This window comes from Typopeltis vanoorti, chromosome 1, assembly GCF_054136105.1.
Source record: "Typopeltis vanoorti isolate ZY-2024b chromosome 1, IOZ_Tvanoo_1.0, whole genome shotgun sequence".
Classification (NCBI taxonomy): Eukaryota; Metazoa; Arthropoda; class Arachnida; order Uropygi; family Thelyphonidae; genus Typopeltis; species Typopeltis vanoorti.
Window position 1 is genome coordinate 152279517 of NC_143549.1, and position 144179 is coordinate 152423695.

A 144179-nucleotide genomic window follows, 5' to 3' on the forward strand; every position below is an offset into this window, starting at 1 on the left:
TCCTTGAATTTTTTAAATTAATCTTTTCACAATTCATGAAGTTAAATCACTATTCCGACCATATTTTGTACGAAAATTGCGAACTGTAGCTGCCAAATCTTCATTATTTTTAAAATATTGCTCAACAATGAAAATGCGTTGTTCTTTCGTGTAGCGCTCCATTTTTAATAACCCTGAACTGTCAGCTGTCACGCTGTCTTTTTTTCTCGTTGGCAACACTTTATTGCACAAATGGCGCTAAATTTAAATCTTGCGTGAATTTTGGGACACCCTTTATATAAGAACCCTGAAGTTTTAAACAGACAACAGAATTGTATCAAAAGAATTATAATAAAAGCTGCGGTAATCTACTATATCTAACCCTAGTCTATACTTAAAAAACGAATAACTGTGCGACTTATTTTCATTAAAAAAAAAAAAAGAAACTTTCACCCAATCTCTCTTACTTTATATTTTGCAATAGTCAAATCCAATGGATATAAAAATATTCTAGTAGAAAACATAATAATTATAATTCTTATTTATAGGGTTAAGATTCTGTATAACGATTGTCATACCGATCTAATATGTTAATACGCAAAAGCAAATAAATCTCTGACGTACTACCGGTGTATGTTAAAGGCTGAATACACTGCAGGAACTGACAAAGGGTTTATGAAGAGCCGTAAGATGACTGGCCGATAACAAATATTCTCGGAAATGTATATTTCATAGAGAACATTGGAAAATGTGATTAAGATTCCACTAAGACTTCCTTATAGCTTATTCCAGAAGAGCTGACAGATCAATACTTGCTGCAATTCACTTTGAAAAAAAAAAAAAATTTAATTAATTAAATTAAATTAAATCATAGCAACCATTTTTAGAGTTCGCATTGTATTTAAGATGGCAAAAGGGAAACTGTATGTTACCGTGGATCACGAATTGAAGTTCATTTTCTGGGCCAATCTGAACCAAATATATCTCCAGCCCTGTACATACTTGTGTATTTTCCCTGCATCTCTCCTCATTTACATGACCTCTAGTATTAACTCGCGTAAGATATCTAATAACTTCGATTTTAATCATTATTATCGAAGAGGATGAATTCTATGCATCCCCTTTACATCAGCATTTAGAAATTTTATCTCTATGTTTTTCATTTTATTTTGTGTGTGTGTGTGGGGGGGGGTTATATATCAAAGAATATGCTAACTCTATGATAAATGATGTTCCGTGAAATACAAGCAATAAAATATAAGAATACGTACCTATTAAGGGAACTGCTGTTGTCAGCTGACACAGTTGCATACGAAAAGTCGAATACAGTATTCCCATCAACTTGGGTCAGCAACCGCCTCACAAGCTACATGCGCATATATGTGGGATAACAGCTGACGAAGTCAAATAACTACGCAATTAGATTTTATATGCAATTACCACATCGCATAATATATCTCTTCAAGACCATTTATCCTTAGGAAATTACAATAATTGGCTCTTCTCCCTTAAAAGGTTGCGACCCCTACCTTAGATAATATGAAATAAACGTTTGGTAATGTACGGGCACACTTCATAGAACCAACTTTGGCAGATTGCCAAGAATAGTCAATTCGTGCTAAAGGTGAGAAAGAAAGAAAGAAAGAAAAAAAGGATGTAAAAATTGGACAACAACAACACGCAAAATCACGTGCTCTATACGTACAATTTTCCAACTGCTGTACGAGCAAAATAGTTACCACTTTAAGAACTAGAATTTTCATAAAAGAAAAACTAATTTTCTGACGTATAATAATAAACACTCATCCCACGAAACGCATTGGTTACCCTACTATCGGAATAGATTCGCCGTCTTCTGACATGCGCAGATGTGTCAAAGGGTCTCGCATCTGTGGGCGTACAGTAATCGCTTTACTGCCTCAATTTATAAGTATATCCAAATTAAACCCCTCTAGAAAAGAAAAAAAAAAAAGAAAGAAAGAAAGGAGTGAATATTTAATAATAATTAAGTACCGTATTTTAGAAATGGCATTTTAAAATGAGAAGTTAATGTACAGTACCCATCAGCACTAATTCCACGTGCTGATTATTACAACTACTTTTACACATCGACAAAGTTTTTATCCCAACTAGTATTCGTTCCACAAAACTCAAATAAAATTACCGTTCCTTTGGGTTGTCGAAACAGTTGGAGACACCTTCCTGGATTAATCAAAAGGGAAATAGCACACGTGTAGCTACCGCTGAACAAGAAACTACTAACCACAATGATTCAACACGAGTGCTGTATATGAGGTCATAGCTCACGAGGAAAACTGCGAATACGTTGTATGTTACACATAATTAAACAGTTAAATAGCAAGCTAAACAGATAATGAATTTAACACGCTAGTCACCACTTAGTGTACTACTTGCTCTATCTAAATTACGCTCAGTTGCTTGAAGTATCAATTATAAAATAAATCAAAAATAATCATAAGACATTATCGATTAATTCAGACTTCACGACTCTTACCCATCGGTTTCTACACTACAAAATTACCTCATTATTAATTGCGAAGTAAATTTAAAGGTTTAGAACTATTATCATGATAGCAAATGATGAGAAAAAACTTTCAGAAGGGAGGTGATGATGGGAAATTAGTTACAGCGTACTTGTGACTAAGCCATCAAATTCAAAAATAATTGAAGACGACATTCATCAATAAAATGACGCCATTTTCATTTAGTGCAGTTTTATTTTTATCTCGGGTACAACAAATAAAATAATTATTACAATTAATGATTAGAATTATGTTGTAATTTACCAATTCAAATTATTATATGCCATGTGTGTTCACTAGCTCACTCCAATAAAAAAAGTGTGTAAAAGAACGAATAATGAAGCACATACCTTCTCAAGCTCTTGCATTTCGTTACTAAGAGTATTTAGTTGTCTTTGTTTTCATGCCATAGTGAGCATTTTTCATTAGCGAATACCAATCGTTCGATTACTGATCCTAGCACATTAACATTCACTTATGTGTCGAAAATAAAAACCTCTGACAATATTAAGCATTATCTTCAATTCACTAAATAAGCGTTACTTCTAAATTTAATAAACTTTTGAATGAACCTACTACATCGAAAACTCAATTCAAATATTTCGGCAAATTTTGTCCCACATTTTATGATGACATACACTACTAGCGCCCTCTATAAATACATTTTACGAGAGAGTAATTCGAGATAATTCAATATAAATAAATTTTACGAGAGATAAGTAATTCGAGATAATTCAATATATACATACTGTATATATAATAATAATTTGATGTCATAAATTTATTTTTACAAATGAACCTTCCGTAAAATTTAAAGTTTGCCTTATCCGAATACTTTTTATTAAAACTAATTTGGTTTGAAGAGACGTATGAGTTGCCTAAGTCAGTTGTGTTGTCTGTAAAAGTGAAGTACAACAAAAAGTATGATAATGATGGTTAGCGTTTAACGATATGTTAAGTGGACCTCCCGCAATGATCGGATTGACTCCATGGAGATCTCCGTACATCAATAAACATGCATTTATTAATTGCACATATGCTAAGCATTAACTTTGGTATTTATAATGCATTGGTATAGCGGGAATCACGTGCTTAACTTTCCAGTGTTCTTCTTCGTGTTGTGGGATTAATTTTTTTCTTCGCTTCCCATCTCCTTTGATATTTATCCTCTGGACATAAAGCGAGAAAGAATATTTAATATCTAATATTGCCAATCATTTACCATTGCCTACCTCCTGTTGGGGGGGGGGATTTTTTCAGCAACTGAAGCCAGCAGCACTGCTTCGTATTATATTATTATGAATAACCAACCAATGGTTTAGTCTCTTCATTAGTTTTTCGTTAATGGTATGAGAGGTCTCAATGTGTGGTAGAATAAGTTCTACAACATTCTTCTTTTTATGGAGTAAACATGATAATAACAGTGCCTCAACATGAGATTTTTTAATGGTTTCTCGAATATATTTTTCTTAACTCTAATCTAGTGAGAGGTACTATGCCAGAATTCAATTCCCTTCTTCACACTGTACAATCAGGCATACCATGAAACAGAACTGAATGGAACGTTTTTTTAAATGTTTCAGCATACGTAATCAGAAGATGACTTTATTTTATTTTATTAATTATTATTTTTTTTCTTGAGGGAAGATCAGAAGATGTATTCAACACGGTTCAAAAGGGGCGTCTTTTCTGAGTTAACTACTTGCTCTTTGTGGGCAATAAATGAAAACCAAGCTTCATTACTTGAAGTCTGATGGCATATTAGCAGGTATTTTTATTGACTGAGTGGAGTCTCTACTATGTCCACTCCGCTAACCCTCAGTTTGCCTTCTAATCCTACAATGGGTATATAGGTTTGGAGGAGTCTTTGACGACAGATTTTTTTTTGTCTTGTGTGAAATATCTACCTAGTTATCAGAAATCTGAATTGGGTTGAAAGCGCTCTGTTTTGTCTCTAGAGCAAAGTTTCCGGATTATTTAATACCAAGTAACAATGGACTACACTTTCAGTGAGTGGGATTCGAAAACACATTCCAGATTACTTTGTTATACGAAGAATGCCAAACTAACTTGCATGTAGCTTATTAATTTCTCTTTAGATATCTGTACTGATTGAATAAGTTATGTGCAATTTTTAAAGAATATCTACCAGAAAAAAAAACAAATCTTAGGGTTAAAAGTTCAAAAATCAATCATTTTAAAGAAACTTAAAAGTAGATGTCCTTGAAGAAAGGAACTGACATAGTTTAACTGGTTTGAGAGGATACACTTAAATACATTTCTGCTGGAATATGTTGCGTCTCAGCACCAGGGCCGCAATTATGCAAAGGCAAACGAGGCTTTAACCGGAAGGCCCGAAAATTAGGGCCAAAATAAAGGGCCCCGAAGCACTCTAGCGCCTCGGTGTAGGTACAGTACGTACTGCTCTGCTCAGCACCGCAAGTGACACTTTAGTTATAATGAAGAAATAAAGTTGATGATTGGTTTAGCTTTCATGTAATAGCTAGCGGAATAGTGATTTCGGTTGTCAATTATACTATTAATACACGTCATTACTACATTAATGATCGTATTAGTAAAAACTGAAATGAAAATATTTCAAAAATTTAGCAAAGTTCAACTAATTACATGCAACTGGGTTTTTTCATGAAATAATACATTAATAATCGAATGCATTTGTATAAAACTACAACAAGGAAGACTGAAATATTCCGTTAAAATCACTGGAAAAAAAAATACATACACAGAATGTTACGGGTACGTCACCTCAAGTAACTAGAACTTTGTGTGTCCTGTTTTTTTTTTTTTTTACATACTCTAGAAATAAAGACTACATATTATACAAGAAAAATAGAGCTGTTAGGGAGGGAAGAGAAAGAAAAATTTACTCTTAAATTACGTCAATAATTTAAAATTAATAACAGCAATAAAAAAAAAATTCAATTTTCTGATTTTAAGGAGTCTTATTCTGTCGTTGCCTGTCTCAAGTATTCACGCACTTCTCGTAAAGTCATTTGTGACTCGACTTTTAAACAGCTGTGTTTATTTTTTTATTGTAAACCATTTCTTGACTTGTCACATGAACAAGTTCCACCTACTTTCAACTATTGCTTTGCTTAAACGTATTCATTAAGATATAATACATTGAATTTTTCACAGACCCTCTTATCAGTATCTTTGGGATGTGACCGAAAGTACAAAGATGCGACAGAATACAAATTAGTTACAGGGAAGTGTTCAACAAATGTTTCTTTGTTGAACACTTCCCTGTGAGTAATTTGTATTCTTCTATCATACTACATCTTTCTCTCCCTGTTTCAACACTGCAGTCTTTTGTTGAAATAGTAATCATTACAATCCAGTGTTTGCTATGTACAACACTTGCAGCACGGTTGTCAGTCCGCATTATTTTATTTGTTCTCAGTTGTCTCAAACTTTTTTCTCTTTCTAAGTAGATGACAACTCAAAATAAGATTCAGTCATTAAAATTTATCAACCTTCCAATACCATTCGAATTACGAAAGATTATAGAAGAAACCAGTTATTTCGTGGGATACGAATTTAATCGCATACATGCCTGTGAGTTCAAGTGCTCAACGTATAAGGAGAATTATTCGAAATACAATATAAATTTAAATTCGTTCAATATTTTAATATAAATTGAAGTGAAATGTTAACTTGAATACTTAACCTTCTCTTTCAGATAAATTTTCAAAGTCTCGTCACCTTAACTTCTCCTCTGAACCGTAATAATTATATTATTAGGGAATTATTTTCATGCGAATTGAAAGACCTTGGAGAAAACGAAGGTAAACGACGTTGCACGTGCTACCCCCTGAGCAATGGCTAAAACTACACTCTTCTCAGTGGAGCGTTTTCAAGGTTGTATCCAGCACATAGAAAGCTATCATATGTGTTTATTAAGGCCTTCTCTAATGGAGATTGTGTTTTGTCCAAGCTGTTCAGCTCTATACTGAAAGATTTGAGTTATAAACTAGATCATTACCATTAATAAATCGTATGGTTACGCTCAGTTGAAAGTGTGATACAAAGATCTTAGCAATGGGTGGGGAATCCTTCTAGAACTGTTTAGGGTTCTAGGATTCCCAAAAAAAATCCGAAAATATTTTGCTTTTATAACTAACAGGAGTCGAATCAAATATTTTTCATTTTATTTCCTTTGATGAGATGGAAGACATTCATTATTTACATTAAAAAAAAAATCAGCAAATCATATTTCTGACTTCACTTTTGCATATTTTCTTCCAAAATAATAAAACTATTGAAATGCTTGTAAACAGTGTTAATAGAGAGATCTATGTGTATTTTTTTGGTTCGTCCACCAATTTCATTTAAATAAAATTTATGGATCAGAAATTGACCAGCTAATTTCGTTCCTTATCTCCCATTTAGAAAACAAAAACTGCCGAGAGTAAAAATTCAGTAGATGATGATAGCGGTTTTGTGTAGTTGGACTAATCCAACTACACAAAACCATCTAAATATTCTACAACTCTCCGTCTTCCATCTAAATGGAAGACGGAGAGTTGTAGAGTATCCTCCCTCGATGAATCCCTGGACGTATCCCGAAATAACCTCTATATGGTAATCATCTTATGGCGATTAGTCATTTAAAAGAAATAACAATGCATATCGGTATTCTTCCTATTTGAATTTGTAATAACCGCTATAAGATCAATGTTCTGTTAAGTGTCTGCATTTGCGAATGTACTTATTGGCATTTAAAGGTCTATTCCGATCTCCACATTCAAATGCAGTATCATGCAATGTTTTTGTGTACAAAGGTGGAGCATTACGAATAAGGTGTTGCAAATGAATAAGGGGGGGAAGCAAAATGTAATGTTGAATTATGTCCAGTTGAGTTGATGGACAAGAGTTATTTCATGCATATTTGAATACAATATTTACTTATCTCTAAGCACTCAGCTCAGATCAACAGTCGAAAATGCAAGGTCTTTGACTTTTGGAAAATAAAAACTGTAGTTAGATATTAGTTATTGGATAGAAACTTTTAAACAGTGGAAGACAAAAAGGATTCAATAATAATATATCCTGAACTGCAAACGGTATAATCATTAGTCTGCACAAACTCTGCAAGCAGGCAAAAAAAATTCGTTTTTTCTTTTTCTTTATATAAAATATGGACATAAGCTAAAGAAATATTCCAGGGTGAAACATTAACTATAATGAGTGGCAACTTCTCAGTGCGTTCTCATAAGTCAAGCAAACACCCAGAATATGTGCAAGCGACTCATGTGTAAATATCTTATCTTTCACTCACACTTGTTATACAATAATGGATACTAATTGTCCTTCCTTGCAGAGCTTCTACAAAACTGAACTCTTTCGGTAATAAAAATTAAGTCATGACGAATGTGTAATTATCCGAATTTAAAACTTCAATAAAAGCCAGTAATATTAATAAATGTAGTTTATTATAAATTGTTTCAAGGAAAAACATTACGAAGACAAGGAATGTACAAATGGGGCAGTTTTTTCTTCCAAAGCTGTTAACCTAATCCAAAGTTGTTGTGCTATGACAAATAATATGGCGTTAAATTAGAACGAAAATAGTGCAGCCTTCTCTACAGATACAGCTATAAATAAATGTAATTGCACACCTGAAAAACAAATATTTACCCTTAGTGATAGTGATTGATTTTTTTTTTTTTTAAACATAAGTGATTAATTTTTGAAATCCAAATATGTTTATGTATAGAGTTATCTTTCAATGATATTCTAAACCAACGGTTTCCAAACTTTTTTGGTTCATGGCACCCTTAGTGCATCAGGATTTTTTCACGGCGCCCCAAGTCAGAACATAGGCCTATCTAACAGTTTGTGCGGTTAGATTGGTTAAGTTAAAAAATAAAACACGCATTTCAAATTCATAAACAATTCATGTAAAAAGTATTAAATAAGCAGATTTTCAACAATAAAATCGTTGAATAAATAAATCGTAATTAGTGGGACAGGTGAGCCTGTTATTCACTGCACATCTCAAATCTTGGAATCAAACTTGGACCTGTACAGTGTACGTTACAGGTCCTTCCTATCATCGCATCAACACATCGCTGGTCCAGTTCTAAAACCAAGTGAGCTAAGTGTCATTTCACTGAAAATATTGGAATATTTCGCGGCGCCCCAGCGCACAATTTGGGAACCACTATCGTAAACTATAATACTTCAGTAAATTTTGTGTTAATTTATTTTTTGACCTTTTGGTATGTAGTTTTATACATTCGTCAGAATATTATTAAAAGTTTCAAGATGCCATTTACAAATATTCTTAATAAAAACTGTCAATAAAAAGGAAATCTTCTAACAACGTATATTTTTACTTGTAAAATTGAATTATTCCTGTAATAAAAATTGAACTAGTGGTATATTAGTACAAGGATGCTCGCAGATCTCATCACTTATTTGTAGAGTATTCATTGTGGTAAGAGAACTTCGTGTTATTCTTCCACTTCTGCTTTCCCCCCCCTCCCCCATCAACTCCGAAACTTGAAATGTTTATCTTCACAATTTTTACCAACAAAGATTCCAGTAGATGGCATAGTGATGGACAACATACAAATTCAAGAGGCATTTAATTCATAGAAATGACAGGGGCACGAACCTTAAATTACAAGTAGAAAATTGAGATTTGTAGTTCGCAAAAGATGACTAGTAATCTTTTCAGGCAAGAGAAACCGAAAAATACTATTGCGACTACAAAATATACTGAACTTCATTGATAGACTGATGGGATTACTTTGTCAACCACTTTACTCTGATAGACTAGTAAACTAAATAGCAACGGGATGCTATCCCTCTCTTACACTTCATAATATATCAGTCGATCCACTTCTGGATGGACTCCAAGACTGGCAATGTTTTCTTTTCCCTAAGTAACTACTGCAAATTAATGATTTCATCAATCCACCGTGATCCTGGTACGCGTTGTGGTCAATAATTATATTAAATTATTGGTTAATTAGTTGTAAAAGCCACTGCTTCTTTACAGCAAATGTCGTTTATTTTAAATCCCATGCAAGGCAGTTAGTTTGGTTTTAGAATTCCAGACGGAGTATGTCTTGTATTATGTCTATTATGTTAATGCATGCCTGTGTATGTATGTTCTGCACCAGTTTTATGGGATGAAATTTCGTACTGAACTTATTTATAGAAGCTTGCTCTGGGCAAGCGCATATAGCTTCAAGTTTATAAGGCTTATTAAAATATTGCATTTGAATTTTATGTATGCATACACAGTTATCCTTGTCAGAAGCTAAAACTGAAGTAGTCCTTTCAAGATACATGAAAACATTCACAAAATTACGTAATTTTAATTTCACCTAGTTAATGACAATTTCTAGATTACTTATAATTATGCTATGTAATCTAATCTTGAGATAACAAATTAGTCATTTTCTTTAGTTCAAGAGTAAGTAAAAAGGAAGGTTGCTGAAATTTTCAAATAAAAAGACACCAAAAAACTGTTTCATGTTCCTTTATTACATTCAGTATACAAATAGAGCTGAACTGTGTCTTCACGAATTAATGGCAAAGTTACAATGGATATTTACAGAGAGAGAAGCGTAGATGCTAAAACGTAGTTTATCATAAATATATACACAATTTCAGCATCATGGGCTGCATCCAACCGGGCTTGAACTGAGAATGACGGGTAATAAATACATCAATAAATATTGCTAAGACGGCAGACAAATACAGGGCTTCGTGTCTTTATACATCTTTGTAAAGTCTCCCCTTATGATGAGTACGTGTTAAAACAAACAAAAAAAAAAAAATTACAACAGACCAGAAACATAGGAACTCGATGGCTCTCAGAGCGTGACAAAGCACCTGAGTGATAAAATAGCAATTTTTTTTTTTTTTTTATCTCAGTGCGAGAATAACAATTTGGCTTTTTCTTTATTTTGCAAGTAACTGCAACGTAAATTTTTTAATGATTTCACAAGTTCGAAAATCAATGACTGATAAAAAAAAACTTTTTTTTTTAATAACGAAAGTCAAGTAAAATAATAGTACAGCACTTCAAACGTTCATTTAAAAATAAACTATGCAAATTTGCTTAACTGAAGGATTTAATACGTGGAATTTTAAATTGAGGTCAATCAACGCAAAGTAACATTTATGATCAAATTTCAATACAAATGAAAAAAAATTATCATTACATGCTAATTATTGATTTCTGGAACAAGATATCGAATAGTTTGGGGGCGACGCTAGCATGCTGCATGAAAACTATATTCACAATGAAAAAATCTTATCTACCAGTGAAGTTGTAATTTAAACATTTGCTTTATTATGTGATTGTCTAAATCCTTCTATACTTCGAAGCCTGATTTCTAGACAATGATAGCAACCGTTAGTCAGGATGTGTCCGCCCTGCATACGCTACAGTTACTAGCACAGTTTTCTAGTGACCTAAAAAAACTTCTGTCATAAAACCAGCTACTGAGAGCTTCAGGAGTGGAACAATTCTAACTACAGTACACTGAAATAGGTGATGGACATTTTGAAACATGTTTTCATAAAAGAGCTATGAAGTTACAAATACGAATTACATTCTAGAAAAATTATATATTGAATGAAATTACTGACGACGTATTTTTTTATTCAAATAAAATTTTTTAAAAAGTATTTGCATATTCGTAATTGCTTCCAGTGAGTTTTACTTCTCTCTAAATGTGTCACTCATTTAGAAAGAAGTTATATAAACTTAATTCCCTTGCAATTAACAGTAATGCCCATACCAACGAAAAAACCACCGGCATATTAACCATATGCAGCCGAATTAGAGGTGTGTATAAAAATAAAATAAAAACTTTATTTACGTATTAATGTTTATTAATGTATTGTTTCTGAAGAAACAATCCCTAAATAGAATTAAAAATAAGAGGCATTTTTATTTCATGCACAACCAATATTTTGCCTCACACAATTAGTGTTTGGCTACAAAAACTTTGGAGGGGATTTATAATTAGTATTTATAATTAGGTGCAAAATACACCAAATTACTGGCCTTAAAGATTGATGTATACCGATAATTATCGTGGAATATTATATACAAATAAAAATTCTATATTAATTCAAATAACATCTGTTGACATAGTTACGATAAAAGTTGATTTTATTTACTGAGCTTGATTAACGTACCTAAACCATTACAGTAAATAAATTATTTTTGTTCCAGAAATCTTAAGTTGACTGACCACATAACAGAGCGTATAGGGTTTCATAAAAAGAAATTAAAAAAATGATTTTTATTTGTGTGTTTCTTCTGATTGCAGCAGCTTTAAAAGTAATTTATCACATTTCTCGCACCAAAACATTGTCACAACTCTAAGAATGCCAGCAGTGATTTGCAATAAAATGCCGCCATTTTGACAGGGAAGTTGAAGATGAGGTAGTTCCTTCCCCCCACCCATTGCTTTTTACACGTATGTGGCAATGCATCCGCTGATTGTAGCGTAATTAAAATTGGTAAAAACTCCCGATATGGAGTTTTTAAAATGCTAAAATATTCTGAAAGTACTTTGGCAACTGAAATTGTGTTCCCTTTGATTTAAAACATTAAAACCAGCATTTTTAAATTCTTCAGGAATGTGAAACTAAAAACTACGAAAAGAAGTGCAAAACCACGAGGTCACTTCGAGATAAAAATCGTAAATAGCTCACATTAAAATAAACGCAAAGTAAAATAATCACTTTCCTTGCATAAAATTCAGGTAAAAATTAAGCTTAATTCACACCAAAACGTACAAAAACCTTGGATATTATTTAAAATAATAATAATAATAAAAAAAAAACGTGTAGCAGACAGTTAGCAAATATCGCCATTACTGGACATTCTTTACGAATTACACTACTAACATCCGGTTGCTCTTTAAACAAGTACGATGTGCTATGAAAGTGGCAACGCCCTCTTTCAGTTTGTCCACTTTCCCTTTTGTTTTCCAGCATTCGAAATAACAGGAAACACAGCAACCAAGTCTAGTATGTTCATTTCACCAAGTTTTTTTTTTTCCTTTTTTTTCATGTTTTGTTTATCGGTGCTAACACAATGGCGTCATCCAAAGGAACGGTGGGTTAAAGCCACCAGCAACTGGCGGATGTTAGCTCAGTTCATTGAGATTTTTTTTGTCTTCTTTTTTTTAAAAACGGGACAAAAGAAACTGTCCAACAAGAACAAGGAACAAACTCCCTTTTGAAGATAGGATGTTACACAGTCTTTGGTCTTGGGCGTCTTCTATTATACACAACTGATGACCTATCAAACCTGAAAACACTGTTCCATTTTGGCAACTTTTCTTGCAAAGAATTTTTTTTCACTTCATACCTTAAGGTAATGCTCCTCGTTAAGTATTCGCTTTACATAAATTAAAAGAATAAAATAGAAAAATAAATAGAAATAAATAGCATCACAATTCTCTTGAGAACTCTGTGCACAATCAATGGGCGCTACTTCACTTTCTCATTTTAACGTCCGTTTTAGATAGGAAAAGAGTTCCGTCACGTAATTCACTGCTTTAATGTAATCTCGAAGTATCAGATAGTCCCTCATATTGCGTCCGGAACGGGAGTTGATATCCCTATACTCCTGAGACATAACATCTCTCATGACATCTTGGCTAGGTTGAATTCTTATCGAGTACATGCCCACTTGAAGTTCGCACAAAACTTGAGTTAAATCATTTTGTGTGCTTTGGAATAGAGAACTGAACTGGCCTCCGTGTAATGTTTGGTCTAAAATGGCTTGCTCAAGTCCAACTGCAAAAAACTGAAGATATTCGAAAGACTTTTGGTATGATTCTTCTTTCTAAAAGAAAAAAAAAAAAAATTAAGTCGACATGAGAATAACCATTCTTCTATTTGATCATTTCAAAAACAATCGTAGGTACTTCAACTGAATTAATCATTTTAAAAACCTTTTAAAATACTTTAAATTTTTATGGAATCGAAAGGAATTATAATTTAATGTGAAAATATTAAACTATTTAAAAATTTTTATTATAATATTTATTAAATTATTTTTTAAAAAAATGAAAGATGGCGCTTTTGGATAAAGCCGAGCCTTGCCTTAATGCGAAAAACTCTTGCATGCAAGATTAATTCGACTGTTATGGTAAAAAAAAATTATAAAAACTATTGCTTTTTTTTAATCTTTTACTTATTGAACTTTATATGCAGTTTTTATCATTATTTCGATTTTTTATTCCAATTAATATAAATGAAAAAGGTAACAGTATTGCATTCAAATTCTGCACGATTTCCTTGATGTAAATGAAGCAATTTTAATTTTTAAATATTCACAAAGAAATATTTCCTTTGAAGATATTGTAGGCACATACAGCCTACTATATAAATTTGCAGATAAATGCACCATCAAGACTTGCTGATATAATGAATTGTCAAGCACCTCATAAGTATGATATCTCACTTAAAACCCCAGAGACTTCACTTCTCAGATCAGCATTTCTATGGGTTATTAAATTTCTGCTTTAACCTCTGCTAGCAGTGCTGACATGTTAACTAAGCAGCAACCTTGAACATACTAATTGCTTAATCACACTGTTACGAAAGACGACCACATTTATCCAACTCCCATATTTTAATCCTCTAATTATACTTCTCATTGTGCAATAGGTCGTTCAGTGGTTCAAAGTAACAGACAAGTCTAACTGCCAAACAAAAAAATACCTTCCAAAGCAAGGATAAAACACTTGACTGAAAATCATGTAAGCAGTGAATACAATGAAAACTAAGCCTGTATTTTATGTGAAATTTTAACGGGAGAATAATTCAGCAAATTAGTGTTGTATGTATATAGTAAATGTTGATTATTCTGACAGTGTATGACACATATTACGGTTGATATTAGTGTGAATGCTCAACGTATTATTCTTCTTCACCTCTTGGTTACTTGATGACAATGTTGAGTCTAATACATCTAGAGTATTCCAGTTTTTGTTGTTGTTTTGGTACATGACACGAACACTATTCCATCGCTTCTACAATGGTAGTATCAAACAATACATCATGCTAAAGACATTATCTCAAGAAAATCCCCCCCCCCTCCTAATACGATTAAAACTGATCCTAGAACTTGCCATTTAATCAAATTAGAATAAGAAATTGAACATAAAGACAACCTTATAAGCCATCCTGAAAAAATACAGAAAGATGGAAGGACTTTTTCAATTTAAATGTAAAAAAACATTAAAATAAGCTTATGTAAAGAGGTATAGCATTCCCTTCCTCAAGACGTTATAGATAATGTATATGGACCATTAATGTCAAGTTACCAATTGGAAAATGATATGTCATTCAGCAAGTTGATTTACAGAAGGAATTATTTCTGAGACATGAATATGCTTATTTAATTTTTTTTCTATCTTAAAGAATTCAAATCTTGAAATTTCAACTACTTTCATGCTTAAGTACAACAAGCAAATTTATAAATGCATTTCCTGCTTCATTAACTATAGCATGAACACACGCATCTACTGACATAGGACACACCGGAGAAGCACAGAGCTAGCCACCTTATCCTCAGGACGGGTACGGCTAAGGACAGCTCCGTAACAGGCCAATGGGCCTAATACGAAAAAAGAAGATTAACTATAGCAGTCTCCATATTTATAAATATGGATTAGAACAGCAGAAATTGTATTCACAGCATTACCAATGTAAGGAATCAAAGTTATTGCTATTTCTTTGAAATCGAATAAATAACAACGGATTTTGCATTGTATAAAAAACTGCTAGGATATTTAATTCTGGAAACTTTTTTTCCAGAATTAAAGTTTCTTGTCGCTATAACTCCGCGACAAGAAATTGAAGAGAATCAGTATAACTCCACTGATTCTCTTCAATGAAAAGGTCTAGTAGCCATGGACATTCTAAGAGTACTGTAAGGCTACCTTTATTTAGCCGAAGTTGAAGGGCACTTATTTTTTTGCTCCTATCCGTGTATGATTTTGCTCCCTCGCCCCAGTGCAAGGGATTCGCATCTAATCTATTGTTCATTAAGATTTTAAGAACTCAGTACAAGAATGAAGCTTTAATTATTATAGTTATTATCCAGTGAGCTTTTACCGCTTTTATGAATGGTTATTTGTACATTATCTTAAAACGATTCGCTAAAGCAATATTTTGAGATACTGTGCGTCTTGCTGAATGTACATTTAAAAAGATGTCTGGCATTTAACCGTGGAAAAATTGATACACCCGTTTTTTTTTCTGGGGGGGGGGGGGATTGTATTAAGTTCTCATTTATTAAATTCCATCTATATAACTACAAAGTTTAATCACAAATCCAAAATTTTAAAAAAAAAATAATTTTGTCACTTGTTTATTTAAAGCATCCCGAAGGAATTAAGATTCACTGTACTTTTCTGCCAATCTTCAGGAGTCACGAAAAGCCATAAAGCATCTTTTCCATTTGGCAAAAATGGAAAAGATGCTGAAAATTATGAACGTATATCATAATTTAACTATCTAATCAGAGTAATTTGAATGAGGAACCGGTTCAATATTGAATAACTGGATGTTGAGATATAAAAAATTGTTCTTCAGCCTTTAGGCTTTGTGAAATAGGTTTAATTTGTGCATAATAAACTTTTACTCCTTTAAGAAAATTTGAATGATTCTTTCCTAACCTGTATCATATTAAAGTGGAGTCACTAGTGTTTCTAGTTTCGTACTCTAACATGATTTTTCAGATCATCTGCCACTGTTTTGAAGACAAAGCAATATTCAAGCAAGTCAAATGATCAAGTATGGATCTTTGTAATTAAGATAATGCGGAAGCTTTAAAAAATATATACGACAGAGTAATAAAAATATCCTAATTAATTTTTTTGCGTTAATTCACAAAACAGCAATTATCTCCAATATCACTTTATAACAGATCTAAGAAAGTCATTTAAGACTACATTTATCATGTAATCTGACGCAATGTCTGGTGACTGGTGTAAAAGGTTACTTACTGTAATGTCTTTCCACTGATCTTCTGATGCAGGAGGTATATCAGGAAGCCAATCCTGGCGAAACTTTGAAGTACTACTTTCGAAGTCTGGATCATGAAACGTATTTTTAAGCTAAAAAAATATTATAAAAGAAAATTGTTTGCTTACATAACGAATTGCCATTAATATCTAAAAATATATTCTTTATTATCACAATAACATAAAAATGTGCAGTAAAAATAGATTTACGACATAACTTCCAATAAATTTCAGTGCAGAAAAATGTTCCGGTCTTTGAGTCACATTGTTGTTAGGATCTGATGTTCACTGGACTTATCCTTTTCTGATACAGCTGTTGCACAAGACTCAATTCGTAGTAAAACAAAAACTACATCTAGGTGCTTTTTTTTTTTGATAAAATATTTTTCAGTAGCAGCAACTCAATTTAAAAGTTTTCGATTTGTAAGACAAATCACAGCAAGAATATTATCCTCATAGATCCTGTTTCCTCGACATCCTTATGGTTTATTTTCTGGCGATATTTTTAAAAGGAAAAGTATCATCCTTCAATACTGATCTCGCTTCTATTTTTTTTTCTTTTTCCCCTATTCATTTTCGGAAAATGAATTGGTCGCATCTGGCTTTCAGATGTACTAACTAATGATGAATAAGGTTACTCGTCATTAGTGAGTACATCTCTCGGAATGAATCAAAATAAAACTACATAAGAAATATGGTGAAAATATCGAATAAATATTTTTCATTACATTCGATTCCAGTAATTATTTGGTACACTTAATTCTATGCACAAGTAATATTGTGCATTATATAGAGACATGTTTATAAACATGGTGAGTGATATATTTCAGAAATATTTTCTTAATTACTCAACAGATCTTCCTCAAGTATGCCTATACGAAGGATTGTCGCTATAATATTCGTGATGGCTTCCAATTTTTCATTTACTTCACTGTATTAAATAAGCAGTTCAGTTAATTTTGGAAGAAAAAAATCTATTTTCCTTTTCAACTAATATAATACTTTAATAAAGCATCAATAAGTGAATCAAATTGATTAAAATTCAAAAATGACAAAAAATTCTACAATAGTTAAATATACTAATGTAAATTTTCAGTTAAATCATGTTAACAAGGAGAAAACATCAGTTATTGAATAGAATCAAAATTAAATATCTCAGAAGATAAGAAATCTACATATTAAATGATTCTTTAAGTTTTTCTCCGTGTTTTTCGAGCTGATAGTATCCATTTTACTATGAAACTTTAGCGTAACATTGACAGAACTAGTTCTTTCTCTGTAAGCATACTTGGTTGACATCGCCATCTACTGGAAATACCTGGAACATTTCCGCCCTCATAGAGACCACACCTACACAGGAGAGCTTCGAGACTTTAACCAGCGAATTAGTAATTACAGTGTGGTGGTCAGACAACTTAATGAGACACTTGATCGGTGCGTTCTAGAACTGAGTACACCTCTTCTGTTCCCGGCAGCCGGGAGGAAAGATTTATTTCCCTTTCCTCTTATTTACACACTTTTGCACGTTCTGTCTCCCTCTCATTCATCTTTCTCGGAGCTCAATCTAATTTATCATCTAGCAGAGGTGTGGTGTGAACAGGCGGGGCCCTTTTCAGGAAACGTACACGGATGTTGAAACAAAAACCTTGTTGAAGAGATACCATTTAACTATTATGAATAAATTACGATTTTGCAAACTTTATAAATTCTGTTATGACAAGATGTGTGTGAAAATCATTCGTAACGAAGGCCTTGCTAGAAATGCCTAATACCATTTATCATGTGCAATTCCTCTGGCATATTAATAGCATTGTTTCTGCTGTACGATTAAAAAAAAATGTATCATTAAACTTTTAATCGATTGTCACTGGCGTAAACGCGAGCAACATTTTGTATTCACTTCATTGTGCAGATTTAATCTGAATTTATTTCAACATTTCAAATTAATTACTGGCCAGCTCACCTACACAGTCAGTTGTTATTACTACAACGAGACCACTTTTCGGTAATGACCATCCAAAAGTTGGTTTTGTTGATAATTAGTTGTACTGAACTTAGAGGGATTAGTATAATTTAATTTGTATAATTTAAAAAGTAAGGTTCTTCTGGCAAAGTGATCAAACTGAGATCAATGCTGTTAGTTGCTCATGATTTAACTTGGTTTTCAAGTCTGTTATTTATTTTAGCACCTTCTCTCTTGATTTTTTTTTTTAAATGTAGAAACATTCACGAAAATATCCATATAGTGAGAGTGAGAGTCAAACCCGTTGTTCGTTGGAGAACAGATAAGCTATGCACTCAGCCAACCATGCCGACTGAAACATCTAACGTAATTGAATCTCATAAATAACAATTAAGTAGTCACGTTTGAAATAAATCTTTCGAAGCATGTAAAAAATTTAAAAAAAATAATAATAATCCATTATAAGAGCATGATTAGAACGTTACTCTTCTAATGTCGTTTTTCCTTCCTTGGTTCTCTACAAGTTTTAAACCCCGCGCTTTCAAAATGGCGATTTCTATAAATCAAGTATTGATAAAGAAAAGCTAGCTGGAGCAAAAAATTATCAAATCATTTGCTTCGAAAGTTTTTTTTTGTTGTTGTTGTCGTTTGATAAATCAGCAAAATTAGTTCAAGAGAAATTAAAAACAGAGTTAAGGGACTCATGCGCAACCTAATGAATTAGTGTCAATAGGTACACATTTCCCGGCAGAAGTTCCCCTGTTTAATTACACCTGTTTACGTTAGAATAAATTACAATTACTAACCCATGTCAGTCCAACACACCTAGAAAGGTTCCTTCTATCGTCATTTCGCGGTCATGAACATGAGAGCACAATGAGCCAGACACTGAGTATCCTCTGTAAAATCTAGACAAGTACGCGCGATAGAAGGAGGGAAGGGCGGAGTTTTTACCGAGTGACCAGTTTCCAAGCATTGTATGGAACAGGATTTCGACAGTGGTTAACACCGCCAGCACGTGCGGAGACCCACTCAACTGTTTCTCATTCAAAGCACGTCCTCGTTCTCACAGAACCATAACCACCAAACGGAGACGTACCATTTTGGCAATGTTGAGGGTTAAAGGTCGAATGTACATGGTTGGGCTACATTAACCCGCTTGCAATGAACGATAGTGATGCAGAACGCTGTTTCTTCCCCCCCCCAACCCCTCCCACTCTAGTTTCACTTTCTCTTGATGAGAATCTCTGGCTTGTATCATGAACAAGTGTAGTTAAAACTTTTCTATTTAGAAAAAAAGTTTCATATCTCTTGCTTGTAACTGTTTATCACATAAGTAACGAACTTATGTGCATTAAATAATGGTTACTGAGCTTATTCTATCAGTTTACCTTTGTTTGGGATGATACAAAATAATGCTCCTGATAATGTTATTAAATCAAGTATCAAGCAAGACAAGAGAGAGAACATCGAATATATCCGCACTTATGAAGTCCTTCGAAAAAAACTTTGATTTTGAGATTTTTTTTATTAGACGAAAATAAAATACAAATTCTCCTCTCAAAAGACAAAACATACGAAACATTTTCATATATTGATATAAATGAAAATGCCACCGATCAGGAGACCAGAGAGTGGCTAAAAGTAACAGTTGAAAGTTTGTCCATTAACAAACGCTAACCGGACATTGAAATTCTAAGCATTTGCGTCGAGAATTCTTAAAGAAAAGGATAACGAATTGATAACCTCGCCAAGTAATTTAGAATGGGTAGCACTGTGTTAATCATCGGTCATCAACATAATTTGAATGTAATTACAGTCCCTAATTCAGCCTACGAAACGTAATTTTAAGAAGGCGAAAAATTTGATTAGTTGCTAATGAAAGATTTGGGTCGTGTCATGTCATATATATTTTAGCTGTCATTATGATAGTTTGTAGAGGTGATAACTGCATGAATTGGAGATTTCTTCGGAGCAGTTAACCCAACCAACCCAAATAGCTCATGACCAAATTTAAGACATCTACATCGCGCTGGTACCAAGAGTAACTGCAGCCATCAATGCCAATCTATCAGTGCACCAAAAAACAGGCGTGAGCTGAGGAGACGCATTCGGGACATTTTGAACGCGTACCAACGCAAAATCTCTCCTCCTCCGAAAATAGAGGAATGCAACAGATTATCTTCAAGAATTGACTGTAAGGAGGAGTATTTCAACGAGAATATAATCAAGCCGTGCAAACATGATATCCTCACATAGTAGAACCCTTTATGGCCGGCAGTAACAGGAAATTTTCCTTAGAGTGATATCAGGAGTACAAATTTTTGACTAGTGATCAAATGCTGAAGGTATATATATTCTTGCGAATCCTAGTACAGCAATGTCCTGACATTTATGTACTATACTTTAAATGCATGCCGAATTTTTTTCCTGTGCACCAAGCAAGTAGTAAAAAAAATGTCATCTGGAGAGCCTTTTATTGCTAAGAGAGGAGACAATATGCACCTGTCTACAACGCTGTGTGTACAGCGTTGATAGTAATGTAACTTTGCATACATCAAGCCAAAATTAAATGGTTATAGCACAGCACGAACATAAGTAAAATCCAGAACAATCTCAATCTAAATTCTTGAATTGTCGGGACAAATCTAATGTTTATCCTGTCTTGAAGCTTTTCATATAACTATTTCAGTACATCATAGCTATCCTCATGTGACACTTTTAGACTTACATTGAATGATTCATTCAATGCAAGGAAAATCATCTCTCGAAAGTTAGCGAGTCTCTTAGAAATCGTTTCTGCAGTTTGTCAATTTCACTTCTTTAAATCATGAAGGTAAATATCATTGGAACAAAACATTTGGATTTCAGTTCAAGTGCTTGCTTAAAAACATTATAATTTTGGCTAAATAACATTTAACTAATAAGCAATATCTCTAGTCTCGAAGAGAGAATTCTTCGAAGTCTTTCTTTAAAAATTTTCATGGTGTGTGACATTGTGTCAATCATTCCCTATAGTAAAATAGCATGTATCGTAACGGATATGCACAGCGGGTTTATTTTATAAGCAAAATGAACATGCCAGCCGTTTGCCATTTCAAAGATTAACACCACACCTGTAACAAAGGATGAGTGTAATTACAGGTGATGCATGAACGGAAGTGGATGTAAGAAACAGCAACCTTAAAAAAAACGAATACAAAAGACTCAGACACCACAATTTAAAATCATGGATCTCAGTGGCCTTGAAGTTGTCAACCTGACAACTACATCAACACTGCAGTTGCAATTCGTTTCACAGACGTTACTTTGTACCTTTCATCCTCCCCTCCAAAGAGAGATAAGTGGTGGAAGTTACATATCAGACACCGTAGGATGGTAATGCACTGTTCTTTTTTTGAGAGTAGGTATTTTTGTTAAAATTTAGATTCAAAAACAACTTGAAAAACAGTACCCAGTAAAATAACTTCGGTTCTCTCGCTTTCTCTTTTCTAGTTACAACTGTTGAAGAGCAGTAGTAATGTCGTTGCCTGAGGCATACGGTTGTCTGCTAACCCATCTGGATGTGAATAATGTTCCATACCCAACAAGTTTCTCTGGTTTCAGCTACATTACTGCTTCCAATGTTGTCTGCTATGTAGCATCTTCAACCCAACTTTTTTTTTTTTTTAAATAATCATAAACCTGTCAGTGTGTCGCTCTAACTTATGAAGTGGAGAATGTGTCCACCTTTGGGAGGTTTTCTAGTCGTAATATAGCGTATTAATCTCTCAAACTGTAATAATGGTGAGGAAAGAACAATAAACGATATCGTAAGATATATTCAGTTCCAGAGGTATGCTTCTCTAAGTCTAAACGTATCTCAGGAACAGAATGTAAATGTTTATTTAGAAGAATACCATTTTGAATAGTAACTGTCAGAATGGACGTTTGATTTAAGAAGTGTGCAAAGAATCCGAATGTTCTTAAAGGATGGTTTTTTAAAAAAATATGAAAGATATGTAATAGAATACAAACAGATTTCACTATTATAGCACCAATTATGAGTCTCGAATATCGTATTTTCACATGTCATTACATCTGAAAATGTGGAAAAAAAATATTTTATATATCGGGTGACAATTTTAAACAATTTTAGACGGAATATTTCAAACCGAATTTAATCCCATCTGCTATGTTTGGTATTAAAAATTAATATGGTTAAACGTTGTCGATTTAAAAGCGCTTCTCATCGCTTTATAACAAAACATTTAAAATTTATCGGCAAGCAAACTGAACTAGTTAGCTGAACAGAGGTACTGACTTAAGTAGGTCACCTCCCAGCACGAGACTGTGAAGTACTTTATGAAGTGGATGAATTTTGTTCACTATGGCGGATAAGCTAAACAGAAAACTACTGAAGAAACAATGTTTATAATTATTACTACATTTATAAATATTAAGCAATCATCAAGTAACACTTCTCACTTGGAAAGATCTGAATTCAGATAGGGTCCCAAATACTATCTAGCAAGATTCTTTTTTTTTTTTTTTTTTTTTTTTAATTTTCTCTGCATCAACAAATCTCATTTGAATTTTATTTTCTTGCATGAAAGTGTACTTGAGCGACAGATATGATAGTAAGCTCGCAACTAAAAAGAACTTACCGCCTGTGGTTAAAATGCAATTGCTTGTACTGTATATAACCTGTTTCAGCTGTTAGGTTTAGCTACTCGTCACTGACCACGATCTCCATGACGACTCATCAATATGCAAAATGAGTGTGTTGACGGAAAAACTAAATGCTAAAGCCGGTAGACTGGAGCAAGTTTAGCTAACTGACATTACGAGCACTGCATAATAATGTTTCAGACAGGAGATGTCTGAATAGCTAAAGTTTCACTGAAGTGGTGGCAATAGGACAATTGCACTTTTTCCTTACAAAGAAATTAACTTTCCACTGAAGAATGCAATACCGTGAAAGCACATTTTTCTGGTATAGATTTCTATTGAAAATGATAAACGCATGATTAACGTAATTTATTAAACAATAACAAACAATAATTATGACTAAAGGCGATGGGTGGAAAATTACTGTTCAACATTTGTAATCAGAGTTCGCTGTAAACCGTTCCTTTCACTTATGATCATCTTTTGGTTCTTGTTACGAAATCGTTTCAAACGTATCCAAGATGTTTATTTTTAATACACCGTGTTATCAACTTGATTTAACTAAATAAAATTGCTCTTCTATGTGACAACTTAAAAATATTCGCTTTCCTAAAACGGCTCTGGGAGTCAACCCGTTGCCTTGTTATTAAAGCTCGACAAACAGACAAAGGCAGGTTTTACTTTGGTTAACGCTTTGTGAAGTCTAATTAGAGGAAATGCACGAGACAGCTCATCCTACGCATCGTATCCTATGGTAAGAGATTATTGGAACAAAATAAAAATAAAGAAAAAGAAAAAATAATAACATTCATTCTTTTTAATAACGATGTTTTCCCCCCCTAACCGCTTTTTTAAGCATATGTATTTAATACTAGAGATAGCCTTTAAGCCCAACAATGTTATTCGAAGTTACTCTTTGAAGAATGAGTTTGTCAAGATCTCCGCTTAACGTTCTTAAAATGGATTTCTGAGGTTGTGTTGATAAAAGTATACTTGACCACAAATCCATACTACTTGATACTTGGCTTTTTTTTGGGGGGGGGGGGGGTACAAAGGCTAACTAGCACTAAAAAAACGACGCGTGGGTAGTTTAATTGATGTTGCCAACAATGCCGATACAAAAATTGGTATTAAAACCAAAAATTCCTTCTTGTTTTATGAACAGTAGTAAGTCTTTTTTTTTTTTTTTTTTTTTTTTTTGTCCAATCAAGATTCACGTTATGAATAAGGGCTTCTTTTAGCAACATAGGACGTTTTACTTTTGATTAGATTTCAAATGTTTTTGTCTGCATTTAACGAATTATAAATATTAGTATTGACTTCTTTGATCGATTTCCACCAAACAAATGGAATTTCCCACTTCATATCTGAAGTTGTTGCTTTTTTTTTTTCGTTTAAATCCAATATCGATGACATAAAAATCTCTCAGAAATAATCTGGCGACTAAATTAATTTATATAACAACCGGTAGAAGTCATACATTTAAGCACATGTAGTCTTGATATTTGTAACTTCTATAAACGTGGATCCTCAAAATTAAAAAAATAAAGGCGCTTCATTCCAAGAGACTTAATTGACGTAATAAAAATAATTGACATATTTACATGAAATAAAAACGCACATTCATATACTTTATGTAATTCGCCTACTAATAAAAGCACTTACCAGCGTAAATATTGACGTCAACTGAGGCCATATTGCATTTTCGAGGTTATGTAAGTTGGTAAATGAAGTGCAGTTTTCTTCATTTGCTATTTGCTTTGTCATGGCGTAATTCATTTTATAAATTACAATCAGATTTAGTGGATATTCTCCTCCCTTCTTTAAATCATTGGATGAATTATTTCCTACTTCGTTCTTTTTATTAGACTAAGAATATCATGACACACATTTCCTTCTACGTTCACTAAGATGTAAAAGTACTGGTTTTTGATGGTTGATATCCTTGTTATTAGATTATATCCATATTAAAGATTCTCTATCCTGAATTCTATGGTTTCTCGCATATTCGTCCTGATTTAATTGGATTAAATTTACTTGCATAAAAATTGATAAGCTTCACATATTATTATTTAGTATGCATTGCCGTACTTCATAATTAGTTACATCAGATGCAAACAAATGGGCCATCTCCTTATAGTAGCATGCTTAAGACTAACTTCAAAAACAATAATCTTTGAATTTTCCTACTTCGATATTTTTGAGCACGATTTTCCTTCCCGTAACTATCTCATACTGATGCAATGGTTCGTGACCCATTACCTCAGCTGAGTTGTCTTTGCTCTCCCGATACATACACGTGTTTCACCAAGGGTCACGAACCAAAAGCAGATTTTGATCATTACCACTATTTGAGATGAATACGAGGGAGTTCGAGATGAGTGATCTACGCATTTCACGCTCCTAAAATTTAATCTCATATCCTTTTTCTAGACAGGTTTTGTCAGTACAAACAAGAAGGGGATCTACAATTGTGTCAAGGACAGTGACTTGCTATTATAATCCAGTCTATATTTATGTGCTTAAAAATACTAATCTTATCCCTGTACATTTGGAAATGATTGCGAATGAAATTTTAGTTCCTTCTCCTACTGCTAAAAATCTTAAAAATTACATTCATTTTTCTGAAACCGTTCTTCTAACGTTGTTCTTGCAATCATGGAACTTTATCTCGTTAAGCATGCTTTACCACGTGATAAAGAGAAATTTTACTTGCAGGTAACACTGATATCTCATACGGAACGTAAAATATGTGCTATAAACCATTCTTCATAAGTTCCATATATAATCATCATCAGAAATATACATTGATAAAGCGCAACCTTGGAACAATGAAAAAAAATTATGCTACAGCGAATGTCAACTTATGCAGTAGAGTATATGGAGGCAATTATCTTCGCTGATCGGAATAGTTCTTAGGATGTTACAAGTAGGTTAGGCCTGAAGTAGAGCCATAAGTCGGCAGTGATTTTCACTTAATTTTCTCCATTAATCTTAGGAATATCAACAACCGCTTCACTAAAATAATGCCCTGTACTTAGTATAGCATAGATTTTAAATTTTTTACGTATACATCAAAGTTGAAGAGCATCTAGCTTCGAACTCGAAATGCTTTTTTTTTCATAGATTAAAATACATTTTCTTTTTAATATGAATGGCTCAGAACACTTTTTACTAAAAGGCGAGAACCTTCGGTGTGGATTATCTTCAAGTAAAAAGATTTTCATTCGACCAATATGGCTTTAAAATATCCACTCTACATTTAGTAGCACAGGGTTCAGCAACCTTTCAAGGAAAACTAGCAACTTTTTGCTTTGGAAAAAAAATAATAATGTAGTGCAGCATGTGGTGTACGTGAGCGTTCGCACATGTACTGTACTACAACCTTAATGTAATCAAATCCGATTAGAATACAAAGGAATTAGAATATATTGCAATACCGCAATAATTATTTGTCAAAATAAAATGAATTAAAGCTATTTTATGATCCACCATTATAGCGATTAACTACTCTTAACTTAACAAAGAAAGAATTATGGCAGATGATTTTCATCTACCATTCTTTTAAGCGCTTCAGACCTTCACTAAAAGTACCATACTCTAGTATGGTACTTAAAGTACCTACATCCCTAACCCATAAGCCTGCTTACGGTTCCAAGTGCGCCTTCTCAACCATAAGTGAGTGGGACTATCATAATTATTTATGTCACTGGATTAGGATAAAGTTATATTGCCAGTGCCGAATTTGCGTTTCTGACAATCTCCACTAAACAAAGGGAACAATACACAGCTTTGAAGAGACTGATGTATTCAGTCAAGTTTATTTTGAGTTACGCTCTCAGAACAACATTGGACTCGTGATTTGCTAAACTCCAGCAAATCCTTTATGATGAAAACGAAGTATATGATAATATGAATCGAGGTTCACAAATAATCATTAAAGATCATGTAAAAAGCTTTAATGAAATGGAGGTTAAATTGCGATTACCTGCAATTTCCTCCCCCCCCCCTCCCCCATATAACGTGTGTGTGTGACTGTGGTATAGCCTCCAATTACCCTGCCCTAGTTCTCTTGTCAATGGAGTCATCTTGTCAGACAAGTTGTAGCCTAGATAGGTAGATACTAAATGCCCTCTACACTGAAAGACGAAAGCACGTGCAGATAAGCATGTTCTACTCACACGTCACATGACGTAAAGGGTCACCGCCCGTGCAAAGTCACCCTCGGCATTGACGGTGCTATTAAAACATCCCCCTGTTTTGTAGGGCACCTACATGAGAGCTTGTGTGTGATATAACAATACATAAACGTGGGTAGAAGAATGCAGCCTAAAAAGTCGAATGTTAACCGCGCTTCACAACTTTCTAAGACAATAGACAATCATTTAATAAAGTTTCGGAACTCAGTTTTTTTGTTTTTTTTTTAACCTTAACTTCGCTGAATAGTCTTTTGTTGATTAAAATGCTCATAACTGCTTCTAAAATCACTGATTCAAATTAATAAGCATACAAGAATAACATTCTGTGTAAGCCAATATACTAGTATTTTATTGCTTACCCTTTCTGATCAGCTAGCTCCAATGTGCTTGACATCATCTTCCTATCTGTAAGGAAGGACACATTCGACGACTGTTTAAATTTCTGTGAAGAGTTTCACGGAAGTTTAAACTTAATTCCAATGTTGGCTTTGCGTCACTTTTTTTAAGCTCGAGGATCTTGGTACATACCCTTAGAAATCTTACCTTTGTGCAGCTTTCTTTGAATAGCCAAGTACCAAATATCTTTGATATTTACAATTCAGAAAGAAAACAGTTTACAAAGCGTTTTCCTCATTAAGGATCATCTTTACCAGAACTTCTTATGACATGCTCTGAATTATTAATTGAAATAAGGTATTGGATTAACGTAACTGTTAATGTGAAAACGAAAACTGGGAAAATCAGAGTAAGATTCTCGAAATGACTCGTTACTTTTGAGATTATTCGTTGCTTCAAAACTTACTATGTCCCTTCTTGAATCTCAAAAAAAAAAAAAAAAAAAAACTACAAGTTTTATTTTATTTTATTTATTTTTTAACATAGACTAAATCCATGAGACATTGGTGTCTGATTGTCAATAGAATAGTGTGTGGAAAGTGTCGACCATTTTGTCCGGTTAGTGGGAATAAAACATCAGACGCCGTCTGAAACCAGAACCAATGCATTTTCCTGTACAAACTTGTCGGTTATCGGGGGGGGAGGGGGAAGCAGTGTGTTTTGTGAAGATCTTAAATTTGAATTTTTTCTGGTTTTATGATAATATCCATTCATTTTGCTTAACGCTGACTTGTTTAAATGAAAATGAAGCTAAAACTTGTTAGAAAGATTCGTTTGTTTAAGAAGATAATTACTTGTGCGAAAACTGGAAAAGTAAACCTTTCAATATTTAAAAAAATGAACTTCAGTAATTCTTAGTTCCTTGCAACAATTCTGAAGATAAATATTTAAGCATTTAATAATAATGTCAAAGAACTAAATTTACATAAAAGCCGAAAGGAACAAAGCACTGAACCGAAATAAATTCCCGTGAGAAAGTTAAAGAAAAAACTTTAACGTTTTGATTAAATCCAATGATTGTTTTCAAGAATAATCGCATTTACAATAAGTATTTCTCTATTGTGGACTCTGGGAAATTTATTATTTTCAAACATCTGCTTACCGAATATATTCTAGTTACCTTTTTTTTCCCGATATTTAGTTTTTACATTCTCGCTGTTTCCGTCCTTCTTATATAAACGTTTGATAAGGAAAATGGATGTCATCCTCCTTCAAAAGCATGTAAAAGGACTTGAATATACCACACACACACACACTTCTAACAATCATTAAGACAGCTGCGTAGTTTCAGTTTCTATTTTTTCCGAAAAAAAATCATTTTGTGAATCTGAAATTTAGTTGCACCGTGTGCTTGGTGCAACCCTCTTAACTGGAACAACTCAAGGGGGAAAAAATGTAGGCTTTTTTTTTGTTTGCTCTTAAAGCAACATTGAATAGATCTCTCAGATAATAATAGCATCCGTTCCCCACAAAAAATCTGTGACGAATACAATAATTTCATATTTCTGGAAACAGATATGAAGTATGAGTATTTTGAATAATTAAAAAATAAAAAAATCCTGAGAGCACTCATAGTAGTAATGTACTATAGGTTTACAATCTTTCTTGGATGATATTTACATAAAAAACAATCATCTCATGGCTTTGCTTGCCGAGTCATAATTTTATTTGCCAATGGGCTAATAACGGATCGGACCTCTTCTTGTTTCGGTTAGAGTCATCACAAGTTAAGTCGCTGGATTAAAAAGCTACACTAAATAATTTGTTACCTTGAATCGGGAACCATCCTGAGTAAATCAACATTCTAAGATTGGTGTCGTTCAAGCACTTCTATAGTGCCTGAACGAAAGATTTAGAACTGACATGAGAGGAGTAGTGTCTACAAGAAGCAGTTGCAGTTTACCCTCGGTGTTCTTAACTCCAGAGCAGCAAACATTTCTGCTTAAGTCTCAGAATGAGCTAACGGTTGCTACGATCGAAAATGTTGAGAATTTGTTCCGGGGGGGGGGGGGGGGAATAAGTCTTGATGGGATTTAAACTTATGTCTGTCCAATCAAAGAACGGTGTAGTTCTTTCTACTGAATTACAAAGTAAATGCTAGTATAGCATTTATTCCTTCAACGGTGACAAGAGTAATTCTCTCGCTGCTTTTTTTTTTCTTCCCTTCTCACAGAGCCTTGCCACTGTTCGCCTGGTCAGAGCTCACGAAATTGACGAATTCTTGAATATGATATTCATCCATTGGATGAACTTGATCCATTGATATGAATTACTCTTAATGAATCCATTTAGTTGCAATAAATTTTGCAAGCCCACTAATTTAGGCCATTTTTCTCTCTTTTGAAGATCAATTTCTTGCAGTTTCATACTGAGAGCTGTGATGATTCACGAAAACACCGATTTTTTTAAGCTTCCGATTTCAATCTTTACTTCATTTCCTGGAAGCTCTTTACATTAATACACAAGTTTTTCCAGATGCTTTCTTTAATGATAATCTTGCAACGAATAAAAGTGTGTGTGTGTGTGTGTGTGTGTGCGCGCGCGCACATATATATAATTTAAGTTTTGTGAAGACGTGATATAAGTTTCAAAATATATGTTAACATTTAAAAAAAAATCATTGCCTTTTTTGTTTCGTTAATACAGTTATAAGCTGGTTTATTGAATGTGTACATGAATCTGTACACATTCAATAAACCAGCATAGTCTTCAAACAGCTCAGCTTTCTAGAAAAACTAAAAAATGCATTTAATGAGCGACTTTGATAACCTAAAGTTAAATTTGTAGAATTTAAGAGTCTGCAGTTTCTGATCCCTCTATCTTACCCACAACTGGAAGACGACTATTCATTTAGTAAGTTTAGACGTTTCTCTGATTTTTTTTAACGACCTTTGAAAAACACTAACTTGCATTATGAAACAGAAAGAACCAATAGGTGCAAGTATTTAACAAATCACCTCTCTGGGATGGAATTATTGCTTTTGAATACTTTACATGAACTAATACATAATATCCATATTAACTGACAAATAAGTAGCTCCTCTGCAACTTGATAATACCAGTTTGGTTTAAAGAATTAGCCTCGAATCCCCTTCTTAGTTCGATGGGATCCTTTATAAGAGCTTTAACTAATGATAAGTTAGCCAGATTCGTAAATAGATAAGATTTTTCCTTTCTACACACAAAAAACACTCAATTTATAGGCATACAATTGCGTGCATGCTGTATAAATTGCTTTAACATAATTTAAATAACTAACCATCCCAACTAGTTTACCATTGCTGCTCGAGGTAAACGATACCGTATGTGCTCTCCGACAAATGTTAAAGGAAATAAGAGTATTTAAAAACTTTTACTTTTTTATGTGGTGATTTTGATATTCAATTGAATTCAAATTAGCTTTAGTAACAATTTGAATTTTTCCGTTTACGATTATTTTAATGGATTTTTTTTTCTTCTGGATCCTGCTATGCACGACTTGAACAAATATAATTAAATTGTAAAAACTGTTGACAACATATGTTAGAATTCATACAAGGTACCCCCCCCCCAAAAAAAAAAAACCGTTCCATTCCACTTTAGCGTAAATTGAATCGATCTATTTAATAGTGGAATGTCCATTTTATTACTATATTAAATTATTTAAAAATTAAGTTAAATGAAGGATGATATAATTTAAATAAGCTTTTTAGCCCAATTTCGTCGCTGTGTGAAAACTAAAACTATCCAGTTAACTGTTCTGTTAGGTGCTTCGATAATTATCACATCTTGCATGCAAAGGAAAGGTGGGGGGGGGGGTTAGTTCGGCCGATAGAATTTTAGGCACGTTTTCGGTGTCACTTCACACAAAGCGCTTTCAAAGATTGCCACTTAAAATCACTTTCAAAAAATCAAACGCACCGAGACCTTGAGGCAGCGATACGCCTATATGGCCTAAGCTTGCAACAGCTGCAGATATTTCATCAGGTACCAAGTTATTAGGACAGCATTAAGCAACACAATATGTCCTACAGGCAAGAAAAAAAAAACGTTTTGAATAGCCCACAAACATATGAGGTTAAAGAAACAAAAACCATGGAAAACACATTCGTTGTTAAGGGCTGTAAAATTTGAGGAAAAAATTTGTTTTCCTACCTCATTTTGGATTAATAAAAAGATTTATATTCCATTTCTTTGATACGCCAATTGTTTATTAAACAGCCTAATGAGGAAACTGGTGTACTTAACTAAAAATTAATTACACTATAGTATGTCGTAAAATGGCATACAATCTACTTGTAATATCTGAGGTAGCCGTTTGGTGGTAAAGATTAAATTACCCTTCCTGACAACAACGATAACATGTGATTAGGTACAGGTAGGCCATCGTGTACGACGATGCCATCATTAGCGGCCATGGGTGACTAATTTGACAGTGAGCGAGCGATGAAAGAAAGTTCAAAATGGTGTGGGTTGTTTCCCCTCATGAACAGAAAGGGGGAAATGTTAAGGATTATTAGCACACTGCCATTAAAAAAAAAAAAAAAAAAGGAAAAAAAACAATTAATATACAGCAGAACAAGCTGAGAAGCGGTCAGAACCACAATACCACCAAGTAGTTGATTTGGTTACCTTCTCCAGTAGGGTGTGGTTAAGCCACGCATGAAAAACAAGTTTTGGAATTCAGTTAAAACTTAGAAATCTGTACTTGTTCCGCATTTCTTGAATACGGAATAGATTTTTTTAATATATTTGTATGGTTCAATACTCGCTTGAGTCCATGCATGCTGTTTTCTCGCATATATCAATGTTTTAAATGCACATCGAAACACGTTCAATGAATTCCATCTTCCAGCGACTATCGAAACGTTAAACCCTTGCTCATTTAAAAAAACATAAAATGACAAACTTTGTAGCCAAATAAACTAACATTTACGATCTGTCAAAAACAAATAAAATTAATAATCAAAAACTCAACTTTCTGAAAGAGTTTCTTTGGTATTACACTACTGAACTTTATTTGCGAAGAGAAGACTAATAAACTCTTAATCGAAAGGGTAATAAAAGGAGACAAATGCCTTGAACTCTATTAGTTCTCAAAAATAGAGGTCCATAATACTTATGGAAGTTCATTATGACATTTATGAATTATCTATTAGTAACCATAATTAAAGCTTTTCAAGGCCTCATTTTTGGCTTTACACTTAGAATTATTCATACGTTTTGAGCCAAGCAGAATAGCTAAAGAATCCACTGTATGCCTTTGGAAAATATCTGTGCAAAATTACAGGAATCATCGACTCACTCAGCAGCATAAACAGGGATTATTTAAGTTAGCAAAATCTAACGCTTAACATTATAACATTTGTACGAAGTTAAAAAGTTTCCATAATCTAGAATCTATACTATTAATGTATTAATTTTTATCTGAATTACTTTTATCTATAGTTCTGTTAAAAAACAATTTGTAAAAAAAATCGAATTATGTTGGATGTATTCTGGTTGCCATATCGGCGTTAACATCTAACCATAATCGTGTTTAATTCACTGTCGTACATCAGAAATTCTGAAGGATAATGCACTTATCCTTACTACTTGAAGAGTTGACTCGCATTATTATCCGTTTCTTTGTTGAAATACTGTAACAGTCTGTATTTATTCATTGAAAAACTTTCCATGGAACACTGCATACAGTATTCCCACATGTAACAACCCTACTTTATGGTTTTTCAATACGCTATTGAGTACTCAAGATGAACAATATTTCCTGATTGTATGTGCTCCTGCTGGAGTGACACCTGTAAATTTTGTACAGGCATAAATAGTGGATTCCATAGTTATATTCTGTTTTGTTTAAAACGTATGGATAATCCTGTTATTTGATTAAGTGTTAAAGCCAAATATGAGGCTTTGAAACACTCTGAATTATTACCACTAATCGATAACTTGAACTCCCGATTTTTGCTATTAGAAAGAATTAAAAAAAAAAAAAAATGTTTGAGTTATTCGGTTTAAGTTAATTACACATCGAAAGCTTTCTTCTTGTGAACATTCCGTAGTCACGATTCTGTCCTAATTTTAGTGCCAAGTGGAGGCTTTTAAGATTCGTTTTTAATGATTGAAAACTGTTCATCTTTCTCCCCCCCCCCCCCGAAACTGACATCCAATTCAAATATGTACGTTGGCGAGTTTTTAACATCAATTTCCTCGCCGGTGTTAGACCAACCCTTGGCTCAGTGAGGACCTGAAACGAAATTAAAGGAATTACATATGTCTGTACTCTAGAGAAGGGTTTCCGGATTATCTAGCCCGTAGTTCCCCCATCCCATGGAAGCAAGAAAAAAATGATAGGTTAACTTCTCTTGAATAGGATTCACATTTTAAAATTCTGCACCGCAGTCAACCGTTTAAGCTATTTCGGGTGAAAACCTTTCCAAGTTATTTACATTACTGTCGGAATAAAATTAAAATGTATACTGTGATGCTAATGTTAAACGAGTAGGTAGTTGCAAAAAAAAATATATATATATATATGCCGAAGAAGGGGGTAAAAAAAAGTAATTTACAGCTAGGTTAGCGTCTGTCAGCAACTCTATTTGACCCGTCACTTGTCTACAGTTACGGCCTACTACTTCTGACAAAGGGTATTATTTTTTTTCCAGTCCATTATCCTAGGATGAACAAGCCCACCACCACCCAACACACCGACCTTCCACATTTCATAACTTATGAGTTGTGTTAACCCATTGTAGAAAACTTCGAACTGTCTAGACATTCCGATTGTCTCCAGTCGTCAACAACCGATCACCGAGTACGATGCACTGCACCTTTCATTGTAGAGAGATGACGCAGTAGTTGTATAACAAGAAGGTGCTTTTTCTGTTCTGTGGTCTCTCCAGTATCGTTCAACCTCTGGCACGATACGAGTGCACGCCTTCACTGTACCAAGCGCACTCACGCTTTAAGGTCACATAAGCAATAGCAGAAGCTAAATGTTGTGCCTCCCCCATATTTCAAGGTAACCACAGTATTCTGAGTAGAAAGAGCAACTTTTCTTTATCAGTAAACAGAACCTACAATGCTGCAATCTTATGTAGATTGTATTAAAATGAACTTGGGACATCTAAATAATGAGGTTCATTGTTTTGGTCCTAATTCAATGAATTTGTTTACGTTACGTGTATTTACTAGTATAACCAAAATCTACATTTCGTGCATGTTTATTTAATTAATAAACAAGTTAAACTGTTCAAATTTGGAGGAAAGAAATATCTTCCTTCCGAGAATACTTATAAATTTGCTTTTGTGGAATACTTTACTTTCATTTTGAAATATTTCACTCATCATTATACTCTTAAAGGTGATACTGTAGTTAAATATTAGCAGCGAGAACCTCTGATGTGGCATGACCTATCATTGACCAGTATTGAATTTTCTGGGAATATGCGCGGTGTTAAGTATTGCTGGAAATCATTTGTTAGCAATATGTGATCTTGGTAGACAACTCTGCAAGTAATTAATCTTCAGTGGGTGTACGCACTAATAATGACAAGATGGAGAAAACAAGTGAAGTGGAAAATAATTATTTCTAAAGCAATTAATTAGTTGGTATTACCAGTTGCATGGCAATTTATCTCACTCACAGAAAATCATTCGAGCTTGCATTCATCCCTCCCTCTCCGAATAACGTGAATGAGGGCTAGTCAGTAAAGTTGCATTCATTCATTTTCTCAAAGTAATACAAATGGGATGGAATCAACTAATGAAGTCAGCTTGTCGAGATTTAAATATCTAAGGGGGGAAAAAATCAGTTCATTATACAAGTAATCTGCATTTTACATTTTAAAGGGCTTCATAATATACTGCTTTATATTACATGTTTATAACATGTAATTATTTCAAAAAGAGATTGGCTAACTGAAATCGCTAACTTTTCAGTTAGCCAATGACATGTTGGAAGTTTATTTTCCACTTGGTGGGAAATAAACTTCCAACATCTTTCTCTAAATCCAGAGTAATTTAATAATAAGATGGTACACCTTTTGGCAACTCGTATAGGTAAATACGACCTCTCCATTGCTTCCACCTTGATATCACCACCTCTGGATCTGGCTCCCACTGACGAGACCTCAATAAAGGTTGAAACCGGTCTGGGTAGTGGCCCATCCCTTAATGCACAGAATTATACATGTCTGCAAGGAGATGTGCTTTGCATTATGGGAGCTACTAAGACAAGGAGTGATGAGAGCTTGGTACACCTTTATTACGAGTTGCCTCAGTCTTTGAAATACTTCAGGCGCAAATTTTCTTTCCTACACCGATAAAGGATTAAACTAAATTTATTAACACCATGACTTTTTTTAATATTACGAATTTTGTTTGAACAAATGAATATTTATATAATTAAAATTTTACTTAAACTATTTTTTTTTTTTAGAAAGAAAACTGTCATCGGCAATGTATTTGATTTTCCATCTCAGGAAAGAATTATTTTCTTTCATCTTGTTTGAATTTTCTGTTGCAGTCTCTGATGACAACCATTTTAAAAATAATTCTCTCAGGAACACCATCCATGGAATCCACCAATTGGTGGATTCTCCACATAATCACAGTAGCATTTCCGTGATCACAAACATCTCACTAGAAACATGGGACTTCAGATTTATAACTGTATAACGCAACACATGAGATCATCAAGGATGAGGACTCGGATTTCCGCTCCTATTGACTAAAAACATGCAACTACGGATAGTAGGCACAGGACCATGTTGTTCAACACTTGAGTGAATTAAAGTTGCCAGGTTTGAACAATTTCTGTTTCAACTGGCCTTGATGCAGTATGGAACAAATTATGATGTGTAGTTCATCAATGACATTGCTATCGCCATTACACTGGACCCATCGTATCAAGTGACAACAGTGTTTGCTGATGGTGTAGGTTGTACTTTCATACACATATCAGGTGTGACACTGGGAAACGGAGTCCAAATTCCGCTTACTCAAACATTGAACAGTTTATTCATTTGGGGTAAGGCTTATTTCCAGGGGATAATGTCATATCATAAAACAGATCTTTTTATGATATAACGTATTATCTCGCTGAAGATTATAAAACTATAATACATTAGTTCCGGATATATGATGGCGAATTTGAATGATCTGCGCATTCAGCGGAATAAGAATCCATTTGAACATTTACAGATAAGATGGAATGAATGATATGGCAGGAATCTGAGTGATGCTAATAATAAGACGCCGTGGGATTCATGGTGTTAGCATCCATGTAAAATACTTGTGGTAGCTAGTAGTCTTCGTCTAGTGAAACATTGTTTCGAGGATTAAATTGGGGGGGGGGGGGTTCTGTAATATATGATAACCTTAGTTCCATTCTTGATAATGTAAGTCACAGTTTGAAAACCTGAATTGAGCATTTCCATTCAAGTCAGTTTCACTGCAGGTTTTCTAATCAGCGAATACATGGGGAAAAAAAAAAAAAAAGAAATCAATGTATTATATGAAGAAACGTGAAAAATTATTACAGTGCACATCATCCCTTGATATTCTTTGATCCTGAAATAAAAACGAGGTTAAGAAGATAGTAAATCTGAATACATAGGATAAAAAACACATTATATATCTAAATACATTTCAAGAAACTGATGACAATTTGTACCAACTATAATGATAGTATTTCTTGAAAAGTACAAGTGTACAGAGCAACAGTTTTATGAATTCTTTTTCATCCAGTATCATGTGAATAAAGTCAAGTAGCAAAAACAAATAAAAGGAAAAACTGATCTTTCTTTCTCTTATCATTTAACTTATCTCAGGTATGACATAACTAGATGCCTTTTTTCCGGAATTACGTCATAATTTCTGAACTGCGAATAACTTACCGGCAAGGTTATCAGACATATCAAATTGATTCATTTACGCTCATGGTTCATGATGTAAAAAAATAAGTTCCCTGCGAAATGTTAAGACAAATACAACCGCCAACTAGGCATTGCATGATATCTGAAACATCTATTTAGTATTTAAATTAGACACCAAAAGATAGTCGGTATTTTCCAGGAAGCGCAATGAAAGTTTCAACAACTGTTACCCGAACAAGCTGAAAAAGAATGTTCTTCAACTCAACAAAGTTGTAAAACCTATAGCATATTATTACCTTGGTGAGATGGGGAGGGAGAGAGAGAATAAGGATTTTTTGAACATTTTATAAATAGTTTTACATAATCCGAAAGTACTCTAGAGACAACAAAACGTGAAACGTTTCAAGCCACTTTAGTCCTCCACACATAGGGGCGATGGTCTCACACCGGTCGATTAAATTTATCTATCACCTAAACACAATCCTCTTAATGAATTTTTCTTCCTTGTTTGAGCTTCGTTAGAAAATCGTATAAGAATTTGATTTTTTTAAAGGGTTTTTATAGAAGTAATTTTATAACCATGAAATTGAAGCTGCCATGTTTGATGTGGAAAGCAAGTAAGCATCTCCTTTACATCAAAAATGGGAAGGGTCGTATTCGATAAATATTCTAGGAAACACTAACTTAGGAAAAATACAACTTACAAAATGTATGGCGCACTTTTGATTGGATCAAAGCTGCATTATTAAAATAGAATTTCGTTAAATCTCTCAAATATTATGCATGTTCACTTAAATTATTTAATTTCGCAGTTAGCAATATTTCAGTATGACGAACGAATGCACATTATAAATTTCGAATAATTTAAATATATAAAAATCAACTTTAAGCAGTTTACTTTTTTTCTTTCGAGGGAGAGGTTCTTAAATTACATGCGGATACCTATTTAAGACATATGGTTAGTATTGAGTGAGCAATCTTGGAAATCCAAGCTCGAATGATAAAGTATACTGACTGAAAGAAGATATTAAGGTGTATTGGTTGACTGTTAAATCTACAATGTTCAAATGGTCGTGTAAAGATAATACTTCACTGAATTCATTTAATATTAAAATTACAAGTCATCTAAAAAAAGCGCTTTTTTTCAGGTTCACAAATCCCGTCTAGAAAATTACGGATTCCCATAAGGTACGTCAAACTTAATGAATTATGATAGTCAATGTTCAACAAAATACGGTTATATTACAACGTAAAGTGAGAAGAATAGCGCAACAGTTAATTGATCATCGTGTAAATTCTTGTTTTACACCCTTTCTCCCGATGATCAGTGTCTGAAATTAAGCGGAGAAGGCATTTTTTTAAAAGTACTTTGCTTCTAAAAATCAAAATTACTCTCCCCTTCTCTAAGAAAGTGTACAACTTACTACTCCTTTAAGTAGTAAGTTGTACACTTTAACGGTTTTAAAGGTCAAAGACTGAAATTAAGCCTCTCATTTACATCATAATTTATCTTAAGAGGTTTTTTTTTAAAAAAAAAAAATAAGATATTCAACAGAGAGACAGAAAAAAAAAAAGTGTAGGCACACCTTTTTCTTGAGTCACTTTTTGCAACACATTCCTGAGTGCAGCGTCAACTCAAATAGGTGAACTTTGGATTCGAAGACGAAAAAGAAACTAAATACACCTGTATGCAATACACACAGTCTTAAGGCGTTCAACTGAAAGCTACTACCAGTAAAAAAAACCGCTTGAAATAAAACGCCAAAATTTAAGCACCTGCAAGATTACAGACTAGAATTGTAATGCCAGTAAATGCCTCGAAAATTTTCGATATACTCCGATTCTAAAAATTATTGCGGTCAGAAATCAGCATGCTCTTTTGAGACTTTTTTTTTTTTTTTTTTTTTGAATCGTCACTTCTATTTATTAAATGTTTCAAGTACCAAGTAAGCCTTGACAATTTCAGAGGAATTCGCAACATCCAGTTATACGGAGAAAAAGTTTTATTTTTAAAAAAAATAAAGCATTCCCATTAATCAGAACACTTTGATAAGTCAAGAAAAACAAGAACGAGCTGCTGCTAAGATATTTTAGTCGACTATAATTGAGGATGAGTTATTTCAGGCACAAGTTATGAAGAAAGAACAGGAAGAATTATCTGTTATCGCTTTATATAGCAGGAATTTTATATAGACTTTTTTAAAAAATAAGGCATGTCAGGTTGCGTTAATTAACAGTTACTGCATACGCCCTGTCTGTTCCCATAACTGACAAAATAAACTAAGAAATACGTCAACAATGAAGAAATCGTTGGCTGTATTCATTACAAATGAGAAGATATTTTCCACAAAATGCAATGATGTTGCGCCACCTAACGTAGATACGCATCAGTTAATATTAGCTGATATTTAATGAAATATGACAAGACTACAGATGAAATAACCGTTCTAGAAATTGATTTAAAAACAATGACTGGAGGAATTTCTGTTAAATAGTGTTATGTTTACGAAACATTAAAATTCTTCATGAGTAATTATCAATTACTTATCAATTTGTGAATCAGATTTATTACTACGATACATGAATATATAAATAATTCAAATTTAATTTTTATGAATGAGAATTATTTTTATGGAAATCCCCCAGGAAAGAAACAATGATTCATAATATTAAAAAATCAAATCTTTAAGGGAAATCTTAAGTATATCTTATAGTAATTCAGGTATTTGTACCGTTTCCAAGACTGTGATAAGGATTTGATAGTATCCGACTGATAAAACTTCCTACGCAATGGCCTTATCAATTTCAGGAAACAGTCAGGAGATAATTTGCATTTTACACATCTTATAACTGGCTGCTAAACGCTTCGTTGATGTTTCTCTTTCGAATATGAGACGAAAGCGTTGACCTTACGTGATTTAAGTTCATTAATAATACCGAGAAGTGTGGAAAAACCAGTAGGAACAATTTTACAAATTACGCCGTTATAACAAATACCAGCATTTCCTCGTATAACAGTATTGCAACAGTGTGCTGCGTTGTTGTTGTTATTGACTACTATAACAACAAAAGTCAGCATTGTGGTAGCAAAAATAATTAAAATAAAATAAATACATAAAAAGTGATACATTTTAAAGCGAAAAAAGTCACTGTTCATGTCTTCTTGGATTTATAAATGAATGTATGGATATAAGAAAATGGGGGAAAAAATGCGGTTTTTTTTTTTTTTCGAGACTATAAATTTCCAACATAATCACAGTTCATGAATCAAGAAAAAGCATATTGAATAATATCAAAATATGAAATAGTTCTCAGTAAATTGCTTAACTGAGAATTTTTAGAGATTTTTCCTATGTAGATTATATCTAAATGTCATTTTTTTCCGCTTTGTTCCTCGCCAATTCCAGAGAAAACTAGTTTCAGACCTCACTGAAATTTCCAACGTCAATTTTTGCCTACGTGCAAAACAAGTTTCTGCAACACTATCGAGTTAATATTCACCACTTCATTAGTATATATTCACTTTACTAATTTTACAATAATAAGAAAAGCAAACTCCGCGTATAGAATTTCCATTAAAACTTTTTCCAATGCATGCCATTTATAATACTTTTCAATTAGCCATCACCAAAATAAATAAGAGATACTTACGAATTCTTGCTTCCGATCTGCTGCACGATTTCTCGCCGAGTTTCCCGTCCTGACTACATTTTCATAAAGCTGCTGGAGAGGTATGGGCGGAGCTTCGGACATATCTTTCGTGGGGTCAAATACGTGGCCTTCTAAACCACACGGATTGATCCATCGCGGTTTTTCTCTGGACAGAGGTGCAGTCATGGTGACCGTTGACAGGGCACTGACCAGGCACAGTGTGAGGTAGTACCGGGAGTCTGCAAGAAAGACACCAATTAGTCCCGGTAACCAAGGACATCAGCTCACGTGTCAAGACAAGATAATGTTGATGGAACAATTCCAAGTCGTTGACTCGAAGTGGGTCAATAATAATTCACAACTAACTATAGATGCAAGAGGAGACTCTTACAGAAAAGGAACATGGTCAAAACCTACTTGTTCCAGCTCGTCGTCGCCTTTTGTTATTCGTGGAGAACACGCCGCTCCTTGAAACCGTAACGCTGCCGGAATGGATAGTGAACATCGTCGTCAAACTGCTGCCACTTTACGTTATTGCCAGGCGGGGGTCACGAACACTTTCGGGGGAACGTTGTATATGTGTATGGGCTCCGGCAAGTGCTCTATTGTGTGCTGCCGTAACTGCTGCGTGTCCGATTCAGATCTGACCGGTCTCGCCGCACACCAGAATAAATATCCATTCCAGCGGGGAAGGGTGAACTTCCCTGGACCGGTGTTACACGTGGGTTCAACACCACCACCACTTGCTCCGTGACGTCATGCCGGAAGCGCAACTTCCGCGGGATTATTGGACGGCTGACAAAAAGGTATGCAGACGTCGGACCCGACCGACGAGGAAAATGGCGGGCAACATAAAACATCAGTTATTGGTGGGGGCAATATTCGGTGGGCCGTCTGTGACGTCAGAAATCAGTCCCTCCCATTCAGGGAGAGAGAAGAATGAGCGCGTTTGATAAGATAAACCCACCTGTGGCGCTCGCGGTACTGGCCCAAGCCGAGAGGAGAGGCACCGACGTTGCACTAACCCTCCGGATTCCCCGGCCTGGTAGTATGTTACTCATCGTACTGCTAAAGCGGACTACCGCCCACGCATCCACCCACCCACCCAATCCCCCCATTACTGCAAAATTCCTCCGGATGATCTCTAAATCAGCAATGCCAGCAGCACCGCTTTGGAATACCTGCCACTGTTAGTCTTACCCGGGGCCAACTAGACATACCTGTTGCACACGAGCTCCCATTGTCACCCTCCCGCCTGTTTCAGCAGTTCAAAGCAACTACTGCTCCTCGTTCGCAGTGAGTTACGGCGGGGACGTGTTGGCTACGACAACCTGCTGTGCATCCTTCCGTTGTTGGGCAAACAACTTGAGGCACTTTGTACCCGCTGTTGGGAAGCCTTATTTCTCGTGCGTGAGGCGTAAGCGCACGTGCACAATTACAGTTTCAACCTATTAAAGCGAGAAAAAAAGCACGAATTAGAATGCATTCACTACTTACCCCATCTCGGATGTGGCCTTGTGTTGTCTTTGTCGAAAACATTAGGCTTAAGAGGTTAGATTACGACTGCGCATGCTCTTTGTCATACTGATACCTCGTGTTCTTTAGAAGCGTGGTTTAGATAGGATTTTCCGAACATTGGACCCCGTTCTGTCTCAGCACACTTTACTTTTATTTAAGTCTCAGGAACCAGTTCCTAGAGTAGTCGTTCAAGACATCTACCCTGTAACAGTTGCTTGCAACTTTAGACGTTTACTTACAATTCAGCTAGTTAGTGCCCTCTGACGGAAAAACAAGTACGGGTAGAGAGTGAACACTGTCAAAGTTGCGCAACTTAACTGTTGTGTGTAGCGTTTAGTCATTTTTTCCCCTCTCGTAAGACAGTTAACTAAATATGTGAAGTCAGAGGATAAAATACGACTAAAATTTATCCTTATTTTATGAATTACAATTAGATAAACGTTTCCACATTAAGAAGTATACAGTTGATGTAGTTCGTGGTATTTCTGTAACATATACATAAACTAGATGTAATAAGTCTTATTTTCAATAAGATTTATTATGGTTTCCATTCTTTCTTAACATACGCATTGTAATAAATATTAAATTCGCTACCGAGAAAATAGTACATCTGACGAAGTTTATAAACATGGAATTGAAGGTAAAGTGAGCTCTGAAAACAGAAGAAAATTATCTAGAAATGTCTGCTTAAACGTTTGAATGAATTCGAGACTTCTATTGAATTGTTACATTGGAAAACAAAGAATGATCTCTCTCTCTCTCTCTCTCTGTCTCTCTCTCTCTCTCTGAGTATCCCGAACAATGCAAGGGGAAGTGATAAATAATGGCTACCAATAGCAGCTTCATGGAAAAATTCATTTTAACTAAAACATCTGATTTGAAAAAAATAATAAATAAAATCTAGTAGTATATGGTAGCATAAAGCAGAAAAGTTGGAAATGATCCTAGATTTTAGAATAAAATAAATCTACGCACTTTATGTTTGCAAAATATTGAATTTTCAAGTTATTTCTTTGTGTATTTTTATGATAAATTTCCTTTTCAATATCATGGATGGCATCTTCTTGACCTTCGGTAATTGTCGATGGATAAATTAGAAAATTGCACTAACTTGCCGGCCTGGTCAGCATATTCAAATCCGGCAATGGATGTTTGCGATTGTTTTTAGGTGGCAGATGAGCTTCGACTTATTGGAGGTCTGAAATGAATTCAAAAAAAAAAAAAAAAAGTTCCATGTTTGGTCTCTAGAGCAAAGTTTCCGGACTATGTAAAAAATAAATACAAACCATTAAATATATTAAGAAATCGTTTATCCATCTATGATACGAATATGCTATAGGTTCATATAAAATTTTTTTTCTTGGGTGGTAACCACAAACAAAAATTAAGTTTAGCCTGACAAAAGACAGACTTTCAGAAAGACAGGAAAAAAAAAGCAGACTTACGAAGTCTGCATGCAAATTACAATTAAGCTTGAATCCATTAGAAGGACAACCAGTCTACGGTAAAAATGTGCTACCGAACATCCCAAGTAAAGGAGTTTCTTGAACCGAAAATACTCTCCTGACGTTGAATTCCTTGAACTTCAATTACAGTTTCAATTAGCCGTACAGAAAATTAGAAATAAAGATAAAATAAGACGAATATTTAACTAAACACTTCACTTCATCATAACATGTCAATTACGTAACTAAGGGTCTAATTGTTCTTGGATCTAGGAAATTACTCTTTAGTCACGCCCTATTCTGGTCTTTAAATAGCACAATCGATAAAATTCATTGCTATGTGATGTGACCCTTTGTATTCATTAGAGTTTATAGATGCCGACTTGTTCAGCAGCTTGAACTGACATCTATTATTCTAAACTCCATTTTGGTTTTCAATGGAATGCTTAGAATGTTGTAAAATTAATTGCCTCTTAATAGGGGATAGAAAAAGTTATAATTACAGCTACAATATTTAGAATATAAGAAATTTCACTTCTCGTATTTTTTTTAATTTAATTCAATTTCATTTTTTTACTTATCTCATATTTTGTTTAGCGAGATGCAAAACTCAAGTTCCTTGGACGAGAAATTCCATTCCATATGATTCCAACCAACCCACTTTCAACTGGAAAGTCCTAAGAGGTTCGTTGGGTCCTAGACGGAATTTGAACCCGATCTTTACAAACTGGGTTCAAATGTCACTCCGTTCTCGTTACTCCACAAATGAAATGCTTGCAGAAACCCTATAACTATTTATATAGTTAACCAATTCATTCTCCATAATTTCAGATTTCTGCTCTCAATTTGCGATCTCCGAGAAGAGAAGCAATCAGTGTTACTCATAACGTTGTCATGTAGATTACTGTTGAAAACTGAGGTGATAAATGTGTACTTAGAATGCATTTTATCGATCGTTAGCGAGCGTGTATTGTAGTGAGCAAACAAGAATTCCTTACATGCAATATTACCACATCGTTCGCTGCTTCTTGTAAAGCTGCCGATTAATAATGCGACAATTTTGAAAATGTAGCGCCGTTACATTGAATAAAACTTTGTAAGACGTTGTAATTCGACAGATTAGCATTCAGGCAATGAAATGAGTTATGTTGATTCGTTTTGTTATCCAGTTTACAAATTTAGTACTGGCTTCCATTTTATGGTAGATAAGTTCGTTTTGAATGAATAAATATCACCTGATAGGCCATTCGAACCGAGGTCTTTCCAACAGATTTTTTTCTATTCACGAACCTTTCGGGAAGATGTTCGTGAATAACATATCCAACTCTGTCCGTAAGGATTATTATTCGATTCGAGTCATTGGCAATACCATGCCACTCTGTTTTAAAGATTAATTAATCTACGACCACACCATTATTTGATTCTTTCATGAACATTCTGGATAAAGTAAGTGTAAATAATTCTAAAGCAGCAAGTCCAGGATAAATCTAAAAATTTCACTGGACCGCCTCAGCTTCTTGAAACAACAGAATATTTGGTTGCGAGATTATGATCTCTTCGTTTAGTTTTTTTTTTTTTTTTTCCCTTAAGCCGATAATATGCATCGGTATTAGTATCGTGGGCAGGTCTGAATTTAATGATAAAATCCTTACACAGAGCTGCACTTTTTTTTTTTAACCCACTGAACATCTTTCCAAAAGGAGTTCGCGAACAGAAAAATTTCTTGGAATGACCTCGGTTTGAATGGTCTAGCAAGGAATATTTATACATCTAGATAATCTGAAAACCCTGCTCTATTGACCAAACATGAAACTTTCAAGCCACTTCAGAACTAACAGGAATGTGGCCTCACACCGGGAGATAAAGTCGTTTACTATCAAGAAATTCAACAAAATATCCAAATATGTCTACTGTGGGAATCAGATATGCAGACTGTTGGTTACAGAAAACACACTTCCACTCTGCAACGAAGACTGGTAGTGTCTTGAAGAAATGCATGTTGTCCTCAATGTAAGAGCTGATCCAGTCAATATCACAGGTTGATAAACGAAAGAAGACTGACATGAATCTTTAAATTAGGATAATAGTATTACTGAGAACTTATCCATACAAATTTTCTTCTAGTCCACCTATGTGCATGCTTGCATTGTTTTTGATCTGATTTGCAATGACAACAGTTAATCGAACTGAAAGAAAAGCAGCAATAAATTCATTTGTTGAAACGGTCTTTATGAATAGCTGCTCCTGTTCAAGTAGGCAGTAATGAAGACAAACTTTTTGGAGGGGTGTGAATGGAAGAAATTCTGCAAAAGTGAGCCAAGGTTTTAAAGGGATGAGGTGATGCCTCATTCGGTACATCTGGTTTGGGATAAGCGAAGTTTTTTTTTTTTTTTTTCATGTAGTAAAAGGTTTATTCTCATCTTAGAAACAATTTACAGCCTTGCAACTAACATTGAAATTACTAAATGTGTGTGTGTGTATGTATGTATATATATATATATATACACATACATATACACACACACACATACATATACACAATGATACCATCAAAAAGATAACTATTTTGAAATGTTCTTTAATACTTAATCCTAGCACACTCATAAAAAAGCGCCATGCGCCAATTCCTAAACTATTTTACTTTAATACCATCTTTCCAATTTTCAGACAAATGTTATGTGTTTATGCGAATTTGAGTACCATTTGAGTTTCAAACTGCACCTTATCAAAGGTTGATAAACGAAAGAAAACTGACTAGCATCTTCAAATTAAAGATAATAGTATTACTGAGATAATTTACTTTAGTTGCAGTTGAGTTTCGGTATTTGTACTCAAAGTATTCAAAGTTCAGCTGATATCAAATCTGGGTTCCATTGAAGATAATTGAATCAATGTCTTATGAACCACCTCAGATTATTCTTTGTCAGAATAAGGAAATATCCCTCTTCTCAATAATTTAAACGTTATTTAGCCAAGGCCATTCAGTTTTAGAGGATTGTCCGGTTTTTCCATAAGCAATCCCAAAACTTTTCCACATAAGTTTATACGAAGTTAAAGAAAACTGAAGTGAAAAGCAGATATTCAACAAATCTGTGGTCAGCATCATAGCATCCGGCCATAAACCTCACCTTTGTGCATTGCGATCATCGGCAAACACCGCTACAGAAAAGTCTGAGAATGAAGTGCCGGAAAGAAGTAATTAGAGCATCTAAATGGTTATTTTTCTTTTTCACGGAAACTGATCTGTTCTTGTTATCCCTTGGTGTGTACAAGCGAGGGGGGAAAATCGTGGAAGGAGCCAGTCTTGTTCTTTGAGCTAGTTAATCTTTTTTGTACATTTTTCCACCAGCCGATCAAAAATATCTCGATTCTATAAAATTGTTCCAGTTGTCCTCTAGGGGAAAAAAAAAAAAAAGTATTAAATTTGACTTTGTTCATCATAATTTTTTCTTCTGTGACAAGTCTAAGAGCCTGTTTTTTTTTATAATTTTTTTTTAACCCTGATCAGTAAAATTATGGCAACTTCATTTTGATCTAGCCCGTTTTATGCAACTTAATATAGCTTAATTATACTGCTTTTAATGCGCTTAGTAACTGCAATTTTTTAATCGGTATTTTAGTATTTATTATATTGAACTGCAGCAGAATATTGCGACAGTCTTCTGCACATAAGTTAATACTCATCACCTCTCCGCGGTGTCAGATGTTCAACTCAATATTCTTCCAGTGAAGTGAGTAGTCTTGAAAGCATGCGATGGAAGAATTTGCGTAATGTATTTATTTCTACATACACGTCACCTGGAATTATATTTAAAGCAAATACCAAAACCTTATTCTAATATCGGTTTAAAAAATGGGAAATGTTAACTGTTAGAACACTGCAAGAAAAGGAGAAATTACCTGTTTCATAGGTAATTACAGTTAAATATTTTAAAAAGTTCTCTTAATTTCTGGGTGATGAGATTAATATCAAATTATCGTAGTATATTTTGAGATAATTCAGAACGTAGGACTACTTTCTATTACGTAACTAATCACTAATATCCAAATTTAGATTTTTATCTTCCCCCTCCTGCTTCGAGCTATTTTTTGTCAGTCAAATACGTCCATCCTTGGACTTTTAGCTTACAAGTACGACAGTGTTACTATATAAACAAGATATCCGGTATATACGAAATTTTAAGGCGAGGCTCTCAAAAACCCGGAAGAATGATTTAGCAGTAGTGAGCGAGTGAACAAAATCGTGCAAGAATTTCGACACCTTTTTTCCGCCCCCATACATTTGGGAAGATTCTTTACCTGTTGACTTTCTTCAGTGAGGGCAAGATGCTGACGTCACGAAGTGGCAATGCAGCTGATTGTGTTGTATAAGGTGTCTTCGGTATGATTAATGATAGCAAAATTCAGGCTTTATTACTATAATGAATAAGAAAATTATTCATTAGTAATATGAACACCACGATTTAACCACCCATAAATTAGCCAAACAAGTTGAATTTAAATAATGCAAGATGAAAAACGTTCCACTCGTAGTGAATTTATGCAACTTTACTGCATAGCGTGAAATTCTTAGTTAAATGTAGTCCAAAATGTTGACTTGTGTAATGTACGAAGTGGTGTTGAAATTGTAATGTATGAATCGACAAATGTCGGATTCGAATTTTTGTCGATTTCATTAAATTAGCAAGTACGAATCGCATAAAACAAAAATATTTTCGATTCAATTGTGTTAATAGCACATGAGCAAGAGGCGGTTTCTTAGTGATGGAATAAGTCAACGACTTATCCGAAAATATTAATTTAAAGCACGACAGCGATTTTTTTTTTAATTGGAAATTAGGATATGAAATTCGTTCAACTATGAGCGAATATTAGAATGATGCTGACTCCTTAGAGGCAAACGTAATGCAAAGTGCAGATTATCCAAAAAGATTTCTTTTATTTAAGATTATAGAAGTAAATAGTAAGAATTAAAACAAGCGAAGATGTAAATTTAATCCTAAACACAAGTAAGGATCTACTGGTTTCCATCTAATTCTACGTTCAACGTCTTCAATAGGACTGTCCAGTACAGTTGGGGGGAAATGGTTGTAATGCTTCTCGAATGTGGTGTTTCAATTCCACAAGATTTCTCGGTTTGTTATGATGAACTTTAGCCTTAGTCTATGGGTGTTAAAATCAGGAGATAGAGAGGGCCATTTTATAGGGTTCCTCTACCAATTCATCGTTCTGGGTGTATTTAGAAATGAGATTTACTTCTGAAGTGAAGATTTAGTAAACAGTTAACATATCAAAACTTACATCTTCACTTGTATTTTAATTTTTAACATTTACTTTTAAGATCTTTAATGAAAAATTAAAAGAAAAAAATACTAATATATATATATATTTGGGATACCCTGTGTGTAAAGACAGGACTTCTTAAAGCGTGTAATAATATTTTTCAGCAATCCCTATTCGGAACGGCAGAATTTTCATTCCAAACTGGTGGATAAAATATATCTTGAGATAGTCTGGCTATCTGTAACCTACGGAGAAGTAGTAAAAGTGCAGTGAATTTCTTCATGATTATTTTTAGCTCAGCATAACCAAAAAAACAAACGAAAGAAGCAAATATTCCCAAGTGTATTTTGCTTGGATCATTAAAACAATGACAAAGCAAAAACGTAAATCCCCTGCAAACCAACAATCAGAAAGATCAACTGCTAAATTTAAGAAACGGAAATTACATATTGCACGACTTTATTCATTTGGAATATTGGTTAACTGGATGCGGTATAAATATGAATTCTCGTAAATGATGAGTTTTGTTTGAGCTATATACAGCATTATCGTAATGATATCAAACCGAGGCAAATCAAATGTTATGGCAATTATAAAAAAAACTGTCATTATAATAATGATATAGTTCTTATTGGTTCTTTGCTATGCAATTAGTAATTGTCTTGACCTTCATGGAGTAGATATTCAATCTATACTGAAAAGCTCATACAATTATTCCGTGATATATATGCAACTACCCCCTTCTTTTTTTTTTTTTTCTTTATTCGTTTAGGAAACAAGGCAAAACTAGTTCATTCATGTCATTTATTATGAGGAATGTCAATGAAGGTTAGATTGGAAAGAGGACAGAAGGCAGTTGCACATAAAGGGGAAAAAAAAAACTAATAGTAACTGCTTACGTTCCCTATAAAAAGACGTCAAGCGAGTTGTGTTTGATGTCATAAATCAATGAATCGCAGAAGTAGTTTGTCAACATTAATGTTACAAAAAAGAATTGATAGGTCCATCAAATCCTTCAAAGTGACTTCAGATACCGTATACTGTCTTGTTCTCCTTCTCCTACGCAAAACACCCTTTGGTAACAGCTACACGGAACTCCCGCAACAAGCAATTCGTGTTCTTTGCACGCAATGATACCCACGTAAATGTGCTCAGTAGAATGGAGAAAGCTTGTAGATAACATCAACGGCCAAGTTGATATAAGTACGTCCTTTCGTAGCAGTATTTGATAAGTTGATGATAGAAAGTGACTTTTTTTTTCCCTTCCCTATCTGGCTCATACACACAATGTGCGTGTGTATTGTTCTTTTGGTTTTACCAGTTTATTTACGAGGTTATGTTTAAATTCATAGCTCTTAGCTTACCACTTTCTATTCTAATAGTGATAATTACAGTGCGTAGGAGGCGTTGAAGGCCAACTGAAGGAAGGAACTTTTTTTTTTTATTGTTTCTTTCTCTTTATGTATATAAATGGCAACTAGCACAATTAAGAATGTCAATTGCCTTAACATTTATTTTGGTCAACTAAAAGAGCAGAATAATATTTAATATTTAGAGTTCGATCTCATAAATAATCACACGTGCATTAACCGATTGGGACACCCTGTGTATAAGGAATCATATGTTCTTAGAAATCTAAAAGTAAAAGAGTACAAAAAAAAATAATAAATAAATAAAAAATGTAAATGGATTACCGAGTATTATTTATCAAGGGTCCATACCATTTCTCGAAATTAAGTATATGCGCAAGAACTTTCTAGCTAAGCTGCAGACGCTTCGCATTCTTGGATAATGGAGCAATAAACGAGTTCTTCCATTTAGTAGGAACCCCACTGCAATGTGCTGGGAGAGGCTGGCATCAACCTCGAAAAAAGGTACCACCCTAACTGGCAATCTTTTCCTTGAAGCTGGACGCTATAGGACGCCAAGAAAAGCATCTTAGCTTATCTTTATAATGTGATCTCTTCTGTGAAAGTAGAAATGTGGATGTTCCAAGAGATAATACAAGGTAACGTAATTACTGAAGAACAAGCAAAATGATCTGTAATAGTTATTACGAAAATTATACGAATCAGACAGAGCAGACAGTAGGAGTTTGGAAATTATAGGCAAGTAAAAAATTAAAAAAGGTTTTGAAAAACCCTTTCCAAAAACTTTTTCAGAACTGTTTTGAAAGGCTACGACACAACTGACATCGTTTAAGTCTGAAGTTTGGATGAACTTAAAACATGGAATTTAATCCGAGATTTCAATTAGAAGTGGATTAATTGCTTACTTCGATAGACAATTGGTAAAAGCCACTGGTTGTTTATTGCAAAGGCTGCCTGTTGCCTGAACTTGATGAGTTTGTATATCTCCGAGTTTATATGGCTTGTATTGATATATAAATTCCGAATAGCTTGTTGCTATGTAGGGAGTGCTGTATTGTCTATTAATTGCATGTCTTGTATTGCATGCATGTTATTTAGTTTGCAGGAGAATGTCCTTTAACTTCTGACCAACTCTCAGCTTCAGTTGAAAAGCCAGATTTTTTTTTTTTCCAAAAGGAAAGTTAAGATATTGTTCCATCTAAAGCGAAAAATATTCTATAATCATTTAAAATTATTTTTTATTTAAAATTTGCAGATTTAGACATGATTACTAAGGACACAACAGCAGTGCATGCAGCGAATTATTTGATTCGCTTGAGATGAGTTCAACTATCGAAGATTTTTCTATAAACTAGTCTAATAGAATAGTTCCTCGTTTTTCGCTGACTAAGGTGGATGTGACGTAACCTTCAGTAATATCTCCAATAAAAATGATATACAAGAAATTACATCGTTAAGAATGAATTCGATGGTAGACAATGACACTTCACAACAGCTTGGTGCTTTTTTACTCGATGATGTAATTGAATTTTGGCGTGCGTAGGTCTGATTCCTTCCTAATAAAGCAAATCTTCACGTGTAGGTAATTTATATCCCGTTAAGTCTGACGTTAATTACTTTTCTTTTACATCGTTTTATGGCTTCAGTACTATTTCATGGACGCTTGCAGTCCCATTTTGCCTTTGCTCGAGTTCATGCCACCTCTGACGTCATGGTGATTGAAGATTTTAATTTTTCTTAGTTTTAATAGTTCGATAAATCAAGGCCACTTAATTTCAGAACACTATCATTAGTTTAAAGTATTTGTATAACAATTCGGAGTTATTTTCTGAGAGAGAAATATTTCCAAGGAGATTCAGGATGTCCTTTAAAACGCATCTTCTGTTATATTAATTCCTATTGAAAAAAAAAAAAAAAAAGCTTCGCTATCCATTGTACTTTCATGTAAGTGTTCTTGATGGATTTTCGACGTTGAAAACTGTTTACCCGTAACAGTTAGAACTAAGGAAAATACAAATGATCGAACTCTACCCCTTTCACCAAGAAGTGTATTGAATAGAATTTGTTTGGCAGAAGAATACGTCACGAGGAATAAAAAGTTCAAATAAAAGGCATTATTACAACCTGATTTTAATATTTCCAGGAGGGAAATGAAAACAGGATTTCCTGATTAGAAATTGTCAAGGATTTATAATTCCTCACAAAAAAGTAAATGATTTTTTATCGCTCAACGAGAGGCTGACATCTTGCTTATAGAAATTAAATGGCTTGGAGAAAAGAAAATCTTGGTTTCAAGAAAAAGGTTCTTGGATTATCTAAGTCTTATAATATTAATATACACAGGTTTAACCTTCGTATATAACACTATCATTAAGAAATTATGTTCCAATTCAGGCATCAGTGCACTTTATTTCGTTTTCATAAGTACAAGGAGGCGAAGGGATTAGCTTTCTCATTAAAACAGCTTAGTAATCCATCCTTCCTTCCACTTTCTTGGAACCGATATAAACATTATCGTTCGGTTTTTAAGTACTTGAACTAGTCTAGTGACTCATCGAAAACGTAATAAGATGGAAATTGAACAGTGTCAAGCTTGTGACATAGGGAGGTACTAACGAATAATTGTTTTCCCTTCTACGAAAATGATTTCTAATATATAAGGTCAATGTTCTTAAAAGGAATATACTGTTGGGCGTGTCAGAAGTTCTTAGACAACCAACCAACGATGTCGATTCCAATCTGCAACAAGGAATTCAATTTTATTAGTCGCTTGAGGCAGTTCTAAATCCTAATCAAAATTCACGATGAATCATTCTGGTCACCGACCTCTCAATTTCTACTGATAGCTAAAGAATAAGCAGAGAGGTGGAAGATAGAGGATTAATATTATAATAGACATCATTTCTATTACCGAAATATAGATGTACCCAAACACTACTGACACTTAATCAAATCTTAACATTTTCTTGTTTGTAAAATAATCCTTTCTACTCCAATAGGTCAGTTGAGTATAAAGACATTAAAAAAAAAAAAAGTCCGTCACGAGTAATCATACTACTGGATAAACTATGATTATCCTAGAGATTCATAATAATCCTATCTTAATATCCTTCCAGAAGGATTAAAAAACAAATGATCTTCCTTAAAATGTTTGGATCAGTAAATGCAACTGCAATTTAAAGCTATTAGGAACAGGCCCAGCCTCCAGTAATCCAAAATAATTAAAAGCTAATTATGAAGACTGATTTACATTTACAGGAGACCATGGATTTGAATTGTATACTTTTTTCCTCCCTTCTCTAATAGCTTGGCCACCTCTTCTTAATTAGATATATTTTCTTGAGTACAATCACCATTAACACACTGACTATTTTAAATCCACTAAATAGAAGGTGGGTCAACTCCATCCTTTTAGTATTATCGGTAACCATCTTTTAAAAGGCAAAGCGTAGACTAATTATACTGATTTTTTCCTTCTAAAAATGAGAGGGAAGCTGAAGCGAGTAAAATGATGACACTGAAGCCGCGAGCACTGATTGATTATAATAAACAAAATAAAAATAAAAAAAACATACCACGCCATTTCGTGGAACAGAAAAATCTGCAATATTCGAAGAAATTCTGACAGGTTAGTTTAATCCCCGGGAAGGAGGGAGAATCAAACAGGTAAATTTATGTATAACGAAAGGTAATTATAATGTGTGTGCTGATTTCCAATACAAACGACCAGCCACCCTTGATCCTGCCTAGAATGACCTTTGATTTACGAGAAATCTTTGCAGTCAGGAGACTGCTTGCCAAAACTTTCTGAATACATGCAAGTAAGAATGGGCAAGTAAACACGTTTACTAGAATACTACTGGTGTGACAGAATGCACAGTTAGAAAGCTAATTACCAGCTACTTCTGGGTTAATCGAAACTTGGTATTAATATTATGCATGCAAACAAAACACCAGTTTTCCTTGAAGTTGAGTTCCACGTTTCCTTATATTAACTAATTTATTGTAATAACATGTGCCTATGATGGAACAAGAATCCGCCCAGATCATTACCTAAACACGATTTTCAGAAATATTCCAAGCCCTGAACCCACGCTTTATGCTATTGACAGCATACATAGAAGCATTTGAGCCTTTACTTTTCCATTATTGTTTGCTTCCTTGGAAAATTATTTTCGGTGAAGAAGATTTGGGTCGCAGAAATGTGATGGTTGTTGCAATCCTTTTGTTCGGCGGACAAAATGAAAACTAAAGGAATGTTTTTAATTTTATTATTATTTTTACTGCAAATACGTAACTAAGTGTTAATATTGGCATTTGCTTCCAATCCAAATAAAGTTATTTTTTCTGTTGTTTTAAAATATGAAGGAAAAAAAAACTTTAAAAAAAATCGCATACTTTGAATTGACATACTAAAATGAGGGGGGAAATGGGGGGGGGGGTTAATCGACTATTGTGGAACACCGCTCTTAAGATCCTAATAAAGGTGGTGGTGATAAGCAAGCAATATACATTAAGATTAATTACATTGCCTCACGTAACAGAATCCACCTACCTGTGCCATCCATCTACTACCACGATAATAATGACGACGTTGTGGCAGTTCAAGGAATGGCGGAAGATATAATTAATACAAACAGATCGATCTTTACCGATGTAAATAAAGGTTCCGACTCCGTGGGAAGTTCCTCGAGCGTTTTGCTTTCCTCCGTGAGAGAGAGGAAGAAAACCAAGGTTAAAAAAAAAACAAAAAAAAACTCCAACAACAGTACTTAACATTAGGGCATGTCCGGTATGAAAGCGTAGTTAGTATTGCAATGTATTCTTAAAGTACATGCGTTTATAAAGTTGCTCCCTATTTTAAAAGGGAAATATCTGTAGAATCGTGCCTACGATGAAATAGACAAAACTTCAGTAACACTAAGACATTTATTTTGGCTTTATTAGTGCGTGTTGTTTCAGTAAGTGTGTGTGTGTGTGTGTGTAATAACTTCCTCTACATTTCTACACCAAGAATATCTAGAACTTCGTAAGATCTAGAATTTCTGAAGTATTCATACTCAGTTTATTACTTTTCTAATGGCCCAGATGCCACAGGATTAAGGCGATGACCATCCTGAAGCTGCTAACGAATAGAAGAACCCCTCAGTTATTACGAAAAAACTTTCTGCAGAAAATGCTTTCGCTACAAATGTTTAATTTCTTATTTTATAGGAACTCACATCCTGAAGGACTCATTGCTTCAGTTGTGTCCATGCCAGTGAATGTCCAGAATGGACTTTTGAAAGATCCATCATTGGTCCATGCCTTAATGTTCTGTGAATAGTGGAGTCATCTCCATTATATCTTTTTGCTTTTCAGCCTACATGAGGATAAACATGTTGGAGCATGGAATATCGGGGATATAGATACCATTTGGGTGTAAGCCGATTACATAACTTATATTTCCAAATCTAGGAGCTGGAATCCAGAGTTTTGGTAGGTATAAGAATCCTGCTCTACTGCAGTGATTCTACCAAGTTTCATCTCACTCTTTCTCTTATTTACTTGAGGTCAGAATACACCTGCGCAATGTTATGTCAGAAATTTTGTTTAAAAGCCTAATACATAAATCTGATGACATTCAAATCTTTCAGTTCTTCGCAAGATTCTAATGTTAAAATCGAAATATTTTATAACCGATGTACACACACACACACACACACACACAATATACACAGATCGTGTAGGTGACCTAATTAAATCATTAAGGTAAATTAGTTATGTTAATATTGAATGAATTCATACACAGTAAATCTTACTAAACATTGCTTTTTAGCGATATAGATTAAGTAGATAGTTGCATTTGTAATTGGTACCTAATCAGTGATAATAGAGAAGAATCAATGTGGCGTAGTAGATCTACATTCTATAATATTCCTGATTTTATTATTAATAATGATATATCTGAATCTCATTTCGTAGTAATGAAGTTCCATGATCAATAGTGGTTAAAAGAACCAGAACAGCAACACGCTTTGGTAGTTTTCTTTGATTGAAAATTACTCCCGACTTGTTATTCTCATCTTTATTAGCAAATGCAAAAACACCGTTTAACAAAATCTTAATTTTTAAATGAAGAGTCTTTCAAATGAATAACACTTCTGAAGAAATGAGATTCAACTGAAACTTAGAATATTAAGAGAAGTAATAAATAACCATTTGCAGTTTCCTACTCTTTCTATAGTTTTAGTGGTTTATTCTACTCGTGATAATTACTAATCATATATTATTCTAGTAAAAATCTTCTATTCTTAATATCCTATTCATAGAAATGCCTAGACGCTCCCGTTTAATTTCATCAGTGGGACCCTCGAAATGGTGTATTTCCATTCAAGACCTTTATTATTACACCATGAATGCTAGTTATCGTGTTAGATTTCTTAAATTCCTAGAGGCAAACTTCGCAATGTAATGTGGCAATCAACTAACAAAAAACAGAAGTACAGGGCATGGTCAAAAGCAGGTCACCACATACTAAAAAGATGTGTAACATACCAGTTCAGACATTGCACATTCGATAAAAAATTTCATCACTGGGAAATTTCTGCCATTGAAGCTTCCCACTCATGTAAGTGTCCGAATTCGTGCGCATACACACGGAGAAACTCATAGGCAAGTCTTATTTATGAATAATACCCAGGATGCAATATATTTTCTAAATAACTTCATTAATCTTCCCCATTACTCGAAAAATAGCTGTTTTTATGAAAACCGCAAGTGTTTTATACAAAATTTAATTCTTGGTATAAAATGCAATATTAGATTGAACTAATGCTGTCATCGGTCTGAGCCATTCAAGTTGCCATCACCATTTCATGTATGATGCAAACACGAATTTTCATAGACGGTAATAAGAACTGATGGCTTATTGATGTATTACAATGAACGAGAACGATTGCAACTCTTTTTGTAATGACAGTGAAGCATGTATCACTCATCTCAGTAAATCATATACGAAGTACAACGTATAGATTTCCAAATCGCTTCCTATAACTCATTTAGCATTATGTATGTCTAATCATGTATAATGCGAATTTCATTCCTAGAAACAACTGATAGATTTTCTTAGCACGTCAGTGTGCCAACTTTGTACTAAGAAACAAAACAACTTCAGTACAAGGTTAGCACTAAACAATGAAGATATAAAAAAAAAATATATATATATATTCATCCAGCTTTGCAGTTAAGTCATTTGTATTTCATTAACGGAACGTGCAGCACTTTGAACCCATTTTCAGTATAGAAGGCCTATGACATCTCTGTGAAACACTACACCTGTTCACCGGCAGGTCGAGACTCAACCTAAGTGCCCCACCCCTGTAAAACCACACGTGTTTCAAACAACTAAGCTAGTTGAAACGTCTCTTAAAAAAAAAATGAATATATATATATATAAAAAGTTCCCTATTATCTTGTCCCCACCGACTATGTCATCAGACCGGCCGTAGTCAGGGATACCCATTGAACGCTATGCGATATTTATTAGTTTTTATTGTAACACATTAATCAAGTTGGAATGGGCACGTCAACTTCTCTCGCCCATTGTTTGGTATGCTGAACAAGATTTACGCTAGGATCGTATTGAATGCCTGAGGGAAGAATAAAATTACTGCCCACGCAAGATTTTGTTCGCATGTGAATGCCCAGATTTTATCTATCTCATTAGAATTCGTTAGAGGACAATTAACATTAAGTGTATTAGCATTCAATTATTTTTTTTTTTAAAAAAAGATACATAATAGATGAACTTATTTGATAAATAAACTACTTGAAGCGATATCCTCAAGCAGTATAAGGTTAATATACTAAAAAAATATAAATTGTTAAACCTAATAATAATCTAATACTTATTTACTATCTGTTTATAATGTTGGGCTATTTAGAAACCTTAACGGAGATGATAATAGTGCCATTTATACATGCTACATAGGAACGCATTGATGTAAGCCATGTGCAATTTTTTTTTTTTTTTTACTATCTTTTCAGTGATTTTTTTTCTTCTCCTTCTTCGGCAAGTCGACCAAAACACGAAGAGGGAAAAAAAAAAAAAAAGGTGCAATTATAACAAATTATATAAATGATATCGTCCGGTCCATATAAGTTGTAATAATTTTATTTTTGTTGTTGAGTAATGTGAAAATTAAAAGTAGGCGAGAGATAAAATTTCTGTCTTCAGTCTAGCGAACTGAAATAAACCTTGATTTATAGACTGCTTTGAATACTACTCTTTTGGGAATAAAACGAAGTTAGCGGATATTTGAAATACATGGCTGGTTTTATCATTAGGCGAACCTAGGCAATCGCCTAGGGGGCGCTAAGACTTCGGAGTGCCAGATTTTGCTACAACATATAGACAATGTATATATTAAGACATTGTATAGGAGCATCGGATACTCTCGGACCGGCCCTGTTGATACACTGTATTTTACACTGTACAAAAGCATCGAAACTAGTAAAACGAATGTGTGATAACTTAATCGGAAGTCACAAGAATTCTTAAAAAATAAAAAAAACACTTTTATTAATCATAAAGTAAATAAAAACATCTATAATATAATATTACGTAGTTTATTATATATTAGATAACATGGCTGAGCCGCGTATGAAGGCAAAATTAGTTTCAAGATAAAGAAACTACCATCTCTTTGCGGAAGTCTTACGACAGTTGTAAGACCAGTCGAGCAGGCAGGCCTAGAAAAATTTCCTCGTGTTCTTGCTGATTTTAAAGTTCTTCACTTGGAAAAGATCGTGATTTAAGAAATTATGAAGATTAGTGATTGAATGATTTTTTTTTAATAAACAGCGAAGTTGTATGGAAAACGATCCGCTGGATTATATTTCATTGATTAACTTTAAGACTCCTTTAGCAGAGACCAGTTTAACAGTTCAATAAATTTCTTTCTAAACATTTGAGGGGGGAAAAATAATATCAGTTATAAGATATAAAGTGACACAAAATGAGAAGAGACAAACGAGGAGAAAAAAAAAGAAATTTGTCTAATAACCATAGGAAAATTTTGTATAGATATTAAATAAAAAAATATATACCATAAAGCAAATTCGAAAAAAAAAAAAGCAGCATTATAACGAAATAGCACAGCCACAAATTACAGGATCGAATTATGGCTAGTTCTGTTTATAAACAAAACGTATGTGCAACTTTGTTTCATAAAGTGATGTTAACAACGTGAATCAAGAAGAAACTCGCCCTTGACTAGTCAGCTATTTTCGTCTAGTCACACTACTAGGTTATGTCAGCGTTTGTGTTGACATTTGAATAAAGGATTTTCCACACTGGCGATTTCGAAGTGACGTCAAAAATAGAAGGTTATCTAAAGGGGAATTCAGTGCATTTTTCTGCGAACCTTTCACGTAATTTGTGACGAAGAGATTTCTTTGCTGAGAGATCTCAGTCACGTTTGAAGCAATTTGTAGCCGGAATTAGTCAAAATATTAAGACGCGTATCTTAGAAGTCATGATAGTTGTTTCATTTTTTATAAAAGAAAAGAGGGGGCGGTGGCAAGATCCGTTTAAACATCCTAAAAATGGCGTTCCATTGGATTTTCTGATGACTCAAAAAGCAGATTTAAATTTAGGATGTTCATGTTTATTGTTGAAACTACATTGCAGAGGACATTTCTAGATGGAGATGAGGGGAATGGAAACTTATACAGGTATGATAGGAAATTTATTTCAGGTGTTTTATTTATCGGCTATTTGGTCATTTAATAAAAAGCAAGTTTTCCTAACCATAAACCAACATTTCTATATAGTTTGAAAGCTCAAAATATGGGCAAAGTTTAGTGTATTAATTACAGTTCCAAACAAGGAAAAAAAAAAGTTTAATCGGGATAGAATTGTACTGAAGAGTCCAAAAGCTTTCAAAAGGATCTCCGTACCAGAATTTCAGATACTAATTAAACCCGAAATACCATTGCATAATAAATAACATTAAGAGTGGTGTTATTTATTCTGCTCATCATAAAAATAATCTTCTGCTAGTTTTTCTCCCTTTTTTTGTAATAAAGATCATTAAATATATATATATATATATATCACTAAACCGCATTCTACGAGAATATGTCCATACATTACTATATAATTATATTAATTTACTTTGATAAATGAACTTATTTTCGGATAAAATTCGTAGGTTCGGATAATGAAACAAATCAATATTGGATTTTATTTTCCCCTCCTTCAGATGTTTAAAAAGAAGTATGCTGACATCAATCGTCTAACGAATGTCAGTTTGGTGACTAATCTTTCCTTTCTTAATTCCAAATATTAAGGGAAACGGAATCACGGTCTATAGTACATCCCTGTCATGTTTGCAGAAAGATTTTTGACATATTTTGCCGAAATATTGCATTCCGGATATTTCGCGATGATACACAGCTCCTTATTAGGACATTCTTTCATAAAATATTTTATTACGTTATTAATAATAAAAAAACAAAAAATATAAAAGCATCCTATTAGAATTCAAAACCTCCCACTTATAATTTGGAAAAAATATTCGAAAAAAAAATCGATTGTTCTTAATAACTCTTCCGTAATTAAATTTAAGAAAAACAAACTCAAAAGCAGTTGTTTAAAATTATAGCTTACAGTCTAAATATATTCGATTTAGAATTTACTCTGAGAACTGAGTCTCTAGAGATTTAATTCTATATTTAGGCATCAGTGAACAAAACTGACTGAAACGACCGCTAAAAGATTTGCATTTCTGAGAAAAAGTTATAAGCAGAAGAAACTCATTTTTTTCTCCCCCGACTTCTGTATAATTTTTCCGTCAACAAACAAACCACATCTGAAATACTTCGAAAATCTCAACTGTACCTTTCTAAAGGTGTGTTTGTAGGTTACATTTTTCCCCCTCTGTGCAATGGGAAAAATAATGAAGACTACCAGTAAGCACCGGGTAGTCGTGTCCACTTTATCTCCCTAACAATCGGGCGTTCCCGATGTGGACTTCCTGGTGAAGACATTTAGAAAAACTGACATTTACAGTTTTCGCGGCATTTACAAAGCTAAAATTTGCCGATGCTCCTGCAGTAGCTTCGTCTTGTGTTCTGGCAGCACCCCAGTGAGTTTCCAAATTCTGGGTGGTCTAGGAACCCTGCCTATTGTTGACTACCAGGAACTTAGTTGCCGTAAACGGCACTACGTATCAATTCGTAGTTCCTGTAGCTAGTAGTAGTAATGGAGAAGAGAAAAAAAAAAAGAGGAAAAAAAGAGCCACACCTAATTCCTAGAGGTCTCGGCACTACGATAGCCTCGAAGGTCAACACTAGTATCTCTTAGCGAGAAACTTCATCTGCGTTGTTGATATTCAAACCCACGCCACCATCCCTCTATTTATAGTAGAGTAACCCATTCTCCGAAGAGGGAGCCTTTCATCTGAGGGACGCGTTAACACCCAAAGTAACCTCAATTAACCTGTCTTTCGGATAATGACATACTCGTTTGTTTCTAGCTGCAAACATTTTGGTTGTTGCGTGTCAGTATGCCAACCCAAGCCGCAAGAGGTTACATGTTAAACGTCACTTAAACATTCACTAGTGAAGGAAGACTATTTTAACCTTAATTGAACACAATGCCACGTTTTGTTTGCAGAATACACCTGTTTCTGAAACGCTTTCCTTTTCCTCCCCACCATTAGGTCATGTTCGCCTAACACTTAACTATTTTGACATTCAGTAAGCGTAGACATATACTGGTGCTGGACTTCTATACGATATCGTCCAAAGGTATCGTTTACAACTACATTTTAACAAATTTCGAATACTTCATTCAGCTGTTCCATTGCATACTTTATTTATTGTACAGTCTACTGTAGATTAGAATGGTAAATAAAAATCAGAACGATGAGAATTGTTGACATGTTATGAAACATTGACCAACCATTGAAAAGGTTTGCTCCTGTTATTCAGTCCGATCAGTAAGTGCGTAAACATTTAATTCTGAGCAAATTTAATTCAGGTAGATAAATTAAGATACTCGAAAGAAAATAGTTCATGGAACAGACAGAAAGAAGATATTTATATTACACAACTCATATGACCACAAAGATATTCTGAAGTGGATGAATAACATCTCCATAAAACATTCCTAATGATATTAGAATCCCAGATGATAACTTTCATCGCGCTGTGTGTGTGTGTGTGTGTGTGACTAACACGTGAAGTAGCTAGTGAAGTCCTTGAGGTCTCTAAAGCGGAGTTCCTGATTTATTTACCCCTTCCAGTTATCTATAGCACATTTACTACTATAGGTCACTAACCTTCCTTGGGTGAATTTAAAATAAAAGTAGAATAATAATCGCATTCACAAAAATGAAATGTTTCAGGAGGAATCTATCCATTGGACTAATCTTTCTCTCTTCCATTTGTCAGAATTACTCTCAATTTATAGGTGCACATGCTTCCCAAGTACGCTAATCAGCTGTGCCATGATAATGATTAGGACGTTTGCGTTGCTTCCTGTCCTGCACCGTTTGTCAATAAGGTGAATCGACACTTTGAAGTGGGGGTTGGGTTCCCTCTTCCCGACCGATAAGTAGAGAGCGTAACTTAGAAAGGGAAATTGACGAGCACGGGGAAGAAAACACCTGAAAGCTATTTCCTTTAAAGTCATTTAGTACAAAAGAAAGTTTAGATAATCATGTTTATATTTTTGAGGTTTTGTTGCTGTTTTTTTCGGGGGAGAATCGAAAAATGTTTACGATCTTTCTTACCCAGTGAAATTTAAATCAGAAAGCAATTAAATGTAGAAATAACGTAAATAAATTTAATTTCGAATGAATTTTGTACTGCTTTAAAATAAATACTAATAATTACTTGTAAATTAAATTTATTCGATCAGATTACTTACAAATGTTTTAAATAACAGAAACTTCAAGTCAATCCATATTTTAAGAAAATCTCAACTAAGGAATTATATATGAGAAACAATTGATATTATAAAAATGAATAATTACGCGTGCTTTAAAATAAGTTGAATTGTTTAACCTACCCGTAGAATAAAAACAGGATAAGTACACTCGCCCTGTACATCACGGAAGCATTTCTAAGAATAAATAAGAAAACATAGAAGTCAGTCAACAAAATTTGAATTAGCATGCTTCGGTGTGAATGCTTCAACGTGATCGTACTGTTAATGATGAGCTGACACGGGGAAAAGGCATCGGGGTGTATTAGTCAGAAGCAGAACACTCATTCTCCTGCCAGCTGATGCTTTCATGTTGACAAGCAGATTGCAGTGGGATCGTTATTTTTGTAACACAGCAATTTCAAGGTTGGATTTACTTGCCAAGAATTACCGAGATCTTCCCATGTGGGGAGTTAAGAATCTTTGCGGATGTGAGTTACGAGAAAATAATTCCAAATCCCCCCCACCTCCAGTAGTAGTAGTTCCTGAAAACAATTTTTTCAGGGATTTTTTTTTTCGATGAAATAAAAACCAATGTTAATGCAGAGCGGAAATTTCAATCCTCTCCTAAAATGATAATGAGAATACTTTTCTGGTAGATTATTTTCGTGTTACCATCGCCATACGTTTATATAAAAACTAAATATTTTAATTTAAATCTCGGCGACACAATATTGATATTTATTTGATTCGATATCTTCACAACTAATGTTATTGAGCGTGTTAAAACTAATAAGTTCTTGTACGAGTGTTTTTCAAGAAATTTTCGTTTAACTTTACATCTGATAAAATTTGAATCAGGTGCTTACAATATATATACAAGAAACGTATGTCTGGAACGAACAAGAAAACATTCATCTGCAGATGGTCAGAGTAAGATTTTAGTTACCGACAACTTATAATTACAACTGAAATAGAAAAGCATAAAAGAACTACAATAGCATTTTATAATTTCTACAATTGAATCTGATTTTATCAAAAATCTGAATGGGCTGCTAACAACAAAATACAATGCCATCCACTATTTAACACTTCAAAAACCTCCGGGATTGGTATTTTTGTAAGATCCATTGCAAGTAGTGTTCCGCTTTACACTATAAGCTGCTAATTTGAATCCCAATGCAGTAAATGATTTATGCATGTGTTTAGTAGATGATGTTCATCCGGTGTAAAACTACCAAACTGCTCGTTGGAGACCTGAAATGGCTTGGAAAGAACCATACTCGGTCTCTGGAACAGGATTCCTAAATTATTTAACCTTTAGCCTAGTCATAGTAAATGTCCTATAGTAGGTTTCGACGAAATAAGAAAATGAATAGAAAAAAATAGAAACTTGTCCATCGCAATCTAATTTTCGAAAGCAAATTCAAATTAGGATTTGAATTTGCTTTCGAATTTCATGAAAAATACTGCCATACCTTAAGCGATTTTTTTTTCTTGCTACTGTTTGTCGATCAAATAAAAATCAAGGCAAACAGTACACGAGAACTTTTGTAATGTATGCCAAAATTCGAATAAACAGTGGAAGACTTTAATTATGGAGCCTGACAGGTATATCTCCCTTAGTAATCACAATTGTCTAAAGAGTGTATGCCTACCAACGATTCTTTTCATAGTGAAGCTTAGAAGAACAGGAAAAACAAAACTAGATGTCTAGCAGGCAGATAGTATCAATTTGTATACTACAAATCATTTTTGAGAAGGTTAATAGGGTGTACTGTTGAAGATGACTGTTTCCATTTTATTTAAAAATTAGTAGGAGTTAAATTCACTAGTATCTTTTATTATCATTTAACATGGAAATTAAGTTGGCGACGAGGGCAAACGACACATGAATCTCGAGTCTATTTGTACTTTAAGATTTCGTGTCGGTATTCCTTACGTTTAGAGTCCCTACGATGATAAAATATGAAATGTATTCGCTAAAATTATAAATTAAAGTGATTATTTTTGCTTTGGTGGTCCTGGGCTCATTACGACTGCCGTTGGATTTGTTTGTTAGCCATAGTCATTCCAAAAATCAATTTATTACATGTTATGAGGGGGGGGGGAGAGCTGGTGGATAAGGTCGTACGACTTTCTCATCAGAAGATCGTAAATAAGTATCTTTATGTAATAATATGTAGCCAAAACATAATTTATTATCAAAGCGGTTTGAATTAAATGAACTCCAATACGTTGAACTGATATGAAAATCACGTGCCCAATGTATTATATATACATACATATAAAAATTGTTTTCTTCCCTCTTGTAGATTGAAGTATCTTATGGATGACCTCATCACGTATTACGAACGTAGTTAATTTAGTACCGAAAACACGATACACGCGGAATACCGAAGCAGTTGTTTTGGAAACCACTTTTAGCAGTTCATGTTATAAAGTTGTTTTCAACACAACATGAAGTTGTTTTCTTCCTTTTTGCAGGCTAAAAAGAGCCCAACATTTAGGCTACTTTTTTTACGATATTAAGTGTAAATGTTGATACAGTCACTGATAAAACTACATCCGTAAACATTATTTTGAAAGAAGCAGCTCAATCAAAATCCTGTTTTGACTTCATAAAAACACAATCCAAGTGTCAGTCAAGAATTATCAATAATCTTTTTTTCGATCTAGCACCAGCATTCTATTGATATCATATCTTATCTTACGTTTTTATGACCCTTTAAGTAGCGAGATGTGTTAGAAGACCGTACTTAAATATCGTAATAATCAAGGGTAATTAAAAATTTATAGTTAAGAATTCGTAATAACTAAAATGGAAGAAAAGGAACAAATCCTTGATTCAAGTGCAGTCGATTTGTTATGCAATCCCCGATGTATTTGACAGATCACATATTGCACTTCATCCATGCAGATATAAACGGTGCAAAACAGCTGAGGTTGACGGAAAGGAGCGTTACAAATTTAACTTCATTAATTGCGCATGCGTGAAATCCGATACCTTTAATACAGTATCTATATTTAGCAATGTCAATGATACAAAGACAATTTATCTAATCTGCTATGATGTAGGATTAAAGCAGCCCAAACTTGGCACTGATTTTATTTATATATAATATATACGTGTGTGTGTGTGTGTGTGTGTATATATATACTATCTTACTACAATATTTCTGTAATCAAAGTTGAGTTAAAAAGACAGCACTGGGAAATTAGTATGGGGGTCGGAGAGTTGCTATATTATCAATAAACTTTGAGATCAAAGCAGTTAAAGTATTGACCCTTTCATGAATGGTTCGAAACCAAATATTCTGGACATGTTTACGTCTCCTCCCCACCTCTAAAAATATAATTACTTAATATACGCCTTTTCATGAATTAAACATTGCACGCAAAATATTAATTCATTAGAAATAATTAAAGAATGAACCATTTATATCCTGACAAAACCTGGAGAATAAATCTGTTAGCATTCAAAATAGTTAATTCATCAAAGTCAGGTTACAATGGCCAAATAGTTGACCATGATCATATGAAAAACTTGGAGCAAGGTTTAACCATTATTTTGCTCAACTCATATTTATGATTTCACTTGGTGGTCATAGCAATGAATTAAAGTTATAATATTCATTAAACAATTTACAATAAAACCACATTGCTTACACCTTTAACGGAAATGCTTTTTTTAAATCTTTCATTCACTAAATATAATATAAACGAAAACTTACTTACATTCATAAGTCATTGTATTCATTCATGTGTACCGGCACAAACCACAGGTGATTATGATTAATCGCTTGTGTGACACTCGAAAAACATTCGATTGTTTCTTCTAAAGCAGCAATAACACAATTGGGGAACGTTCAAAGACAACTGACAGATAAATAACGTGCCGACGCAGGGATTGTCAGTGACGTGTTCATTCAGACGCCCAAAGAAGGTTTCAACATTCTTTCCCCCTACTTAATTGACGTGATATTAGTCCCGCATAGATTTTGTTCTGCGAATATGCCGATAATAGCTGATAAAGAGTACCGTTTCTCTAGGAATTCCTATCACTGTTTTGGCATCTTCTAATCGAGTTCCTTCCGTTATAAAAAAAAAAAAAAAAATGAGTTCTACTGATAACACGTTAAATAAATTCTCGTGTTGATTTTAAGTAATCGTTAAAATATCAGCTTAATGCATTGCTTTTCCACATCTTTAAAATATTGGTAAAAGATCAACTTCGAAAACAAAAACTTCCAACCAATCTAAGCCACGTGTTTTTAACAATGCAATTGAGTATTGTTCACTTCCAGGACACGCATTATTACCTCCACTTGTCTATGTGGATTAACAGAAGCAACTCCAACAAAATACACGAAAAGGGCAATTAGACAGAAGCACTCCCTGGTGGAATTTCTTTTCAGTACTTAAAAGGGTTGTTAAAAGTACTTGAGAAAGAATGCAGCGTTTGTCGCGATTTATAACCTCGGGCGAAATGTTTATGTTACCGACGCTGTTAGCACACCTGACTAATTTTAATCCTTGAGAAAAATAACCACAAGAACATCACGAACTATTGATACCTTCGGGTATTCAAACACAGACATGAAGGAAAGAAAAAAAAAGCTTAAGTTTCCCTTAGACGTACCCGTTTCTAATCGGAATAGTAGAATCGTTTGCTGGAACCTGTTAGAAATTTCTCGTTCAGGTTGCGTGCCTTACTTCTTCCCTGCCTAGTTAAGTTCACTTAAGTAGATTAAAGGTGTTGAGTGGTTTTTGCATTTAAGCATGGCGACAAAGGACGGATAAGCATTTATTGGTTCATATTAGTAAACCCATTCATGACATTCATCCTTCCACTACTGCGAGGTTAATGTGATTAAAAAAAAAAAAAAATGAACACAGGGATGGATGTTAATAAATAAATGACCATTATTTTTTCCCATCTATCAGATAAATGGATAAGCATTCATTAATACTATATTAAAAAAAAAAAAAAAAGAAAACCAGGACGTCCTCTTAAACGATTCAACGATCACTTCTAAGGCTGGAACAGGCCATGCTAGGCCTAAATCCTTGATACGTATGATGATGATGATGATGATGATGATGATGATGAAAAAAAAAAAAAAACTCGCCAGTTAAAAATATGAGTACAATCCTTATTGGAGATTTCTTTCACGTGTTCTCTAATCTTAATTTTTTTATCTTAAATTTAACACGATTAAAAGTAGACCACAGACGAAAGTGTGAGAAATGTATATACTGACTTCTGATTTTATCGTATCCATTGCAAGGTTACTTTTTTTTTAATATTCTCTCTCTCTCTCTCTCTCTCTCTCTCTCTCTCTCTTAAATTCATTCAAACTTTGCATTATATGGTTTTTCTTTTTATTTTATAAGCTTGTAGAACCATGTTTCTTATGATTCTAAAGTGCAACAAGTAATGATAAAACTATTGCCAAATCACATTAAATTAGCAGGCACAACCGCAAGCTATTCTTCGAATTAATCTGGGTTAAGCTACTGTAATTCCGCGACATTAACACAAGAAATAGTCATGGGAAATACCGGAAATGTTAGTCAATGAGATTAATTCGTTGAATGAACTGCGTCAGCGTTTGTCCTCTACCTGTCATTGATGTAATGCTAGAAATCAGGCAGAATCAAGTGAGCATAACTTGCTGTGATAATAGATATCAAAGAATATATGCAATCGTAGCAAAGTAATTGCATGTATTTCAGCAACATGTGATCATTACAGAATAGGTTGTCGTAAGAATCTAAAGCAGAAAATAATTAGAAGAAAATTCAACTTTTTTTGGACAAATCTGAAACCTTGAAGTTCTCTAGAAGAGACGGCAAAAGTAGAAGAGAACAATCCAGGAGAGAATGGCTAGATAATGTAAAAGAATGGTGTGGTGTGAGGAGGGTTTACAACAGTTGAGCCACCTGGCAATGAACAGAAAGGGATGGAAGAAAATGGGTATGAATGATGATGAATCGTAACAAATATTGCAGAATATATAATCACTAAAGACCATCAAGATCTTGACAATTACAGAAGCTAAAAGTCAAGCAGCTTGAATAAGATGAGATGAATGGGAGTTAAAGGAAGAAGAAAAAGAAGCATGAAGATATCTGAGCAAAACAGTATCTGTACATTTTGAATATACTTTTATTAACTAAGAGATAGAAATCAGTATTCATACTTTTCAAAATCAGTATTTGAAGTACGTTAGAGAACTTCTACAAATGCGTGTGTACAGACTAACAAGAAGAGAAAAATATTAAGTAAGGACATCAATCATATAAATATGTACAAAGCAACAGTTTCTTATGGAAAGAGACAACTGCTTAGGTTTTCTACATTCAGAATGTTTGTGAATAAAGAAAACTCTAGGGAACCATGTAAGATATCACTCAGTACATTCCGAACTCCTCAATGTCGCAACTCTAGAAGATATATTGTTTCGTTTTCTCCCTCTCCAAAAATTTAGCGTGACTGTGTAGTTCAACAACTTAACTTAAATAGGCAAAGTGCTGATGAGAGATAAAGGAGTTAATTGAAGTACCTATTAATATAAAAATAAGAATAATATTCAAAGGAACACATAAGAATTATTGAAAGGAAGGAAATTATTATTATTATTTTGTTACTTCCACCTAAATACGTTGTAAATCTATAACACATTAGTACTATAGATGGACTAAGAATCTTGTAACTATATTAATTTTTATTTATTTATTTTTGCATAATCCCGAAACCACTCTCTAGAGACTAAACATGGAACTTTTTCAAGCCATTTCAGATCTTCATCACACCAGGCGATGAAATTTATCTTCACCTAAAGACAATCACAAGATATCCATGCCCGTGGTGATAAACGAACCTGCATCCTGGAGAGCGGGTACATTGGCCAGTTACACACAGTAATTGCAATAGACACAAAGATAATACAGATGAAACACAAGTAACAGAAAATTAATTAATTGGTATTTAAGTCATAGATTCGCAGAGTGTCATTTTATAGAACTCTCATATCTTAGAACTCTGGCGTAAATTATAGAGAATAGTTTCATATCATGTTTAAAGACTGAAAAGATATACGATAATGCTCCGTTTATTTAATATAGTGGACACGAAAGGGAAAAAAGAGTATCTTTCAAAAAATGAGCTTCATTCTTTCCTATAATCACAGCTGCTTCTCAACATCCATTTGCTGTTCTGTTTCAAATCTGCGAATCAACCTCTCGTCCTGTTCCTCGGTTCTACTTTAACTTCAAAATCTCATTCCTCAAAATACTATAGCCTCCAGCTACTTTAGAAACACTGATAGATTCCTACTTTCCCGTTAACCCTTTGCTCACACCCGGAACGGATTAAATTGAGCCAAGCCACAAATCGTAAGCGAGCACTCCATTATGACCCCAGGCAAAGTTTAGAAAACAGTATTAAGACCAGCAATACTCTGCAGATCTGAATGTATGTCGTCTAAAAAGCAACATGAGTAGAAATTTAACTTCGTTAACGACGGGGAGGTTGCATTAGATGTTTTCTATGCGTTTGTTCTGTGTTGTGTTTTAGATAGCTCCAAAAGCAACTGATAGAAGCATATACATTGATATTTTGTTTTATATCAGGCTGCGGGCTGAAATTAAAGAATACTTTTGTCAATATCTTGCTATATCATGTGACATGGCAAAGATATTATTGATAAAACGAACGACTGTGACCAACACACACACACATATATACATACTTGTTCTCACCTTAGCTCTAAAACCCAAAACGATAAACCAATTCGACAAAATATGCTAACGAAAATATAACGAAAAAATAACGAAAAGCAGTCACGATGACTGCAGATATGAATCGTTTGTGACGAAACGCGTATGCATTCTACGACATGAGAAATAAGTAATGTAAACTGGAGAAATAGAAAACATGTCAGTAAAAATAGTGGTGAAGTATTCAGCATATTTTCATGTATAAGTTATTGTAATTGGATGCTTTATGCTATTAAAATTTTATTTAGGGCATAAATTAATGGTATGAGCACCAATAAAAATCAAAATTCCCACCTTTTCGAATCGTATCTTAAATGGTGCAAGACGTGAAATCATGGAAAAGATCCGTATTCTATCTACAAAAAATCTTATTTCTTGGTTTGAATGATTCTTTCTTCCTTTCTGCTCATATGAAATAAACAATCTCCAATAACTTCTTCCCTCTATTTAGCATAGAAACATTGCATCCACACCGAGGAGAGGTAAAAAAACTGGATTTAATTGTATCGCAGATCTGCTATGCTGCACATTGCTTCTTCTTTACAAAGGTCTCACGTCCTCAATTGCTTCAGCCATAATTCAAAGTAATCAACCAATCAAATCTTCTTTTCAAATAAGTTTATTTCAGAGACTATATTTATATTTTCTTTGTATTTCAGGTGTCGTGCCAACATATATCGCCTTAAGTGCTTCATGCCGACTTAGCCGAATGGTTAGCGTATTCGCTCTACAACCAACAGACCTGACAGTCACAAACAGCCATTTCCACAGCGGGATTCGAATCCCGCCTTGAGTATGGATTGTCTTTAGGTGAGAGATGAATTGCATCGACCGATGGGAAACCATTGCTCCGCTTATTGGAGTCCTGAAGTGGCTTGAAAAAATTCCATGTTGGGTATCTAGAGCAGGATTTCTGAATTATGTAAAAAATAAATAAAAATATTAAAATTGTATACTCTCAGTAAAAACATAAAAAGCCTTTGCCCACGCACGTTTACAATCTTTCGTGGGTAGGAATCACATTTAAAAAATATTAGGCTCTTCGCACGAGTTCTTGCTTTGGATAACCAAACATGGAACTTTTTAAAGCCCCATAAGACCTCCGGTAAGTGGGGCTGTGATCTTACTAACACCTTGCTAACGCCAGATTAATGAAGTGTCGCATACTTCAATGGACAAAGAAGACAGTGCAAGAGCAAAGAAAATACAAACATACGAAAGGGTGTTTATAAACAACAACAAAAGTAAGAGGTTCATTCGCTCAGTCCTTGAAGGGCAATGTTTCTGTTTTCATTATCGTATTCTTAACTTTCTTCTCTGTTTACCTAACATATTTTGATTCTAGCAGCTGCGAACCCGGAAGATATATCCATCTTTCTCCAAACAAGCCATAATAACACACTGACACAGCTAAAACTACATGCCTTATATGTCTTAATACGAACTGTTCCCATTGCATCTGCGGTTTAATGGAAGAGGAAAACACTGTAATAAACATCATCTGTCATCTGTAAAACAGAAATAAAAAAAAGTTGGCGTTAGGAAAAGGAAATTTCCTGCATCACGCAAATGAAACACAATTCAGGAAAAGAGTATTTACTTTATTTAGTTTTCGAAATGAAAGAGTAAAGGTCAAGGAAAATTTTGAGAAACAAAAAATAAACAGAATTTCCAGTTTTTGTTTTTCTTCCTCTAAAGAAGATATCGATGTTATTCTCGAATCATATTCTGAATATTGGACATTGAAACTTTATTATAACGTTGTGTTGTCTGACTTCATTTTGTGTTTTTATAGCAGCTTTCCGTGTACACTTGTTCGATTTATTTGTTCCTTTGTTTATATTAATACATGAACATGGAACGTTGATGTTGCATGCATTTCTACGTTAAGTTTAATAATTATAAAAAACATAGATTTTTTAAAAAATATTACAAAAAACCCCTTAATAATATCATGTAGTTTATCATCTTGTAGCGATGTAGATGGTGATGGTGGACAGGTTGACCAATTGTTTAGAGTCCCCAAATCAGCTAATGTGGTCATCTCTTAACTGTCGCGTTTATATGTTATGAGGGAATGAGAAGGCCGAAATTCCGTGAGTGAAAATACTGCAGCTTTCCTTGAAACCGCTAACTTATCTCAAGTGGAAATGGCCTTATAAAATTTCATCTCCTCCGAAGACGTGAATCGAACACAGTCTTCCAAGTAAAAGATGTAGCAAATATAAAGGCAATGCTGAAATGACAGATGCTGAATTATCAGTTCAGCATTAATATTACCGATGTTATATTAAGAAATGATGAAAAAGGTACATGAGGATGATATTCCTGCAATTACAGCTATATATCTGTTCAGGAGCAATGTACACCAAAATTTCCTTTAGGAGAAAACGACTACCAGGACACACAATTCCATCCAACAGAAAAATGTGTGGCCCTCAGAAAATGGCTGTTGCAGAACAAATGTTCCAACATTCAGATCATTACTTGTGTACAAACATATTAAGTTTGCAAAAAAAAAAAAAAAAAAAAAAAACTGTGGCAGTTATTGATTATCATCAGAATGTTATTTCTTCCTGTTAAAGGAGTCAAGAAGCCGCTGGTAATTAATGGGAAAAAAAAATCAAGAAGACTGAGACAGTTTGCCTCTGAGAGTTAGCAGAAAATTACTTCCGAATTTATTTTGAATCATCTGTCTCCGATAGGGGGAGGGGATGTTTCAGTGGAGAAGAGAAAGAAGGTAATTCCAGTCAGAATAAATAAATAAATAAATAAATAAATAATAATAATAATAATTTTAGCAACATTTTATATTTTATCGGTCTTAAATAACATCTGATTTCTCATTCTATAACTTTCTTTAGAAATTATTTGTTTGAGGAAGCAAGTTCATTGTTATATTAAACTGTCATTGAAGAAAAAAATTCTGTTGACACTAACCAAGTCTTTCTCATAAATCCATCCGTAGCAGTCGGGAGGACGGCATAATCCTTTCGTTAGAAAAAAATCTGGATTTGAATCCCCGTCTAAAATTCAAGGGAAATCCTATTCATTTGAAAAGCCTTTATAAACTACTAGAACATGCTAAAGATGTAAGGGGATCACTTTAGATTGATCACTCCCTTCACCTCCATATGAGATCAACTCACCTTCTCCGATCTATTAAACATTCATCATGATCACTTTGTTTACTAGAGTTTTCCTTTTAGTAATTAGTGTTTTCCTGTCAGCAATAATCGTAATAATGCAATCTAATTACATAATAATGCAATACATACTTCATAAAAAATGAGTTTAAAAATGCCTTTATCATTCATACAGAGGGCGTTGATCTCTTTCTGAAAATATCGTATCCTAATTTTTTTTTTTTTTTTTTTTTTTATTTGGCTTTCCATTTTCGCTTCAGACACAATTACTTGTAACTGCCAAGTAACTTGGCTTCTTAGAAACCTAATAAGTGCATGTGACAAAGCAATTAATCCTATATGCATTGTCTGTAAATAGTCTGTGTTCCTTTGACAAGTTTGAAAGAGGGAAAAGTCCCCCCTTCACTTCTGTATGCGACCGGCTAACTCACCTTCTGTTGGAAAGCTCTGATAAAGGTTCTTCCCGTTATAGAAGGAATTCGAACCAGATCCCCCCAACCGAAAGGTGTCATCCGTATCGACTGAGCTAACAAGGCTCTTCTGGTAGTTTTTTTTTAAAAACTTTAAATCATATATTTTTCTTTTTTTTTCTGCAATTCACAAATTATACTTTCATATCCACAAATTTATTCCATCTTTAGAATAAAACGCCTTCTGATATGAAATTTCATAGAATTTGTTTTTTAAAGCATTGTATTATGTAATTTCGTCATATTTTAAAAATTAAACTCTCTCTCTCTCTCTCTCTCTCTCCTGCGCGCGCAGCACACACACACACACACACACACACACACACACACACACACACACACACACACACACACACACACACACACACACACACACACACACGCATGCACACAGTTGATTCCATTTTTTACTTTTAAGGTAATTCCCAAAATTGAAATATTAGTTAGCATTGTATAAGTCCGATCAGAAAGGTCAGCATGGAAAACAAATCAGAAATGTCCTCCCAGTTTCATGGCTTCACGAACACATAAAAACTTGGGTCTTTCGAATAAAATCTCCCTTAAAATAGCCATTATTTCCACTCAAACATTACGCGGTTCCATAAAGATGGAAAAAGAAACTGCCACAAACGCAGCCGGAGAGAGCGAAAGTGTCGGTCTTTAGGTGACTAGTAAGGTTTTTCATTGCGGAGAGTCGGCCTGAGCTTGCAAAGCGATATATGACCCTGTGCCCATCTTGAAGCAACCGCTAAGTCATTACGAAAATCGCCCGAGGGCGGCAAAGCCTAGTAGATAAAGCCATAACCCTGCTTGTTACCCGTGCGCGATGCCATCACCTTGTAAAAGAACCACGCGGTTGACCCTGAAGACAGATATAGAATTATGCTGCACAAATCACAGCTTACAGACTAACTATTCTAATGGTTGGTAGATAGGAACAGTGAACGCCACCTGGCGGGAAGCATGTTGTGTGTCCTTGTTTATCCAACAACAGCAGGGGACCTGATGGGAGCTGAATGGCTTTGTGTGTGTGAGAGTAGAAGAACGCACTCATTACACTTAAACCACAACACGACCGCCGCATGTGGCAGGAGTGCGTCCACCTTTTCGGCTTCTTTAAATAATTGGGAGTCGTGGTTGTAAGATGACGTCTTCTTTGTAACCATTCTAATAGCTCAGTCCAACACTGGAGTGGAATTCTAAGTAGGGAAGTCCCTGGGATGAATGACGAATGGTTTGAACTATTAAATGCGTGCTTTTCAAACAAGCCATTGTTGTTGTTGTTGCACGCATTTCCCTTTGTAGTCGTATCGAGCTTTCTTCCGGTTGGTTATTAATTTAAAAATAATAAAAAAAAAAAAAAGAATAAAATAATAGAAATTGTTGTTCATTTAGAATTATATTTAGGAACATTAATTGTTATGAGTATGGTTTTGTTAAAGCTCAGAAGGTCACGCCCGTTCAATGTTTTTAATGTACACTTTCCAATAGAGTTATAACAAAAGCATGTTAAAAATAAATAAAAAAACTACAGGAGAAAATAAAAGCCATTAAAGGAGGAAACAAAGAAAATAAAAGAATTTATCTGGTGAGGAAAAAAGCCGCTTGCGAAGTGTCAAAATAATTATTAAATAAACAATAACACTAATTTTTGTGACAAACAAATATCACTGCTTTTGTATAAAATTTTGTACTATAAATGATAAGCATTCTACTAATTTATTCCGCTAATTATTATTTCGATTACGACGAAACAAGAATCAGAGAAAACTTTTTTTTTTTTTTTAAGGATCGGATTAATCCTTGCACAAAATATAAATACGTGTGTAAGGAACCCGATGGTTAAAGAAAAATGGAGAGGGAGTTATCCTACTGTAGGTGCTGTCCCTTACCCTTCTTGCTGAACCTTTCCATAGAGTTTGAATAATTATTTAGAAATTGACAACATTCAAATGAAACACAGAATGAACAAAAAAGTTCTTAGGCGAATACACATGCATGGAAAATTACTTGATTATTGTTAAATACATAATAACAAACGACATTGATTATGGATTTGAATAAAGAAACACTTCATCTTCCTCTTAATGTGTTAGGCCCAATGGTCAATAGCAAAGTAGCTTCATGGGAACCAAATTAATGTTATGTGGGACGGTTGATGGTACTATATACATAGTGTTCTATCAGTGTCTGTTTTGGGGAGGAATGAAAAACCGAGTTTCCAGAAGAAAATGCCCTCCCCCTTAGGAACGAGACCAGCTCACTTAAGTTCCTTTGAAAAGACTCAATTACAGGTTCTGGAATTTAGCTTGAGTCATTTCTTTCCAACCAAACAATAATAAGATGCGTTCCGAAAACATTTTTAACAAGGAAATATTCTTTGTAATCTGTACGTGGTATGAAACAAAAAAAAAAATGATGGATTTGTACAAATGATAACCTAAAAGAAGGTTATAATTCCTACAGTGCAGTAGAGTAGCATAAAACTCACGAGCATTTCCAGTTGTATGAATGGTTGCACAGAGTTCTAACCAAATAACTTCCTTTACATCCATACTGTGCTAGTGGGATGTATAAAAGTTACAAACCCACACGTTTATATTAGGTATTGTATAACATGTATTGCAAATTTACGGTAAACGCGTTGATTATACTGTAATAACATAACCTTATAAAACACCTACGATGCAATTAAGCTTGCTCTTTGGGCCTTGTGGGCGTGTTCCAAAAGTGACAAGTCATCCCAGTTAGTACTCGGACTACAAAAGTGTGGCCTACACGATGCTTGAATTGACAGACAGCAGTCCTGCTGAGTAGCTAACCGTCTTCTTCTGCTGGCTAGCAGTTCCAATTAAGGACACCTATACCTGATTCTTTAGGGATTATGATGCAGTCACTTTAAATGGTGGTCCTAAACAGGTAAGGTTGTTCAACTTCAGAATAACGCCGATGGGAACAAAGAAAGAAAGTTATCATTCAACTAGAATAAACGTTAATTGTGATGTTCCTGATTTTTTTAAGGAAAATCAACGTGAATTGAGGTTATTTTAAGAAACAAGTGAGCAAGTGACGGTAGCAATCTGTTACACATCACCAGCCTTACCTTTTACAAAGAAGATTTCATTGATAATATTATTAGAATGATAATTGCCGAAACCTTCAAACTGGAACGAATGTTTGATTAATCTTTCTCAAGATTATTAAGACACATTATTAATTATTCTTTCACCCTGACGAGAACAAGTAACAAAAAAGTATATAATTTGGAAGATAAAATGTTTTTTTACTCTCGTCAAAATTTGTTTAACTTTGATTAAACAAAATTTCATTAGTTGTTTTCATTTTAATGTAGTCGATTTAAATCAATAAACACGTTGCTTTCTCGATGAAGGTAGAAAGAAGGTAAGCAGCTTGCATTGAAAGACTGAAGTTCACAGCAAGTAAACTTGTACATCTTTCAAGTATTGATTCCTAACATAAAATATTGCAAAATGGTATCAACAAGAGCCGTTCAATCTTCTTAAATCTTCATCTTACATAGATTAAAAAAAAAAAATCTACACATTCATACTTTCTAACTCTTGGATGGAAATCAATTTATCTACAACCATCCGTCCTATAATAATTCGAAACATTTAAAATGGTCATACAATGTTGTATCTTCAAAAGTTTTACCGTTATGGACCAGAAAAACCATTTCGAAGAATGTCCTTCATCTACATTACTCTCTCCTTTCGGTACCAGGCTGTTTTAAATATCCCTAAGATTCATGTCTTACATCAGCATTATATATTTATTAAACTTACATGATTTTTCTCTTTCATTTTTATAAACACCCATGCATTTTTTCTCCTTGAAGGACAGTCAAGCTACCCACTCTTTTATTTGAAGGTTATAAGTTATTCTAGATTTCCTTGCGAATTTAGAGTCCTGAACATATATTACATGCAGTGAAATTATATTATAGTAAGACTATAATATAAATTTATGATCTCTTTCCTAGGTCACTTCTTTTGAATATTACAATTCTGATGAACGAAAAAGTAAAATTTTTGCAATTTAATCTATGGATAATAACCTATGTGAAGACTGCAATGATCTTTAGAAATTTCTTTCAATAGTATATCCAATAAATGCATTTAATAACTTGGAATTTTATTTGATTTTAGTTATTTTTTTTTTATTATTCAAATACTGATTTTTCAAAATGCAAAAAAAAAAAAAAAAAAAAAAAATCGAGTTCTACTAAATACTGTATTGACCCAGTTATTTTTCTCCAAGTATGGTGTCCGAATATTCTCAAGCAGAGCGCTCTGCATGACAGAGAGGTGAATAACTTCATATGGTAGGCGTGGGAACAGGAACGTGTAGATGTTTTCCATATTGAATACGCCCCCGATTTAGTTGTGAGACGCCGATTGTCACGTCATCAACACACAGTCACTATCTTGGAACTTTCATTCTCCACCTTCATCCTCTTTCCTGTACGTTTCCTATGGCATGCTCTCAATAATAATAATAAAAAATAAAAAAAATGAAAAAGAAAAGTAACACTGACAGCATTCGAGAGAGTGGTTTTATTTATTCCTCTTATTTTTTTTAATACTAAATGACATGCATCTCCAGATGAGAGCATCCTAATTTTGTACACGAACTCATTAATGACTTAATTGACAAGGCATTTTGATAAGATGATATATATGCTGAACAAATAGATAAAAGAACTTGAATTTATTTTATGTACCGGCGTAATCTCGTCCCTTGGAAAAGATCTTAGAATTGCATCAACTTTGGTGAAAAGTTCTTGACTTTTATTTCATTCACCATTTAAATCCTATCGTCTTACATAATTGTATATTACAGTATATGCATGAAGGTCTTACTTCTTGGCAAACTTACAACATGACAAACTCATTCATTATTTAGTCATGAAATATGAAGGAGGAAAGAAATTTCATCTAAAAGAAGAAATCTTCATCTTACAGTCAGTTGAAGTGTCGTAATTGAAGAAAGACTAGATAAGCTTATTGTTATAAGCTTATCTAGACTTTCTTTATATATTTATATATAAAGAAAGCTTTATATATTTTTCTTTCTTTCTTTCCATTTTTTTTTCTTTCTTAACCTTCACATCCCCTCTCATATATAATTCGCTCAAGCATTCGAATAAAATTATATATCAAATACTGGATAAATTAAGCGTGGTAAAAATCATGTATTGTCACATGCACATGTATAATTGTCTTTTCAGTGCAGCTTTATCCCTCCCCCTCTGCGATCTGCATCAAGCAAAATGTTGAATGGTGTATATTACAGAGTGATATCTGAAATTATTTGAATTAAAAAAAAACAACTAAACCTACATACTTGTTTTCTTCAGTAGTTCTTGGTGCAAAACTATTTATGACGTTTACAATGTATTTTTGAAACTGTATGAGTAATCATTAATTAATATTAGATAAGGATATGAAATGCAAACACATTTATTACTCTCTTAAAATAAAGCAGGCAACCTTTTGGACACAGAGGATATTATTTATTGTGCTCTCTTTGCGATCTATCTAGGATTTAACTAACTAGCAGCAATTAATAAGATCCCTACATTCATAAGTTAAAAAATAATAATAATGCGACAATTTTTACTCTTCTTAATTCTCCATCTTAGTATTTCATCATAATGGCATAATCATTTAAATAAATAAAATTGAAAAATACTGATTTCCGATTTTATTTATTTAAATTTAAAAATATTAGGAACAAAAATAAGTACTTAAAATTTTTAAACTAAAAATTTGATAAGTTTTTGATGATACTTGAAAATACTGAAACCTAGCAAAACGTATTCAAAGCCAAAGAGAGAGAGAGAGAGAGACAGACAGAGGAACAGAGTCGTGATCCATAGTATAGAGACGATTACTCTCGTCTACAGATTGTAGCAAGGCAAAAATCTTTAATTCTGAGCTCATCTCCCCTTTAAACAATAACCTACGCAGGCATAAAAACCAGTTCTAACGATCATTGCTCATATCGGATCACTACTCGTGATAGTTATACACTTTATTCCGTTATGAATTTAAACACGATGTTCAATTCTGCTGTTAGAATTATAGTTTATGTAGGTATAAAGATAGTTTTAAGACAATAAAAACATCACGCATCAAACGTCGCACATCAGTTTCTGAGTTCTCTTTTTCTCATCATTGTGATCGATGATCGCCCACACTTCACCCAGTAGGGGGTGGATAAAAGCCATCCCACACACACTGAATGAAACTGGTCGTGTCAACAGTAATTTGGAGCTAAGACATGATCATTTATCTTATTCTTATCATTGGTTGGCTGAAAATGTCAATCGACACACCATCACACAAAAAAAGGATTAAAGAAAATAAGAGTGAAAATTTTAAAAAATGACTGCATTTTAATCAAAATATGATATAATTTGTTATTTTAAAGGATATCTATCTATTAGGCTAATTATTCCTTATAAGTGAATAGCAATATTTTTCCCAGCTCGTTACCAATTACAAAATTATATCTTGACGTTAATTTACCTTGAAAATTACCCACTCACTTGTCACTAGAAAACGGGCGTGGAGAGAAGATTTGGAGGTTGACTGACCCAGATGTTAGGAATTACTGTCAATTGAGCAATGACACGTTTTTATCAATTCTTGGAATCAAAAGACATAAATCAATCATACATTAAATTTTCTATACGCAAATAACTCTAAAAGCTTATTGCAATGGATAATATTACCTTATTGTTAATCGTGAGACTCGTTTAATCATAAATATGATCAATAACAAATAAACACAGAGTGTTGTTTATTTATTATGAATTACTTATTTGTGATAAATAAATATATTTTGAAGCTTCTGCAAGCGGAGGATTTCAAAATATTTTTATGAAGAAAACTATGCAATCTTAATACGTGTATTGGATTCCTTCTAGAAAATAAAGCAATGTTATTATACACCACTAAAATGCTTATCTAAGAGCCTGCAGAGATTCGAAAAATGACCTTTAATTCATAAGTGGTGCATCGCGAGAGTTTAATGACATGCATAATCAACGCGCTTTTCATAATTGCCAATGTGTGCTTCAGTTAAATGACATCGGTTTGGAACCAAGTCCTTGTCATTTATTCAAATCACATTTTAAAAAGAGGAATGAAAATTACTGTTCAGGATTGTTCGTCTTAAAATTATGAATATTTCAGCCTTTAGATTAACTTCTCAGCTATTTATGGGCTGTTTTCGTTTCTCTTAGTCAAAAAAAAAAAAAAAAAAAAAAAAAAAAAAAAAAAAAAACTATGTAGGTAACAATGACTCAAAAATAAATAAAATAAAAATATTCTTTTATTGGAATGACTTTTTCTTAAATGAAAATTTTAGGTAAAATCTTTACGGCATGGTGCCTGCAATATTGTAAAATTGATTTTATGTCTGCGTGTCGATAAACTGCAAGAAAAGACAGTGAGGAATTCAGTGGAAAATATTCTAAATGAGCATGTAGTAATAACAAAGAGTGGCACATTGTGAAACTAATCTTATTTGTAAGGTGTTTGGTCAGTCATTAAAATGGAATTTAATCTTACTGTGCAGATTCCGGAAGTACAGTTAGGAATGTTCTCCTTTCATCGCGTTTCCAAACATGGAAATATCACCTGAAACTGCAGTACAATTTACAGCAGGTAGTGACGTCACTATCAAAACGTGTCAACAGTGCCAGTTGAGGAATGCCTTCGGTGACTCGACAGGGTAGTTGTCCGTAGTGACCTTTGATCTAAATATGTAGAGACGTTTGGCTACTGACTGAATCATAGCGTACTTGATAAGGCTAGCGCCACCGTCCTACTAACCTTGCAATGGCAACAATCCAGGTTAATAACAAAAGTTAGGTGGAGCAGTGTGTGTAATATGATAGTTTTTATTATGTGTTGCGAGTGGCTACAGTACTGTACTTATGATAACCTAATGACGTAGATGTACGTCACAGCCAGTGCCTACCACAGAAAGAGGCAATTAGATTAGGATTGTCTAACAGATTAGAAGTAGAACTGTCACGTCGGATGTTTTTCATCTTCCTGGCGACAAATACTAAGGCAGTGTTGGAATCAGAGTTGTGAAATATATTGACTGCGCAAGAATCAGCGCCATATAAAATGCATTGTCCTTTCTTGATGCTTATAGAAAAGTGCATATTACGTTGGCAATAATAATAATAATAATAATAATAATAATAATAATAATAATAATAATAATAATAATAATTAATAAAGAAAATATGACATAAAAAAGGAAAAGCGGCAATCTATTTAGTGGCTAATCGTAACTATTTTTTTCATAAGCTCTAAATAAGCTAATTAATTTGCATCTAAAAATTAAAGATCAAAAAAGGTCTCAAAATCAAAAAAAAAAAAAACTTTTTTTTAAACTAAGATATTAAGAATGTTTTTTAACTAAGATATTCGTTACGATTTAACAGTATCACAAATTCATTACCACAACAAAATAGAGCTTGAAAGATTAAAAAAAATAACATAAGAATTATTAGAATTTTTACCAAGAAACGATAGAGCTGAGGGGTAAGCTAATTACCCCTCAGCTCTATCGTTTAGTCTATCTATATCAAACTTATTTACTACATATCCTCATTCTCAATGACGTATCCTTTGATGACCAAATCTGCATCTTTTACAGTCATTTTATGTAATTAACCTGAAAATTAATGTTTGAATAGTAATTAAGACAACAAATTGCATGCCATGTAGTTATTAAGTTCGGTGGGTGCTTCAGTACGAAAATTTTCATTATAATCTCAGTCAAGTAGCTTTCATCACATGCTAAGAATAGTCCCAGGTGATGTTTCTGATAATATAATTATACCTAATTATTAGAATCATTAACTTATACAATGATCATTAGGTGAATGAAATAAATGAAGCAAAGGATTTTATTTTCTGTTATAATAATAATCGATATCAAGTTTGGGAGAATGAGAAACTAGAACTACTGGAAATGAGTAGAAGGATAGTAAAAAATAGGATAGTATATAATGAAGTTGCAAGAAACTATCTAGGTGCTAAGAAAAAAGATTGGTTATTAATATAATATGAATGATAGAATAATCAGCATAATAATGAGGGAACTCCTATAAATAATTGATCATGAATCAATTAAAAGTGATTGTACATACTTGGAAGCTAATGTTGATATTGTTAGTGAAGATGGAACTGACAAATATATAACGTAATGCTTGATGAAAGCAAATACTGCTTTCAGAAGATTGAATAATATATGAAAATCATCAGATTATCATAATAAAATCACTAATAAAGATCTTCAATAGAAATATGAAGGTAATATTATATAGATCGTCGACATGGAAATCGACTAAGAAACAGGAAGCCAAATTAAATAGATTTTAGTGTTGCGTAAAATATTTTGCTCACAGTGCGTGACAAATAATGAGTTAACTAAAGAGATAGAGCAGAGAAGTATCACTAGTAAAATAAAAGACGCAAATGCAAATCAATTGGCCATGTACTGAGAATGAGCAGAGGAGAAATTTCAACGGTACCTTTGACAAGGATTTCGGAAGGAAAAAAGGGATGACCTAAACTAACTTAGCAGAGAATGACAGGGAAAGAAGACAAGAAAATTAAAAGAAAGAAAGAAGGATGGCTAATGCACAGGCACATTTGACTTCTAAAAGTTTATGAATTTCTGAAACAATTGGAATAAAATTGCTGTCAATGTACTCATTGTTAAAATACTAATAAAATCTAAATTAGATGATATACGGAAAATAGCCAAGCTTATTCGTTAAGGGAGCTTCCCGTATATCCCAACATAATTCTAAATTTATTTTAATCAAAATGAAACTTTTTACGAATTATATTAAAAGTATTTTATTGATAATACTTTTAAGAAGGTAGAGATGACATGATGTTTTGGCCGAACTTGATCGCCTCTTCTCCAAACAACTTTTTATATCCTCCATTGTCTTAAAATTTCCCATATATTCAGTCATTAAACGCATTTTCAAATATTCTAATTACAAAATTTATTAAAACATAAAACCAGATTATCTCAGACCGATGTATTACTATAGCATAATGTTGTTTACAAGTTTATCTGTCAACTGTCAATTAGGTTGCAACACCTGCTACATTCGATCTATTATCTGATCTTTCAAGTCACGTTAAATTGAACATTACTGAGACTACCTATTTTTCACTACAAAGAAACAAAGCAAACAAAAACACTATATAAAAAAAAAGAAGATATTATAGAAGTATCATTACATCAATACAGTGAAAACAAAGCCCTAAATCTGAGGTTATCATTATTAATTTCCAAGAAAATGGAACTAAATTACGTTGCTCCGAATTTCTAGCGATAAGAACTAACCACTGTGCAGTAAACACAGAAAAAGTGTATAATCTCGCTCTCTTGGCAATTAAAATAATTACTCCCCGTTACTCTCAAACCAACCGCACTCCTCTAATATATAATCCTGAACCACATAGCAAGCTCAGAGTTTTGCTTTGTTTAGCATTTATAGATGAAAAGGCCAGCACACTGCCATGCTGCTTTCTTTCTATAGATTTCATACATTGTGTTCTTTTTAATTTTTCTAAACTTTTTAGGTTCCAATTTTCATAGTCTAATTTATTCCCTATATTTCCATTAGTTCCTGTTTCTGAAGTTCACATATTTGTTCTTCATCCCTAAAATTTTTCTAACGTACGTTTTTCGGCTCAGTGAATTTTGGCAGCGAACGAACATCTCAATTTTCTTCAAAGTACACAACCAGGTATGTCATTTAAATACTATTTTTAATACAATTTATAAAAAAATACTCATTTTAATTACTACTATAAGTTAGTGCTTTTAAATGAAAAACTAGTCATTTCCCATCTAATAAATGTTTGAAATACATTTTCATCTCTCTCTTTTGCTATGGAATTGATTATGATAAACATTGAAATTATTTGAAGATGACTAAGTCTTCTAGTTAATTGAAAATATTAAAATCTCTACGGGGACACTTCCAAAGCAAATATCCAAAATGAAAAAATAATCATCCCCAACCGAACACAGAAATTGATCGATAGACATAAGCAGTCGCTAAAGGTCTAGAACTGTGATGATCTCCAGAACACCCACTGACACTCTTGAGTACCATCAGGAGCTTCTCGTGGACTAGTTTCATAGAGCAATCACCTTGTGATGGATGAGTCAGTGAAGACAGTCAAAGCACAACGACTGCTACCCTAATCATCGTGCATAGTTCTAATTTAGAACCATAATTTCTTAACAAGCAAAGAAACAGAATACGTCTTAGAGAGAAGTAAAAGTATTTCAAAAGGTGTATGAAAATCAAGGAACACGAACTATAATCATGTTTTTAAAATGTTAAAATTATTAATTCTTATTTAAATCTACAATAAGATATATAAAAACATTCTATATAACCTGATTAAGATCCTTCACGTAGTTTTCGTTGCTTATAATGGACTTTTAAATTATTATTTTATGCTGAACATTGAATTAAATTAGAATATATGGCGTTCCTCACCTTGCAGAAGAAATCTTCAGAATCCTGGAATAACTTAAAGAAATATTCCTTGCTTATTTTAAATCTTATGTAAAATGAAATGTACTAATGCAGTACAGGTATTTCTGTCTAGTTTCACCTGGTGATACGTTTAAGATCTAAAAATAACAATCGATCGGCCTCAAAACCCTTTTGTTGACCGTCACCGCTAACTGTTTGCAATCGTTGCTATGGACACCCAAGTTCAAGTGCCATATTTAGCCAGCGTTTGCGTATGAAAGTGGTTCGAAGGTCAGTCATCAAAGTGAATTGGCAGTGTTCCGGAATAGGGATGCTTGAGTCAAGAGTCAGTAGAGCCATACGAACAACGGATCTTGCTTCTCACTCCTAATTTTTTACTCCCCATGGGATAATATTATAGCTGAAATATCATAAGTGTGGTTGGAATCATGTCGGCGAGATGATCTTCAAGTTATGCGAAAGCGGGAACTCATCTCAACAAAAGTATAATCAAGTAAGAATTCCCATTATATTTAATTGTCATTTTGATTAAAGAACCAGCATTCACTTATCATGATTAAATTATATTATGGCATGGTCGTTAATGTAAGTCCATCGTGTGTGTTCATTAATGCTTCTGACCTTTGGATGCAATGCGTCAAAAAAAGATGGTGATAATTTTCATAAATTGGATGTCATCATATTAGTGAATATTTAAATGTTATCATATTAGCGAATCCGTTGAGCAAAGCAGTTAAATACGTCACTGTTATTGTTGTTTCCTGTTTGATTTTGTAAATGGTATTTACAATTCATTTAGTGATTGTAGATTCACTAAATAAATTCATCTGTTCATTTCAATTTACAGAAGAGTTTTTTTTTGAATCTTACACGGAAAAAATTAATTATAAAACACAAAAACAGTCTTAGCAACAGGGTACTTTGGAATGACCCGGTCGAAATATGCTTTAGAACGCGATGGAATGTGGATGACTGTCTCATACGCAGATGGCAGATTTTTTTTCTTTTTTTTTTTTTTTCTTCTGCAAAATCCATAAACCAGCCAGAGAAATCGCATATCTTTTGACTAGAATGTGCTTTCTCTGGCTGGTGACTTATGACAGTAACTTAGTAAAATGAAAACCTAGGTTATGCCAGTTTCATGAGAAGGTAGTGGTCTTTTTTAAGTTCAGAAAACTCGGGATTTTCTTCCAGTAGATAAGTCAGTTATGTGTTTTTTGAACATGCTTAACAGAATTTGAGAAAACAAGCAAATAACAAACCTAAATACACTTTGCATAACCAGAACCGTTGTTCGGGTATATGCCGCACCTAGGCAAGCACTGTTTTGTCCCTCCCCCTAAATTAAAAACAATATGTAATTTTTGTAAAAAAAAAAAAAAAAAAAGTGTTTTTATGATTGGAATAAAATTTTGCCAATTTTTCTGCCTTCCAAACTTGCTGTTCCAAGGCATTGTTTGAGTTGGTTATGACAGCCCTGATCTTAGCCTTCGTCGCTTAATTCAAAATCAACCCAACTTGCTTTATATCAACTAAGTTACTTGGCTAGCCAGGTATTGGGCCTAATACATTATTGAAAGCTGGAAGCAAATCTTTTTTTTTTTTTCTTTTCGTAACACTCTGAAAATGAAATAAAAAACATATGGAAATAGAATTACATGTAAAAATAAAAAGATGTTTGAAAGAAAGAGAGAGAAAGTTAAGTAAACGTTTCTAAATAGTTTTTGAGAAATTTCATTGTATTGTTAAACTGAATGAGAAACTCGAATACACGCATTTCACTGATTACCGACGCGTAAGTACCTAAATCTATATTTTAAAAAATATAGTTAGGAAAGAAATCGATATCCAACTAACATTAAAATAGAGAAACTTATTCTATGTACAGTCTTTATGTCAAGGTGCTGTTTATACCAACAAAAACACATCATCAAAATTCGTGAATTTACGGCGCATCCTAAATTCTTGCACGATAGAATTTACTATAAAAAAAAAAAAGATGGGATTTGAACTTATGTCCTTCCGTTCAAAGGATAATTATATATATATATATATATATATATATTGAACCTATACAAGAGGTTGGTTGATCAACCTTTAATACAGTGTATGGGTAATTGCGTGAGATCTTGCCAATGGATAACGTCTAATGATATTATGCATGCACCACTATACAGGTATCCTCCTCCTTTCACGTATTAGGACTACTGGCCCATTACGATTTAAAACCACGACCGCTTCGAGGATAAGATGGTTAACACCATCCCTCCCAGTGTGTACTATGTCTGCGTTCACGGGGCAGGCTTGCCTGTTCTGGGGGGACAAAAAACTCGAGTTTCCGGGTGGGGAAAAACCCCTATCTCCGTATGAGATCGGCTAACTCACCTTTCGTTGTAAGATACCAGATAAAGGTTCCTCACGCCTTGGACGGGAATCGAATCCAGATCTTTCCGACCAAACGGCTTCGTTTATACCGACTGAGCTACGAAGGCTCACATTACACAAGTATACTTATGTAGTCAAAATTTAATCTTTCTAAGTAAATTCTTTTAACTTCAGAATAATTTGTATCTAATCGTTTATTAGTACACAATGAATACCAAGCAAAATAAACCTTTTAAGAAATATCTAGCGGTTTGAAACTGCTTTTATTGCCGAATTCCCTTATTTCCCGATTAGCACAACTTTCTGCAATTAATTAGCGAGTTTTCCTTTAAAATAATGAATTAATATTATTTTGCATCTTATCTTTAGCTTAGAATTAAGCATTCCAACTGTTGGAAATTGTACCACTGGTTTTTATAGTTCTATAATTATGACAATTTCTCAATTTCGCAAATGGTAAATAAACGACAATTCAAAAAAAAAAAAAAAAGAACAAGACAAAAAAAAGGAAGAAATTCAAAATTACGTTCAGTTAAAAAATAGTTGCACTGACCTTATAACGGAGCATTTCTCTGATACGTCTAAGGCCAGTCTGTTATGTGAATAGCAATTAAATTTATATTGGTTGTATTTGCCCTGCGATATATTACTTAATTGGAGGATTGTCTTAAAGCTTTCCTAAGACACAAATAGTACAGTGAAGAAACGTTTAAAGTGATAAGTAGAGAAAGAGAGAGAGAGAGAGAGAGACTACTAGATAACGTCTACTTCTGTTTGCACTTGTTCACGGACACGCTAATCAGTCCGACGGTGCATCTTAAATTCTTGCACGCGCAGATTTCGCCAACTCCACCCTTGCTACCTCATTATAACTCTTGTACGCAAGTAATCCATCATTCAGATCTCCTCGGGTGTTTTCAACATATTTAGGAAGACGTTGAAAACTAGGATCTTCCCCGTCCTTTATCTTTAAGATAATGTTTGTGTGTGTGTGCGCGCGCGAGTGTGATCACATTTTCTAAAGCTTCCTATCACTGTATCTAATGTGTATCACTCTACAATACATCCGTACATAATAAATGTCAACCATTGAGTAGATATAAAGTAACCAAGAGAGAGAGACGTAGCGTGTTTTGCATGGTAACTAAGCAGTGCAGAATTTCTCTTAAAGCGACCAGTTGACATGACAAACGCGCTTAATAAATCACAGCCATTCTTACACATCAAGAGATTCTTATTGACAGAATTGCGTGTAAGTAGAATGACACGCTACCACGGAAGGTAAATCACTATATTTCGCTACTTCTCAACTTAATTACTAAGAAGAATGCCTCTGCATCTTTTAGCAATGGGCTCAAAATTAGGCCCTTCATTCTATAAATCTTTCTATTTTGATCAATTTTTAGCAAATCGATTGACTTATATTCACCAGTAATAGCAATAAATCATGGACATTGAGTAACAATTAAACACCTTACATTTTAACAGTGTCAAATGGGCGTGTGTTAACGTGCATAAGGGCGGGAGCCTTTTAATATCATTGCAAAAATGAATGCAGATTAAGTTACAACCTGCAGCCACTTATTCACTGACTCACAACTCCTCTCATATCCCCGCTTGTTGCACATTGTTAAATTTATAATTACCGTTAGTGCTGGAGTTTACTGAGTAATTGTTCCTGTCTTTGCAGGCATTGTTGTTGTAACTTCCTGTAGCCATTATAAGGTTTCGATAATTGATTAAATTATTAGATTGGGATTGCGACATCGAAGACCGAGGTGTCAACAAAGTCAGATACCGAGAGATATAATTTTAGAATCCCAGGATTCGAAGAAGGATAATGAATATTTCAAATTACATTGGAGATTCTACTGCAAGCAAAAGTTTTTTTTTTTTTAAAAAAAAAATATTTCCGGAATCCCATAATTCTGAAATTTCTATAATTGGAATCCTCAGCTTCAATGCGCGAAATATATATTTTTTATAATAAGGGTTTATATTTATTAGGTTAGTTGTTGATAAAAATTAATATCCAAACAATAACGCTACATAATGATGTCCGCATTAAAAAAAAATAATAATAATGGTTGCGAAACAAAGTAAAGTAGTCATAAATTACTAGCGATCGTTGAATGAATAATATGGGCGACTGACAGAAGTGGAGTAACCACTGTTTTTGCTTCTCGTACTGAACAAGCTTTTGTTTTGCTTCTCCGGAACTTCCGTAGTTATCACAGGTACTTATGCCACTGACAGATAATAACTCCACCCTAATATGTTTTTCTCCGTGTAATTTCATTGTTTTGTAACGGACAGGTTTCTAAAATTAATTTCCTGATGGGTTCTAAAAAACGATCCATCTTCTCAATTTATTATTATCGAAGAAAGAGTCCATCAGTGAAATGTTAGGATTTCTGTTTCTCTCACATTTTTCAACTGTTTATTATCGCGCAACTGGAAGGCGATACACAGAAAGAACAACGTTCGTTTTGAAATTTTTTGCTTCTTTAAACGCATTTTATTACAAGTAACCATTTAATAGACTGGACACAATGAAATACTCTGACATTAATCAGAGCATTTCATTGTGTTGTTAATCAGATTTTGTCCCTGTTAGAGTAGATAAACAATGTATCTTACTTCCATGTTATTTTTAAATAACATACATTATAGACCTATTATACCACACACACACACACACTCACTCACAAAAACATATCGAACAATACAGGCCATCCACATTCCTGAAATATTTTTAGAATGTGTAGTACAGCCGCGTGAGCAGTGCCGTTTAGTTGGAAAGACTTTCATACTCGAATCCTATCTACTCAAGTTGTTTTGAATTACGTCCGGAACAACTTAGGCTATGATATTATTATTTTATATTTTTGAAATGCATTTTCTTTGATTTGTAGAATAAAAACCCTGCCATCTCCTTACGAGACAGGGTCCAGTAGGATGTCAGGAATTACATTCTCTTGGGACTGGTCTCATCGGATGAATAACCTGCTTTTCAACGAACGCGAGTTAGCATTTTTTCAAGGAACATTTTTTCCTTTCCGCATATATCAACCTTTTGGTACTGTAACATACGTATAGTTTGCAAACTTACCCTTGCTCCATGCCCTTAGTTTCTAAATATAAACGAATCTTAATCAACTTTAGTATATCTAGTGAAATAACCTTATTATGCGAATTGTTTAATTATTATGGGTTATTAATTCATGAAATGATTAATTAAGCAATAATCATGTTATCATCATCATCTTTTTTTCTTCTTCATCGGAGCTGTGGAGTTTTTACTGTGTTTTTGAAGTCAATGTAATTTAAGTTATGACGATTATTCTGCTTTCTTGGGAACTGTTTAGCGCATTTGTAGGGGAACAAAATTTACTATCGAGGAAAAAAAATCTTCGTTTTTATGACCAAACATCCATTAATTCATTAAGTCACAAATGAGTCCCAGAAGCACATTTTTATAAATGCAACAGCGAGTATTGTCTCCATATTTGTTAATCAACAAATGATCAGACCTCGCATCTTTCAGCATTTAGACAGTTGCATGAATCACAATTCGGGATATTATTTATTGCCTTCATCGCAACGAGACATTTAAGGAGAAATAAAAGCACAGTGGTTTACTCTCCACATTTTCTTTCCTTTCATAAATAATTTCCCAAAACCTTGAATGTGGATTTACGTAAACCCTCACAAAAGAAAGCGCGCTTTCATTATAGAAGATAACGTAAATATTATCATTATCCCACATACACGTTTCATCCAAAGCAGGTTTCACCCCCTACACATTATCACATATGAAAGCCAAAAGTCCTGAACCTGTCCTTTGTTTGCAGCTCACTCTCCCTTCTCCCACGTGCCACTGGCCGTTATCGGCACATCAGGTAAGAATATGTAGGATGACAGTGAGAAAAACTATAGGTAGTACTGACAGCAGCAGCCCGAGGGGTTACTTTAAATAGTAAGGGATATTTTCAATGTAGGTTTATTGAGGAAAACTTTGTCGTAAGGAGGTCATCCGCTGCAAAATCTGTAGAAACTTGTTGAACTCATATATATATATATATATATATATATTTATTTTTTTTTTTTTTTAATGTTATGAAATTTTTAAACTGAATCTCGCATTTATAATAACATTTATAATAACAATGACTTATATATAATTAGAACTGATGTCTTTATAATTAAGCAGATTTCAATTAAAAACTTCATCATTTTATATTTATATGTAGTTTTAGAATTGCATTTAACAGTGTTTCAATAGTTATATTCGAAATATTTGGTAATTAAGATATAAACATTAAAGTGGATGATGCAGTGAAATGAAACTGTCCACTTCAGATATTTGACAAAGTGAAGGTGAGATGCTTATTGTCGAGTAAGTCTGATCAAAGAAATTGCTACCAAATACTAAAAGAAGCTGATAGGTACACTTAACGTTTCTGTCATTATAACATGCCTTCATTTAAACTGCGTTGCAAGACAATTTTGTTAGGCAACAGTTCAGTTTGTATTCTGTTTTGTGGAAAAATGATTAACTACAGTGTCAAAATTCATATGCGTGGACTTCTAGATGATCGTGGGTGTTTGCTCTCTGTTAGATGCTTCTTCCAAATAAGTGCCGTTTTTAGTAACATAGCGTTTAGCGTTATCTTTAATAGCGTTATGGGAGATAGCCTGTGGTTTCTACGTGGGAGTAATGACGAAGTTACGATAGGATAACATTAATAAGTGATGCCGAAGCTAAATACAATTAGGGGGATATAGGATCCTCTTCTTTCATTTTCGTGGATTTTTGCTTGTTTCTCATACGCAGAAACGGATAACCAAGACGCGCCCACCTCCACCCCCGCAAGAAGTACACGCACACTCGAGTAGTGGAGCAAAATAGTCATTTACCTGATTACCGAGATCCTGGACAGTCTGTAGTGTGGACGATGGTTCCAGGCAGGAACTTGCTTATCCTTAAAAAAAGAAGGATCGCCGTCGATGCGTGTCTCTTAGAAGCCAAAATGCGAAAAATGTGACTGCCGAATGTACCCACGTAGACTACAAGAAACACGAGGCGCTTCATAGCACGCAAGAGAAAATATGCAAGGAAGGTAGTCTCTTATCGATTCCATTGGTACCTGGAGGTCACGTGGTACAATTTCGTCATTCGCTGTTTCGAAGAGAACCATTCCCAGAAGCCACTTCTGTGGTTCATGGATGGGTTGATTTGCTCAGCTGTTTATTATTTCCCCCATATTCCCCCCCCCTTACTCCGCACGATGAACATTTTGAGTCCAGAGTACCTCAAGCGTTATCGGTAGTTATTTTTCCCCCCCACCCCTCATGTCCCCTTCCCCAATGTAGTAGATTTGCTTTTACTAGAGAAAGGCAGATTCTTGTCGCGTATCTGATAGCATCATCTAAGTGTGCACACAAAATATGTGAGCGCTGTCGTAATATTGATCGTACTTACTGGTAAAGCAGACAAACTATTGCTGCAACTGCAGTAGATACATGTTAGGAGACATTACGTCATTATAAACATATGACAAAAGCAGCTGTCGATAATTCACAAGAATTATTTTATGTTCTGTTTCGTGTATAACAAAGCAAGTGTTACAATCCGATGACATTAAATCTATCCATTTACAGACTAATCGATTGTTAAAAGGCAGTAGACAGACGTTAAGTTCACTTCTATTTGATGAAGAAAGGGTTGTCACGATTGGATAATTGTATAACTCAAAATATATAAAAGGAAAGAATCATTGTCGAATTCTAACAACACTAATACTAATTCTCTATTCAATAACACTTAGTTCGTTGTAGGATAAAAGACAAAAGAAACGTGTTCTACTTATGATACATTTACATTATTCATTTGATTTCCTCATTGTGACAGAAGTCACTACCTTTAAGGATTTTGCATTTTCCTGTCCTTTCTGTATTTTTTAATCATGTTCAATATTAATACATAAAATAAAATGCACATACTACCACACTGTTTTTGAATGTGGCATGTGTCAGTATGAATCGTTTTATGTGGGTCTTGAGAAGATTTTTATCAATCTGATCAAGTTCTCCTTTGAAATTTTTTTATGCGGGAGTTTTGAATTCATTCTGTTTGTATTAGATAAGAGATACTAATTAGTTTATAAATGACTATAGGCAGCATCCTGAGGTAGAAACTATGGATCGTTTTCATCCATGAGCGCATGCGCACACACATACAGGATAAAACCGAGCGAAAAATAATTTTATAACTTAAATTATTGGAAAATACATTTTTATGATATAGTTAATTAAAATGAAAGATAAAATTTGCCCTATTTATTGACTCATATTTTTTTCTTGTTTTAATTCTAACAAAAATAAAAAGCCTACAGTATTGCCTAGTTTCTTGTTCTTTCTACTTCAGCCCAAACTGAACAGAATTGAAAATAATCACTGTCTGTCGTGTTAGCAGTAGTTTTGATCAACAGCAACATAAAAAAGATTTCTTTTGAATTGTGAGAAATTCGGATCACTATAGAAACGAACCATTTATACGGAAATAAAAAGAATTCGAAAAAAGCGGAATAATAAATAATATTATTTTAGAACCAAAAAAAGTCATTATGAAAAGTATATATCCATAATATATGCATTTTTATAGAAAAAAAATTCTCTTGAATCAGCGATTTCTATTTTTGATCTTCCACACTTCAGCGGATAAGTATTGTTCAGACGTGTTTTTTTTTTTTTTTTAAAAAAAAAAAAACTTTCATAATGTGTACTTTTTCCAGTCTATAAGTTAAATTGGGTTTAGTATTTCTCCTATTTTTCGCTTATTCGATAATAATTTATTCAACTGACTCCCGAAGATACCAGTTTTGCTTATTCTATTGTCTATTTTCATATTTAATTTACCATTTTCACTAAAATTGTGTCTAAATAGCGAAAATATTTTGTTTCTATAGGTTCTCTATTGAGAATGAAGTTATGTTTTTCGTGTTTCTCCATATCAGTTTTTTTTTTTTTTAAATCAGTTTTTGCTGATTTTTATAGCAAATTTGTTACAGCAGTTATTCAGTGTAGTAAAAGAATCCTAAAGATTTTCAATTAATTTATTTAGGAACGTATTATCATGTGCATAAAGGAAGATAGTGTTGGATATTTCCAATTTTGATATCAGGATTCAGGCCTCTTTCATTCATGATGTGATTGACATAGATAATGAACAAGAGTGGAGATGATGTACGTCCTTTGTCTTACATCTGATTTTACATCAAACTATCTTCCTGTTCCTCCTTAAATTCTAACTGCTAGCTTACAACTAAAATGTAGATGGTTATTTCTCTATGTAACGTTCCATTTACTCCAATATAATTGCAACCTTTTTAAAAGCATTTTTCCCTTGGCATCTTGTATGCTTTTTCCAGATCTACAAAATTTAAATATAGATACTAAACAAAAGTGTGGGTATGATATGATGAAACAATAAATACGCAAATAATAATAACGGAATCCGCTAAAATTACTCTCGGACTTCTTATTCATTTCCAAATTACTTTAAGAGTCATCAGAATATATATATATATATTTGAAAGGAATTTTCTGTAAGAAATCTTGGATTAATAAACTCAATAGTAAATACTGTAGCAGAAGTCAATAATATCTAACTGTAATCTTATAGCAATAGATTAAAAAAAAAACAGAAATGAGAAAACCCCAATAACCATATGTTTTTAACCAGATTTATCCGGACATGATTATTAACCATTATTTCCCTAGTGTCATAATACGGAAATTTCTACAAAAATGCAAATTAGGTGGAAGTGTAAGAAATTTGATATCATGAATTTTCAGCTTTCATGCTATTGGATAAATTTGTTCCGAGATGAACAACAGATCATAGATGCATGCACATGCTCATTGGTAATTCAGAATCAACAATGATTATATATTTGATTACATAAAAACAATGATTTTAATATTTTTCTATTCTTCTTCGAGCCATGCTTGTAGTTCCTGAAATAAAATTTTGTTACAAATTAATTCTAAACTAACTTAACATAAAAAACATTTTAAAATACTGCACGTAACAGAGTTTTATATTTAGTTCCTCCTTAGGACAGAAAAGTTATTGGTTTAATCAAAAGACGATAGACTAATTTTGATCATGATTTGATCTATTCGGTTGTAAAATAAATGGAAAGCTTTAATGCGATAACAGTCGCTATAATACAACATTAATTGTAGCATTCAAAAGATTCCTTTCAGATAATAGATTCTTTGGGCCGCTCGACAGCTTGAATCATTGGCTCAATATTTCATTATTTATAATCAGATAATTCCATTTGTGCTACGTGATTGCCCTACTCAATAAAACAAAGTCGAAAATAACATCTCCGGCATGGGTCTGGAGAAAATGACCTTGATTGACCTTCAGTAAGGATATTAATTTATTTCTAACCTATTACTACCTACCTAAAAACAAAATCAGAAATGCTAAAATATTTTATCACGCAGAATAATCAGCATTCTCATCCTTACCTTCAGACAAAAGATTGGTTGAAGTTGCCTTCTCCACCCCACCCCATGCAAAATTCAGACGATACGATTGCTTTCGAACATATTAACCAAAAAAGAAAATACAGACGAAGTGATAATATATTTTTATTTGTCAACAAATAGAAATAAAAACAAATAACACTGTGTTTGATTTGTTAATAATTAATTAGAATACTTTATGGATAAAATAAAGTTTCCTATCGAATAAAGTTGCTTTCAAATTTTATGAGGGAAGAAATCCCATTTACGAAGTCGCACACGATGGATAGCATCCCTTGCCACATAACAGACTGTGAATTCGAATTACACCACGGAATGGATATTTATGATTGTTTTTAAGTGGAAGATAAAGTTGATCTTCTGGTGCATATTACATTATAGTGTCATGAAACGTATCATAATCAGTCTCTAGAAGAATTTTTTTTCGAATTATCTGACCTAATTCAAATCTCGTCTAGAAGAAACAGAACCTTTATAAAGGAATTTTAGCTAAAAGCAAATTTAGATTTTTTAATTCAAGAAAGCAGACAAACTAACTAGAAAGACATTTAAGACTATGTAGATAGTGTTAACCAACTATAGCATTGATTAGGTTAATAATACATATATAAATGTTGAAAATAACAAGACCGTATAAGTAAAGATTTTAACTATCTTATCTCACATGATGCAATGCATCATTCTTCTGAAAGTGCAAATAATATTGTATTGCATACTAGGAAATAAATGCTGCTATTGCTTTCTAAGAAAATGCGTGCGCATCTTACATAACTTATATACATATTGTATTCCTCTTCAAACCTTGAATTTTTGTTTTCATGATTCATAGAAACTACAATAAAACCACTTTTCATTTTGTAGTGATTGTTGATTCAAGCATTTGTCTAAGCACCGATTGGCATTGCAGATATGGTTTTCTTAGAAATGGAGATAAACAAGTTTTCCTGTTGGTTATTAGTTGATATCGTAGTTTGCATATGATCATTACATTTGCCTGTGTTTCTGAGAAAGAATGATGAAGAAACAAAATAAAGTGATGGAGAAACAGAAAATGCATTTGTTGCTAATGATTTCTTCTTAGGAGCAGTTAATGGAGATGTGTGTTTCAAGAGCAACAGTCAATCGTATATTCCACTTTCATTTCGTTGGTATTTGCGTGCCGAAGTTTTCAGCAGTGAATGCGAGCACGCAAAACGCAATGTTCTAACTCATCTATAAACTTGTCTTCAATTGTATTTCTAATAGTTCCTGATGGTGCTTATACATTCAGGTGTGCTGATTTGTTATGAATTGAGTAGATTAGTAGACCATTAAAAGGCTGAAAAAATTTATAAGTTTTTTTCCTTATAACTGATATAAGAAAGGGAAGTAAAAGAAATAATCAATGTGACTATTAGAGTGTTGTGTTTCTTTTTTGAAACATCTCGTACAGTTACATCGAAAATTTAGATTAAAAGCAGATTTTTTCTGCATAAAATAAAACAATCCAGTTAGAATTATATCATTTTATGAAATTTTAATAATAACAATCATTCCATATCCTATTATATATTGTAATCCATGAACGATATCATGGAAGTTTAGGTTTATTGACTGAAGTTTTAAAAATGAGGTCAAGTGTCTCAGTTTCATAGATTGTCAAACGAAGACGGAACTAACTCAAGTGAATGGTAGTTTGGTGAGTGCTGCTTTACCTTAATAGAAATGGTTGTGCTAAACGGAGATATAGTCAAAATAAATGTACATATTAATCTGTAATATATGTTTATTTATTTTTAAATCAAATTTTATGATCTGAACAACGAAATGCTTTCCCGCATGCAAATATATATTGCAGAGAAGCCAACGCTTGCCTTAACATTGCGATAAGACAGGAAAAAAAAAAAAGATTAGCAAAAAGTAATAAATTTATCGATTTTACGTCAATATGCTCCTTTAAGATTTCTTAAATTATATTGGATTACATAAACTGACAGTTTCATGCTCATCAGATCTTTCTTTAGAAACTAGTTTTATGAGATTTTTTTTTATTGTTTTTACTTAACAAACAATACATAAATACAAATGCAACAATATGATTTTTCTATGAAAAACTCCCGTAATTTTTTGTAAATAATTCAAGTTGTTTTCATCATAGTTTCTTTCCTATGATGCTCTATTATAAGTAAGAAATGTAACTCATTTTTGAATTGTTCAGATAAAATTTACTGTACAAGATATAATCTTTGTATAAAAAAAAATTATTTATTTCTTGAGAAAAATATACATCTTACATAATCAGAAAATATAAATGTAAGATGTATATTTTATATATATATAGGGTTATGTTTTCAAAATAATTTAGAGCAAAATAAAAAATTTATAAAATTTTATGCAACTGTTTTACAAATGGTAAATTGTAGGACAATCTGAAAGAGATTACAGAATACTTTTTTTTTTTTTAAAAAAAAGATAATCTACATGATTTTATTATTTTCATGATTTTATTAAAGAAAGAAGATAAATCCCAAAATAGTGTATCACTAGAGACTGTCTACATAGTGTAAATCAATAAAGATTTATGAAGATTTTACGTTTCTCTAAAACGGTTATAAGGAGTATCATGTCATGATAAGCAACTGGTTTCAAGATTGGTTCAGAAACTGCTCAGCCTCATATTTAGTGGAAAAAAGACGTTCCACGTGCTATCGAATAAAACGGCATCCCACGAAGAGTTACTCAAAGGGCAACACCTTTAGTGAATTATATGAACTAGCTACATCATACAATCATCAAGACTGATGAAAAAAAAATAATAAAGAGAGAATCTTACAATAGCACCGTGGTCAGAAACTTCAGTCTAATTTTACTAGCATATAAGAATAGCCAGATCACAAACTAAAACATTTAAAAGTTTTCCTTACTTTTTAATCCCTTATTCAATAGTATGTTCATGCAACAGACAGCTTTCTTTAAACTATGAAATATTCAACTTCGTTATAGAAGTCATAAGTAGAGACGTTATTATCATCCTTATAACTGAACATATGGAAATCCGTGATTTCCACCGGCTATATACTAGAATTGAATAAATTAAGTTTATTTTCTATTATATATTTCTGTAGGACACTTCATGTTCCTCTAAATGTGGCTTAGTCCAATTTTTTTGCATAAGTGTATTTTTTTTTATCAGGACATTGTGCTAACACCTTATAACCAGACAGAAATTGATAATTTTTGGTTGGTACTATTGGTGTTTTGGAATTTCAGCATGCAGAAAAAGGCATGTGTGATATGCTTTCGGCACTAATGAACTTATTAACACTGCCACAAATATATGCATGAAAATAATTTAAGAAAATGAACTTTACTGCTTCTGATCTGAACCACTCCGAATATTTTAAGATAAGCTGGAAAGACGTGCGAAGAATCGACTAGAGAGAAAGGAATCACGTCCAAAGTTGAAATGGAAACATTTATATCTTACTTGTGTAAACTGGTGAAAAACGTATTTCATTCATATATTATACGCTGCATTTGGAAATATGTATATGTAGGCTTACTCTATATTAAAAGAAAACTGCGAAACTGAGAATGAATCAAATAAATTAAATAATAATTTTATAAATATATCATATAATCAGATTGATATTTATTAACTTGTATTCCCCTCCATAAAGTGAAGTAATTTGGGATATATAAGTTAAGGCTTTCGAGCGTACAGCAATAGGGAATATGTTTAAGAGCAGAGTTTCTCAAATTGAATCCTGCATGTCATTTCAATGGAGACAGATGTTTTTTTTTTTTGTTGTTGTTGTTGTTTAAATGGTCCTTTTTTCCCCTTTGTGTATAGTTTATTAACGAATTTAATTTAATAAGCATATTAGCGAAATTTTTCTTCAATTATATATTCGAATGCTTTAAAATCAGGTACAATATGTCAAGGATTGAAAATCCAGAAAGCGTAACATAAAATGTGCGTAACAATCTACAATGTTTACATAAACACGAGATTATATACAAATAAAGATTGGTTTAACATTAAATTCTTTGAAAACTCAATCTGATGTAAGTAGCCGTTTAAATGTCTATGTCGAATAATGTATCAGATATTATGTAACATTTGCGCATGAGGTTGCAAAGCAAAGAGTCATTTGTTACAGATCATTCCTCTATGGACATAAACCATCACATATATCTTAAGTTACTTAAATTTACTGGATTAATTCAGGTATGTAAATATACGAACAACACATTAAACCATTAGGCAGTGGGTTCGATTCCCGTTATCAATGAATATTTAAACTTTTTCAGATGGTCTGTGGTTTTCAATTCCCGATAAAAACTATAAAGTGCCATTTTCTCTTTAGATCCAACCACGTATTAATGTGCTATTAAGTCCACTCCTTCATAAATAGAATTATAATAAAAAAATAAAACTACCAAACATTTCCTCTTGGTAATGCACAACTACGTAATTATCTGTTACAGAATTTTTTTGAAAACTGGTTTATACGTTATATAGGATGAAGATCAACTACTATTCGCACTATAAATTCGATAGAAGTACCATTAGCTCACTGTTTTCCTCCTGGTTAGCCCTTTTAAATTAATTTCTGCCCAAATTTAATAATCGGATTTATAATCTATTTTTCCTAGATCTTTTAATCAATATGAAATGTCCAAGTAAAAACAACTAACCCCTCCAAATTTTTATCGGGTATTTTTTTTTTCCTTCGGTAGAATATATTAACAAGAAGATCTCAATATAAGCCCACTTCCTTCAGTTTGTACGATAGCAATTATTTTTCTGTATAATACAAATAAGAAAATTCACTGACTGAAAGTTTTAAAGGCATTCCATGAAATTAATATAACTTTAGTACAAACATTAAAGTATATAATCTTTGGAAAACCAAAAATTTCAAGATTCTGTTATTTTAAAGATAGATAAAATAAGAAAAGTACTTCTCAAAGGATAATATTCTTTTTAAAGAACCATTCTGGGTTCTTAAAAAAGAATATTATCCTTATTCTTTTAAAAAAAAAGAATAAGGATAACATTAAAAAAGAAGTCAAGAGTGCTGGTGAATTCTACAACGGGCATACTTTCTGAAGGTATGTTAATTGTAAAATTCAACAGCATTAATATTTTGTGGTATAATATAACCATAAGATCAATGTTAGTTAAAGAAAAGGATTTAATTTAATTATTATCATATCTCATTTTGTTTTCAGGAGTATTCTTTACATCTGGTTGATACGCTAAGCTATTTCTGCAAAAAAATAAAAATAAAATAATAATAATAACAACAATAACATTCCCGAATGCAGAAGCAACTATGGTAAAGCAAGATGCCACCAACTAAGGCATTCATTCATTTATACTATGCAGTAAAACCCATATAAATATGTTTTTTTTCTAAATTTATTTTTCCCATAGATGTCGATCAGCTAAAAATATTATATTTGTATTTTTATTTTGTAACCCTAGCTAGAACGTTGAAAATGCAAAAAACAAAACAAAAAATTGATTATTCACGAGCGTTAAAATAATATAAATAATAAAAAAAATTCCAAAATGTTGTTGGTATGACACTAATAAGGAAAATAAAAATAAGCTTCTCAAAAACAAAAACAAACAAACAAAAAAAAAAACGGAGTGAATCGATAGGAAATTGTAGAAACAATACAGCAAGAGATTTTAAATAATAGTGCAAAATGGTGGTTTCTCATGTTGAATAGATAAAAATACGATGCAGAAATTAAAATTGAAAATTATTGGATTATTAAGAATAATATATTGCTAAACAATGCAATCACAAAAAGAGCAAAATGATAGAAGATATCGATGGATAAAATACCATGGGTTGAGCAAATAATCTGAAGATAAAATGAGTATAAAGATAACAGGCAAGATATTGTATTTTTTTTTATTCATGAACTAAGAAAGCAAATGAAACAAAAACCGAAAAATACTAAAATCCCTAGAGCATTTTTATAACGACAAAACTTGAAATAGCGAAGAGAAAAGATTATTTTCTTTCGCATTATAGATAATATAAATAAAAATAAATATCAAAATCAAATTATAACAGATTATGAAGAGCTCGTGTTTTTGTAGTTTAATATGGGTGGATTTTAATCATGCCATTACATGAAAAAAAAAAAGGTAAGATTTGTAGGTAAAGAAATGGAGCGAAGAATGATGATCAGCAGTTGTTCTATCTGAAAAGGCTTTTCAACACTACAACTGTTTAAGTCAATTTCGTGATTACAATTTGGTATTTTATTCAAATAAAAAAAGTAACTTATGTTGCAATGATTAAATCGTTGACAAATGGTATTATTTCAATAGTTTTCAATCCAGTGTTTTTCGTAAACGTAACGTCTTTTATAATTTTTATGAAAATATATGCGCTAAAAGAGTAAGAAATCACATACTTTCCTAACTGAAATAAAAGTTAAAAAAAAATAGTAGACCCAGTTACCTTTGTCGTTAGCTATCATTAGTGAAAAGAAACAAGATGCGAACTTGTTGCTATCTCTACTTTGGTCAGAGCCACTTACTCAAAAAGATCACGCTAGAAGTAATTTCGATAACTCCGTAACGTTCGTGAGAGACATTAGCGGTCATTCATACGTAAAATAGTGATTAAATATACTTTGTATAACGTAGTCAGAATTGTCCGTCTTTTCCTCTTTCCATCCGTAAACGCCCTAGGGTCATCCCCAGAACTGCAATCTTTCGTTTCAACATTTCGACTAGAATTGCGCCTCATTTTACGTTCAACTACCATTAATCTTTCGTGGGAAGTGCAAGCGAGCACGTGCCTGGCTCTCCTCTACACGTGGTTTTGTTTGTTGTTCCTTTACAAACTTGTTCCGAAGGGCTTCCACAGCGTCATTCACATATAAAAATGGAGAACAGAAATCTTTCCCTTACTACAGTTACATTACAAGACATTAACATTCACGTCACTAATAATGATCAGCAATGCATTAAGCAAAATAAAACCAAGCCAGTCGACTTCCTCATTTACGATTTCCTTAGTCGGAAGAATTTATGGTTTAACGGCAGATCCTAGAGTGTTAAGTATCTAGGACCAGTTCTTGTACTGTATTCTCAGTGTTTGCGATTTTTCTTTTTTTTTTATTCTCGATTTTTCTTTCTTTCCCTTTAAAAAGAGAAAGGGGAAGGGGGTAGGTAATAAAGATGAATCACACTGCCAATGATTCATTAAGTCGGCATCTTAAAAGTTTGTCATGAGTCATCCGGGAATTCCCATAGCAACAGTTAAATGCAATCGAATACAAAACCAAACGAACACATACATAATAACGTACTTACCTAAACCCAAGAGAAACTTTGTAACGCCTGAATGATTAGCCGTGTCCATGACGGCTCTTTTTAAAAGATGCTGTCCCGACTTGACAACATTTACATTTCAGTTTGTCCCGAGTAACTTGCATTAATAAGCGCCGGACATGCGCAGTATAGTTGTTTTAGTCGAAACTATCTCACACAGAGGGGGTAAATTAGGTAAGCATAAATAGTATTGAATGTCTTCGACTTCCTATGCTCTTAAATCCTCCGATATTTAAGTAGCAAACACCTTTTCCACGCCTGTCTTAAACCTTTTATATAATTGCTCCGTAGCAACACAGGTAGCTGAGAGTTCCGAAGAAAAAACGATAAAAGTCTTTGAATGCAACTTACCTTGGCTGCGATTGGCTGGAGCAGCAGGTACCTTTCCAACGGTGTAGGGGGTTGGGGAAAAACATGAGCAGGTTTGTGTCCCGCATTAGTGCCAATCATGTCCAGCGTGTATAGGAAGTAAAAGAATGTTGGTTAGCGCACATGAAATCATTAGCCTTCTGCCTAGACGCATGGTATTGTCCCGTGCTTCGACCAGACCCACGCACGCCCTTGTGAAGGTCAAGTTTATGTGAAAGAGAGTAGGTTAGATCGAAAGAAAGGGGGTTACTTGGACCCATATCTCGCTCGCTTTTTTTTTATGGCACGTGACCGCTGGAGAGGTTGATAACGGCCTTCGCTCTTAGTCGAATAATGAATTAAAGGCTGACACCGCTACCTGCACTCTCTGTCGCGTGCGATTGTCTACTGGCGCATTTTAAACCCCGCGTGATCTCCACCCTCTACTACCTACTACAGTGGAGAAGATGGACTCGAGACCCCGCCAGTTTCCTTCTGACACATATTTTATTTCCCGAAACTATAGTTACGGAGAAATGTTAATGATCGAATGCCCAGCAAAAACGCGTTCGGTTCCGTGAAAATTCTTCGAAAAAGGCAATTTCTCTGAGATTCCGTAGAATTTCGTGACTCAGGACGAGTAAGCGTGACCGATTACTGATTGGGGGTGCTTTGTAGTACGGCAAGAGCCTTTACAACTACCTGGTAATTCTGCTTTTATTGAGTGATGCCATTACTTTATAAAGCGCTTATTGGTCATTTCTGACTCTTTACCCGGTGTCAATGGGCACTCACTCGCACATCGATGGAGTTCGCTGTGAGTTGTAAACACTTCAGCTACCTGCAGTCCACTGCATATGGTTTTTTTTTTTTCAAGGAAATAACAGGAGATAGCATTTCGATCTTAAAATTCAGTACTCTTTTTCATCAATCAATACAGTTCCACATATACAAACTTGGCTAGTCACGTGATTTAGAACTTCCTGAATGAAGAAAATTTAACCTTGAAATTTACATGTGACATGCGTTCAGCTTTCTTTCTTTATTGTTTCGCTGGCATTTGATTTCATTGATTTTGTTGTCTTTTGATCAATCTTTTCAACTATTTCGAATTCTTTACCTTGTTTTAATGTTGCTGTTTGCATCCTGCTAGGAAAATAGAGCAGTAAATATTGATCTGATATTATAGCCGAGGAAATGCGGTGATCTTTCAGGAAATATCTTTTGTAGTTAGAAATGTTGTATATGCAGATTAGCATGCTGCAACTTTCCCATCATATTCCAGGACTGTTTACTTGCTTATTTATATAACTTTGATATTACTTCTACAAAAGAGAAGATCGAGTATACATAATGTCATTTTTATGAGTCTACTGAATCAGAACAAGAACCAAAATAATCTGCAGAGATTGTCATGTAAAAAGTATGTAAATGGATGGAGGAAAAAAAAGTTAAAAAAATTCAAAATTTAAACAAATAATGATGCCTTTTAATTATGACAACGGAAAGCTAACGATTTGTTTATTGAGAAACATGGTTTTTAATCTTCTATAGTGAAGTTTTTTTAATTTTTTTTTTATAATCGAACACTGATTTATATTACCTTAATCTCATCTTAAGTTCTTAAAAGAACTGGGAGATGGACTGAGTCCTTGACTCTTTATCCCGTCATCTGAATGAAGAAAATCTGTGTGGATGGGATGTTATTAAGCTAAAAGCTCTAGTCATGGCTGGGTAACGGCAATAGCCGAGCCTCAGTTAAAGCTTCATTGGCTACAGCATTGCCATTCGTTACCCTGGAGGTCCTAAAAAGGACTTGTCTTTTTCACTCCTACATCCCCTTAATCTCATCCTTATAAGGACTGGCTTAAAGGGGCGAAGAAAGAATGCTTTTCATCTTCCCCAGTTATCTGTAGAGGACAGTGTAGCGCTAAGGTGTTATTGAGCTATTAAAGCTCTGATCATGGCAGGAGGGTAACAGCAATAGCCGAGCCTCAGTTAGAACTTCATTGGCTACAACATTGCCATCACATTACCCTCCAAGGGTATTGGATTGAATAAATCAATCACCGCATCTCACGGTCGATTGATTCCCCGATTCTTCTACCATCCCTTAATCTCATAATCTCATACATCATCTCATAAACTTTTATATGAATGTCATATCATTAAAATATTGGTGTTCAACATGAAATATGCGATATGCTTTGAATGAATTTTTATTTATTTTTAATTATTAATTTAATAATTATTTATTTATCAATATTTGATTATAATTTATAATATTTTCATTATTAATTTAATTTAACAATAATTTGATTTAATAATAATTTATCGTCATATTTCTGATGCGTATCCTCAGTGGATGTCCAGGATTTAATAATTTATTAAATTATTCATTTTAATTAATTTTTTTTTGCGATTGCCCTTCAACAAAATCAAATGGCAGTTAGGTGAATTCTTGAGCTGAGAATATTGTCTCAGTATATGATAATTCTAAAAAAAAAAAAAAATGAAAATAATATAAACATATCATGGCTGTCTAAAAACTGTTGAAATATTTTAAATTAATTATAATCCATTCATAACTTACAAAAAGGATCTATTAAGCTTCAGACTCATCAATTCGAAAAAAAAAAAAAAATTAACACTCTCAAATGCTATCCTCCAATTCATTGTCCTACGGCTGAAGATGCGAGTCTTGCCTTCTTGGTTTATCTAGTGAGTGACGTGCCGTCATGTAATTATGTTTGCCAATTGTATGTTCTCCGACCATTTGCCTTTTCCAAGAAGAAGGTAACAATATTAGAAACAATATCTGAACCTGGATGTGTCTCTTTTTCAAGCAAATAAAAAAAAATTACTGCGGTTTCTTTGTTTGGTTTAACCTTGTACGTTTAATTTCAATTAACTGTTTGATTGAAAACTTATGATGTGTATTTCAACATGCCTCTTCAAAGCAGTTGGCAATTTCCTTTTTTCTGCTGACAGTCTACAAACGTCAAGTATATACTTCTTAAGACCAGCTATTATTATTATTATATTTGCTGTCATAAAGAGCGAGACTCCATAGTTGGTATGGCTGATGCTCTTAGTTGGAAAGACCTGGATTCGACTTTTGAGACGCGGAGAACCTCCGTCTAATACGGAGTTAGAAGGGTTCTTCTTCTTCTTAGAAACACAGGTTTTTTATCCCTCAAGACAGACAAATCAACCAGAAGAACAACACGCTCAATTTACAGATCTTGCTTCCAAACAATAGCGTAAAAGTGCTATAAATGGCTATATAGACTCGTTACAATTAAATGAAATTTAATCCAGAGAAGCAAGACCGGGATAAGTTCAATTTTAATCACCGAATACTGGCACTTCTCTATAGACTTTTTTTCCTTCAGCAAATTTCAGAATTTTTAAATCCGGAACGCAAAATATCATTGTTTATCCCCACTCAAATATCATTTAAATTAATTCACTACAGTATTATGCTTGAAAGGAATGAATTGATCGTATTTCATATCATCTGTATTCATCTGACCCTAATCAATATAGAGAGAATAAGAGAATGTAGCTGTCTGTTGGCTGAAAATGTATTCAGTTTTAGTTAATATTTGATCTGTTGAACAAAATGAATGCCTACTAGTTCATGATGTTGTAATGTTTACATTACAACATCATGAATACACTGACCCTTACTTTCACTAAGGATCAATGTATTCATGCAGTTGTTCCAGACGATCAAAAACACAAGCAAGTGAAAAAAAAATCAAGTGTGAAGATGATCAAAAAATTTTTAAAAATTAAATTTAAGAAAAAGGATGCGATTCTTCAAAGGTTTAGTACTTAGAAATTACTAAATTAACAGGTATTAAAATGGGAATCTCACTCCACTATTGGAAATAAAGCTATAGCACACCAATACCATTGATGGACTGAGTTAAATAAACCGAGAACTCAACTCTTCTCAAGAAATACAAAACACGAACTCCTTTTTAAATGCCGCTGCAGACCTCCCATAAGCAAGGTGTTGTGCTCCCATTACCAAAGGAAAACCATCTGCCACGTAAATCAAATATACTACAAGATTTCTTGGAAGTACAAACAACAAAAAATCCCCACCAGTTTGAATATTTGCAATAGAAACGTGCGGTAGTATTCCGTCGCACATTATCAAGATTTCCATTTTTTTTATTAATCAATAAACTGAAAAGTGTCTCTCTCTCTTGACTATGTTGCTGTTTGTAATCGATAGAAATAAATATATCAAGTGTATTAACTGCATACATTTATGTAGGTTTGTTTATGCAGGAGAGAGGAATGGATAGTTAAAATTCGAGATTTCGGGTATTCCCCCCCCCCACCCCCGGCTTTCCATCACGAGATCATCTAACTACTGTTCATTTTCTCACTGAAAAGTCCTTAAATAGGTTTCCAGATGGTTTTAAATTCAGATCTGTCTACCCAAAAGACCTCATTCCTCTTTTCGTTCTCAACGTATAGCTGTTCAGAACCATGAACACTGAACCATAATTAGAGAATTACTACTTTGATACAAAAGAAAGCTCTAGTGAATTGTAGTAAACACTCCGATATCTGTAACTTACAGTCTTGCAATTTACTGTAATAGATCAAGTCTATAATGAAATTATTTCTGGAAACTCAAAACACAGATTCAGACTCAACTATTCTTAACAACGCCAATGACGATTTACAATTGATTAACAGTCAGCAAATGTCTTTGATCAACTAATAGTTGGAGATCAAACAAACTAACAATTTTACAGTGAAAATCTACAATGAATATATCAACAGTAGAAAAGCAAGGCTATACTCACCCAGAAATTATATTGTGTTAGAGCTTCCGTGAGTGCTAAAACCTTTGGCTGAAGAAGTGTTGAGTAAACGATATGAACATTTATATTGTCAAGATTAACTATTTTCTGAAATATTATTACGAATAGATATATACGTGTCAAAGAAGAGCTATTCCATTATAGTACTTACTGGAGTATTCATTTAATTTTGATTAGAATAACATCCTAATATAATGATTGTTCTGTAGATTTATTAATGGCCATACTGTATATTGAACCGGCCTGGTTGACCGAATGGTTAGCGTATCCGCTCTCCAGTCAAGAGACTGCCAGTTCGAATCCCACCAGGAGCAAAGATGTTTGTGATTGCCCTACTAACTCTTTGCGGAAAGAGCATCTGCGACCCTACCAGTTCTTCTAACAGAAGGCTTCACTCCCAAAACCCAATAAGGTACGAAAGTGACCATACGACGTCAGTTTGACGTCACTAACTAACTGTGTAGTGATCCAAATGCGTCAGCTTTTATGGAAAACGTTATTGTTCATATGTAAATTTCATATGTTCTTTGTGTATTTTCTTATCCAGAAAATACACAAAGAATTGCTCCTACTCAAATTTGAAACCATGTTTCAGTTAGATTTGAAATAAATGGCATTTATATTTTTCGTTCATAGTTTTTTATAAGTAAATATGAATACTAAAGTAATTCAAATATGGCAGACTGATTTTTATACTATTATTTCGATTTAAATTTGAACATTTGTATTTAATTAATCCATTTCTGTATCCGTAAGAGTTTCCCAGGGTTGAAAGCCAAATTAACAAAATCGTGACTTCGGTTCACCCAAACCCAACCCACTTCCTTCCAGATGACCCATTGTTCCTCTTTGCACGCTACTCCATCCTTCAAGACAATGTGAGGAATATCGAAAGGTAATGTCAAATGCATGAGAAAATCAATTTTAGCACATCTATTATAGGATCCGTTTCCCTTTTCTTTTCATGCGTTGTGTTTTTTCTTCATTCTACTTCCAGGACCTAAATAACAAGTTCTGGTCGTGAAGTTGATCATTAACGTCTAACTGTTCCATCTATAAAAATTCATAAATGCGTATTAGATGTCGAAGAAAAGTATGAATGGAACACATCACAGTTAAAAGAAAGAAAGAAAGAAAAAAGTTATTCTCCTCTCTTTTGATGTTACCTAAACTCCTCCAGCCAACAATGTCACGTAGCATTAGCTGAAACAAAATATTAGTAATATTATCTCAGAATTTGAACATTCCTGATTTTCTTCCAATAAAAGTTTAGGTAAAGATGTTAGTTTGATCTTAAAGACTTTTGTTTTTGCATATATCAAATTCTGCGCTTAAGCCAATGAAACTAATGAATCAACAATTCATGTTTGCTAATATATAAGCCGATGGCTCCAAAATTTATGTCTAATAATTATTGGATCAGGGACCAGTTGTAATAATTATGCAGTGTAAAATCTAAAGATCCCTGAATGTAAAAGTCTTGCCACCTCATTAGAAAACAGGCAATCTCATTTTAAAGTGAAAAAGCCCTTATAAATGCCCCTTACATCATTCGAACATTCAGATCTCTCCAATCAAAATACTCAGTCAAGTTCTGACTTCACTACAAGACTTTAGAAGCCGTGTCTCTTTCTCAGTGATATGCAAACGATTGCATGGCATAGCGCTCTATGCATAACATGATGTTCCTGAATTTCTTCGCATATTATGAGACGTTAATTGCAATCAGAGTAAGAAGTTACTCTTCTAGAACCAGCATCAAAGAAGATCAGTCATGTGTTCTGATAATTCCAGATTATGATTAGATGCTTTATTCTAAAAAGAACATTAGTAATAGGAAAGCAACTCAGAAATCGGCGAGAGCAAGAAATTTCATGCATTGATGTACTGCACATGAATGACGAAAAAACTTCAGTCATTCGGGATGCGATCGTGATACCTTTGTAGGGAAGTTGAAAAAGAAATGTACTTATGTAAGCGCCATTGCTCTAAACGTTCATTTTTATTGGTAATCATACTTTTCCATCACAAGAGCCAGTGTGAATTAAATATAATTACTTGTTCAAGGCAAACCAGTTACATCTCTTCTTGTCACTATCGTTTAGTTGAGGATTAAGGAATTTTCATTCCTATAATCCTGCAACCGAAGCTGATTTTTCAGTCTCAAATAGAGGTGGCAGAATTCACGTCTTCCATTCACCATAAACAACACACAAACCGACAGATAACGTACTCATCTTAGTTTATTTAGACATTTCGGAGAATAAAAATAAAAAAAACACTAAATATTACTCCTCATCATACATCTGAGAACTTAATATTATTCTAATGAAAGTGATTATTTTTTTGATAAATCATTTCTTATTTGTACAAGGGCGCTTGCTATTAGACATTATTTGCTCATTACTATGATTGATTTTTTTTATATATATACGAATGTGTAAATGTCAGTTGTTTTAAAGTTTTTTTTACCATTGTTTGACCTAACCAGTAGGATGTTTATTTCATAGCATTCAAGATATAAGATATTCACCTTCGGGTATCGTTCGTTCTATTCGGTTCAGTAAACCAGAATTACATCTTCATAACTCAATTTCCTGTTTTATCATCTCTCTCTCTCTCTCTCTCTCTCTCTCTTTCCGGATACAGCAAAAAGTTTCAATTATTTCCTCATTAGAAGTAAATTTAGCGAATATTTCTTTCTTTTCTGATATTCTGTACCATTTTGTTTTGTTTATGTTTTCTTTGTACTTCCACCAGGTGTCCTCGTTCTGAATTGTCTTAAATGCTGACTTCCTGAACGTTCTCATTCCATTCATTCTCTTACTTCCTGCGTCTCCGCTTTTTCTGCGTTGCATTCTCCCTCTCTAAATACACCTTTTCGGTTGCCTGAAGCAAAACTCTTCTCATAACTGTCTGCATCTCATCCATAGCTTTCTTGTCTTTTTGGCTCTCGCGGGGTAGCCTGTAGCTTTCTGGTGACGACTAAATAACAAGTTCTGTATTTGGAGGGTTCTAGTATGCATTACGACATAAACTCGTGATGTCTCAGTGGCGCAGTTGGAGAGACACATTCTCAATGAAGGATTAAATATACAAGTATGGACAAGAACAACAAAATACGAACTCTAAGAACAAGGTGTGTGTGTGTGTGTGTGTGTGTGTGTGTGTGTGTGTGTGTGTGTGTGTGTGTGTGTGTGTGTGTGTGTGTGTGTGTGTGTGTGTGTGTGTGTGTGTGTGTGTGTGTGTGTGTGTGTGTGTGTGTGTGTGTGTCATGATGACACATTTACTTGAATTTTTCAAACATAGAGAAAACATACAAAGTGGAGGTGTTTAGAGCCCTGTAGCGAAAATGTGTTGGAATAAATTCAACTAAGTTTGATGTAATTACATTCTGGAACATAGGGTTTTGATTTACAGAAAATAAAAAGGTACAAAATTCTGCCACCAGGGGATATTTGGCGTTATAAGCGCGTGGTTTGGGATAATTAAACAGTAACGTTTAGAAGAGACACAAGAAATTAATTTTCGTGTTCGTATAACTTACAGATTCAATATGTCCTCCTTTCAGATGTTCTAAGAACTGCATTCTGTGAATGACATTTTCTGTAGCGAAAAGCAACAGATCTACATTGATTTGCCTCACATGTTGCGTTATTTTATTGTCTTTCAAAGTTGCTAAATCAGGAACATGTTCTTCATACACCATTTCAGATGACTCCCACACACATACAACTAAAAGGGGTTGAGATCAGGCGAACGAGGTGACCATGCTGTGGGAAATGCACGACTAATCACTCTGTGTTCTGTGTTTTCATAACATTCGCTGTACCGATAATCCAAAGTGAGGTGGCGCTCCATCCTGCATTAGTATGGTAGAGTCAATGCTTCTTCGCTGCTGCAGTTGCAGAACAACAAACTTGCGCAGCATCTCTTGATACTTCACAGCAGAGACAGCACAAGTCTCTGGTTTTGTAGGACGAAGTTCTTCGAAAACGTTTGGGCCGATAATAAACGATGCAGTGAAACCGCACTCCACTGTGACTTTCGGTGATTGTAAAAAGGTCTGATGGAACACGTCAGTTATTCACAGCTCAAATGCGTCAATTATGTAAGTTGACACTACCGTTCAGATAAAAATGTGCTTCGGCACACCACAGGATCTTCCCGCGGCAATCCATCATCCACCTCCATTCGAGCTAAGAACGTCAGGACAAATTGCAGTCGAATTTCCGCATCATGTATGGAAGATCTTGTAGGGGAGTAAAACCTCAGCATTTGATGTAGGATTTTTCACACAGCTGAGTGTGACGTGTCCAGTTGCCTTGATTTTGCCCGAGCACTGTTGGACCCTTGTGCGTTATTCATTCTCTGTTCCACGGCAGCAGTTGCAACTTCGTCAGCTTGTTGAGGAATAATCCATCTGCGCTATCGTTCTAGCCTCACTGCTAAAGATCCGCTATTTTCAAATCGTAAAATCATTTTTATAAGATTTGTTATTGTCATTGGATCTTTTCTTCTGTGCAGGATTAGCGTTACCGCGTTGTTGATAGTACAGCTTGACTAGCAATGCACGTTCCGATAAGGCGAGATCCATAGTACTTCAGTCTTCTCAGAACGCGAATCCGTTTCGGTCTTCCTTATATCGACCGACTCGTTAGTGGAAACAATGAGATTATGCAAATATCACGCGATTCTAGTGCTAATTGTCAGCTGGTGGCAGAATTTCATATTTTTTTTTTTTTTATCTTTTGTGAATAAAAACCAGATGTTTCATCGTGTACCTACAACAAGTTTGGTTGAATTTCGTCCAATATGTTTTTCTCTACAGGGCTCTGAACATCTCTTTAATTATGGCCACCCAGTGTGTGTGTGTGTGTGTGTGTGTGTGTGTGTGTGTGTGTGTGTGTGTGTGTGTGTGTGTGCGTGTGTGTGTGTGTGTGTGTGTTAAAGGTACCAAGTAATTTTATATAAACTTGGTTTTAATCCTATTTCTCAAGCAAGCAAACATACAAGTAAGTAAAGTTTGCGCCTGCACGTAGTGCAAGTCTGAGGCATCTCGTGGTAAACATGGAGTAAGCTCCGATCACTTTCCTTAGTATTTTCTCCTATGCAAAGCACATCCCCTTGCGGAGATGTATGATGCTATGCATTAATGGCAAGGGCCACTACCCAGACCGGTTTCGACCTTTATTGAGATCTCGTCAGTGGGAGCCAGACCTAAAAATGCCAAGGTCGAAGTAATGTAGAGCTTATAAATTTTACCTAAACAAGTTGCCACAAGGTGCTTTGACCTCATTAAATAAAATCTCAGGATGAGAGATAGATGTGGAAAGTTTTTTATCTTGGGTATATTATGCATTAAAGATACCAAATAATTTTAGATAAACTTGGTTTTAATCCTATTTCCCAAGTAAGCAAACAGAGAAGTAAGTCAAGTTTGCACCTGCACGTAGTACAAGCCTGAGGCAACTCGTGGTAAAGGTGACTTGACTTACAAACTTGACCACCTACAAACTTGACTTACTTGTCTGCTTGCTTACTTGGGAAATAGGATTAAAACCAGGTTTATATAAAATTACTTGGTATCTTTAATGCACAATATATCCAAGATGAAAACTTTCTCTCTCTCTCTCTCTCTCTCTCTCTCTCTCTATATATATATATATATATATATATATATATATATATATTATACAGTATATACAGTATCCCTAATATACAGTATCCCTAATATATAGTATCCCCAAGTTAAAAAATTAAAAAATTAATTTTTTAACTTGGGGATACTATATATTAGGGTTACCAAGTAATTTTATAAACTTGTTTATTTAACTCCTAATCCCAAGTAAGCAAACAGTTAAGTTTGCGCCTGAAACATAGTTCAAGTCTAAAGTGGTACAACACTAGGGAAACTCATTGTAAAGCTGGGTAAAGCTCTGATCACTATTCTTAGTATTTCCCATAATGTAAAGCACATCTCACTAGAAGATGTATACTGGAATACATTATGGGTGGGGTCACTACCCACACCGGTTTCAACCTTTTTTGAGGTCTCCTCAGTGAGTAGCTAGACCCTAAATACCAAGGTTTTAGTAATAATATTACTTGGTAACCCTAATATACAGTATCCCCAAGTTAAAAAATTAACTACATCTATATCTCCTCCAGAGATTCTTATTAAAAATAAAAACACCTTGTAGCAACTTGTATAGGTAAAGTTGATAAGGCTCTGTATTACTAAAACCTTGGTATTGGTATTTAGGGTCTAGCTACTCACTAAGGAGACCTCAAAAAAGGTTGAAACCGGTCTGAGTAGTGACCCCACCCATAATGTATTGTAGTATATATCTTCTAGTGAGATGTGCTTTACATTATGGGAAATACTAAGAATAGTGATCAGAGCTTTGCCCACCTTTACAATGAGTTGCCCTGATGTTGTACCATCTTTAGACTTGAACTATGTTTCAGGAACAAACTTAACTGTTTGCTTACTTGGGATTAGGAGTTAAATAACCAAGCTTATAAAATTACTTGGTAACCCTAATATATATATATATATATATATATATATATTGCCACTGTATGACCACCTCCCTGCTTACATAGGTGGTCACATAGCTCTAGATAAAAATCATCTCTTCCACCTGAAGTTTTTCGCACACATCTGCGCATGAGTAATATTCAAACTTCAGCTAGAAAACTTCTTTTTTTTTTTCCGCCGCATCCTGGCCTGGCAAGAGAGAAAAAAAGTGGTTTGATATGCTGTAGAAAATGTGACCGATTAAACTGCGATTTAATTCTTGGCGTACTATGGAAATTGGGGTGGGGGGAATAAAGGAAGTTATTCCGTTCTCTGTGTTAAATGCTGAAAATCAGTTATGAGAGTCCAAAATATTCACTACCTACATCAACAGGAAACGAAATGAATCCAAGCAAGCAAACAATACAAAAAATAACCTAATTTAATCAATAGTTATTTTAATACCAAAATGAGGAAATTTTGTTCAAATTAATTGTATAAATTATTCCATTTAAGATAATGGTTTCGAGTTATGTTGTTCAAGGATCATGTCTTTGGTAAACTTTAAACAGTGCTCGTTAGCTATTCTTAAATGTATTTTGTTCCAAAACTAAATTAACTTTGTACAGTGCAATCTTTTAAATAATATTTGTACTATAATATGAAGTTTAAAATAAAATCGTTTGATTTGAGCTTTATTTATAAGTGAATCAAACTCATTAATTAAAGTTGGATCGAATTTATGCTTTTTTAAAGTGCAATGCTAAGGCAACTCATGTCGAAGGTTTATAATTTAAATACAAATTAATTTGTATTCGACATACTGGAGAGAATGTTTTTGCATTTGCAAACCCATTGTCAAAACCCATAGCCTTATTTGCTTCTCTACTAATTTAGCTAACTAAGAAAACTAAATTAAACTCGATTCTCCCTCTTTTTTTTGTTAAAAGAGAACTGATGATGATCTTTAATTTAAAAAAAATGTGTGGTATGAATAAACCAGTACTTCTCGACATAAGTCCTCAAGAATTAAAAGTAAACAAAACATTGAAAGAGGACATGAGGAAAAATGTAATGTTTAAACCGAAGACAGATTTTCATCTTTTTTAAAAACACTTTGAACGCCTGTGTGGGACCATAAATATGTGATCCGAACGAGAATGAGTGGTTATCATTGCTATTAAGTTTACGACAAGTAGCTCACTTGAGAAGAATGCTGACAGGTTGTCCGCCTTCTGTTCATTGGTACCAAAGTAACGATGTCAAAGTTTAAACTTTATAGTTTTTAAACTGCTGCTATTTCATAGCATTTAAAGAAACAACAACAAAAAAAAACGTTTGGCTAATAACTACCTTTCAGGTGTTAGTGATCATCACAACCATGATTTTTCCTTGTGGCATACCATACGAATAACTGGTTAAAAATAGTTATTATAATGTTGAAAGGTGTTGAATTTTATAAAAGTCTTGATAAACAACCAATGATTTATTTATTTATTTTATTTAATATACAAACTTCTATAGATATCTGACATATAATGAGGTTTATTTTCTTTGAAATTATACGTTGAGTTAGAATAGATATTGAATTGTCACTATATTTTGGACCTAAATTGCACTCAACTCTATGTCGATTTTCCTTTGGCCTTGATTACATTTTAAAGCCTTCTAGGCAGCGTTTTTCATCGACAGGATCACCAGTTCATTTACTGTTGTTGCATGACTGGTCGTACCTGCACTCGACGTTCCAGTTTTTCCCATCTATGAGGATGAGATCAAGGCTCTGGGCAGACCACTACAATTTTCCATATCATTTTCATCGAGTACCCACTATATTCACCCTCGTCCATCCGACTGGAAAATAACTTGTTTCATTGATGTGTACTACCACTGAATTCCAAAGCTTCATCGACTAGTCAGAAAGTTATTTACATCAGTGTAGACTTGTGTTTTTGGTTCGTGATTGATGTTTGGCATATGTGAAACGTGTCCTGTTGAAACTGAGACTAACGATAGAAAACCATTGTAGAAAATGACAGTGAAGAAGTAATCGAAACGTAATGGCAATATACAGTTGTGGGAATTGTTGTGATTCGAGTGAGTGGTTAGCCAGCATCTCTAATAGTTCATAGGACAGACCAAAATTTTCATATCAAACATTTCGTTTAATTTTCCGAATAGACAGAAACTAGTTTTACTCTACATAGTTTCGCTCTCTGGGTCGGTCTTTAGAAATTCCAGGCATCTGACAATATGAGTCTAGTAATTAGTTAATCTCATAAAAAAATAAATAAAAAATGTCGAACGTTAAAACTAACCAAGAAGAAAAAAGAGCAAGATTGTCTGCAACTTCATGCGCTTGCTTGGTTGACATTTTCATGGCTATTAATGCTCTGTTATTGGTATCTCTGATGCTGCTTTAATTTGTTGCTAGAATTTAGCAGAGGAAGTTGACATCCTCATCAGTTAAAACAATATTGTCAGCCAAGTAACCGCTCTATTATAGCTCTTGCTTTCTCAACATCTCATATGTAATTATAGGATGTGCTTTGATGATCATCCATTTTTTAAGACATAGATAAATAAGTTGAACCTAGGACTTAGAAAATTTTAAAATATGTGCAGTTCTTATTGGCCTAGATGCTCGAGTGGATAGTGAACCCGTTCTCCCATCAACAATCTATCTGCCTTTTTTTGTAGAAGAAATATATATATATATATACACTGCTTGGAAAAAACCAACGGACACCATAATGTGAGGAATAAATAGTCATGGCGCCCACCTTTGACCTCCTTTCGCCGCGATAACTGCAGAAATCCTTTGGGGCATACTTTACACAAGCGTACGATAGCGACCAATGGGAATTTTGGACCACCTTTCATGTGACGAGGTCCTCCACTGTTGTGCAGACGGACATCCCTCAACCTCATCCGTCGCTCCAGTTCATCCCACAGCTGTTCAATGGGGTTGATAGCAGAGCTCTGTGGAGACCAGTCGTGTGGTGTCGTTCATGTCCACAAACCACGCAGCCTTATGGCAGAGTGCATTTCTTGCTAAAAGAGACAATATCAGTTCTAGAAAACGCCACAAAGTATAGCACTATCCAGAATATTCAGCTACATCTCGGAGTTCAATGTTGGCATCACAAACAGCGGTCCGAGGTCAAACCAGGAAAAACAGGACCATACCATCACACTGCCACCTCCGAATTTCATAGTTGGGGATACACACTCTAGTAAGAAACGTTAACTGGACATCCGCCACACACGTCTATCTGTTCGGAAGAGGATGTAGCGTGATTCGTTGCTCCATAGCATAACACTTTCCGAGCTTCCAAGTCCCACTGTACACGCTTTTGCACCACTGAAGACGACCATTTTTGTTTGGGTAATGTGTGTGTGTGGGGGGGGGGGTTGCATGTTGCGCTCCTACCATGGAAACCTATGTTATGAGCCTCGATTCTGAATTTTTTGTGTGCAGATTCATGTTCCAGTCGATGCCTAGAACTCTGTATTCAACGTGTCATCCGACGAATGGTGGCTTTTACGTATCATCCTTCGTAGTACCCTACGGTCACGTTCGGTGAATGTGGTGGGTCGTCCACTGCGCTTAGCACTTACAGTTGACTCCTTGCGCTTTCATCTTAGTATGGTGCCACTGATTGCTGATCTGGAGTAGCCCAATTTATCAATAATTTATCGAACAGATATGCCTGCAACATGGCATCCTATTTGCCTCTTGTAAACTCCTTTAGTTCCTTTCTGGCGACGATTTCACCCGGATACAGTTGCACTGACTTGGGAGCATTATATCCCCCCAATTTATACCAGCTACAAACACGTGACTCGTTACATGGCACGATGCACCTTGTTCATGGGATGTCCGTTGACTTCTTTTCATGCAGTGTATATTAACCTTTGTTATACCGATGAATTTTGTAATGAGAGTATGATATATTGTGAGATAAGTAGTGTTTTTGAAGTGTTGAGATGTGCGCTGAGGGTTTCTCTGTAATATAACTTGGGCTTCACCGACTGAATCTTGTATACGCAATCTAGAATGCCACACTACTCTTATTTTTTTATTTATTTTTTTGTACATAAGGCACGTACAAACGCATGTAGCGAGGACACATGCTTAAAAATCATGAGAGTTAAGTGGGTTTGAAAAATGATTTTTTTCTAATGATTTTTTCTAATGATTATTTGAAACTTGCATATATCTGTCTTTATTTGTTTAATGCTTTTATTTTGTATAAATATTTGTAATAATACTGTCAATGAAACACAAATGCACATAGCAAGTTAGCAATTGAATAGTAATAATAATAATATAATATAAAGAATTCATCATTTAATGTGAAAACATTATGCATAATATCAAGGACTAAACTAATAAGATTTACAGTTCTCTCTCTCTAACAACAACAATTCGCAAGTTTACGTTTCGCAATTTACGTTTCACAACTATTCGAAACGTAAATAATGACTATTTTTACTTGATGGCTAAGTTATATTCCTAATGCTTCTTGGAGCATAAATCGAATGAACTCCAGTATGTTTTGTTTTTAGCAAGCAATTTATTTATTCAATTGCTTCATATTTTATTATTTTTAATTTTATTTTTTCTATTTATTTATTTTCATTTATTTCTTTATTTATTTTTATTTTTTTATTTATTATTTTTATTTTTATTATATATATTTATTATATATATAATTTTATTTTATATATATATATTAAATTTTATTTTATTTATTTATTTATTTATTTATTATTTATTTATTTATTTTTTTGCGCTGTTTCTATTTCCAAGGTGCTATCTCCAAAGAATAGTCTTTGTTAAAGAGGAAAGGTGCTGCCTCTTACAGGTTGTCTACATTCTGGCCAGTGATTCAAAATTAAGGACTATAAACTTAAGTGATTTCTGCAACCATCTGAACGAACGTTATGAAGATCTTATTAACTTACCTTAATAGGAATCAAAGAGATTCCTATTAAGAACCAATCAGTTGACTGGAATTATGGCGAAGCAACTAAAGCTACGAGTCCAGCGTGTTTTGTCTATTAATGGCGTGTGTTATTCTGGTTGATTTGCCATTTTGCATAATGAAACCTCACTCCGTGACAGACTTACCTTCATTATTGAAAAATCTTATAAGGGCTCTTCGTTTTTTATATGGGATTCGAACCCAGATTTTTTTCACCATGTAGAGAGAGAGAGAGAGCTTGCTTTTAAACAAGTATTCTGTTCAATAGTGACCGTTCCAGCGAGTCTTTCGCAAAACATCTTTCCCACCGGTATCTCTGAGTATTGGACTCTGAACAATGAACTAACGAGGTGGACAGTTTGATTAATGAAGCGTAAATTGGCTGAGCAGAATACAAGACTCCGCTATGCAGTCATTATGATTTTGTAACTGTATAAGCGAAAATGATAATGATAACCCACGCACTTGCATACTCAATAAAGGGGGAAAAAACATGCAGGCTACAATACGTAGAATTAATAACTGTGTATAATTATTATACATTCATAAGATGTCACCTAATAATGATAGCATTTCATTTTTTTTTTTTTTTTTTTTTTTTTCCGAAAAGCAAGAAAACAAACGCAATTCCGTCTGTGTATCGACATTTTCTACGATCTGGCAGCACGCAAAGTAACCATCAATTAGCCTTGGTTTTGGGGTTTCTCCGAAATCGTTTGCGACTTAAACGTTGTATCTCGGTGAAATCATAACTAATGTCAGGGACGATATCAATGTCGGTCACGTAATCAATGCACTACCTATGCAGGTCTGCGTCAGGTTACGATCCATGACAAGTTCACCAATAATTCCGGTTCTTTTCTGGCGAGCTTAATATATGCATGAGACTTTGATGATGCAAAAGTGAACTGTAATAACAGTTAGTTTTATTTAATATCATAATGCTCCTCTTTTATTTTTATGTTCGCTTTTACAAATAAATTTCACACTAAGTGATTAAAATGATGTCATTTATTTCGAAAAAAAAACTTCGATTCACGCTGAACCGTCACGATTAATGCTATTTATTTCCATAAAAAATGGCGTCCTCGCATGTCACAATTTTGCTCACTTCCTGATCGATTATTTGAAATCTTTTCACCTACTTCAATCTAGGCCGTTAAAAAAAATGAACAAATGAGGTTGATATTCACATTGTTATTCTAATAATAACTATGAAAGATCTACAAAAATATTTCGAACTGAGAAATATCACAATATTACATCATTCATTCACTATTTTCACATGATAAAAACGTTTCCATATTGAAATCGCTTCTGTGAAAAGCTGGATTTGATTCTCGTCTGAGACCCGAGCATTTATAAAGACTTTTCAAATGAAAGTCGGTCTTCTGCAAACCATTCAGAAAACATCCTGCAATTGACAATACACTTGATTCATGATGAAAACTGTTTCGACGTATTTCTAAACCAACCACAAGCCATAGACACACGAAATCTGACATCACAGGAGGAACTCACTTCTGGCGAAATAGAATGGTTGTATAGACCTCAGTGGAAGCAGGCATAATTTTCTATATAATAGTTTTTTTTTTGGTTGTCGTTGACTAAGAGGGAGATGAGACAAATATTGTTGCTCGGTGATAAGATACTACAGATTCCCAAACAATTCTTCAGTATTCTGTAGTTGAAAATCCTTGGTTCGAATGCATCTTATGACTAAAGAACCTTTATAATGGCCTCAAATGAAGATAAGTTAGCTGATCTCATGTAGACGTGGCAGAATTTTCCCTCCCCGAAATTCAGGAACGAAAAATCCGCGTTTTGATACAGTAAAAACAACGAACGAACTGGCTGTGTAACATACGCAATCAATAGACATAATATACCAGTGTGAAAAAAATGGCCATATTTATCACTCTACACGTACCGCAGTTGATATCGCCAGAGCAGAACATCAGAAATTTGAGATCGCAGAGAACGTTTGAAGAATGACAAAGAATGTGCTGCAACAGCGGACGTCTACATTTAGCTCGAAATGAAAAAAAAGGTTAAGAGCCGTCTAAGAAATTCAAAAGATATCATTGTCAACAAATCTGAGACGAGTAAATTGGATGTGCAACTTCTGGGCCTTAAAAGCGCTGTAGATATAGTTTTCGAAATAGGCAGAAATGCACAATTCATAGTATCCCAATGGTGCAAATTCTCTAAAATCTAAGACATTAATAGAAGTGAGCTAGACTTCAACGAAATCTGGTTGGTTTTTTGTGCTGGACTTTGCTGAAGCGAGTAATTGTGGAAGAAGCAGTGAAAGTACTAAAGAAATATCGGCACTTCTTTCAAGAGGAGGATGAAATCTCAAAGATATTTCTATCCTTCGAATAATAATTTTGAATAGCGGACTTCTAAGACGCTCTACACATAACTAAAATATAGAATTGTTAATAATTATTCAAAGAATCAACCTAAATGGAAATCAAGTAGTTCTAAAATTCTTTAATATTCTAGAAATACTAGTTTTTTTCATTTCCGATTTCAATAAATTTAGTAAACATTAATTATACAGAAGCTGTTTAATACCTACTCTTTTATTATCTTCACTTTCAGTGTCACATCGTACATTGCCCACATAAACAGATGATAGATAAGGTTCCAACGTTAGCGGCTTTGTAGTTCAGAATCAAAAAACAAACTTCGGTAACACAGCTTACTTCAAGTAAATGTGTGTGTAAAATCTCTATCAGGGAAATAATAATGCTGTTTAAACAATAAAAAGTCGATAAAGTTACATAAATAACCAAATTCCGGCAAAGTTGCTATTTTTATTTATTTATTTATTTTTATCTTTCAATAATGGTATAAGATAAGAGAGGAATAAACGCCATTTTTGTTTACAGTATCATTTCAGAATAAATTAGAGAAGTGATTGATTATAGTAATTAATCATTTATGACTCCTTTCATCTTAGCTGCGTCAAGGTTGTACAAGATTACACTGTCTTACTACTCGTTTGCTGTCCCATTGCTTTATAGATCCTTGAACAATACGAAGTGTTTATAACTAGAAAATGCACGTACGCGCACTCGCTCGAGTGCAGGGAACACCACACACACAATAGAAAAATAGAGCCAAGACAGATTGTCAGCTTTTTTCAACATATGGAATATGAAACAGTTAAAATTGGAGTTCAACAACAATTGCTTGGATAGAAACAACCTTCAGGAGATTTATAGCGCTAAGCACTAAGAGGAATAAACATTAATAGCATTATATTGACATAATTACATTAACAGGACAGGACAATTGGTTGGAAAAATCCTAGATTTGAGTCCTACCCCCAACGCCAGGAACCTTTATAAAAATAATTCAGCTGAAGGTGAGTAAATCGGTATCATACAGGTAGGAAAAGCCTTTTTTTTTTTTTTTTTTTGCAAACCGGAAACTTTGTTTCATCCTTTGTAAAACGAAGAGAAACAGCCAGAGAACACATGCATTGAGTGATTTTTCCGCAATAGGTCAGTGTACATAACACGTTAATGGAAGATGGAATAGATGGCATTAAGAGCGTTATAGAACAGTGTTGTATTATAGTATACAGCATTGCTGTCAGATTTCTTTGCCACTTTATTCTCATAAATACGCAGATAGACTTTATCTGTGCATTTGTGAGTGCAAGTTAATCATACCCGAATATGTGATCCTGACCGTTACTCTTTAAAAAAAAAAGAAGAAGAAGAAAACTGGCTTTAGAAAACATCATATTTAGTCAGTTTATAAGTTAATACACCTAATTAAACCATAAACTACACAAATCTATTAAATTTATCCTTCATTAATTGAATGATAATTACTCATTATTAAATGAGAAAGGCTAGAGTGAGTGAGTAGGTAGGAGAGAGAGAGGGATGCAAAAATTAACGACAACGCTGACAAAACAGAGAACAACAGATGACTGAGTAGACAACAGTATTAAAATATTTAAATATGTATTTCATTTTTCATGATTAATTGCTTTCAGAAATTTAGTATAAGATCCGGGCATTCCCATTAATTCACTTACTATATAGGTGGGCGTGTGTTAAACAGCGCGGCTCTAGGCCACCTCGGAGTTCCTCGTGACAGATATCGAGACGTCCGTTTCAAGGAAAAAAAAAAAATTATAATAAAAAAAATTAACTACGGTTTGTCCTTCATGCACGGAAGGGTCTTGGCACTTTGCCAGATTGTCAGGTTGGGGTTCAAACGATGCTAGCTGCTTAGATGAATTTCTGTGCAAAATGTGAAATAGCTGAAGGGATGGACAGATAAAAGTTAGGCACGCCCTTTAGGTTCGATCGCAATTAGCAGTATTGGGCATGAGTATCAGGAGCGTATGCAGTGCATTAGGTCAACACTATAACAAAAATGAGTGCAAAATTCTACGTGATCAGTAATTTGTGCTGTAACTATTCTTTTGCGTCGAAGGAACTTATAATTAAACTTAATCTAAGAACTTTAAAAATCACTACCTTCAAAAAATATGACATTATCATTCGTCTTGTAATCTTCAACATGCTTTCCGCAGGGTAATTTTATGGACCTCGTGAAGTTTCTATGTTTCCTTGGAATGACAACGACATTCCATTGAAGGAAATTACAGATCTTGAACGTTCCTCTTGAGCAGAAATTTCCTGGTTATTTTTATAATTTATTTCTTCTATTTTGTTTATTTGTTTGTTTATATAAAAAATCCGTTATCCATCCGAAGATTTATCTTATTAGATCGGATTTTAAGATTAGTTTCATTTCCTATTAAGACATTTTGTTTTTATTTAGTATCGCTGACGACTCTTTACCGATTCAAATTTTTTCAAGTACGAATTATAGTCTAAAGTTTCCTTATTCTAGTTGTTGGCATGTAAAATTTTTTGTTCGATCCCGTCTTAGTACGAATCAATCAGGACATTTATAAAGGCTTTCAACTAAAAGTAAGGTAGCTGGCTTTTCCTCCTAAAATCTTGGAGGAAAGACTGGAGACAAAGCAACTTAGGCAATCATAGCCTTAATTGCTTCGCCATGTTTCCAATCAAGTCAACCCAGACATTTCCTAGATATTTGAAAAATACCAATTCCTTGGAGTACAGTTACATAACTTTTTTTTTTCCGGAAATTCATCCCAAATCCAGAATTCTATTAATTTTACAAATTCAGTTGAATTATCTTTAAAAGAAATTAAGAAAACAAAAATTATGAAGCATATGAGTTCAAAGTTGTTTTGTTTGTGATGGTCTTGTCTACGAGATATATACGAGTGATTTATTTTTCATGACTTCGACGTCCCGATCTTCACACATAATTTTTTCATTGTATCAATACCCAACTTGCGTAAAAATTCTGGCCAAGCAGCTGCATCTTCATTGTCGTCCTTAAATGTTCTTCCCTCTGCTAGAGTTTCAACACAACTATTTAACGGTATAATAGAACACAGAAACAGGTTTTGTGCTCTGAAGATGCTGGTTATAATACCAGCGAAATATCAGCATCAAGTTAATAAATTAATTATTTACTTAGTTTCTGTGTTCTATTATACCGTTAAAATAATAAACAACATGTTCGACGAACACATAAGTCTGTCCACACACAACTATTTAACGTTTTCTCAAAAGGAAACAGTAATTTTCATAACGTAGTTTTGAAATCAACGAAGCGAGCGAAAAACACATCTTGAATTGTTATTATTATTTTGTCAATATCATAATAGAACTGGGGTGTGTATGCTGTTTAATATTTCGCAGCTATTCATATACTGTGTGTCAAACCTTTCATTGATTACTAAATGAGATTTCCGAAGATTAAATTACTTTGTTTAAATAACACCAACGAATTAATAAATTCCGACTTCCGTTTTGCTTAAGTAGGGATGTTATGATTCTGACAGTGCATTAAGAGAGTCCTTAGGCGGTTCCGGGTGACGCTCAATTTCTTTTTTTTTTTTTCCTCCTCTATTATCTGATACTCTTTTTTAACCCAATGTTTGATGTATTGAGGTGCATCCCACGCTCGCTTTATTTAAATATACAGTGTAATATCAAAGAACTGTTTCCCATAATAATTAGTTCCTGTGCTATCGGATGCTAATTGTAGGTCTGTCCTCTGTCCAGGCGAAATTACAATTCATTTTAAACTGGTTTTCTGTATTTAGAGGAAGGAAGAAGTTCAGCATAAAGTAAGATATAATTACAGTTCAAAATAATAATAATAATAATAAAATACTTAAAATAGAATCGTGCCTAAAATAGAATCGAAGCTATCAATCGAATTTCTGCTTTTAAAATTGTTTTATAAAAACAGTATGAAAATTTTCATACTGTTTTTTAAGGTATTTCCAAATCTTTTCTACCTCAAATGCATTTTTTTGAATCTCTCAAAACAGGCAAACCGACCACAAGAGCACACAAAAGATATAAATCGATGCCTCGTAGCCATACTTCAGCCGTAAATGCAAACGAAGGAATCTATGAACTTACTCACCCACTGTCTAATGTAACTATAAGTTTAAAGCATTTCGTGAGGCGAGAACAAGAAATAAAAAAATCGAAATAGTGTTAGACAAAAAACTTAGTTTTGATAAGGAAATTAATGACCTAGCCTCCGTAGCTCAGTCAGTTTCGACGAAACTCTTTGGTTTGGAAGGACCTTGTTACGAATTCTCGTTAGGACGCGAAGAACCTTTATAAGGACTTTGCAGTTGAAGGTGAGTTAGGCAGTCTCATACTTATATGGCAGAATTTTCTTCTCGGAATCTTGGGTTTTTTCATCCCAACAGGAAAACTGGCCAGAAGAACACGCACAATTTACACCCATAGCATACATTTGCAGATAGGATTAACCATCCCATCATTAGCACTATCAGTTTCTAAGAAGCCAAGTTTCTTGACCGTGTCGGCCATTAAGCCTAACACAAAAGGGAAGATGAGACGAAATTAATGCCTATTTCACAGTAACATTTTTTCTGTCTTGCAAAGATTTTGGAAATGAAATCTGATTATTGGTCTGAATAATGAGAAGCATCGTCTTACCATGACACCTGTTTCTTCTCCAAATCCATTACGTGATCCATGCAAAAAGTATTCTCAGACTATCAGATCCACAAATTGTCTATGTGTAGGACTTTCGTGGATGTTTCCTTTTTAGTAGTCTAAGAGATGGAATTCACTATGTTACGTTACGTTTCTGAGATTTCAGCTCCGCTCATGAAAACAAAAGTCGTGAAGTTCTTCAAGGAAAGTGCATTCACCTACTTCATACTAGAATCTTCAAGTTCAAGTTTGAAAAGTTTTTTACTTTCTTTTCTTTTTCGCAATGGTCTGACTATCTTAATCGGAGTTCGCCTATCTTCATCCCTTACCTTATCCAGAAGCTCAGAGGTCGCTAATCTTTATCAGTTTTCATAGCCTGTCAGATTGTTACATAACCTTTTTTATTGTTTGTTGATCATTCATGTTTCCAACAATATCAGTCGTCGACACTTTTAAATATTCAATCACTTTGCTGCAATATGTAATGGTAATTCATTGATACGCAATCCCAGGTGTGTTTATTGTATTTTTCTTTGATCAGGCATGACAAAAGGAATCATGGCATTTGAGAAGATATTCACAAAAATCTTAGAACAAAAGATGACTGTTAAGAGTCTCTACCAGAATCTTCTATATTGCTGGTGTTAAAAGTGCTTTTTCTCTGCATATATCTTACTTACGCCCGTCTACACTGCTTGACAAAACCCTAAGAAAATATGGGTGTAATTCGCTCAATTTTCAATGAAGCGAGACAAAATTTGATATGGCGGTTGAGGTAAAATAACAATGAAATGAATGGAGAAGACAACTAGAAAAGTCGGGCAGTTAGGGCAGTTATAAGGTGCATTAGATCAAGGTGTATAACAATAACCAAGAAGATCGCATTACACAAGTCGACACAATATGCTAAAATACAGTTACGTAATATCAGTACTGAGTATGATCGCTTCTAAATGCTAAACAGTCCTAATTGCGATGGACCATGCTCGATATAAGGAAATTTATATGATTCTGTGGCAAAAAATCCCATTCTTCTACCACAGCTAATTAAAGCTTATCAAGTGATCGTGGCGGTGGCTATCGATGTGCAGTGTGACGCCCAAGGGTGTCCCATGTTCGATCAGATAGAATCTGCTGGTCATGGCAGTCGTTGGAGATCTTCGCGTTCAATATACTTCTCTACCACTTGAGCTCTAGGATCAGTGGCATAGTCATGCATGAAACGAAAATCAGGTCAAGCTGCACACCCTTACAATGTTGCAAGTAGGGTTGAGGATCTGTCCTTGGTACCTCTGCGCAGTTGTGGTATCCCTATCAGGAATATGAAGAGCAGTGTGGCCATTGATCATTATTCCATTCCACACGAGAACACTGCCTCCACCGTATGTGTCCCTTTCTCTGTTCTTAGAGAGACAGTTCCTCGTTCTCTCCAGAACAGACAACGCCTATAACTCGTTTGTAGGCTAAAACAGGAAGAAATATACCAGATTTCTCATTTCTCCAAGTCACATGTTCATGGCACCCTTAATACAGTCCGGTTGCTAATGTTTTCATCTGTAGCTGGAGAGACCTCAAGATGACAACTGATCATAGAATATCGTAGGATTCCAGCTTACTGTGAGAGCTAGATAGCGATCTGTACTGACTGATGTAGCGTAACCTTCGGGCGACCTTGACCAGCTCTTCTTAACATGGTACCTTCGCCTACGCCTTCAAGTCGTCCACCGGCTCACTGGTTCCAAGTATCACGTAAACAATGATGGAATTGCCATTCTGAAGATAATGAAGATGTGGTTATCCCACTGAGCAAGCTAAAAAATGAGAATGATGTTGCAATATGTGTTTTCATAGACATGTATAATTTGCAATCCTTGTTCTGACCTGTTTGAGTGGTAGATCAATTTATATTGGATACTAGAAATTTGCATGCTAGAATGCTTAATATATCAAATATTCGCTTTGGAGATACTGTTAAAATAAAATATTTATGAAAAGCATATTTTATTCTGTTAATTTTGTCGAGCAATGTACTTGGAGAGGTATCTAAATACTTTTGTACAAGTGAGGGTGGAAATCCTTGGTGCCTGAGCAGGAGTCATAGTATAGCGACGAACATTAACAAATAGTAATATGAATATGACTCTTCAGTGGTGGAAAACATATTGTCCACTACAGGCGTGACGTAGACAACATATATCTCACGTTACACTATGATCTTCCATGTGATAACAAATTCTGGTCACTGAAGAGGAGAAGGAGAGAAAAAAAACAGTAGATACAAATCATGAATTTAATCCATGTCGAGATTGATAATCTTAAAAAAAAGTCGTGCCTCTTTAGAATTAAGAATTTGTCTAAGACTAAAGCAGATGATGATTGTGATCATCATCTCTTTGATTTACTAGTAAAGAGGATAAGCCATAAGCAGACTGATTTGGATTCCGAAGAATAAATTCCATATGCAATGAAATTTCTGATTTACATGGCTACATTTCCATATACTACGGTTTTGGAGATATCTTTCAGAATTGAAAGAAGTTTTCTGATCGATACCTGTAAAAGACATCATCATCATAAAAAGGAAGAAATTCCAAAAGCTGTGATTTCAGTATGGAATGCATGTAAGCTGTAATGAGATGCTTGTTTTCCTGCTCTTTGGGATTGAAGAAACTAAGGATATGGGACGGCGTATTATATCTGTAAATTCCGTGTATATCTCTGGCCAGTTTGCCTATTATGAGTGACGAAAAATCAAAGTTTCTGTTAAAATGAAAAAAAAAAAAAAATCCCGTTTCCTCCATAATAAGAATTAATTGAGTTCAGTATCCAATGTGATAATTTGTTCATGCAATATCCTGTTTACTACAACATTGTTATCTCTGATTAATTTATGTGGCATGAGATACTAAAGATGCGTGTAAGAGAATCAAACTGAATGTTTCATCATCTCACATGAACCAAATTCTGCATAAGATTCTTATCATTATTCAAATTAAGGGGACATTAAATCCAACTTACCACCTCTTTCTAAGCCTTAGATGATAGAAATATAAGATCTGATAATGTTGGAGTCTTGACAAGTAATAGACTGATTTGGAGGAAAATTGTAGATAGGAAGTTAGTAATGATGTAATTTTTTTCATGTAGTACTATCATATCCTGTACACCCCTTGTGGGTACATGGCAGGAATTTGATGATGATGATGATGATAAATCCCACATTGTTTTAAAACCGAATAAGAAACTCATAGATTGGAATCAGAGAGTTTCATGCCGAATATAGTAAACTATAAAAGTATCGGCGGCCACTAGCGTGAGCTAATGCAAGTAGTCCTAGTACGTAGTACAATCTCAGGCAACTCGTTGCAAAGGTGGGGAAAGTTCTGATTGTTAATCTTGGTATTTTCCATAATGTAAAAACACATTTCCTAGGAAATGTATGCTGTTATTACATTATGGTGGGAGGTCACTACCCAGACTACTATGCAAGTAGTCCTTGTACTACGTATTAGGACTACTTGCATTAGCTCACGCTAGTGGCCGCCGATACTTTTATAGTTTACTATATTCGGCATGAAGCTCTCTGATTCCAATCTATGAGTTTCTTATTCGGTTTTAAAACAATGTGGGATTTATATCCCCTTAATTTGAATAATGTTTATATCGCCGAAATGAAGCCTATCGGCTCTTTATATTTAAGATTCTTATCATGATTTATATATGCGTTCCCATCAAACATAAAAACATGCGAAATTATTATGAATAAAATATTTCCAGCTCATCTTCCATTTACGTGTGACGCCATATAGCTTGTTAAAGCCAAGTGACTCGGCTAATTTACTTGGACAGAGCAGTTACATTATTTGAAATTATGGACGAAGCATTTATGGCTATGCTGGTGAGGGATGATTTTGAAGATAAAATATATCTTGTTAACTACAACAGCTATCACCAATTATGATAACTGTTGTAATTATCAGTTACCACTAACTAGATTTGAATATAGGTCTCCATTCCAGACAAGTATCCGTGGAACAACAAATCATCCAAACAGTATTTAATAACGATTAGTCTGAAGTCTGTGGTATATGTAATAAAGGTGGAATGTTTGTGTGGAAAAGCTAAGATTGTTGTTTTACATGAGCAAAACTCCTTCATTATCACCTCTTTCTAAGACATTTACGCTACATTAGCCGAAAAGGCGTTGAAATATTCTAATTTTTCCGCTCACTAGATTTGAATATGGGTCTCCGTCTCAGACAAGTGACGATGGAGCAACAGTTCAGCCAAACAGGTATTATAATAATAAATTCAATTAATAATTAATTATAATATCTTTGATAAAATTACTTTCACTGTTTTTAAAACACGCAAATACACAGAGCACCTTACCGATGGGGGTCCATCGGCAAGGTGCATCGCATCATGTAACGAATCGCGTGTTTGTTGCCAGTATAAATTGAAGGAATATGATGCTCCCAAGTGAGTGTCCGGGCTGCGAGAAGGGAACTGACGAAGTTTCAAAGAGGCTGCCATCTTGGAGGCTTGTCTGTTCTAAGGTAGAACAGACAAGCCTCCTTCAATATATATTATATATATATATATAATCACTGATTATATATATATAATCAGTGATATCATACTGAGATGGAAATACAGAAAGTCAACCGTAAGTGTCACCCTCAATCGACAACTCACCACACTAACCGAATGATCATAGAGCGCTACGAAGGATAATATTTGAGGAAAAAATGCCATTCATCGACCGACACGTTGAATCCAGAGTTCTGGGCATCGACTGGAACATGAATCCACAAAAACATTTAGAACCACATTACCCTAACATGCATGCGTCGTCTTCAGTGGTGCAAAAGAGAGTGTGCATTGCGACCTAAATGCTTGGAAACCTGCTTTATAGAGCGATGAATCACGTTTCACCCTCTACAGAAATGATGAGCAGGTGTGAGTGTGGAGGATGCTCGGTGAACGTCTCTTACTAGAATGCGTAACCCAAACAATGAAATTCAGAGGAGGCGGTGTAATAATGTGGTCCTCTTTTTTTCTGGTTTGACCTCGGACCTCTATCTGTGGTGCCCACGAACATTGAACTGCGAGTGATTAAGTATCTGAACATTCTGAACAATGCAATGCTTCTTACTTTGTGGCGTTTCTACGCAACTGACCTTTGTCTCTTTCAGCACGACAATGCACCGTGTCATAAGGCTGCTGCTGTAACTGTGTGGTTTGTGGGCATGAACGTCACCACACTTGACTGGCCTCCACAGAGCCCTGATCTCAACCCAACATCTGTAGGATGAACTGGAGCGTGGGGTGAGGCTGAGGATGTCCGCCCTACAAAAGTCTAGGACCTCATTACATGCCTACAGGAAGAATGGTTCAAATTTCCCATTGATTGCTATCGTGTGCTTGTGGCAGCTCCATAGGATTGATGCAGTCATCGCAGCGAAAGGAGGTCCTATATCTTATTAAGGCGGGCGCCATGGGTGTTTGTTCCTGACCCTATGGTGTCCGTTTACGCTAACCACTCGTTCTGGTTGGCCGAGTGGTTAGCGTATCCAATCTCGAGTCAAGAGGCTGGGGGTTCGAATTCCGCCTAGGAATGGATGTTTGTGATTGCTTTCCACCTTCATACAGTCATTCATCTAAATATATATACTTTCCCAAGATGGACTAGGTCACCATATATATATATGATACACGCATATATATTTATAATGTTTCCTCCTCTCTCCGAGAGGAGCCACTATCATAAATGTAATGCCAAATGACTTATTATTTCAACTGCTAAATCTGTTGTCAGTGTCTTGGATAACAGCAGTTTCAGTTAACGAAATGGCTTGTAAATTATTTACTGGCTTGTAAATATTTCGATTTAATTATTATATTCTGTGAAATAATCCTGGTTTCATGTAGTATTTTTATTGGTATTATTATTTCAGAAAACTTCGACATGGATTTATGTGCAGTTCACGTAAGAAAAGAGCATATCGCAGTTTTTAAAACACCAGCGAAACGCCTTCATAACTGTAATGGAGCAGTTTCAGGTTTCGAACGCTGTTGGTGGCTAAACGGAACGCCTCGCATTAATAAATCCTTTCTTCTTTACATTCCCTCCGTCCCCTTCCCCTTACCTCACAAGCTTTTTTAGATTAGCTATCATCCGGCCATGGGAGTGGACCAGATCCCCTACAGTGAAGAACTTTGAAATCTCATTGTATTCACTTTAGGGATTGTCCATTTACATGCCTATCAGAAAGGCTATCTTGACATCTCTCTTGCTCGTTTTTTATGACCATGTCGCTTAAACTGAAGATTCAAAATGAGGAATGACCGACCTGAATAAATTAGTTACGTCTGTTTCCATCATTCTGTTCTTTCTGCAGAGAGATGCGAATGAAAAAATGGAAAGTTACATCCGTTATATATATTAACATAAGCAGGGTTTTGTGTTTAAGTATGTTATCATTAACTACTAAAAGTAATTAATGACAACGCAGTTTAAGATAAAATTAATTATGATGCTATCTTAGTATCAACAGAAAGAGTATGCCCTGCTCATCCAGTAAAAAAGAATTTTTAAAAAATCAAAAGAGTCTTTCGGGTAAAATCAGAATACACAGGGTTACAAGTACGCATGTGTATATTTTCTGATAAAAAATCTTATGCACTATTTGCCTAACACTTAAGTAGGCGTCCTCATGGAACTTTTAGGGATCATGGCTTCAGTTCAACTCAGGAATTGATACAATAGTTTATGTTGCTGTCATAAGATTCCGTGTTTTGCATGCAATAAAACCTGATATAGGATTAAAAATTAAATATAATCAATTCCTTTATTCTTACACATTGATAGAAAACTGTCCTAATATGCAGTTTCATATCTTCACAAGAAATAATGGTCTCTCTCTCTCTCTCTCTCTGTGTGTGTGTGTGTGTGTGTGTGTGTGTGTGTGTGTGTGTGTGTGTGTGTGTGTGTGTGTGTGTGTGTGTGTGTGTGTGTGTGTGTGTGTGTGTGTGTGTGTGTGTGTGTGTGTGTGTGTGTGTGTGTGTGTGTGTGTGTGTGTGTGTGTGTGTGTGTGTGTGTGTGTGTGTTTATTGAGATCAAGTGATAAGAACAAGAATCTAAAAGTTTCTCATAGATTCTCTGAGAAAATATATATTAAACTTAATGACAAACCTTGGTCTTTCATTTAGGTTCAATGGGGTGTCAGCATCTCACCTTCCCCCCACCCTTCAAATAGGGGAAAACATTTGGTTATTCCAAATGTTTTTCCCTATTTGAAGTGTTCGTGATAGATATAAAAATCCTACATTCTTATTACATATTTTACTGTTTTCTGTAGTCTACATATGATTTATGTCTCATCAGACTTTCATGAACATAATGGAAAGAAAACATTAAAATAAATAAATAATTAAAATTTGATCCTAGTTGAATATCGGGATACCACCGCTTGCTTTTAATTGCCTCACGAATAATATCTGTGTCGAATTCTGATTTAGGAAATCTGCCCTGAATTTATGTTTTAATTCCATCACACGATTTTTGTACTTTGATTTCTTTTATTATTATTTTTTTTTTCATTCTCCTTTAGTCATTCCTGTTAAACTTTAAATACATTCTGTTGTTCTTATTGGGATAAGAAATGCGTTTTTTTTATATTTTTTTTTTTATATACTCTCTGTTAAAGTTTGCAAAAGCAAATAAATTAAAAAACAGCTATTCTTCCATCCTAAGTTTTCTGTTGTTTTATTTCGCTATTGTAGAAACATTTCCTTTGCTCCTTTAGAATCGCGTGACTATTTGATAATTGTGTTGATTTTTTGGAATGCAAAACGAAAATCGATATTTTCGTGGAACAGATCTAAAGGCACGAAATAAGGAGTGTTCCACTGGATGGGAGGATTGCTTAATTTATCAGGAAGAAGTCCTCGACGGATATGACTCCAGGGAGATAAATGTAAACCAACTCTTACCCACAGAAGTGAAATGGTATGCACTTAAAAGAAATGTCTCGCTATCATTCTCAATGATAGATCGCCTTATATGAATACTGACCAGTAGAAAAAGTATTAAATTAACTTAATCGAAGTAATTTTCCTTGAATAATTTGTCATTAAGACAAATTATTCAAGGAAAATTATTCTTTGTTTGTATCCATTATGAAATAGATCATAACTAGATGCTTACTGTTGTTAAATGCCCTTTGATTGGATGGCGAGTTAACCACTCTCATACGGAAAGAAAGATTTCCCTCCAGCAAACTTGGGTTTCTTTCTTTCTACAAAAACAAGTAAACTGCCCAGAAAAATATACTAAATTAATAGATATGTATTGACCTTATAGCCGTAAATTGCTCTGGCCGTAATTCCAAGCAGCAACAAATATTATAATAAAAATACTCAAATACAGTAAGAACAAATGGCAACATTTTTTTTTTATTTAGCAATAATAAAAATGGGAGAATAATTTTATTAATATGGGATATTTCATTTCGTCTTTTAATTTAATGGGAAACTGAGATGCTTTTTTTCGATAACGTGATTTCATTGTCGAAATTTTCTCTCTGAATTGGAACCACATTTTTTAAGATATCATTTTCCAATTCGATAGTCTTTTATCGGAAATATTCCCGCATCAATTTTGCGAACATATACCGATTTAGTAAGAACGCGAACGAAGTTCAGATTTCCTACGATCATCCCAACCCAACTTTCTACTTTTTCAACAGAACATCAATCATAAGATATCACAGACACCATTCATCTCGCTTGTCGACTACACATCGTGTGATTCCTATCGCCATAAAGGTGGCACTTATGTATTCGTGCATCCGACATTTCATGTCAGCGAAAGCATAATCTGAAATCTCATCTTTATGATCTTCTATGGCTCAAAATTATCTTGTCCTATTCCATCAAATTCATTTACTATCTTTACCTCTTCCTTAATTCTATAATTACCCTAAAAGCTTTAACTTGTTATACCTGAATCTCCTTTTTTTCTCTCAGATCAAGTTTTCTATGGGTAAGGTCATTTTCCTTTGTGAATTGCAATGTCCAGAATTCCAATTGGCTGTGATTTTTCTGTTTACACAACAGATTGAGATGATGCAGAAACTGTTATTAGCAAAAAAATACCCAAAAGTATGCAAGTGTACATTTGCCCAAAATGAAATACTACCAAAGTTTTCTAACTGCTCTCTTAACACAATATTTTTTCGTCTTTCTTTCAATAGTCCTAAGAGCCTTCGTAGTTCTATTGTTTTCAACGGAACCCTTTGGTTAGAAGAACCTGGGTACGAATCTCGTCTATGATGCGAAAAACCTTCATGGACTTTTCAATAAAAGGTGAGTTATCCGGTCTCATACGAAGGTACAGGATTTTTCTCCCTGCAACTCAGGTTCTTCTCTCTCAAAATAAGCAAATCGGTCTACTGGACAAGGAAGGCAACGGGAAATCACCATGTCCTATCATACTTCCCTAGTGGAGCAACACTGTTAGCCAATCAACCATTAGGTTAAGTATATTGAAACTATTGCTCTCTCCTAATTCAATATTGACAAATGAAATTTCTTCATAAATGATATTTTAAAGCTCGTGTTCTTGTTGACACGAGCTTTTTATAATTTCATTTTTTTCCCCTATTACTGAACTATTGCTTTCAATCTCCTGATTCGAACAAACGCTTCTGATCGGGTTATTAAAACACTTCTTGCTATAACTCAGTTCTTATTCATTTCACTTTAAACTTTAATTTTCTAGCCGTATTTTCTGACTGTTGTTAAAATAACAAAGTAAAAAATAATAATAAAAAGTGAATCTTCAATTTCTCTCTTACTTCCATTGATTGCAGCTGATGCAGAAAAAATTTCAGGTTTTCTTGCAAAAGTGAGAGATTGCATTATTATCAAACAGTTATGCCTTAGGGTCTTTCGTTAGGTCGTAAGTTCTGTATTACTTCGCATTCATCCTTTCACATTCAAGATTACCACCTCCAAAGTCCAGCCATCATGAAAAGGACATCACGATATTTGTCGTTCATTTGGGAAACTTATCTACTCCTTTTTACTTCAAAAAGCCATAAAGCCTCCTGGCACCCATGTAGGGGGCCAGGAGGTAAAAAAGTAAAGAAGAATTAGCAGGTCCATACGGAGTTGCACGGATTTCTCCTCCTCCTCTTGTCAAGTCCAATTTTTTAGCCCACAAAACTGGCAAACTTGACAAAGAACCACGCAATTAACATATATAATATACTGGCTTTATAATCCAGCTATATTGTTAAAAATATTCAGATAAAACCTACTTAACGAGAATCAGAAACCAGTAGATCCAACATAGCGATATTAAGTTTCAACAATCTAAAAATGGCCAAAATCATAAGCACCATGAAAATAAATGCAGCGAGATACATTGGAAAGTAAACTATGTTGAAATAGGCTGGACACCACTATGCTTCAGATAAATCTAAATTATAAACACCTTATTATCAACATTTTGTGATAACATGGGTTTGATATTTTGAATCATGACTACCATTCACTCTTGTTAGATTCAGAGAACTAGGATTTAGATTCAGAGAACTAAATCTAACTGGATTTAGTGGATCGATATAGTAACTTTGCAATCTAACTGGATCTAGTGGATCGATATAGTAACTTTGCACATGTCATCAAGTTTTTGTCATCACTTATTCAAACCATGTCGCAATAGTGGACGCTGTATAACAAGGCGCATTGTCATACTGAATGAGACTGGGACGCTTCTGCAGATCGCCGTAAAAATGTAAGAGGGATTGCATTATCCAAATATATGACTTTTGTTATCGTTCATTCTTCAAGGTACCACATTACATTACAAATTGAATTCCAAACCAGGAAAAACAACTCCGAACTATGCCGTCATTAAATTTCACAATTGGGATAACACACTCAGGTATAAAGGGTTCCTAAGGAATCCTCCACAACGACACACACTCGCCCATCCGATCAGAAAAGGATATAGCATGATTTCTCCCTCCATATTGAGGACTTTCAGTTCTTCACAGCAGTTTAATCTGCTCTGTTGAATGATATCTTATTTGGAAATGTCCCGTAAAAACCAAGATTATGCCGCTCATCACATGATGTACTGAATTCCTGTACAACATTTGAACATTTCGTCGATTGTTCCCATATTGGACATTTCCCAGATTTCCATACCGTCTTTTTGAGTTTTCCTTATTGTCCCTTGGAGTTTGTGTCTTAGAAAATTGGACCCAAGAATTAGATATCAAGTAGGAGGAAACAAATACCATATGTTGATAAGGTGGTCTGCTCTTGAGTTTAAGTTTTATCGATATCACAAAAGAATATGCTGCTGATATGACATCCTGTAAAGGTTTTTCTCCACGTTCAAGTGACAGTATTTTTTTTGTGTGTGTGTGTGTGTGTGTGTGTGTGTGTGTGTGTGTGTGTGTGTGTGTGTGTGTGTGTGTGTGTGTGTGTGTGTGTGTGTGTGTGTGTGTGTGTGTGTGTGTGTGTGTGTGTGTGTGTGTGTGTGTGTGTGTGTTATTAGAACAGGCTATGTATGACTACAGGCGTTTATACGTTTGCACATCAGTATGTATTATTGTAAAACAGAGAATGTCGCGATTCTTACTTAAATATAGGTATCGCGACATTCTAGTTCTTATGGAGAGCTGGTGTGGATCATTCACATAACTATCTTTAAAATAAACTTTAAAATATAACTTCTAAGTACATAAAAGCGAGAGCTTCATTAGCTCACTTGGTTTCGATGAAGCCATTTGCTTAGACCTGGGTTCCAATTCCTTTGGAATGGGAAGGACCTTTATCAGGTGATCCTCAATGGCAGGTGAGTTAGTGGACTCGTACAGCGTTGGAGATTTGTCCTAAATTTAAGCTGATCGCTAGCGTTAGGCGCCTGTAAGTACCGCAGATTATTATTATTTACATAAAAGCATGTTCATGTTGATATATTATAATGATATGTGTGTATTGTGCTAACTGCAAGAGCCTAATCAATCAATATCGGCGATCAATATCAATATGGATGATAAAATTATGACTATATTCGCATTATTATAATTAAAATTGTATTTGATAACAAAAACTTTCTATCTACATTTCTTTAAAAAAAATGGGGGGGAAGAGATGCTTGGAAAGCACAACGGATTGTCTGTGACAAATGGGAGATCCACTAGCTACAATAATGTCCATTGCAAGTCTGTGTGTATGTGTGTGTGTGTGTGTGTGTGTGTGCGCGCGCGTTATGCATAACAAATGTAATGTTCATGATTACAAATAAAATATTGTTATAGTGAATTTTATTATTATTATTAGTAGTAGTAGTATTAGCATTTTTTCAACGTGCGTATTTGATGATTAATAGATTTAAACCAAATATTCGCAGAAGTGCCGTGAAAGGTCATTGTCTTCCATTTCCGGAATTATGTGTCAGCAAAGTCTAGAAACAATCGATTGGAAATTACTGCATGGATGCAACGATGACGAAAGAGCCAATTTTAGCTTCATTTGGATTTTGTTTTTCTAGTGATTTTTCATTTATACCAAATACGGATTGTATTAAAACAAAGAGAGAGAAACTTGAAATTCATTGGTATAAGATTAAAATTCTGGTTTCTATCACATCACAATGTTTCTGATGTAATGTAGTTCGACTTTTCTGTTATCTCCTTCCTAGTTCCTGATATTCTTAGACTTGCACGTGGCCGAATACACGCCCTACTTCCGAAAAGATGCAGCACCAGAGAACACATCCAGGAAGTGGCTGTTGTTATTTATTTATTATCTTATGTGACTTAATATAATGGAAACGTATATGCAAAAACTTGAAGTAGATATTCACATGGTTAGGTCTTACGAAACTGCACTTAGACCATACGTGTTTATCAAAATACAGATTTGATGAATTGAAATTAAAAAAAAAATAATAATAATATAGCGATGGTAGTTTGAATTTTCTGCAACTTTAATCATTGAGTTCCAATTATTTTTCTTACATTAAGACCAAGCGATCCATCAAAATAATACATTTGGCTATGTGTTATCTAATTTATTGCTACTGTGATCAGGAAGAGAGAAATTTTGCATGGCATTGATCATTTCAATCAAATTGAATTATTGGTCTATCTTGTGCTTAAGCAATAATACTGTATCTGAGCAGAATTTCTATTCTTGACACAAAGTCAAGAAAGAACGTAAATGAAGATTTGGTCGCATAGTTTTTATATTGAAAAAAATTAAAAGTATCAGAGTTATTTCTGACGTGATTCAAAATAACCCAATCGAACTGTTATTATTTCTAAGCATATATCTTTTTTATATAATATATATATATATATATATATATATATATATGTGTGTGTGTGTTATCTAATATATGTGTTATCTAATTTATGTGTATATATATATATATATATATATATATATATGAAAGAATGATCATTAACTCGGTTAACAATTGAATGACTAGAACCGAGATTTAAGTAAAAAGGTTTTAATATAAAAACACGATAGTTTCGGCCTGTAACAGCCTTCATCAGGTGACATTATAAAAGAAAGAAAAAAGCAAAACACTAAACACTGAAGGTTAAAAGAACTGAACTATGAACAACATAGAGAGTCTCTATACATAATTAGCATGAAAACGTTGTAGTTGTATTTAAAGCTGTTCTTTCGTTTGTTGCATTGTTGGGAGAGTGGGTGCTTGCAGCATCACGTGAACGCCAGTACATCATTACAGCTGAATGACTATCTGGGAGGTTGTAGCTCAAGTTATTATTTAGATGAACAGGATTGAAGATGATTTCTCTAGATTCCACGATTTTTCTCTCTAGTTCATCATTGCAACGGAAGATGTTAGTAGATTTTTCCCAGCAGACTTTGTGACTTTAGTTTTTATCATTAGGATTAGCCGAGAAAGGATATGACTAGATAATACACTGGTTCGCTGTCTCTTGTAAGTAATTCCCTCATGTGTTCTTCCATACGCAATTCGACAGATTTGTCTGTTCTGCCCAAAATAAGGAATATCATAATCACACAATATTTTATATACACCAGGGTATTTGAGTTGATGATGACAAGGTTTTGGGTGGCTTATTAAGAAACGGATCTTTGGAAGTGGAGTGAACAAGGTTCTGATATTGTATTTTCTTAGAACGTTTGCTAATTTATGTGAAACTGTACTTATGTAAGGAATAGATATATTGCCCTTGAATCTATTTGTTTCTTCTGAATGATGTCTAGGAGGATTAAGAAGGAATTTTTCAATGATTCTCTTGGAATATCCATTAACTTCGAAAGAAGTTTTCAGATGGTTTATTTCTGTAAGAAATTCATTTGGGTCATCCAGAAGAGAACGGGCTCTATGTCCCAAGGTGGAAATTATTCCAAGCTTATGAGGAGGGAAGTGATGGGACTGACTATGCAGATATCTGTTGGTATGTGTGGGCTTTCTATATATCGATATTTTGAGTTTACCAGAAGAGCGAGTCAGTTTGACATCAAGAAAAGGAAAGGAATTATCTGTTTCATGCTCGGCAGTAAACTTAATACTTTGATGTCGGCTAGTGAGATGTTCGAGGAAAACCATAAGGGATTCATGTCCATGGCTCCAAATAATGAAGACATCATCTACATAGCGTTTCCAAACTTTGGGTATTAAAATAAAGGAAGAGATAGCCTTGGTTTCAAAATCCTCTGAGTAAATATTTGCGAGTACATGGGATAAAGGATTACCCATAGCCAGTCTATGATTTTGTTTGTATATATTATCTTGAAACCAAGGCTATCTCTTTCTTTATTTAAACAAATATTCTCTCAACTCTTGCAAGACCTACTGTTCATCACTTTACAGTGTGTGTGTGTGTGTGTGTGTGATGAAACATGCGGATATGACGATATCCATGGACTATTTCACGTAGCGAAGGCATTACCCATAGTGCCTGTTGCAGGAAAATGGCATTTTGACATGTGCCTATTTCACATATATTAGATTAGGGCATATTACTTACGAGGTTGATTAATTCATTGTAGACAACTTTGCCTATTGATAAACTTTTTCTGTGAAGAAGCATCTGATCGTTTGGAAATGTTCATATTTATTATTAATCACACCTCCAGTGAGTCCAAAGACTCATCGAGGGAGGGCGCCTACTCTACAACTCTCCGTCTCCACCACTCCATCAACCGCAACTGCCTTCATCATCTACACCAACGTCATCTACCGCCGAACACTACCACTAGTATTTTCACAGACAATC

The 144179-nt window shown here is 34.1% G+C and overlaps 1 protein-coding gene across 6 annotated transcripts; it reads right to left on the reverse strand.

Annotated features, from left to right (window-relative positions):
* Positions 1-10022: 10022 nt before the first annotated feature.
* LOC150110547 (uncharacterized) lies at positions 10023-82848 on the reverse strand. Of its 6 annotated transcripts, none has more exons than XM_090394674.1 (4): positions 82812-82848; positions 41278-41516; positions 16547-16657; positions 10023-13374 (listed from the first exon to the last, which is right to left on the reverse strand). In XM_090394674.1, the coding sequence occupies exons 2-4, from the start codon at positions 41461-41463 to the stop codon at positions 13030-13032; spliced, it is 642 nt and encodes a 213-aa protein (XP_090250800.1). In that variant the 5' UTR covers positions 41464-41516; positions 82812-82848; the 3' UTR covers positions 10023-13029. The 6 variants fall into 6 exon arrangements, with proteins under 6 accessions (XP_090250800.1, XP_090250775.1, XP_090250784.1 ...); XM_090394649.1 differs by lacking the exon at positions 82812-82848 and adding an exon at positions 81765-81920; XM_090394658.1 differs by lacking the exon at positions 82812-82848 and adding an exon at positions 63954-63980.
* Positions 82849-144179: the final 61331 nt, after the last annotated feature.

Bases quoted from the DNA above. Each gene is read 5' to 3' on its own strand.
- LOC150110547 (XM_090394642.1), bottom strand. The intron at 16,658-41,277 runs GTAAGTATCTCT...ATATTTTTTTAG, and splicing joins CAGATCGGAAGCAAGAATTC to CTTAAAAATACGTTTCATGA. The intron at 13,375-16,546 runs GTAAGTAACCTT...TTTTTCTTTTAG, and splicing joins ATCAGTGGAAAGACATTACA to AAAGAAGAATCATACCAAAA.